General features: G+C 39.8%; 2 protein-coding genes across 3 annotated transcripts; both read right to left on the reverse strand.

The window, feature by feature from the left end:
• Positions 1–37,437: 37,437 nt before the first annotated feature.
• On the reverse strand, positions 37,438–76,013 carry Mybl1 (MYB proto-oncogene like 1). 2 transcript variants are annotated; one of them, XM_048420105.3, is made up of 16 exons: positions 75,758–76,012; positions 67,504–67,609; positions 66,929–67,000; positions 64,741–64,833; positions 61,721–61,941; positions 59,964–60,138; positions 57,763–57,834; positions 56,376–56,480; positions 49,240–49,473; positions 46,740–47,108; positions 44,417–44,559; positions 43,870–43,984; positions 42,610–42,726; positions 42,292–42,396; positions 41,639–41,818; positions 37,438–40,028 (listed from the first exon to the last, which is right to left on the reverse strand). In XM_048420105.3, the coding sequence occupies exons 1-16, from the start codon at positions 75,775–75,777 to the stop codon at positions 39,900–39,902; spliced, it is 2,256 nt and encodes a 751-aa protein (XP_048276062.1). In that variant the 5' UTR covers positions 75,778–76,012; the 3' UTR covers positions 37,438–39,899. The 2 variants fall into 2 exon arrangements, with proteins under 2 accessions (XP_048276062.1, XP_048276064.1); XM_048420107.3 differs by lacking the exon at positions 41,639–41,818 and having other exon boundaries at positions 75,758–76,013.
• A 15,261-nt stretch (positions 76,014–91,274) lies between these two features.
• On the reverse strand, positions 91,275–118,528 carry Vcpip1 (valosin containing protein interacting protein 1). The gene is made up of 3 exons (XM_048420620.3): positions 115,548–118,528; positions 104,355–104,441; positions 91,275–96,885 (listed from the first exon to the last, which is right to left on the reverse strand). The coding sequence occupies exons 1-3, from the start codon at positions 118,252–118,254 to the stop codon at positions 96,014–96,016; spliced, it is 3,666 nt and encodes a 1,221-aa protein (XP_048276577.1). The 5' UTR covers positions 118,255–118,528; the 3' UTR covers positions 91,275–96,013.
• Between the last annotated feature and the right edge of the window lie 25,651 nt (positions 118,529–144,179).

Below are 144,179 nucleotides of genomic sequence, written 5' to 3' on the forward strand. Positions count from 1 at the left end.
TTAGCCACATGGCTAGGTACCTTTTATCAGTGAGGCATTCAGCTCAGAGATTGATACTGGGGTTCAACCTGAAGATCCGAAAAGCAAAACAGCTAGTCACTGATTCTTACCTCAACCTCAGTCCAAAATGGCGACCTTGTCTCCAGGAATGTCTGTAAGCTGTCTCCTCTTGTCTTATATTCCTCTCTAGGGCTGGGATTAAAGGTGTGCACCACTGGGATTAAAGTCTTGCACTGTCTGGTTTCTTTGGCAACTAGTGTGACTACTGGGATTAAAGGTGTATGTTACCACTGCCTGGTCTGTATGGCTGACCAGTGGGGCAGTTTTACTCTCTGATGTTCAGGCAAGTTATATTTACTAAAATACAAATGAAATGCCATTACATTCAGCCCAGAGCCAAAATTAAGGGCAAATAGTTTTCACATCCTCTGCCTCTCTCTCCTCTACATCTTGTCTCATCTGTGTTTAAAGACACCCCCCCCACCTCGGCCTACTCTATTCTTGTCATATATTGCTTTGGCTTTTTCTTTATTTCTCTTCTCTCCTTATCCTTTCCATTTGCCTTTCTCTGTCCTGAAGAACACAGTCTGCCTTGGTTTGCAGGGTTCTGTGCCTCCGTCTCCTGAGATGACCATTCTATGTTATCTGGCTGCATTGTCTTTGCCCTTCTGTCCCGTCTTTTAGCCCAAATCCCTGACCCCTCCCACCTTTTTTTGCCACTGTGTTTCACTCTCCTATTTATCCATCCCTCTTCTACTTTCTGTCATTCCAATACTAATCAACAGTCTTTACCGTGTTTTCCTTCTTTGCCTTTTCTTCTCCATTCTTACCTACAATAACGGCAATAATATATTGTTAGTGTACACAGTGCTGTCAGCATCCCTCATGTGATAATGTCTGAGGGGTGGTTATTGTAGAGTTGGCTATTGCTCTATTGTCATGGTAGGTCTGCCATGAAGAGTGACTGTTGTAACTGTTATTACAGGGCTAGGGATAGAGTTTAGGACCCCAAATACCAGTTTCACAGGAAATAACACAGCAACCCTACAGCCACCTATCCATCCCAAACACTGTGAACACATAGCATTAAACCAATGAGCTAACTTCTGATATATATAAGTCCCAGCACAAGTAGCACTAAAAAGAAAAAAAACAAGATAACAGATCTTTCCTCAAAATTACCAATCCCACAGTAATGGTCTTCATGGAAACGAGAAGTTCCAAAGAATCCAAAACAACGATGACAAAACTGCTCAAAAAAAAAAAATGAAAGAGGAAAAAAACAAACAATGAATTCCAAGGGAACACAGACAGGCTGTTGACGGAAATAAGGAAGTCAATGCAAGATGTAAAAATGGAATCCAATAAAGAGAAGCACTGAAGAAGAGACAAGGTGGCGTGATGCTGGGAGTGGAAACACTAAAGCTCCCATGCCGAAAGGTATCAGTAGCATGAGCACTGTACCCACCCACCGACTGAAGGTTCAGCTCCTCTCTTGGCTCCTACCCAAACTGTAGCCCTGAATCACACTTGTATCAAGTTTCAGACCAAGTCTGTCCCCAGACCTCATCCATATGTCCTTCCTGTGGATTCCAATAGTGTTTATACCCTACAATCTAAGATTCAACTTTATTTATCCCCAAGTTCTTGCCGACATATGGAGAGGTGTGCCTTTGACCCCTTCCTCACCAGAGTCAGTGTTCTTCAAGTTAAAAGTTCCTTCTTTCCTTCCTTCATTAATACAGCAAACATTGGCTGAATGCCTACTATGCGCTGACACTTTCACAAATAAAGATGCCTGACTTTGTGGAGATTATTTATTTAATGGAATGGAAAGGAAGGACAAGAAAAGGAGAGCTACACAAAGAACCGCAAACTATAAGTACATTGTATGGAGTCTGTTACAAACTAACAATAAGTACATTGTATGTAGTCTATTACATTGTATGTAGTCTATTACAAACTAACAATAAAGTACACTGTATGTATTCTATTACAAAATGTTAAGCATCCTATGTCATGTGACCAGGGCTGTCATCCTAGATAGTACAAGTCTGGTGTCTTCAGTTCCTGGATTTTGCTTAATTTACCCTGAAAAACAAAATGACAAAAACAAATCAAGGTGCCGTGTTAGCAGTTATTTTCCCAGCCGTGCATAAACCGGTTGAATCACAATGTAGACAGGGGAAATAAGGTTTGTGGCTTCCGCTGGTAAATGTTAATAAATTTTAAAAAAAAAAAAAAAAACAACACAAGAAACAAATTGTCCTGCACAGTAAAGGGCCAAAGGGCGATCAGGAAAGGGAACGTTCCAAGATGTTCAGGAGATGATGTCATTGCATGAGTACACTGGTTGCTGGCTACTGGTGTCACCAAACCCTACCTATGCCTTGGTGTTGGTTCCGTCCTCAGCCACCACCACTCAGGGAGGGCACCTGCCTCTCCGTTGCTCTGTATTAGTCCTTCTTTGTATGCATCTTTTATGGAGGCCACCAAAAATGATTATTACTTTGTTTCTGTCCATCAAAATGTATGATCTTGGTCCTTCCACCAAAAAGAGCTTCCCTGTCTACTTTAACTACCTTCAAGAGGGTGCCAGAAATATCACCAACGGTGTCAACTTCTCAAGCAAATCTAGGAACCAGAACTTCATCTGTGTCTTGTTGAAGCTCAAGCAATTATCATCCAGCACAAACCTCCCTCCCCATCCCAGTCTCGGTTTCCCTCTGTTACAATTGGTTGACATCCTATTAGCTAAGGCTGTGACTTACTTTAGGGCTTCCTTCTAGTAATGCACCTTCCATTAGTTTGGCGAGAAGACATACCCCACCATTGATTGGCATCTGAGAATAGCACCCCATTCCTAAACATCCCTCCTCCTTCCGCTGAAGACCCTGGCAGCAGCTAGGTCCTTTTCTTTCTTTGTGTGTTCCTTTGTTTGTTTAGGGACTAGTTCAGCTATTGCTGCTGTTGGATTTTCTAGCCTTGCCTTCGTTTAAATTTTGTTTTCCCTCTGAACTGCATCTCTACTTATTTTACAAAGGGGTTTTTACTGTAAAAAAACATTTTTAAGGAGCTGAAGAGATGGTTCAGTGGTTAAGAACACTTGCTGCCCTTGCAGAGGACCCGGGTTCAGTTCCCAGCACCCACATGGTAACTCATCTGGAACTCCCAGTTTCAGGAGATCCAATGCACACCTCTTCTTGAGCACCAGGCATGCATGTGGTGCACATACATACATACATACATACATACACATAGGCCAAGCACTCACATACATAAAATAAATATATCTAAAAAACTTAAGACTAATTTAACTTAATTAGCCTCTCAGGAACTCCCTCCAAACCATTGTCCTAAATGGATTTAGCAGTATTGACTAATGCTGATAAAGACAGGTAAAGAAAATTGCTGAAATATGGTTGAGTGCTTTCTGGATAGTCAGTGGTTGTGTCTAGTGTCTAGAAATTAGTTCAATAAAATCATGTGACCTGGACAGGAACCAGGGAGAAAGTTCAGAGGCTAAAGCACTTGCCGTGTAAGCATGAGAACTTGAGACATTCTAATCTTAATTTTGGATCCCTTCCTTAGCTCCATCCCATCCCTGGGACACTCAGAAGCATCAGGACAGAGACTTGGGAAACTGAGTAGCACTTGAAATGTTTCAGATGGTGGTAAAACAAACTTTGAAAATGAAAATGTGGTTTTTTTTTTCCTCCCTCAACTTTCTTAGGCACCTTCTAAAAATCTTTATCAAAAGAACATGTGCAAAGCAGTGATGACAAAAATCAGGGAGTCTGGAATGAGGGGCTGGTCCACTTCACCTGGAGAGGAGGCACAAGCAGGCACAAGTGGGAAAATGTCTGAAGCCATCAAGGCCAAGCATGGGAGAGGGACGCTAGCCCAGAGGTGCTCAACCCACCCTCGCATCTGATGTGTCTCCCAGACCAATTTCCCAAGATTAGATGCCTTCCACCATGATAGATTTGGTTCCCCCATTTTACTTGCCCTAGAAACTACCCGAATTTCCGAGTTAGCCCTATTAGCTCCCTGCTTGCTCTGATTGGAAGTAGTGACTGATTGACTATGGTGCTGAAGCAGTAATGGCGGCTTAACCCAGATACTCCCAGTCTTCCTAGTCACTGGGTCTGGGGTCTCAGGACTGGGGAGGGGGGCCACAGCAAGGAGGTTTGTCCAGACAGAAAAAGCTTTGTGACAGTGACTTAATCTTCACCGAGAATCACATGCTGCATTTGTCCGAGGCTTCTTACCCAGAGATTATGATAGACTTGGAACAACATTTTAAAAGGTATTAGCTACAGCAAAGCCTCAGGAGATTCAGATGCTAGTGGGCCAACTGACCCTAAATCCTTAGTGGGTTTCTCCACTTCTATTTCCCTTTCCCTTTCCCTGTGTGTTCCCATAGCCTCAACTTTCCTGCAGAGAAAAGAGAATCCTAAACGGGACTTTTAATAAATATTCCATACATCACTGACTATTTCCTTGCCACTTACACCTGATCTGTTTCCAGAACTGTTTGAATTGGTCCCTGCCCGAGCAGGTCTGCAGGGAGAGGTGACTTTAAAGGGGAAAAAAAGATGCATGAAAAGACGCAGAGCCTCGCAGAGCAGACTGCGAAGAGTGGCTGTCGCCATCGCAGACACCCATGGAATCCTCCCAGTAGTATAGTTCAGGTGAGACACTGGAGGCTCGGAGAGGCTCAACCCCTTGCTCAAGGTCACAGAGGCGTAGTGTGTTTGCCTTTGCTCTGAGCCTGGATGGTCGGTTCCCTAACATCTGCGGCATCTCTGAAACAGAAGCAAGCAAGTGTGAAATCACTTGAGTGTAGGTCTACTGGGAAGAGCAAAACCCAGAAACCTTTTGAAAATGCTTTCCCTTGTTGGCTACATGAACATGACTGGTAATAACCCCTTTGAGGAAGGAAATAATTTGGCTACTTGTGGTTTAGAAATCCTGCCCTGCCCTCCGTGTCCTACCTTCGGAGTAAGTGACCTCCCGTCTGACTGTGCCCTCCACTTGAGTCATGTCATTGTGGCAAGAACGGGAGAAAGGGGGATTCCACTGAGTCTAAAATGGGTTCAAGAATGGGTGACTCAGGCACATTGGCAACCTGCCACCCTTACTAAGAAAATACACACAGTCAGAACACAACGGCAGGTCCAGTGTGGGCCCAGACTATGTATAGTACTTGTGCACCAAGAAAATGTAAAGTACGTTGACGATCAGTGTTAGCTATCAACTTGACCAAACTTAGAACCACCCCTCCCCTATCTGTGAGGGATTATCTTGATGACATTAATTGATGTGGCAAGACCCACCTAGACTATGGAGGTGACTATTTCCTGGGCAGAGGCCCCTGGACTGTATAAAATGCAGACATCCAGCTGAACACTAGCAAGCATTGATCGTTCTGTTTCTTGCCTGTGGATGGACTGTGACCAGCTGCTTCAAGCCTCTGCTGCTTTGTTTGCTCCACCAGACGGACTGGACCTTGAGCTGCGAGCCAGAGCAAGTTGTTTCTCCCTTGAGTTACTTCTGTTCGAGTGCTTTATCACAGCAACAGAAAGAAGCTAGAGGCCGGGCAGTGGTGGTGCAAGCCCTTAATCCCAGCACTCGGGAGGCAGAGGTAGGCAGATCTCTGTGAGTTCAAGCCCGGCCTGGCCTACAAGAGCTAGGTCCAGGACAGACTCCAAAGCTACAGAGAAACCCTGTCCTGAAGAGAAAGGAAGGAAAGAAGGAAGGAAGGAAGGAAGGAAGGAAGGAAGGAAGGAAGGAAAGAAAGAAAGAAGCTAGAATATCACAAAAAGCTAGGGAAGTCAGCAGGAAGTTGATGACAATGGCAAATGGATGTGAATTCTTTCTGGGTTGTCAGAAGAAGAGGGGCAAATATTGACAAGAATAGAGTTGTCAGTTGGAGTGCCTCCCTGGTGACTTCATCCTCTGCACTGAACACCTGCTGGTTGCTGAGGACACAGGGAAAAGGCAGAGAGGACAGAGATGAGGCTTTGGTGACAGTGTGGTAAGGAACACAGGAGGGGCTGAGGCAGGACCGCGGAGGAGGACCGACTTGCTCATTTGCCCAGGGGAAGCTGGGATGGTGACGTGCCAGGAGAAAGAGGTTGCTTGGTAACACAACAGAAAAAGTTTTAGACAAAACAGAGAGTGACATGAAACCACCGAGGCCTGAGAAGGCGCTCAGGGGAATGGTGCATCTAATAGAATGAGAGCATTGGTTGGCTAAAATAAGTCAGTTTTCTCTGGAAAAGCAAAAGGAGTATTCAGTGGAAACACTGCCGGTAAGGCTGAGAGTGCTGTGTTAAGCCTTGTGCTTTACTGTGATTGGCAGCGGGGAGTCCTGGGAAGTCCACATGAAGGGCGGAGTGCACTGAGCATATCCCCCTAGAGAGAAAACTCTAAATGACTACCAGCAGGTGGCGTCTATCATGAGCAACGCGATAAGTGGTGTCAAGATGTTGAAAAGTAGCCAAAAAGGACCAAGAATGAAGAAACAGGAAAGTGAAATGGAATCTGCGCATTTCATGGGTCCTCCAATTATCCTTGAGTAATTATAAAGATTACAGTAAGAAACTGGCAGAAGCTTAGAACCCTTTGTAGAGGGGCTACCAAATACTAAATGGCATATTATATCTGGTGACACATTCCAAAGTGTGACTAGAAACTCACATTATCCAAAATAATATTTGGTCCAATCAAATTGCTCATAAAAATGACATCCTCCATGCTGGAATAATGATTCAGTGGTTAAGAGCACTGGCTGCTCTTCCAGAGGGGTTCACTTCCCAGCACCCACATGGCAGCTCACAACTGTTAGTAACTCTAGTTCCAGGGGATTTTATACCTTCACACTAGTACACATAAAATAAAGTTGAATTATTTTTTTTAAAAAAATGGCTACCTCCTAGATAGGAGATCAGTTCCTGCTAGGCAGGGATTCTCTGGTGGAGTATCTTGTAATTTTGTTTTGACCATTACTTCACTCCGAGGACAGGCATTTGTCAAGACCTCTTGTGTTTTAGCAACCTAAAGGTTATAAGAATATAGAGAAAACAAGAAGAAATGGCTTTCATTTCAAGAATGTTTCTAGTGCGTGGCGTAGCTCCAACAATATCAAATCAGTAACACAGGCCTTCACAACAGCACAGACAAGATATTATGGAAACTTAAAATGAGAAAAATAATTTGGAAAATATAGTAACCACACACAGTTTAAAAACTGCCCAAAGTCTTTGCTTCTTGAGTTACAATCCGGGGAACCAGAGCTTGTTAGAAATGCAGAATTACAGTGTCTGCCCAGAGCTACCGAACTGTGATCTGCATTTTCCTAAGACACCTCTGGTGGTGTGTTTCACACTCAAGCTGGAGGGGTGCTGGGATCAAGCTCGTGAGATACTAAAGTTCATTTTCAATGTAGTCCTTAAAAAAGTAAATAGGCAGAAAGTGATCAAAAGCAAATGGCTCTTATGGTAAGATTAGTCTAACCACCATATAATCTTTCAAAATTATTAATTCTTTCCCTCCATTGCATCTTGTATTTCTAATTCAGATATTTAGTCCCCTAAGATGGATGCAGGTGTGTGGTGCAAAGATGAAAAGAGAAGAGAAAAATTGGCCCTCGCTGGGAAGCAGATCGGGTTGGCAGCTCACCAGCAGACTTGGTGCTGGGAAACGACTCCTGACGCTTTGAGGTGGTCAGGAGGCACGGAAGCTCAGATTTCTGTTTCACCTGTCGGGCAGCTGCCCTGCTGCCTGGCCACATCAGCACTGGAATACAGAGTCAGATGTCAACTCCAGTGCACACGTCCACCAAGCAATAACTAGATAGCAGCTAAATCCATTGCATGAGCTAATACTCAAGGCACCTAATGACATCATCGAGGGCATGCAGAGATCATTGGAAGGACAGAGAGAATGGGAGCAACAGCAAAAGCGAAATACAAAGCAAAGGGAGAAGATGCGCAGATACCAGAGTCCTGGCTCAGAGACCCTGGTGGGCTTCAGGAAGGAAGCAGATGGTTAAACCTTGACTGGATGATGAATATTGGAAGTGGCAGAGTCTAGAGCAGAGGTTCTCCACCTTCCTAACACTGCGACCCTTTAATACGGCGTCTCATGTTGTGGTGACTCCCCCAATCATAAAATTATTTTTGTTGCTACATCCATCACAACTGCAATTTTGATACTTTCACGAATCGTAAAGTAAATATCTGATAAGCGATTCCTGGGAGAGTGTCCGTCATCCACAGGGCGAGAACCGCAGGTCTAGGGCATTTTTTTAAATAACCTATTTTTATTTTCACTTTTAAGTATGTATGCTTGTGAGTGTGTGTGTATGTCCAGGTACACGTGGAACCCAGAAAAGGTGCTGGATCCCCTAGAGCTGCCTGATATGGGTGTTGGGACTTGAACGTGGGGCCTCCGCAAGAGGTACAAGCACTCTTCACCCCTGAGCCATCTGTCCAGCCCCCAGAGGACTATTTTTTTTATGGTGTGTGGGGCTGGGGCTATAACTCAGGAGTAGAGCGCGTACCTAGCATGTTTGAAGCCCTGAGTTCTATGTACAACACCACAAAAACAATTTAACTTAAAAGGGCATTTGTACCAAAACATTGAGTGCTGGGAGCCATCCCAGGCGGTGGACAGGTCCCAGCAGAGGATGTCAGGGTTGGCGAGGGAGGGAGGGAGCCAGGCCGTGACGGTGGAGAGAAGCTCGCAGCATGACTGACTGGCAGCCAGAGTGCTTCTTTATTTTTACAGAATTTGATAAGTAGGGATACATTCATGTTGTTCCAAAACATAGGTCGTATCATTTTTGTTTTGGGACAAGTGTTTCACTTCCTTTCGCTCACCTTTTCGTCATCATTAATAAACTTTGACAGAACAGAGTTATCATTTTTAAACATTTTCCCTCATTTCAGCATCAGTGCTAACCAGAGTTACCACTTTGACTTTTCAGCCCCATAACTCAATTTTTAAGAACCGAGAGGCGTATGACAAGCTGTCCTCAGGCCGGTAGTTTCTGTGACTACAAGGACATTTGAGCAAAACAATCTTCAAGCCCTCCTGGGCATACTGCCATGTCCCAAGCAGGGCATTATTAACTCTTAATGGTCAGAGTGCCCACGACATAACCTCAGACTGGAGCCTCTGCAGTTATTATTCAAATTCTGGCATAATACAATGTCTGTGTTTTATATCTTTATAGGATACTTTTATCATCTTTCCACATTACTCTTTGCCCATCAGTCTAAGTCTCTGTGTAGGACAGAGGTGACCAGCTCGTCTAACTTTGTTGCTGTACAAGCCACGTAACTGCCTGAGTGCACAGTGGGAAGAGGCTTGTAGTCTGGACTGTGGCCAGCGCCTCCAGCCCACCGAATCTTCTTGATCTTTTAAAGTTTACTTTGATTTGATTATCTTGTTTCTGAGTAAGTAGGACAGATGTTTCACAAATGCCTCACAGCCTCATAAAGAGACCTCTGGCTTCTTTATGTGTGTCACAGCCTCTAAGGTATAAGGAAGACCTTCAAATAGATAAGGCTATCTCCTTAAGTGGAGGGAACAGTATGCCCAGGCTGGTCCTGGGGAAGCGTAGAAATAGCACTCCTGGGAGAAGACATAAAGGATTCATAAGAAACTTCCATCAATCCAATATTCCCAAGTAGTACAAATATTAAAAGTCTCCCAAGTACGCAATAGGTGGAGAAGAAAAACAAAGGTGGCGTGGGGGCCACCATGGGTCTCAGCTTTGCTGGATCTTTGTCAAATATCTGTGCTGCCTTTCTGACTTCTACCATCCCCATCAGATATGGCCGGGCCAGTTGAGGAATGGGAAGATGAATAATTTCTCTGAAGAGCTGAGGGGATCTGTTTGTGGAACCTGGAGACGGCTCAGAAGGTGATGTGCTCGCTCTACAATATCAGTCACCAAACTTGGCGTCTGGATAGAACTGCACAGTGAGTTCTTCTGCTGGCTCACTTAACACAGAACACAAAAGACCTTTGGGTTGCAGTAGGCCAAGCTTGCAATATTGCCTTTGTGAAAACATACATCAGATATGAAACTGTAGGGAAATGGCTGACATCCTCCCACCCTTGAAAGTGGGAGTTTCTTTGTCAGCCATACCTGTAAGGCTGAGGTCCTTTCTAGGAGTGGCCAACTCTGGCTGCATTCTGGATGGCAGGCCAGCTGGAAGTGGACTTCCACAGAGCGGCAGAGCACGTGGCACTTACAACAATCTGAGCTGCAATCTGGGTACCCTGGCCCCTTCCTAACTCTCAAGGAGTGTTCAGGATGCCTATTCTCACCCTCTAGAAACAGAAATGAAATGAGATCACCAACTATTTAGAGTTTTAAATAAAGAAACAGCCCCTGATTCCAGTGGGCCTAGAACAAACTACAAAGAGACTAGCGTGAGGTCACCTCCTGGATAGGACCAAAGTGAACCACGTTCAGTCGCTCGGTGGAGGGAAGGAGATAGCCCTCATTGCTCATAATTCCTGTGCAGAATCACTGTATGTGGGAGGTAGGTCCTTCTTGATGAGGGACATAAGGCTTATCTCTGCCCAGAAAGAGAAATAAGGACACCTTCTCCACATGGCCTCAGAGCTCCCCCTGCCAAATGCCCTTCAAGGCTTCAGCCTCTTTGTGCTTTGATGTCAATTAATAAAGGAAAGACAAGATGCCGGTTAAGTAAGATGATAATTAGATTCAATTATCGAATCATTCAAATTAGGCGTCATTGGCAGAGTCAGGAACAGTGGTATGTGTACCCTGTAACCGCAGTACCCAGGCTGCCAACACGGGATGACGGGGAGGCTAAGGCCACCTTAGACTCTGCAGCAAGAGTCTAATTGCTTCATTGCTCACAAGAACAATGCACAGCAGATCCACCTTTTGATCTGGACCTTCTCCAGTAACCTGTGCTGAAAAGAGCAGGCGCGGAGCCAAAGCTTCCATTTCGGAACAGTTTTGGCTCACCTGAGCTCAGAGTCTCACTGTGGCCCCGGGAAAACACTGGACTTCTCAGGGACAAGGCAAGGACAGATGAAAGTATTCGGTCACTGTCCTCTCACCCCCCCTCCCCAGCTGACCCTGCCACTGTTCCTATCTAGCTTTCGGGGGCAGGGGAAGGAGGGCTGGACATTAAACAGGCAGTTTGTTTTTTTAACTTCCGTAGCAGGATCTATTTCACATACATAAGCTTAACTGTTCAGGAACCATACTCTTTAAAAAGAAAGAGAAAAATTGATTTAATTTATCTCAATGTATACAAAATATGATCATCTCGATATAATATGTATGTAGGTTGTTTTACTTTTTTTTTTTCACCAAGTCTTGGTAATCTAATATAGTATGCTTTCTGCGTGTAGAGAATACGCCAGTCAGAGCAGCCTTATTTCACCTGTGGTAAGTGGCTACTGCTGAGTCTTCCAGAGTTGGAGAAGCAAACACGAGTGGGACAGATGAGCTAAGGATATCAGTATTCTGAGGGATTAGAAAAATGGCTGCCATTTCAGGAAGGGAAGACTGAGGAGAGTGACCAGTCTTCCGGGAAGTCCTGAGAAGACCATGATCACCAACATCACGGTCATCTCTTTATTCCATGCTACCGTGATCTGTACAGGCCTTGTTCCAGCTTGAGCCCAACCCTGTGCTGGGGGTGACCCCTTTCTGATTGCCATTAAAGAGACAGAAGTACCTCAAATGGGGGATGGAAACGAAGAGGAGGAGCAAGCGCCAACCAACTAAGGACTGATCCACGATCAAAGCACGCAGCAATGGTGTGGCAGCGAATGGGGGATCCGGTGTGTGCAGAAGACAGCTCTCCGAACTCCCAACGCACCTCTGTGACACTGTTGCATCTCATCCCACACAGATTTTACTCTTTAGTTTGTCTGTTTTTGAGGCAGTCTTACTCCGAGGTCCAGGGTCACCTCAAGATCACAGCAACCCCCCCCCCCCCCCGTACCTGAGCCTTCCAAGTGCTGGGAGCCACCGTGCCCAGATTTTACCATTTTAAAAGACCGGTGATGCCGCCCAAACACCCATAGACATCTGGGTGTGTTGTCTGGGACAGTGTCTCAGAAACACAGTCAGTAGGGCAGGCAGGAGTCAAGCAGGAGCCAAGCAGGTTCACTGTGGACAAAGACGCCAGAAGTGGCTTTTCAGGACCCCTGGCTGGCAATCTCTCTAAGCTAGCTTCGTAGGAGGAACCCACTGTTGGGCACCCATCTTGGTTTCCTAGTCATCTCCCTCACAGCAACTGCAGCTCTCTCCCTAGTCTCATGCAGCAGGAGTGATTTGGCACCAAAGCCTGTACCCCCTGAACTGGGTGTTACTCTCCAGTAACAATAAACACATCACCAGCATGGAGGAAGAGCGGAGGAAAGAAACAGAGGGGGAAGACGAGGCATGCTATAGTGACCAGATCTTCTTTGCATATGTAATGGACCTTCTAGAGGACGATTCAGTGGGATGGAGTTCTTAAAAGAAAAGGAGCTGCTTCCGCCCCAAGGAAGTGTGATCTAGAGCCGACTGTTCCTGTTCAAATCCAAAATCGTGCATTACTCATTCTGTCTAAACTGTGGTCAGCTCCAGGCCCAGGTAAATCATATTTACCAGAGTCAGAGTACATGGCCAGAGACAGCAGCGGTCTACTGGCCCCTACCCACCTCTCCAGCCAGACCAGAAGTTCGCACTGGAGATGTCCATATCTGGCTTCCTGCCATGTCTTATTCTGACCAAAAACTCTGGTCCAGATGTAGCTGGGGAAAACATGCAGACCTCAGTGTCTCTGCCTTCTCGAAAGAGTCCTATCTACACATGCACACACCCTCGGAGTTTGTGGGGCAGCCCCGGACTCAGTGTGAATCCATAATCCATCATCCCTGAAACCCTTGCTGCATTCAGCGTCTTAACAATGGCTGGTCGGACCAGCCGGTGCTCACTGGAGTGCAAACATCGCCCTGGTCTCTGCCCTCAAAGGCCAGATGGAAACTCCCCCACACACATACACTCCCACCCCGCATTTGTTGGCCCAGATAGCACAGGCAAATGGCCTTTATCTCAGAAGGGAAGGGGCCGGTCCTGAGCCACAACTCCTCCCCGCAAGCATACACAAAGTCAAAAAGACATTAGTCCAAAGGGTCTGTCACAGAGAAAATAGTTCTTTTACTTCTTTATTCATTTTTAATTTTCTTTTCCCGCCAAAATGCCTGTAGCAGTAGCAGCGGATCCGCAGGGACACCTGCCATCTGACCCGCGGGTGCCATCCCTAATTCTGCTCCATCTGGTGTCTGGCAATCACAAAGGCTGGCGGCTGCTGCGCCGGGCGGGCTGCGCATTTGTGCAACACGGGCCACAGCCGCCTCGCGCCAGGCGGACGCGGCACCCTTCTGGCAGGCGTCCGCCCGCTGGAAGCCCTGGGCCGACAGACAAAGACCTTGGGTCCCGCCCCGCTCCTCGGCGGCCGCACAGCAGACAGCTGGTCAGCCTCAGGCCTGAGCAAGGGACATCGTTTGTTCGACATGGTTTGTAGGGTGATGCAGGGGACCTAAGACCCTCTCTAGCATTGGCACTCCAATGTGTGCGCCCCTGCCAAGTGTGTGCAGCACTGCTGTGTGTGTGTGTGTGTGTGTGTGTGTGTGTGTGTGTGTGTGTGGTAGTAGTCGTAGCAAAACTTTGGAAACACAATAAAAACTTAGAATAAACGAGTCAAGTGTGGTAGTTCGTGCCTGAAATCCAAGCTGAAGGAAGCATTTGAGGACAGCTTGGTCTGCATAGTGAGTTCCAGGCCAGTCTGGCCTACGGAGGAGAATCTGCTTCAGAAACCAAAAGCATAAACAAACAAACAAGCAAACAAGGACTGGGTTGGGTTAGGACCCCATCTCAGTGACAGAGTGTCTACCTGGTTCTGAGCCATGCCCTGCATTTCATCCCTAAGACAGAAAGGAGTGGGAAGAACGAGTATGAGGCAAGGGAATGAGGGGGGAAATCGTTCAAATCATTCGGGTCACATACATCACGGAGCAACTGTCACTGTAAAATAGAGTCTACATGATCAAAGATGGCGCCAGAGGAGTATCGGTACTAAAGGAGATGCACAGAGCACATCACTACAAAATAGAAGAAGAAAAAAATACGTGTGTGTGTGTGTGTGTATAAGTGTATATGTATATATAGGCATATATGCGTATGTGTGTGTGTGTGAATGTACAAAAAGTATAAAATCAAGATGCTCACAGTGACTATTTCTAGGTAGTGAATTTGGGTCTGGTTTGCTCCCCTGACTTTGGCTGTCTGTATTTTATGACGTTTATATAGTTCTATAATTAAAGTTGTGTTGTTTGTACAACAAAATAAGGGGGAAAATTAAGAAATAAACTCTAGGAACTTTTGAGTTTTGTGCAGATGCCACATAAAGCCACTGACTGAATGGCATCACCTGTGGAAACAGATAATTCGCTTGTTAACAAACATGTCACAGATTGTCTTTTCTGTGTGGAAGTGAGCAGGGAGCCCAGGAAGCAGCCTGGGGCCTCCAGTATTTTCAAGTTAGACGTGGAAGGAGAAAGAGACAAGATGAACCCAAATAAGAGTGAGCAGGGGAGAGAAAGCAGAACACAGGGATCCCAGAGGCTGGGTGGGTAAAGGCTCTGGGAACCCCTACAGGGAGGCAGTCGAAGATGGCGGGAACTCCACACAGTTTGGAGAGAGACCATTACCAAAGCAAGTGATAGTGCGCAATGGAGCTTGGTCATGAGGAACAGCCAAGAAGGGGCAGCTGGGGATTAGTGAAAACGGCCCGGTGGAGGGGGGGGGGGGTGCACGGGATGCTGGAGAGCAAGGACACTAGGCTGGGTGGAGGGGTGGTCTGGGTCATCGTAGCCTGAACCAGGAAGTCCACCCCTGCCAGGGAGAGAAAGCAAAGCGAAGATGGGCATGGCCCAGGGGATTTGGTGGTAAGTCGGGGATAGGAATGAGGTGTTTCTGACTGTTGTATGTCTACAATGGGGATTGGAAGAGTAAAGGACTTGCGAATCATCCCGAGTCTGGAGAGGGAATTCCAGGTGGGTAGGATTGTACAGCCACGCAAGGGACTGCTTGGTTCTGTGGGCATCACGCATTTCACAAGTCAGTGGGCGCCTCTGGGAGCTTTCCTCTTGGTACCCTCCTCCAAACTAGCACCCGCTGGCAGGAGCAAGGCTGCCCTCCCGCATGATTCTCAAGGCAGAGTTCTGGGTCCTGATGCCTGCCTGCCCTTTACCTCCTTGGGAACAGCTTCCCCAACCCTACCTGAAACTTGTTCTGATTTCAAGACTTAACTGGGGCGGGGTGACACCATACAGAAGGCTGGGTGAGGACTGCTGCTGAGGACAGGAACTGTAGCCATATAAGGACATCCGTTTCTGAAATGAGATCCAGAGTTTCTTCCGGCCCCTACAATGCTCTATAGTGTTATCCCTTGGATTTTTTTTTAAGTTTTTTTTTTAATTTGTTTTTTTTTTGTTTTATTTTGTTTTTGTTTGTTTTGTTTTTAGTTTTTTGAGACAGGGTTTCTTTGTGTAACAACCCTAGCTGTCCTGGAACTAGCTCTGTACACCAGGCTGGCCTCGAACTCACAGAGATCTGTCTGCCCCTGTCTCCTGAGTATTGGGATTAAAGCATGTGCCACCACTGCCAGGCACTCCCTTGGCTTCTTAGTGTGAAGTTCAATAAATCTGTGTTGCATGAAGAAGGGCTGAAATGGGGTGAGAGGCATCTCTTTTTTGAAGCTGAAGAAGTCACACAGTCTGGGGTTTTGTAGTGCCAAGATCAGAACTTGAGGCCTCATGGGTGCCAGGCCAGTGCCCTGCCATGAAGCTGCTCTGAATCCCGCTTAGAAAACAGTCAAGAGTTGTAAGCAAACATTTGTTTTATTGCTAGACACCATTTGGAATTAGAGAGATTGTGCAGACGATCTGTTTATGTTTGTTGTTCCAGCATCATTATTAATAGCACCACTATTATTTTGAACTCCAAACTGTACCCATTGTAGATGAAACATTACGTGTTTACTTCTGTCATATTTATTCTCAAGTTAACCAGGACCTGAGTCATTCTCCCATGAAAGCAGCACCCCATCGGTACCTCAGCACCCCCATGGGATTGTCAGTGCACTGAGCACTGAATGAGGCTGGGGTTGTTCTATTGCTCCAGACATTCAGAACAGTCTTTGCTGCTCGTGATTTTTGCTAAATCTCCACGGCTCGGCGAAATTTGCACAGGTGGGAGTTGAGCTATATGTTCTTGTTTTTGTTTCGACTCAGGTTCTCTGTAGCCCAGACTGACCTGGAACTCAAGATGCAACCCAGTCTGGCCTTGAATTCACAGCAGTCCTCCTGCCTCTGGCACACAAGAGTTGGAATTGGAGATGTGAGCCACCATGGCTGGCTATGAATTGTGCATCCTTGTTTTTTCTTTTTGCTTTTATTTTGCTTTTATTTTATTTCTGCTATAATTTCTTTAGCTATATATATACCAAACAACACTAAGAGGAGAAGAAAGAGGAGGAGGGGTATTTGCTGCTGAGGATTTAAGCCAGGGCGTAAACCCAGGTTCTTTTCAATGTTGGGCAAGAGCACTGCTGCTGGGCTATTGAGCCAGCTACACAAACAATTATTTTAATAACTTTATTGAAGTATGTCGGGGACCAGCCTCGACAAAAAATACCTCTCACCAAGGTAGAGGTTAGGATTTAGAAATTAGTAAATTTAGAAATTAGTAAATTAGTAAATTCAGAAATTAGTAAAGAATATGAAGACACAAATGAAATAATAAAACAGAAAAACATAAAGGTTAGTATCAGGAGGAAATTCCAGTGAGTACTGAAAATTTACCTGTGTTTAATTACCAACTGTTTAAAATACCCCTGACCCCAAAAGGTAGGGGTAAGACAAAAGACTGCATTAACATGATACAAGGAAATGAACAGACCAATTGAGAGTTGAGGGCTACATTTGTAGCTAAACATTCTGTTGCTACAACAAAACAAGTTGAGCTCACGGCCTAGACCAAAACATTCTATAGGCAAACCACTCCCAGGGTGGAATCCCAAGTCATCTCCATAAAGGAACTGGAACTTACTTGGATCCTTAGACTTTTGTTTGAGGTGGGAACAGGTTTACTTCTCTGTTCCTGGAGCGCAAGATCTGGCTATTAGCCACAGCTGTTGTCGATAACCTCGGGGAAAAGCAGAAGTCTCTGACCAACCTCTAGGTGGGACCTTTGTTTGAGGTAGAAGCACAAAACCTTGAAGGAACTAGAGGAAAGTTCCAACTCTCTGACCTTTGGTCAACGTGGAAACAGGCTCACATTTTTGGGCCTCCACAGAAATATAATTTACATTCCAGAGAGTTCATTAACTTCAAGTGTTCAACAGTTCTCAGTAAATCTACAGTTGTCGCACAACACCACAGGGTTTGCTTTAACCTGTAATCAATTGACCTGTAATCAAAGTCAGGCCCACCGTTAGTTTCTTTTATGCAACGAAGCGCCTGATACCTCTCACTCCATCCGTAAGCATGGATGCCCTAACTCCTTTTCTGTCTTTTCTCAGCACTTTATTGTTGAATAGCTTACATCAGCTTCAGGAAACAATTTCAGCTCTCAGGAAAATAAATGGGAATTACGCAAGAGCCTTGTCCTTGAGAGCGATGCCCTTGTAAAGCACTTTCAGGACACGCTCCCCTTATGTTTTAATGAAAGGAGGGAACATAATTATAACCGAGAAGCTGGCTCTCTCCTTACACTGCAGGGGAAAGCTGATAGCTGATATCTGATGATTTAATTGGCAGCCACAACCATGCTGCCCTAGGGCTCCTCCTACCTAACACCACCATTACATCCCCGCCACTAGTCTTGTGGTTTTTCACTTAGACATCCCGCCTTGTCATTTAAAGCCATTTTCCCTGGATTAGAAGAAGAAAATCTGTGCAGCTGCTGGGAATGCAATAGGTCCTATGTTCCTTTGACCCCCCACCATGGCTGTGTTCTGTAGGAAAATCCAAGATTTCAAAACACCGGCCTCCTTTTCTTTCACCAGTGAACTTAATGAAACACCATCCTGACTGTGTTATGCCCAAATCCGCAAAGTCCCCCAAAAGCCAACAAGGAGACCGAGTCCCGGATGTTAAAGCAAAGAGCCTTTATTTTATGCATGTGTGCAAACTCATTCTCTCCTCATGTTCAATGTACTGGAATAAATGAGAGCCCCAAGCTCAATTAGAGTTGGGTTTTTATAGTAGTAAAGGTGGGGGTGAGGTGTTTCTGAGGTTCAGGACCCCTGATTGGCTGACATTTGTCTAAGGGTGTCCTAGTAAGTGTGTGCTGGCAGGTGATCCTATCTACAGAGGTTGGAACATTAGGCATTTCCTTTGGATGGCCTGTTCTTGGGTGGTGCCTGAGTAATCGTAGTTTGTGTTCTTCCTGCAACCAGGTATTGCTTCAGGGTAAACTACTGAGACTTAGGCCTCCAGTAAGCTTATCATGGCTGAGTCCTACATTGAGGTGATAATGATTAAAAGTAAAGAACTTCCTTTGGGTGGTCTGTTCATATTTAGCTTATCATGGCTGGCTCCTACAGACTGCAGTGCTAGTAATTTAAACTGAAATAGAGCATTGTCGTGTCCTTATATACTTAATATTGTAAAATTGACTAAGATAGGGATATGAGTTTATTTTCTCATCTTAAGGTGCCAAGGAAAGAATGGAAATAAGGCTAATCTCAGCATGTTTCATGACATGCTATTCAAGAACAATATGACAATACAAGAATATACCCAGAAAGAAATAAATCGTTCTAAGACCCTCTAGCAAAAAGTTATATGGATAAAGTCTCTTATCTAAGAAGCTTGATTGGTACCCAAAGTTTTGAATTTCATTTTACAATTTCAAAAGCAGGTTAGGAAGATGATTCTGAGGGTTTTAAAAGCCCTTGCTGCACAAGAATGAAAACCTAAGTTCAAGTCCCCAGAACTTACAGAAAAGCTAGGAGCCAACAGGAGTATCTGTCTGTCTTCACAGTGTTCCCATGGGGAAGTGGGAGGCAGAGACAAGAGGACCCCTGGGAGCTCACAGGGTAGCCTGGTACCCAGCAGAAAAACAGCAGAGTCCCTGACTCAAAGTGAAAGGAAAGACTGGTACTAAAGGTCGTCCTTCAGCCTTCATACTTACTCCATGATAGCACATCCAATGCTCTCTCTCTCTCTCTCTCTCTCTCTCTCTCTCTCTGTGTGTGTGTGTGTGTGTGTGCGCGCACGCGCGCGCACACATGCGCTTGCATGCATAACAAAAATAAAAATAAAATCTAGGGGCTTAGAGATGTAAGAGGTCTAGGACTTCTGGGGGAGAATTGTCACCAAGAGTCTTTCTTGGCCGGGAACCCCGAGGACTCCACTACCTACTAGCCAGGAAAAATGGGCCCAGCAGTGGCAAGTCAGTACTGGGGCTAAGCAACCGCTCTCTGTTTGGACTGCAGCCACTCCACATCTGGTACTGTAGATCCGCCTGGGGATGTCATTGGCCCTAGCGGAGAAGCTACTGCTGTTGTTTCACTAAATGGACTTGACAGACCCATTAAATTGCCTTCTAACTGGTTATGTTTATACCCATTGATTGCTGGTACCATCGTCTTTTGTCAGGGAATCTCATTTTTTGCAGTGGGCAGCAATAACTACAGTGACTTAAAACTGGTTAAAGTGCTGAAAATAAGGGATTGGTTTGTAAAATTTCTTATTTACTCATTTGTTTACTTATGCATACATTTGTGCATAGAATATGTATATGTGCAAGTTCATGTGTGGCGGTATGTACACACCACCATGCATGTGTGTCAGAAAACAGTCTTTGCCTTCCATCTTGTTTGAGTCAGAGTCTCTCTTTCTGTTTCTTTTTTTGTGTTTTTTTTTTTTGTTTTTCAAGACAGGGTTTCTCTGTAGCTTTGGAGCCTGTCCTGGAACTAGCTCTTGTAGACCAGGCTGGCCTCAAACTCACAGATCTCTGCCTGACTCTGCCTCTTGAGTGCTGGGATTAAAGGCGTGTGTCACCACCACCTGGAATCTTGCTGTTTCTGAACCATGCTATGTGTTCCAATCTAGCTGGCCATTGAGTTTCCATCTCACTGTAGGACTGCTCAGACTCCAGATACATACCACCATGTCTGGCTTTTGCATGGTTGTAGAAGTCTGAACTTGGGTTATCAGGCTTGCGTGGCAAATGCCTTTAGCTCCTTAGCCATCTGAACAGTCAGAATGAGAGACGTAGCCATATACAGGTCTATATCACCACCTCCAAGGTTCAGGGAACATCATAGAAGATAGGTCAGAAAGAATGTAAAAACTAGAGGAAGCAGAATGAGGTCAAACATAGTCAGTGGGACTTGACACGAGTATTGCATTCTTAATCTTACAGGGTTTTGACTAACAGCTCAAGACCCACACAAGAGACAGAAGGGTCCTTGAACAACCATCCTCCCTAAGACCTATAGAAAACAATGGTAGATCAAAGGGAGGGTTCATGAGGCCCATCCCCCTCCTAAGTATCCATGGTCAGTTAACTGTCACTGGGGAGAGTTTATAATTTCTTCAGGAGTGTAGCCGCTGGTACGGTGCTTAGGCTCTGATGAATAACCACTCACCCAGAACCCTGTGAGAAACCCCAGTGAAGCTCTCTGGGTCATCAGAAAGACAGAAGTGAGGGGAGGCAGTAAAAGACAGACTAGTTGGGAAGAGGAAAGGGTTCCATGTGAAAGAAAAGGAGAGGGTAACTGGTGTAATGGTGATAAAAATGCATTATATGTATACATGAAAATACCATAATAAATCCCCCAACCACTGTCTTCAAGGCTACGGTTGAGACCTTTGCTGACATTCATCTCTGGATTGCTTAGCTAAAATTGTGTTTGGATGGTCAGGAGCCAGTTCTCCCACAACTGGGTACCCAGGGTCCCTCAGATTCTTTTTTCTCTTTTTTTCTTTTTCTTTCTTTTCTCTCCTCCCCCCCCCCCCCCACTGTGAAAGGCCGCTCAGAGCGGCCTCTGGCCTCTCTGGCTTCTCTGGCTTCCGAGTCACCCCAGCCGGATCCGGTCAGACTGTAGCGCCCCACCTGTGGGCAGAGGACACTCTCCCATGGGTCCTGCAGTGTTTGCCGCCACTTTATACCCCACCTATAGAGGAAGAGATGTCTCCCTGTAGGCCTTGTGGTGTCACTGGTTCGCGAGTTTTCTCGGTTTCATCATAGCAATAGCAATCCTAAGACAGAGTCCATTGGAGACAAGTAATTTTTCCTTCTCTCACTCTTACACCTTGTCCCGTTGTGAGTCTATTTGTTCCAATCTACTGCAGGAGGAGGCTTCTCTGATGATGGATGAGCAAGCGACTCATGTCTGAGTAGAACAGAATGTCACTAGGAGTCATGTTGTTGCTGTGTTCCTTTAGCAGAACAGTAGTAATTCCCAGGCCGTGTTGGCCATGCATTCCATCTCATGGAGTGGGCCTGAAATCCTACCAGACAGTGGCTGGTTACCCTCACAGCTGCCGTGCCGCTCTTGTGCTCATGTATCTTGTAGGTCGGACACCATAGTAGATCACAGGGTTTGGAGCGGGCTTGATGTTTACTTTTCTCCTCTGGTAACACACAAGGTACCGTCCAGTACCGTGAACATTGGTCAGTAGGGGTAAATGCTCTAGTCAGGCACCGGCTCAACTTTTCCATGTTCAATGAGATACGTAGATGATTTGGCGATCAGACCTTACCAGTGGTTTGTGGAGAGCAATCAACAGTTTCAGCAGTAGCCTGGGTTGTTTGGGAGTCCCATGGGGCCCCTTTGGTCAGCAGCTTGATAAGATGGAATTCATTCCCCACACTGGAGGTTTCATTTGGTGGCAAGAGATGTCTAGTCGGGGCTTTGTCGCCCCTGTTATTTGGTAGTTCTGTTTAAGTTTCTTTCATAAACGTGTATAGTTTAAGAGGCCTGTACTGTATTAGGGTTCCATACAACCCCTCAAATAGCCCTTAGTTTTAGTTGTCCCTCCCCATATTCTCTCCCTTGCTCTCCCTTTCCCTCTCCCTTCCTTTCTGATCTCCTCCAGTATACATAATCAATAGATGTTGATAACATTTTAAAAAGAAAAAACTAGAACAGACTTTATATCGAGAGATACAAGTTTTGCACTGGTTCTGAGTTCTTAACTAGACTAAAGGTGTGGTCTTGAGCAGCCCTGGAGAAGGGGCTAAACTTTTGGTGGACTTTCTGAGGGGAGGGGCCCCTGTTAGGTGGGCTTTCTGAACAGACAGGGTCTGGGGAGAGAGATAGAGGTGGGGCTTTCACTTAATCATCTACCTGAGTGCCTAGGTTACGAATTTTAGTGTCTTTGTAACTAAAACAAAAGTTATGTATCTATTTTTCCGAATTATACCCATCAACCATCATTTCATTGAATAAGATTATATCTTCATGTTGAAAAGTTGCTGCAGCCCAATAAGCCTCTCCACAGACATCTGAAGTTCACAAGGCTTATTGGAATTTGTTTTATAATCACTTAAGCTTTAAAAATTTAGCATTATACTGTGTTGTAATGGTAAAAATGATAAATATAAGTAATTTGTATCTCCAAGCTTGTCTATATCGTTAAAGTAATTTACCATTTCAGTAGAGGAAAGGCATAGCAATCACTAATCCAGAAATTCTAGCATACTGCTCTCAGCTTGAAAACGTTCCTTTTTGTCTCTACCTTTTTGCTGTTGTTGTAATTCCCATACTCCACCTTCATACTTTCAACAAAATGTCCTATTTATACGGTTTTCTTTTACAAAGTCTATAAAGTTAGGTTTCTGAATCAGAAGACCTAAATTCAAACCATCTCTGTAGCTTACTTCAGACATGGGAAGGTTTTGTGTGGCCCAACATTATTACAGTGTGGGAGCTTCCCCTCAAGATTACAAAAGTAGGGGGAACTGGAATTGGTATGTAAAATAAGAAAAGATTGTTTTAAAAAAAATACAAAAGCAGTAGGGTTGACTATTGCTTTTCAGTGGCAAAGAAAATCCAAAGACACATCTAGAGACACCAAGACTTAAGATCTCCTTTTCTGAGATCTCTTTAGGCAATTTACCAGTGATGCTTAGCTAGACCCTCAGGGTTTTTTCTGCAGTCTGATTCCTCTTCTGCACCCTGAGACTCCCAGCACTCACAGGGACCAGTGATGACCTTGACATTTTAGCAACAGTTAATAATAAATCCCCTTCCAGCAATATGGTCTTGAGTAAGTGGAATCAGTTCCAGTCTTCAGATGGCTCATTCATCAGGAGGACTCAGAAGTTACAGTTACGCGTATGCAAAGCAGAAAGCAGCGTTGAAAAGCTAGGAACTCCCCTGAGGCCAGTTAGCGATGTCCAGCCCCAGAGACCAGGTGGTGAATCCGGCCTCAGAAACACCCAGTAGTGTGTTCCGCTCCTTGGAGAGACCAGTTCCTTTCGGATATATTATTGTCAGCTTTTGGCAAGCAATCTCTACCTTCCTTTCTTCTATCACTTTGAGTGGATTTTTTAGAATAGCGGGTATTGTGTATCTTTACCCATGCTTCACTAGTGATGAATGGCCAAAATTAGAATTCAATAAAGCAATGCCTTTTCTGGGTCTTCCCCTTGATTATTCCTTCTGAAAACAATACCTGATAAGATTTGATCCCTCCCCCTCCCCACAGCACTGATGCATCTAGAAATGAGGTGAGAGGACTCCAGAGATTCAACGGCTCCGGCCTGTGAGCAGACGGGCCTTTCAGAGCCATCTCCAGTGAGTTCCCTGCCCACGCTGGTCTGCATATTGAACAAAAGCCTGGAGACAGTATTTCACGCCCCATTGGAGGTGCACCCTGCCCAGGACTGGACTCTCTGGTGGCCTGAAGTCATCGGAGAGGCTCTGAGCTGCTTTTCCAGTCCCTACACAGAACTCCAGTTTGGGCCGTGCACTTTCTCCCTCCCGCTGCTGGGATGCTAGCCTCTGGCTGGGCTCAACCCACAAAAGTTCCATTAGCTATTTCCTGTTCCTCACCAGAAACATACTTCCCTCTGGTGACTGTTCTAAAAAGGTAGGAAAACTATGTAAGGTGTTTTTGTTTCTTTGTTTTTATTTTCTAAGGTAAATAAAAGGAAAACAAAACCTTGGCAGTGACCAGTGAAAGCTGTCACTCAGGTGTTACTTCACAGTCCACTAAAAGCCACTGCAATTACAGTTACCTCTGCCACAGCCCGGAGTTAGCGTCCTTTCTGTAATGATCACAGGAGGAATGGAAGGGAGGAACTATCAGGTGGATAGAAAATATTAAGCCAAACAGCTCTGGAGTGACAGGGCAGGAAAACAGCCACATTGGGTGGGGGGGGAGTAAGCCAGGGAGTGGGAGGTGAATTTGCCTACTGCCCCCTTGATGTCTCTGTGCTGATCTCTCTCTCTCTCTCTGTCTCTCTCTGTCTCTGTCTCTCTCTCTCTCTCTCTCTCTCTCTCTCTCTCTCTCTCATATTAAACAATACAGGGTTAGGAATATAGCTCAGCTGGCAGAGGGCTTACTCAGCAGGCACAGAGCTCTGGGTTTGATCCTCAACACATCATGACCTGGCTTTGGGGGCACATGCCTATAATCTCAGTACTTGGAAGGAGGAGGGAGATGGATTAGAAGTTCAAGTTCTTTGGAGTCCAGCCTAGGCTCCAGGAGACTTTGCCTCAAAAATAAATAAATAAATAAATAAATAAATAAATAAATAAATAAATAGGAAGAAAGAGGAGGTAAGTAATATATATGTTTTAAATTCTTGGAGATGAGACAGTTGAATATATATAAACAGGTAATATTTATAATTTATGTCTATCAGTTACCTACTCTGTAAAACAGAAAAACCTTGTCTTAAACTTTAAATTTAATATTTGTGAATCTTTAAATTTAAAATTAATTTAAATCTAAAATTTGTGAAAGTAGAAAAGACACCTACTTGATTTATTACCTTTGATGTTATGGTAAACCTTAGGTTTTACCTCTTGAAATGCTTGACCCAAACTGACACCCTAGGTTCTATCAAATTGAAAAGTTGCTGAAGTGTATAGTCAGTGACTGGGCACCGCCTTACATGTACTGAATGCCGGGTTCGATCTACAGGGAGGCAAATAGATAATAAATAAATAAATAAATAGATAAATACGTCTGGTCAGCACAGGTAACAGTTAACAGGGTGGAGAGACAGCTGACAAATGGGAGAAAATTCTGCCTAGCTGCTTCTCCAATAAAGGATTAGTACCTAGATTTTGTTAAAAATCCTAAAAATTTTAACATCCAACGGACTAGTAATTCAACCAATAGATTAGGAAACAGACTAAGCAGCACTTCTCAAAAGAAGAAATATAAGAGGCTAATAAATGTATGAAAAATGTTCAAAATCTTTAATCATCAAAGAAACGAATTTCAAACGACGTTACAATTTCATCCTGTCCCCATTAGAATGGTCATCATCAAGAAGACAAAAATATGGTGCCACAGACCCTGAGAGATATGCTGGGAGAAGGAGTCTTTACATACTGTTGGAAGGGGTGTGAACTAGTGTAGCCATTATAGAAACTAGATAAAGAGTCTTTTAAAAAAAAATCACTAAAACTTGAACTATCTTATGATCCAGCCATACTACTCCTAGGACTGCATCCAAAGGATTCAAAATGAGATATGACAGACTTTGGAAGAGCATACCCAGGTATGCAGCTGTGCCTGATGCAGCTGCGGCCTCTGGCCTGATTGCATTCTTCCAGCAGGAGTCCTAGAAGGAAAGCAGATTCCTCTACACACACACACGCACACACACACATGCACACGCACACACGCACACGCACACACACACATGCACACGCACACACGCACACACGCACATGCACACGCACACACGCACACGCACACACGTGCACACACACGCACACAGTGGAAGCAATGATAGTACACAGGTGGGTAGTTAAGGGTTGATTGGAATTCAGAAAAAGCAGAGTGTCTTACGGTACAGAACTATCCTGCCTCTTGGTAATATTCCACACTGTTTGCTTCTCCGTCCTTTGTATTGTCCTTTTAGCGAGTGAGCACTGTGTCTGCTTCCTCTGCTGCTCCCCCAGGTCATCCTTGTCCTATAGGATGCTGCCAAGGGCAGGGCAGGCATGTGTCGCTCCGCATACAGGCAGGGCTTCTCCTGCCTGTGCTTGTGCCAAGGGGAAAGGACCTGTATTCGCACCAGGGCATCGCTAGGAACCTGGTAGAGGGCCTGGACTCATGCTCACCAACCTAAAACAAGCCCTTCATGTTCTTGGCAGCTCATTGTGTTTCCTCAGTCATGTCTCTTCCTTGCTCTCTTAGAGGACTTCTTTTCTTCAAACATTGAAGAAAATGCACATTGTCCTTATTCCCGTCCCCTCACAAGTCTTCCTTTTATTTTTTTTCTTTTCTTTTCTTTTCTTTTTTTTTCTTTTTTTTTTTTTTTTTTTTTTTTTTTTTTTTTTTTGATAATGTGGTCCTGTAATGATCTGTCCTTCCCCTTTAAGAAACAAGCCTCACACAGCACATTCCCTCTTCCCCTGGGGCAAGTGGATCTTTCTTCCACTTCTAGCCTGTGCTCTCTTCTCTCTTTGGAAAAGGTGGCTGAGGCCTTTTCTTCCCTTCCCCGCTTCTCTCTGTTTCTCTCTCTCTCTCTCTCTCTCTCTCTCTCTCTCTCTCTCTCTCTCTTTCTCTCTTCCTTCTCCTCCCCCTCCCTCCCTCCCTTCCTCCCTCTCCTTCCCTTTCCTTTCCTTTTCCTGAATAAACTATACCCAAACCCTCTCTGCATGTCTTGCCTATCTGTCTCTGTCTCTCACCTCCGCTCCTTGTAGTACTGGCTGCCCTTGAGGCCTGCCATGGTCTCCCACCCGCTACCCACTGCTGCCACTCGGAGAACTGCGCCGTTTTATCTAAATGATCACACTGGTACTCTGTGAATCAACCAGGCTCTCTCCATGTTCCCTCCCACCCACGGGTGGGCTGGCTGAGGACACGTGGAACCCTGGGCTCGGAACCAGGTATCTGCCTGAGCACCAACCTCTATGCACACCAGCAGACCACCCGAGGAATTGACCATTGAGCTCACAGAAATCCCCTGGTGTTCCTAGAAATGGGGAGAAGAGTGGATTGCCCCCAACCGCAGCCTTCGTGGCTATGGTTAAGTCCTTCACTAACATTCATCTCTGATTGCTTCCCATAGCTAGAAATGTGATTGAATGACGCAGGGCAGTCCTCCCACGCTAACACTGCACATGTTGACCAGTGTGTTTATTTTGGGGCCCCGGGTCCCTCAGATTTTTCTTTCTCTTTTCCTTTTCTTTTCTTTTTGACCACTCGTAAGGGGTCCCCGCTGTGAGAGACCCCCTCAGAGCAGCCTCCAGCCTCTCTGGCTTCCAAGTCACCCAGACCAAAGCCAGACAGCTTCATTAACACCCCTCCTGTACAAAGAAGATGTTCTCCTATAGGCCTTGTGGTGTCATTGCTTTCACGGGTTTTCACATTTTCAGCTATGGAATATAAACAAACCTTCAAACTCTCAGCCACCCGCCTGTAAACGCTCTGCCGGTGTCCCACCGGCTCCGCTTTTTCTTTCACTAGGCAACCCCTCCCCACCCGCCTGTAAACGCTCTTTCCTCTCGCTCCCATTCCTTCTGTTCTATCCCTGCCACCGCTACTGCTGGTCCCGTGGAAACCGACAAGATTGGTCAGATCCACAGGCAGCTGTTTACAGTTTCAGCCCTTGCTCCCTACAGTACCCTGTGGTGCAGCGGCTCAGCAACAGGGCAGCTCACGATGCTAATTTTCCTCTCTACTTCATGTATGAAAGAATATGTGAATGGTATGACCACATGGATGTAATTCTGTTTTAAATATATGTTCTACACAGCCTCTATGTCTCTCTTCTTACTATGTTTAAAACTCCTACAGGTTCAAAAAAACGTGGCTTCTCCATATAACATGCGACCACCACCATTTTGACTGAGGTCATGTGACCTTACTGACATCTTAACTGAGATCCCCTGGTGCTTACTCTGTTTCATTTGTGTTTTGTGCAGTGGCATGCCTTTGGTCAGGCCCACCAAAAGCATCCACTTTGCGTAATTCTTGTTTAATATGTGTGTCTGTGTGTGCATGCATGTGACTTACGCATGTATGTTTACTGTTAAATGTTATAATTGTCTGTTCATTGTATCTCATTTCAGATTACAAAAATAATAAGTCTCATGCTTTAAATTGATACGCACTTTTAAGTCTCTTACAAAAATACTATATATTTAGTTCAACCCAGCTTTAAAATACATTAAGCTGTTCTCTACTATTGTCAGTTCCACCGTTAAGCTTCATTGCAAACAGTTTTTTCCTTCTTTGTCTTTCACAAATATCACCTGTTACGATAGAACCATTACAGTCTAACTTGAACTCGGCTCTTCAGGTAGACTCTATACTGTAGTTATAACTCATCTATACCCAATAAACAGCTCAGAGATCTGGGGAATATGGCATTTTCATAACAAAAAGAGACAGATTGGCTCCTAGCAGCAGTACTCTACTTTCTCCAAAGAAGTCAGAAGACAAATGGGCACAAAACAACATCCATTCGCAATTCGCTTCAACTGCCAAGTGCTGACCACTGGGCAAAACCGCCTTTCATCTAAACTGAAGATCTCTAGACATGGACATAATTGCTGGAATCGACAGCCTAGCTGCTCAGGTCAAGGTAGGCTTGTCTTCCTACAGATTTCTTAGCCCACAGGATCTTCTGGAGCCTGGCAGACCCTGCACTAAACAGCAAAAAGCAAATACGACCCTCAGTGACCATGGAAGACCCTGAGGAGTAGCTCTAGGTGTCAACCAAGTAAATCTCGGTCGATTTTTAATCAATAACTCAAGTAAAATCTTATCCTTCTCAAAGATCTCTGATGCAGTTTGACAGCTGAGAGGTTTTGTCAGTTTAAAAGGACAGCCTCACCAAACAAATTTCAATAAGCTACAAGTTAACAGAATTCTCTCTCATGCTGCTTTTCATAGTCTTAAAGATACTTTTCATTATGCAAAAATATCTGTCACAGTCATTCTGGTATAAATATGCTGCTGTTTAAAACTTATGTTTTCACAAACCCCCAAAATTCTTGTGAGTTCCAGGGAGCCAAATTAAAGGATCCACCTTAAACAGGTCAGATAACAACCCCTCTTAATTTCCTGGTTCTAATTTTTTTTCCTAAGCTTAACTTTGACCTCTGTTCTGTGAATACCTTAAACAGGTTTAAGAGACACTGGACATTTCTGTACCACAAACACCATTCAGGAGCAAAGAGACCAGCTACCCCAGGATGTGACCAGCACTCAGCTTTCTCGGGTTCTCCCCCAGATGATGCCCACAAATAAGCAGGAAACAATCTTGACAATCCATTGTCCCAATTCCTTTAACCTGTTGTGCCTAACCCCCTGCCTTTTTATTATAAAAAGAAGAGATGGGAATGTAATGATCTGTTCTGTCTCTTTAAGAGACAAGCCCCGCCCACTCTCCCCTTCTACCGGAGCAAGTGAATCTTTCTGCTTCTCTTTCTGTCCCATCTCTCTTTGGAAGAGGTGGCTGAGGCCTTTTTTCCTCCTCTCTCCCTCTCTCCCACTCTCCCCTTCCCTTTCCTTCCCTTTTACTGAATAAACTATACCCAAACCCTCTCCCTGCATGGCGTGCCTTTCTGTCTCTCACTGCAGTGGCTCCTTGTGGGCCCTACCAACCTGCAAGGTCTCTCATCCACTGCTCCCTACCCACCTGGGACCCACAGAGGCCTCAGGTAGTAGAACCCAGCCACCCCTGTGGCCTGCTGCCCACTACCACCCCTCAGAGAACTACAGAATTTTATCTAAATCCCCATGAGTTTAATTAGGGTTATTGTCAGAGGACGTGAAAATATACAGCATATGGCAATTGATAATTCAAATGTCAATCCACTAGAGAAGTGACTCTCTGATGGAGGCTAATCCTGTCCAGACAAGGCCTGCAGAATCATCAGCTCTGGGAACCGCTGCTCACTTTTGCTAAAGCAGCTTGGTGTCTCCCCAATACTTGTATTCTAGTATGTAATCTCATGCAATGTGTATATGTAATCTCACGATTATATCTCAATTTCCTGGGCACATATATCTGTGGGTGGTCAGGAAGATGGCTTTTCACTAAACTACCTGATTTTGACATATAGAATATATACTAGGACACGTTTCATAACTAGACCTATTTGTCCCATGAGGACTGTAGACTCTTAAAAACCTGCCTTGTTCCTTCTGCTCAGACTACCCACACACAATTAGCTCTCTCTCACCTCAGAGCAAGTTCAAACTAGACTAAAACCTTTTGTAAATACATCATAAGTTTAAAATTTTCCAGCTATGCACAAGGTTAGAGTCGCAGATGTCCAATCTAGACCGCTGCACAAAGCACCCCAAGAAAAGCATGCCGATTCTTCGCTTGTCAGTCTGCTGACAAAGTTTGTCACTGAGCATTGTGCTCTGCCCCTCCACCCCACATCTGGTCATGCATGGTCTTACTCCTGAAACCTGGGGATCTTGTGTTGCCATGGCAATGCTCAGCTGCTTATCACTTATCACTACCCTACGGATGTGCTTTGACCAATGAGAGGTAGCTCTTATAATTTTTTTATCACTTCAAGGCTCCTGTAAGAAGAAGAGTTTTTAGGATAGAAGAGAAGAAGCTGGGAGGAATCAGAAGTAGGACAGGAGAATTAGAATAGAGGCGGAGCAATAAAGAGATTGATTCAGAAAAGCACAGAGTGAGAGAGTTCATTCATTCGCCCTCTGATACCCTAAGAAGAGATTTTCTTTCACTTGCTGTAGCATCCAGTCTGAACCCTCAATAGGCTACTTTCATGAGCATGGGTGGGGGTTATTTATTTAAGCAAGGGCAGCTTGGCAGTGGCTACACTGTTGACAAATATGACTACCTGTCCTTCGCACTCAGAGAGAGTAGGAGTGCCGAGATCCCTCCCTACCCATGGTAGAACATCAATGGGCTTTTGTACGGGTGTCCACAGCTGGTGGTAAGTTCTTGGGTACAACATCCATGTCACATCTAAAGGACTGCGTTCATGTGTTTCACGTGTTTCTAGCCTCTAGCTCTCATGTTCATTTCACCCCTCTTCTATAATGTTCTCTGAACCTGGGAGGAGATAACATAAATGTCCTATTTAGGGCTCAGCACTCCACAGTCTTTATTCTGAGATCATTGACAATGTCTCCCACAGCAATAGTTCCTCCTTTCCATGAAGCAGATGATTATACACACCCCCACCCGAGACAGGATTTCTCTGTGTAGCCCTGGCTGTCCTAGAACTCACTCTGTAGACCAGGCTGGCCTTGAACTCAGAAATCCTCCTGCCTCTGATTCTGTCTTCTTTTTAATGAATGCACAGACATTTTAAGGAATTGCATCTCCTGGTTTGTGTCCTTGCCCAAGAGCAAATCTCATTCCTAAACAGCTAACATGCAACGAAGACCTGGTCTTTTCACCTCAACTTGTACAGCTGCAACTGGAAGAGCCATTGAGTTTCAAAGATCCCCATGGAGTTTGCAGAGGCCTTCACGGAGACCCACTACAACCAAGCTTTTCCCTGTCAATTCTGTTTCTTCTAGATGGCTTAAGCACCCCTTATGCATCGCCTCCAAGCTAATTTTGATCTACTCTGCTTTGTATAGCATATACGGTTTACCAGGGTAGGCCTACTTTATGAATCTCTTTATATCATCTCCTCCTCCATCAGTCCCCCCACTCACACCCCTAACCTTGGGGGTTTTATTTTTGGTTTTTGAAGACAGCATTTCTCTGTGTAGTCCTGACTGTCCTGGAATTCACTCTGTAGGTCCACCTGCCTCTGTCTCCCAAGTGCTGGGATTAAAGGCATGCACCACTACACCCTTAGGGTACAGCTTGCCTTAGGGTCTTTAAAGATGGAACTGATTCTTTTTGTTTCCAAGTCTTTACCTGGTATCTCCCAATCGATTTAACCGTGTACCTCAGGCCAATCAGTTTGAGATTCATCACTTCAGACATAATTTTCTCCCAAGAAAAACAGATCTTTTCTTTTGTCACAACCTCATATGAAACACCAAAAGTTTCCTGTGTAGCACTCAGGTTTATGCCTTTCTGCTCTCGCAGCAGTGCTGTTTAGATCTGCTCATCACTGCCATTTTTGGCTGTCTGCTAAATACTAGGTAAGTCCTGGTGAACAGGACAAACCACTGGCTTCAGGGACCTTACAATCTACTGGGAGAAGAAGGGGGTTAAAAATGTAATATTTCTCTACTTTCATAATGGAGAAACCTTAGCCAGTAACTTGCACAAGGTCATAGGCAAGAAAGAGAATTCAGATTAAACTCAAAAGATTCAGGAAGGGGGAGAAGACACTGTCTGTAACTTACTAAATTACCTGTTGTGACCTAAAGTAGGCAATATTTCTCCTGAATTACAGTCTCTTCCATGAATGCCTGTAAATGTATTGACCAGTATAAAGTAGTCATTTATCACATGTGGCCTTGAAGTCCATGAAATGTGGCTGATCTGAATTCCTTATGTGCTCAATAGACATTTTTTAAATTTTAAAAACTTCATTATAAAAAAATTACAACTAAATAAGAACATCATATATTAAAAGTAGCCAGAACCAAAGTCTACACATCTCTATGAATTTCTATACAATTAGAATAGGCATTTGGAACAGAAGTGTTGGACCTATGGATTAAAGTTCACTTGCAGTATTTTATGAATTTATCCATCTCCCAAAACAAAAACAAAACAAAATCTATGACACAATTAGAACTAGAAAAAGTTAACTTTATATTCTGTCCAATAACTCATCTTACCTACGTTAAGTCCTTATTTTTAGCTTTTTCTTCATGTTACACTGTACCCACATGTACGTTTGCTTAAACACACACACTTGTTAGATTCTGCACATGAGAGAACACGCAGGCTTCTCTGTGGAATTGTTTGACCTCACTTAATATCACACATTCTAAGTTCATCTGTTTTCCTGAAATTTTTTTCCATCTGAAGCTAAGTAGTATTCCATTTTTTTAATATACAAAATTTTTATTATCTGTTCCTCTTTTGATAGACATCTAGCTTTATTCCACTTCTTTGCTATTGTAAATAAAGCAGCAACAAACATGGGGGCACAAAAATATCTCTACAGTAGGCTATGGAGTTCTCTGGGTTTATGACCAAGGGTGAAATAGCAGGTCACATGTAGTTCTGTTTAAATTTTTTGATAAATCTCCAAACTGATTTCCACAATGGCTGTATCAGTTGCACCCCACTGATGGTGGAAAAGGGTCCCTTTCTCAGCACATCCTCTCTAGTTCTTGTTGGACTTGTTCACAGTAGCTTTAATTTGCATTTCCCTGATGGCGAGGGATACTGAACACTCCTTAAAATAATTACTGGCCATTTGTGTTACTTTCTTTTTATTTTTTAACTGTCTACTTAGTTCACTTGCCCATTTGTTGATTGGCTGTTTCATTTCCTCAGTACTTAATTTCTGCAATTCTTTGTAAATTCCAGATATTGGCCCTTGTGTGATAAACACTGGATTTCAAAGACTTAGAAAGGAAAAGAAAAAATATTCAGCTTATAACTTTGTGAGGCAGTCCCATGTTAATTTTCTGAACATATTTCTTTAAATAAAATAGATTATTAAATTGTAAAACTTAGATATCTTCTCTCTTGTTAAGGCTTAGTTAAAGCAGAAGTCTGCAACAACTGGTGAGAGGCCTACTTTCTACTCAACCCTAAGTGCACGGAGACCTTAGGAACAGACTAAGGGTTAATCAGATGAATGAATCAACCTGATACTGGCAGAGAATGTCAACTCCAAATAAATAAGATATTAACCCATGGCGTTATAAAGAAATACAGCTGACAAAATATAAGGAATTAGTGGACATGTAGTATTCCATGTTAGGTAGATGACTATTTGGGGAGCAGAGATTTAGTGAGTTTGGACATTTCTGTGGGGGTGGGAAGGAAAGCATACACTTCAAGCTGAGGGGAAAGGCTGGGAAAAGTTAACAGATGGGCATCTTCAGAAACGGCAGAGAATTTATAAGGGATGGGAGTCTCACAAAGGTTCATGTAGTGGAACAGAATAAGCTCTTATTCATAAAAATATGATATGTAATTATACAGGAAGAAGTCATTTATACCATGCAGAAACTTAAAATTAGTTTAGTAGGAGAAATGAGCCTGTCATCTACCGGGAAGTAACGGCATTAAGTTCTGAGTGCTGGCTTTGTTGCATGTAGTTAGAAAAGTACTATCTTGCTGTGCTAGAACATTTTTATTTTCTTCTTATCCAATTCAGGATTAATTTTCACAACTTGCTGAAATATAATGTACAAAGGGAGTAGTCGCTCTATTAATACTGCAGCTTGTATTTTTACAAGCTGTGAGCATATCCATGAAATCAGCATTTACAGCAAAAAAGAGCACCGTAGTTTCCTACATACCCACTCACACAGAGTGGCCACCATCCCAACTTCTAACAGTATACATTAGCTTTGCTGGCTTTAGACAGTTACATAAATGGAATCATATACCACATAATCTTTTGCACCCTATGCTGAATTTTAAAAGAATCAGTATAAATCATGACCAACTAAATCCCAGCTTCAGCGTCGTGTTTGGACAAGTCTCTTAGCATAAGCCTACTCCAAATCCACAGAAGTGGATTATAAGAGTATTTATCTCAAAGGAGTGCTGTAAGGATTAAAATGAAATTAAGTACATAAGGATTTAGCATAGCAACTGGCATGTGGCTGCAGCTGCTACATTAACTCCAAATTGTAGTCTACCCAAGTCTCCAAGAAACCATATAACCCTACTTCTGTTTGGTGGGCAGGGCTAGGAGTTCACTCTCTGGACTGAATCCTAGCATTCCACTCACATGTAATAGCAAATTTGGCTGCTGGATCCAGCTCACTTTTTTGGCCAAAGAGAAGTATTTCTGTTACATAGTTTCCCTTTCATCTAGACAATCAGCTTCTCTGTTATTGATGACCTTAATGAAGACTTAATTAAGACTGTCACACGTGTTCTCAGAGTATCCCCAGAACCTAGCAGGGGAGCATGGGAAGTACTCAGTTAAGCTGAATACTAACTGTATTCGGACTTAAGAAATTGTCAGAATACTTAAACCTTTGAGCTATAATTGGCAAAATTATAGTAGCTAAATCTGAACAGAGTTGACAGGTTGGCTCAGTAGGTAAAAGTTGCTTGCCTCAATTCAATCCCTGGAACCCATGTGGTTCAAACACATTCTGTACTTGGCGCTCGAACAAGCACTAGTTCTAGGAATTTCAGAAAGAAGTGCAGTATATACACGATGGAACTAAGTTTTCCTCAAATCCAATTATAGTGGTATTTTATTTTTTAGTAAATAAAGTCTGTCTGAATATCAGAGGGTAAAACTAAGTCACTAGAGGCCAGGCAGTAGTGTCACACACCTTTAATCCCAGTACTAGGGAGTCACAGGCCTTTAATCTCAGCACTAAAGGGGAATGTAAAACAGGAGGAAAGATATTCCACTAAAGGGGAATATCAAACAGGAGGCTCAGGGCTCAGGCTACAGTTGCCCAGCCTTGGTAGACGTAAGACATTTCAAATGGTTTGGCTGTTTTGCTTTTCTGATCTTCAGTTTCAACCCCAATATCTGTCTCTGGGTTTTTATTATTTGTGCTACATCCAACAGCTTTAATTTAAAGCTTTAATTTAAGTACATTTAAATGTACTTGCACCAAGATACTAAGTTTTCAAAGTCTTCTGTCACACTGGCCACTTAATTTCTTTCCCAAGTGTACTTCCTTGTCTATCTCGTGTGTTCTCCTTGAGCGTATCTGTACTCATTTTAAAAATCCAACAGTAGAAAGTTAATATCCCAAAGTATCTTTCTTGATTCAACTTATCCTCCACTACCTAATACATTTTCATTTCTCAGAGAATAAGTATCTCTATCATCTTTTTTATATTAGAAATTAAAGACCTGACCACCTAACAGTCTTATCACTCTATAACTGATAAAGCAAATAGTAGATTACATAGTTATAAAAAAAATGGGCTAAAAGATTCTCGAAAGTTTCTTATATGTAAGGCAAAACTTGTCTTATGTAAATAACTAAGAAATCAAAGCTATTTATAAACCTGTCATGGGAGTATAGCTAGTATATCCTGGTAAAAACTAATTATTAAGACTCAACATGTACCAAGATTTTCTAAGCCCACTGATAGACTCAAAAATAAGAGTCGCAAATAGCAACTTTTACTCTTTAGATACATGAAGGATAATGCTAACATTTTATGGAGCACTCAGGAAATGTTTCACAGGCATTTCACAGCTGATAAAGAGGGTAACATTGCAAACACAGAATGAAAAAAAGTAGTGCAAAAAAAATGTAGAGCCAAGTCACCAATAGGGTTGAAAATGAAGTGTGGAAACCAGCCAGCTAGAAAATTAATAAGAATCACCATTATTTAGGCAACCCCAGAGATATGATTGCATCTGCATATGGTTATCATTTCCTTCTGTTTACATCTGTAGTAAGAATGTACCTAGTCCTCTGTAGCTTTATGTTACGTACAAACTAATAGAATTCTGGTTTCACATATCAATCTTAAAAAGTTATGTAAATCTTTTACTGAGAGGTAAACTCATTTTCAGTGAGTTAATTCCAACAGATTGCTAGGCCTAGAAAACTAAGTAATGGTGATGAACTCATTAAGATTATGCAGTATTGCCAACAGTTGACTGGTGGCCACTGGCCTTTCCCAGGTGACTCTAATGCCAGGCCAGTTTCTTATTATTTCTATAGAATGAGCTCAGAGCAATGTGCAATAATTCAAATAAAGAGATAAAGTGGCCTTATGTACAGAGTCTTTATGACAGACTCCAATATGGAGGTTGAAAGAAGCTAAGAAATGTGTCAGTGGATGAACAAAAGAAAAGCAATTTCACTTAGAAACCTGACAAAGGGAGGGCAGGTCCAGGTGGGGAAAGAGAAATCTGTTTTGAACATTCTATTTCCAGTGTCAACAAAAGTTACACGAAAGAATGTAAAAGGAACTTGAAGTATTTCTGAATGAAGCCTGTTGGAGGGGCCACATTTGTTAACAGGGGAAATCATCTGCAAAGGGAATTCTAAGAGTACAAAGGGTAAGTGCTCAGTGTTGGACTCAGGTCTTAAGGGTTCAATCAAATCCATTACACAGAAGCAAAGTAAACGAGCAACACCATGTCAGCTTGTACACAGATGCTTTATTTGGATGTTAATAGATTTCAACATTGTCTGCAAGATTCTCTAACAATGCAAAGTTTTCTCATATATTAAAAAAAAACTTAATTTAGTCAGTGTAATTGCTGTATTAAGGTGAAAACCTTACAATAAAATGCAGTATGGTATGCGTGTAGTCAGTTTCCATGCATGTATGGCTACTACCTGTATGCATGGCATCTTCAGAAAACTGAAGAATCCAAGTGAACAGTAAAAAAGATGACTTAAGATGCCTGGCATGTTTATGATTACAAATCTTGCAACAAAAACAACAAAAAAACAACAAAGCAGTTAACTTGAGGATTCAACCAACACCAACCCAAATATATACTACGTTCCATAAGCCCAGGCTTATATACAATATATTAACATTTGTGTTAACTTAATGCTCAAGAAAAATTATGTTCTAAAATATGTAGCATATCTGAGATATTTTACTTTGGCAACTGGAGACTATCGTATCCAGTACAGCTAAAAACTATATTTTTAATAGGAATTATGTACTATTATTACCCCAAAGTAAATGAAATGATATAGTATGATTTTTCCACAATCATTGGTTTTACAAAGCAACATTTCTGTGAGAAGTTCATTAATTAGAAAAAAACATATTTAACATGCTAAGAAGATTCAAATTGTTTTACCTATTAGTTATCAAGAAGGCATAATCTTAGTACCACCACACATATTCTTTACTTCTCACTAACATATAGTATGCAAAAACTAGCAATTGGATTTAAAGCTTAAAACCTTTTTAGGTCTACTGTTGAAGAACTAGGCTTAAAATATTCAGTAGTCCCATTTCTATTAACAGATAAATAGATTTTCTTAAAATCTTAAGCCGTTTTGTTTGGTTTGGTTTTGAGGCATAGTAGTGTTTTGGTCTTTGTAAGAACCTGCTTGGTAATAGTTGAATCCATTAAGTTAACTTGAGAACTTGCCATCATTTGCTTATCTTTTCACACAGTGCAAGTGGTGGTCGCTCTTTCCATCTCTCATAGCAGCCGATTCTGCTACTTTCTATAGCAGCTTACTTCAGGAGTGGAGAGGGAGAGAGTGCGTCAATTATAAATAATTCGAACTACAGTGTACAATTCTATTTGCTTGTCAGTGTTTAGGTTGACAGCACACCATTATATGTCTCAAAAATTACATAAAATCTCTACCACATAAGCAAAGACATTCTTTCAAAAAGAAATAAAATAAGTGCAAACACCTAAACAGGCAACTGAAGCAACTGTTGTAACCTGGAAACACAAAACATTTATAAAAGGACAAAATATTTGTATAAATAAAAGATAATATTTTCTAATTCTGAAACATTGAGTAAATAGAATAAACTTTCTAAGTGCAGACTGTTTTAGGGAGCAAGGTACCATATTGTTTTTTAAACAAAATGAAAATTTCAAACACACACACGAATCACCAGATTAATTTATGACCTCCAATATAATTTAAAAAGAAAATATTAAATTATTATTTAGTACATTTTTGAACTACTTTATAACCAACATGATTTAAAGGATATAGTGCAATATTTAGGTAGATGTGACATACAGTATAGATATTGTATTCTTTGCAGCTATAACAACTAATTCATACTTGAAAGTCAAAGTTATTCTTTACTACGTTAGCTGGAATGACAAGAAACAACACTGGCTTCTAGACACCCTGTATATATATATATAAATATCTACATTTAAGCTTTAAAAATGAAAATAAATTATAAAAACAGACATTTTTTAAATTTACACAGTTTTCCTGCTCCTACGTACTGTACAATACATTCAACAGAATTCTCAGCTCTTCTGAGACTTAAGAAATACTGACTCTTTACTAGTAAGAAAAAGCCCACTTTGAATGCTTTTTTATTACTATGCTCAAATAAACATGCTTAACACTGTAGTTAATTTCATTGTTTCTGAAAAATACCAAAAATTAGTAGTGCAACTTTCTAGCTTCCTTGCGACTCCTTCTCATTGTGTTTCTTTATAAATGGTAGTCTAAATAAATCAGCACATGTGCAAAAGTACTTCATAAAGCCCCCGGGTCCTAAATATAGATTTTCATAGATCACACATACTTAACTTGTTTATAACAGACTATAACCTTGAGAAAGTACTGACATATATCCTGTAAAGAAATTATGTGAAAATTTGCTTTGGAATATCCATGAACATCCTTATTTTCCCATTGTGTTCTTTAAAAATAAATTTTAAAATTCTCATTTCTTAAAAGTAAATAATGAATTTACCTACCCCTTACTTTAAGTGGCTTATTATTGTCTGTCCAATATAGAAAAAAATGCGAACCATTTTAGGGATGTATTAAAACCTTTAAAAAATTAATTGAGACAAGTTCCATTGCAACCTAATTTGGCACAAAATACAGTAATGGGTAAGGCATTGTATCAGCTTTAGTAGCAATTAGAGTATGAGAGCTCTTGAAGTGCTGCTGGAGGCGGTGTAAGTACTCAGGTATCTTCTCGCTTGTTCAGTCATGATAAGTTGGTCTTCTGTCTTCCCATATACCACTGTTTCCCACTCACAATTTGACTATGAAGGAAATAGCAAAAGTGATGTAAAAATTAGTAATATTAACTACCCAAACCACTTCATAATTAGAGTGCATGCATGTATACATGTGTGTGTGTGCGCGCTTAACATGTCACATACATATGTGGAAGTCAAAGGACAAAGTTCAGGAGTCAGTCCTCTCGCTACCATGTGGACTGCAGAACCAAACTTAGGTTCTAAGGGTTAGTAACAAGCACCTTTATCCACTGAGCCATATTGTCAGTCTTCATAACTAGACTTTTAAAAATCAATTCTTTGACTAGGAATTTTATAAGTAATTGCTATAAAATATTTTGATAACAATATTATATCTTTTAAAATGAGATGCTATATTTTTAACACATACTAAAATATTTATGACAATTTTTGTGTAATTATTATGATTGTGTATATTGCTCACTGGCCTATGGTGAATAGTATAAGTCAAATGAATCATAACAGGAAAAAAATATAAATCTCTTTTGTTCCCAAATTTCCCAAAAGTTTTAAAGAGAGGAGCTGGAGATGTAGATCATTAGTAGGGTATTTATCTACTGTAGGAGACTCGGGTTTGGTCCCCAGTACCAAGACAAAGGAAAAGACTTAAAGGGAAGATGTCAAAAAGTGAACCACAGGTGCACCCTGCTTTCTCCCTTATCAAAGAATAAAGACTTCTATATGATATGTAAGAGTTATTACATGTGAACTTCCTGTAATATATATTTGAAGCTCTATATTAACTGAATACTGGGAATTAAAAGCATTTTAAGTCAATTAAGGGAATGCATTATGACACTCTCTGAAAGCCATGGCCCAAGACAGACAGGTGATTGTCTATATCTGATTGCCAAAGATATTCTCAAGGAATGCCTGAGTGTCAGGGAAACTATTCTACAGTCAGTGAGGCATAAAGAAGAAATCTTCCTCTCCAACAATTCATATTCTTTGGGCAAACTCCTAAGACAACAAGATAAGAATTTCACCAGCCTTCATCTGCAACCATTTACTGGCCACAGAGGAATGGGGGGAATTTCTTGTTTTATAGCTTCTGATCCAGAGTTTACTGGGCACAATCATATCAACAACAACAAAAAAAATATGCTGAAAATGCTTCCACCTACTTACCAATTTGGAACAACGAATGTGGCTATTCATTTTTATTTTACAGGTAAAAAATATCAGAAGTGGATTTAAATATCATTACACACACACACACACACACACACACACACACACACACAAAGAAATCACGAAAGGGCCAGGCATGATGGCACAAATCTGTATCCCAGGATTTAAGAAGTTGAAGCCGCAGGACTATGATTTTAAGGTCAGCTTCATAACGAGGTGAGATCCTGTCTCAAAACAACAGCAGCAACAACAAAACCCTAAAAAAAATCTCTGGTTAAAATTCTAATTGTAGAGATAGTATGTACACTAATGAATGAGTCTCTCTTAAACCCAAACTTGCTTTCAGTGATAAAATAATAATTTTTATTGTACTTGTCAATTTAAACTTGAAAAGGAAAAGTATAATTTATGATCAGTAAGTTAAAAGTGATCATTGACTAAAACAGCAACAAAAATCACTAAAGAAACTTATAAATCCATACCTGAAGATTCTTTTCCAATTTGACAACTTTAGAAGGGTTAGGGTTTGGTTTCTTTTTAGTAAGTGTATATGTTTTGTTGGCTGAATTTATATCTTGTTTTTCAGGAGTCAAGTTGCACCTATTGTCATGTATTTCCAATAATGGTATCATTAATAAAGATGTTGCAAGTATATTTTCTGACTAAGAGAAAAAAGAAAGAGGAAAATAACTAATTCAAAAGTAGAGACAAGAGACTACTGAGTAAGAAGTAATGGAAGCCCTGTTAATTTTCCTCTTAGGAAGCATTTGGCTCTGATGAAATATCTAGTAATATCTTTGTAATTACACAAAATAAATGTCTAGCATTAGAATTATATCTTGGTAATTACACAAAATAAACTTATAGTGCTATAGTAATATTTTGATTTCAAATTTAAAGTTTTGTGAACCACTGTTTTTTTTGACATCATACAAAAGACTAACTTTCTTAAAATAAAACAAGTTTAAAAAATAATATATTCTTCATAGATAATAGGTTCTCTCTGAATTAAGCAAAACAATCCTAAATTTTCTGTGACTCTCCTTAAAGTGATCTGGTCAAGCAATGAATATGAAATGAGAACCACCATGATTTAAGATAGACATTTAAAAACATGTATGAATTCTTTACAAACCTGTATGTCTGAAATGTCTTCAGTTAGTAGCTGAGAGCCTGGTTCTTCTTTGTCCCAGCTTTCTAAAGCTAGTGATTTTCTGACTTTCTTCACAGATGCAGAATGCTAAGAAAAATAATTCACAAGGTAACTTTGTATCCAAGTCTTGTACATGACGAAGCCTTTCATTAGCATTACTACTAGAAGAGCTGACATGGAGTAACACACCTCTCAGCAAGGACAGGCAGGAGATTTGCAAGTTTGAGGGCAGCTGAAGTTACACAGAGACCTCCTCTAACTAACTATGGAAATGAAGATATAAACAATCCTCAGGATTACCTCTTGCTTGCAGCTTTTGTAAGCAGGTTCGTCTTCTTCTTTGAGGAATATGTCTGTTCCAGTTTCTTCTTTTAAAACTTCTCGAATGTCTTCTTCCAAGAAGGCAAGTGGCTGGGACTAAATTATTTTTTTAAAGGTTTTAAAAGGCAATTGCCAGAAATTCCTTCTCTCTCTCTCTCTCTCTCTCTCTCTCTCTCTCTCTCTCTCTCTCTCTCTCTCTCTCTCTCTCTCTCTGTATATAAGATTCTGCCTTTTGGCCTGATAAGACAACAAGCCTGACAACTCAAGTTCCATCCCCGGAGTCCACGGCAGAAGGAGAGAATGACTTCTCAAGAGCTGTCCTCTAACCTCTTCAAGAGTATCATAGCATGTGTACACCCACAATAACAATAATACACAGCTGCTTTTTGCTTTAACTTTTAGACTTTTACAATATTAACAAAGTTATCTTCTACTTTCTATAGATACACAAATTAACTAATTAATCGGCTCACAGTAATCATAATTGCTTAAGATATTAATGAATGTCAATTTTAATGAACCTACCTGCTAAAATTACTAAAAATAGAACAAAATTTAAACTATCATTGAAGAAATAAAATTTAAGTAACAGCTTTATTTCTAATAAACATAAAATATTTGCATATGTCTAGAATGTTCTGGCCTTTTCTGAGGTATTTCAAAGATAACAATACTTATGAGAACACAAATAACTAAAACACTTCACAGATATATTAACTCATGAACTATTGCTACCACAGCTACAAGACTAATAGCAGTAACTAAGTACTCACTATAATGAAACTAGAGACAAGTCCTTTATTTGTATTGTCCTTTTTAGTTTCACAATAAAAAACTTGGGTGTGCTTAATAACTTGTACATAGAAGAGAAACTGAACTTTAAGAAGGTTCCCTGACCTGTTAGTTTCCTTGGCAGCATTAAGTGATTAGATATATCAAAGTATTAATTCTATTGCAATGAAACTACTAAATACATGCTTTAATATTAAGAAAAAAAAGCACGCCACCGAAACTGTTTTCTTCTAGTTAACATGAGAACACACAAACTTAAAATGAGTCAAACAAACGGCTATTTACAGGTCAAGTAAGATTAACACAAAATTACATTCATAAATTAAGAGATAAAATTTTATTTCAGTTTCAATAAACACTTTTTAACACTAAAAAATTCAAGATGATATACACCACTTTTTCTTTAATTAAAACTAGGAAGTGCTTGAGAATAAAGAGTATACATACCACAATTTTAAGAGGTCCATACTTTTTTTCCTGAGCAGCAAGTGCATTCTTAAATGGAGTAGGAGTTCTTGGTGTGGTACCCAATATAGATCTTCTAATAGTAGGTGTTCTAAACCTAGTCAATCATTCAGGTATTCTTATTACTCTCATGATATGAGTTCATATATGTTAAGTAAGGCAAAGCCCTGAAAAATCATAAACTACATTTTTATATACACATGTTTTCCTAAAGTATTATAGAGATATTTAAAATATGGTTGCCTAAAGTTGTTCATTCTCTAATTAGTATTTTTTAAAAGGAAGAATGACTTAGGAAAAGTACTAAGAATATTTTGCTTGAAATAAAAATTTTATGCTATATTTATCCAGTTTTCAGTATTCTACAGGGACAGTATAAGAGGTTGTGACTTTAAAAAGAATAACAACCAACTTCTAAAACTATAGACATAGAAATTATGTGATGTGCCATTTACTTGAATAAAATGCTAACATACCCTTGACTTTATGCTTCCTTCTCTCCATAGCATATTATTTAGTGCAGACTTACCCTACATTTTCTTTTTGGTCTTTGGGAGTTGCTTCCTTCTGAAGAGGAGTTGTAATCAGAACTTTCTGCCCACAAATTGGGGTTGATGTAAACGAAGGGTTTTCTATATTAAGTTGTTCATTTCCAGGACATGTGTTAAAAAACTTAAAGGAGAACAGAATTCACAGACAATATTTTAGAACATCAAAATTCCTATACAAATATCAAACTGGTAAGACTTCTCTATTGTTTTAGGAAAAGATTTTCAATAATACTACATATATTTTCTACTTCATGGAAATTAAGCTCCATAATGACAAGAAATTTCTATTTTGTTCACTGCTGCCTCCCAGCACCTGAACCATTCTGAACAGGGTAGTACATGAAAAACATTTAAGAAACAGTTGTCTTACAAATGGTCAGGTTTATAACAGCACAGAAAATTTAAAACAAAACAGTGCACCACCAAGCACAGATCTACAGATCCATGCACCGCTGTCTCAGCACATCTTCAGTCTGGTACAAGAGTGTAACTGAGAAAGTCAGCTGTGAACTATCATTCATAAATTATGGTAAGTGTGCTTTTCTTTCAGACTATCTTGAACTCAGACTAAAATAATAGAGTGGGCATGGTGTGCATGCCTGTTGTTACAACTACTCAGGAAGAACAAGTCTTGGGAAGGAACATTGCTTGCTTATTGGAAGTTAACTGTCTGGCAAATCTGCTTGCCTAAAAGCACATCTACTTTAAGCAGACAAAACAAGAGTACACCCTCTAAATTACACAATGTACTAGACTTAACTTAAACACTATTATAAAAACCTGATTTTCTTTTGTCACTAGCAGACTAGAAGTGGCAATATGAAGACGTGAAAATTGCTTCAAAAGTGCCACCTACAACTACAGTCTACTCTTGCTCTATCACTCCTAATACTTGAATCATCTCACCTAGGATTAGCAATCAAACTCTTTCAAAGGATAAAAGCCAAATGGCATGGGATATAAGCACCTCCCACTGGCTTTCTAGCATAGAATTCACTTCAGTAAAAATCACTAATGTACAAATCTCTGGAAATGGAAACCCTCATCTACCTTGGAATAATTTTGAACTTTGAGAGCTGGAGAGAGAATACACTATTCACATTGTAGTACACATAAACTATATTATCTCAAGCATTTTCAGATCACAGTAGCTGTGTTCCCAACTTAAAACATACCTCCAACAATATTTCAGACCTCCTCATATTTATTTGACCTTCAAGGTCCCTACTTATCTCATAAAACTTTCTATCATTTGTGTGATAATTAGTGCTGTCAACCTGACAAAAATCTAAAATCACCTGGGAAATGGGCCTCTGCATACTTGTGAGGGATTAACTTAATTGGGTTAAATGAGGTGGGAAACCCCAGCCTAAAAGTGAAGGGGCCATCTCCAGATAGCAGAAATGGAACTAAGCAGCAGCATACATTCCTAGCTCTCTTCTGGCTGTGGATGTTAATGTGAGCAGCTCTCTCAACTGCACTGTAACTTCCACTGCACTGTCACTGTGAACTGCAGGCTAAAAAAAAAAAAAAAAATTCTACCCTTCCTTCTTTAAATGGCTTTTGTCAGGATATTTTATCAAAGCAACAGAAAAAAACATTAAGATAATCAAAACACTTCCAGCAAACAGCGGTTGAACTTCAAAACTGCATTCCTTTTGGCATTCAATGTCTTTAGAAAGATTAACTGATATGCTGTAAGAAAAGTGACAGACACCTGGAATATAACAAAATTTTTACATTAACAAAAATAATCGTAATGTGTACATCTGCTTCTGGGAACATTACTAAAAAATTAAGTAGTTAATCTTGAATATCCAAACATGAAATTCTTAGAATAAATTGTTGTTTAGATTTCTTCCAAAGAATGTCAAAAACGAAAACTTAACATGTAAATGAAAATCTAAATTGCTGTATACAGCAGATAAGATCGTTTACAGCATGCCAGACATATATGCTGAACAACCCAGCATCAAAGAGTCATACTGGATCTTAGTTTTAGCTCTGCATTAGATACCCTTGTGCAAATAAATCATTTTACCTTTAGGGGCCAGTTTCCTGAAGAGTCTTATAAAGAAATAGCACCATATGACAAAGAAAAAGTCCCTTTTAGCTCTTGAAATTCTAGGGTGCTATAATGCGGATACTTCCCTTGGTGAGACACTGAATTCACCATTCTCACGCATACATTTAAACACATCTTTGCGTTAACAAAGCAACCTACTGCTATTAAAGGCACTAAAGATCTAATTTAATTCATCTTGTCTACATTTGCAAACATAAGTGAAACAACATTAGTACCTGTGAAGGAGAAAATGGTAGTGTTTTCACTGGTGTGTGTTTTAATGCTGTATTACTGCCTTCACTGAATGAGCCATCACCAAGTTCATTGCCTAGAGACTGACCCACTCGTATTCTCTTCTTCTTTCTGAGGATGGTTGGTGGAGTGCTAAACTTGACCACACTTGGGGACGCTAGAGAAGCGGCTTCACTGTCCCCAGCGTTACAGCTGTTCTTCTTCCCTTCAAGGACGAGGCTGACATTAAACTGACACTCCATGGCTCCCTCGCTGTGCTGGATTCGCATCAGTTTAACTGGGGTAGACTTGACAGGAGAAGCAGCAGCATCAGAAAGATCAAAACTGGTAACATCACTCCATGCTACAGGATCCTGCAAAAAAATGAATTCTTAACTCATTAAGTTGTAACCTAGTTAATTAAATATGATCTGAACACAGGATAATAATTCATTTTTTATATTAATTTATTTGTTTATGCAGCATTGCTTATAAATCCAAACCATCTAAAGAAAAACTCCAAATAACCCGTTTCCCTTTTCACTGTCTTCAGATTGTAAACAGAATTTTAAATAAAAATAAGAAATCTCCTAATTTGTTGGCGTCCAATTGTATTTCCATGTTAGAAAATTACATGCCCTGAATATTTGACATTACATTTTTCATTAGTGCATTTTATTAATTGGAAAATATTTATATAGAAACATTTTTTAAATCATTTCAAATGAGTGGTTCAAGTGTAAAGACAAATTAAATAAACCTTTCTGTCATATCATCTCTATGACAGTCCCTACTTAAGAGGTAAAAGAAATATTAATGTGGATGGTGTAGAATTGCTCCATGCACTGAAATAAATGCTTCCATTCACTAGGCACGTTGTTTATCTTATATCTAAGACCACTCTGCTTAAATAGAAAATGGTCACAAACTGTTCCCTTTTATCTAGTAAGGCAGAAAAATGGACATGGAAGGCCCTACCTCAGCAATGCATCAGTGTCGCTGCCTCTGTGGCTGTAAAGGAGAGGCAGACAGAGAGCGGGGTGGGAGGTGACACTCTCCTGGACAGTGGAAATTCTTCACCTAGGCTACCCAGAAGCTCCTAACTGTTTCCTGATGGAGATTTTCAGTTTCCCCAAGAGGGTGCGAGCAAATCCATCTGACTGAGGTAATGATGGAAAGTTAACTGCTCGTTTCTTTCCATCTCTGTCTCCATAGCTTCTACCTCTATGAACAAGACTCCCTGCAATAGCAAGCCTCAACAACAGAAGATAAAAGCCTGCTGGGATCTGGCCTGGGAAACCACCACACTGTGCAGAGGGCGTGACCACTAATGGCCATAACTGTATAGAAAGCATTTGCCACAAACAAGAAAATCTGGAAAGCTGTGGCCTTCAGTCAGGGCACATGGAGTGGTTCAGCATCTCACACGGGCACCACAGCATTGAGAAATGTTAGGATGATAATTTCTAACAAGTTATTTACTCATTTTTACCAGTAAAAACAAACTTTGTCTAAACATCTTTGTTTAATTAAGCAGAACACTTTAGAAAAAAATTACAATTTTTTATAATAACAATTTGGAATATTACAAGATAATGTTTCATCTAACTCAGTAGCTGAAATTTTCTGTCAGAATATTTTACATAAAAAGAAAAATTATTTTAGGCTATTATTAAAAAGAACTAATTCATCAATAAAACCATTCTATTAAACGAAAATACTATAAAACTATGTAACCATTTAGTAATATGTATGGAACATATACTTTGACTTAGAAATTCAATTTATCCAAGTATATAATTGTTATGATTTGACAACAAAGCCTTTTAAATATTACTTTTTATTGATGATATGGAAAATCTAGATGTTCTCTAAACACACAGCAATGCATTCAGTAAATAAACTGTCTTACTGTTAAACTCTCATATGCTGGAATACTATAAAGCCTCAAAATTCAAGTTTAAAAAATATATTTAAGTTCCAGGCATGGTGGGTGGTACGTCTTTAAGCCCAACACTCAGGAGGCAGAGGCAAACAGATCTCTGTAAGTTCAAAGCCAGCCTGGTTTATATATGGAGTTCCAGGCCAGCCAGGGATACATAGTGAGACCCTGTTCAAAATTATATATATGTTAATAAACCAAAGGCAGAATCATAATATAATAGAAGATAAAAATATAACATGAATTATATGTGTGTGTTTCAAACGATCAAATCTGAATGTATAGATTTAAAATTTCTTCTTTATAGTTCCTCTAGTTTAAAACATTCTAATGTATTTAAATAACTCATCTAATAATGAATTAAATTTTTAATTCTAAAACATCTTTTTAAGATACATATTTGAGGAGGACTTAAGCCTTTAATTTTTTTTGGTCAGAAATCTCTACAAAAGAGATCAAAATTAGGCAATGCTTAGCATTTAAGTAGGTAAATGTCTATTTAAATATTAAACTAAGCTTCTAAACATGAGATTATGTTATTAATTTCACAATTTCAAACTTACAGATTCAATAAGTTCTAGAGTCTCTGCAAATTCTGGGATGGTCTGTAGAGAAGACAGTACAGCATTTGCTTCTACAGCTAGAAACTTTGTGGGTGAGTTTTGCTGAGCAGAAACAGTCTGATTTTCATCCATGTTATAAAACTCGGCAGTGTGTTCCTCAAGGTTATTCAATGTGTTAGACATGCTATCATCCATGAGGAAACTACCAGACCAGCTAGAAAAGCCTCCAGGTTGCTAAAAGTACAAAAGAAAATTAGATATTATTAGTCATTCTCAATATAGGTATAAATTTAAATTTTAAATAAAAAATTTCAAAAACATACTTCATATTATTTTAGATAAAAAGATATAGTACCCAGTATAGCCTTTCTTCAATATTAGTATATACTTTGTTTCTACTAAATTTCATTCCTTGACTAGATTTCTTTTTTTCTAAATAAATTTTAACTATAAAGCCACTGCCAATAAAACTAGCACTTATATGTAACAAAGAACTAAAATGTAGTCTCATGTTCTTTTCAAACTTCATTCCACAATTCCACTCACAACCCTCACTCTATGAGAATACCAAGCTTTAGTACTTTTAACTCCCCGATGAGTGATTTTTTTTTTTTTACTCTGGAGAGCCTTTGTACATACTATTGTTCTCTTTATCTAGAACATTCCCTAACCCACCATCCACACAGTGTTGCCTTGATTTAAAAGATACTTTAAATATTAAGAGGTATGCCATGTGACTGATAGTAATACACTTTCATCTGCTATTTAAAATATTGCCCTAATACATCTATCTTGTTTATATATATATATACACACATATGTTTATATATATATATACATATATATATATATATATATACACACACACAATATAATCATTCTGCATTTCAAGACTGAATTCAGGGCTGGAGAGACACCTCAGTAGTTAAGAACAGTGGTTACTCTTTCAGAGGACCTGGTTTCAATTCTCAGCACCCACGTGGCAGCTCAAAACCATGTGTAACTCCAGTTCCAAGTGTTCTAAAACCCTCACACAGACATAAATATGGGCAAAATACCAATGCGCATAAAAGATATTTCTGTTCAAGACTGACCTCAAGCAAGACTTCTTCTAAGAACATAGTCTGACTGTGAATCTAACGTACATAATTTTCTTATGTTCTTATAAAACTAAGTGGTTTATTTCATCTTACTATATTCTATTCCTTATCTTTGTTCTTATTGCAGATTAAGTACTCTGATATCAGGCCTATACAAGTTTTCTTTCTTTCTTTAGAAACAACCCAGGCAATTTATTTATTTTGCAAGCCTAGTTTCCTGTTGTTATGATAATAAAATAAGGAGATCTTGAAGCATCACAAAGAAAAGATAACTTGCAATGCATACAGCACTATTCAACAGAACTTTCTGAAACATGAAAATGTTCTACATATTCAGCAACTCAGTATGGGAGCCAGCAGTCATATCTGTAAAATGTGGCTGGTGCACATGAGGAATTTTAAATTTTATTTAAAATTAAATATATCTAGTAGTACATTCTTAAGAATGTACTGCCCATGCTATCTATGCATGGTGGTGCACACCTTTAATCCCATCACTTAGGAGGCAGAGGCAGGAGGATCTCTGTGAGTTTGAGGTCAGTTTGGTCTACAGAGCAAGTTTCAGGACAGCCAGGGCTGTTACACAGAGGACCCTGTCTTGAAAAACCAAATAAATAAATGAGTAAATAAATAGATAAAGACAGACAGACAAATTGATAATAGATAAAACAAAAAGAACATACTTCCCATTTTAAAGGAATCACTCAACAAATGGTTACTACTATTAAAAATTGGGGCTGGGAAGATGGCTCAGTGGATAAGAGTACTTGCTGATCTTTTACATGTTGTAGAATAATCCTTCTGTACACTGTGAAAATGTGTTGCTCTAATTATTAATATAAAGCTGATTGGCTGGTAGCTAGGCAGGAGTTTTAGGGCAGAGAGAATGCCAGGAAAAAGGGCAGAGTCTGAAGAGTATCAAGCCAGATGCAGAAGTAGTAACATGGGAAATTATAGATGGAGTAAACCAGCCTCAGGGCAGCACACAGATTAACAGAGCTGGCTGGAGGAGGCAAACCTAAACTATTGTATGAGCATTTATAATTAATAGTAAGTCTCTGAGTGGTTATTTGGGAGTAGCTGCTAGGACACTCTGCCTACAAATAGCATTCCAATATGGCACACCTACATCCACAGAAGACCTGAGAAAGCTTAAAGTTCTAAACACACAAAAACCGGGTCCAATGCGGTTTCCTAGTCCTGTGTCTCTCATCCTGGCCCTCAGTCCAGGGATCCATCCCTTAGAAGCTGCCTGTGGACTTGAGCCAACCATGCAAGCCCTGTCAGCATGAGCTGTGTGGCAGGTTTGGGGTTTTGCTCAGAGACAGAAAAGTTACAGATATGCAGTAAAGACAGATCTAGATGGGAAAAAGAGTCTCTAAAAATAGTTAAAAAATAATGAAGTCATTAAAAAAAAGAATACAGTTTAAAAAAATATAAGCCACATAAAGATGGGAAATACACAGAGTCTGGATTCTGTATGTTATTGTGTTGTCTCTAGATTTTCTGATTCTTAATGAAGAAATGACAGATGCTAAGACACACTGGATTATGAAAACTGTTGGATTAAACCAATTTATATATTTTAAAAATGTCTTGATTTCAAAATGGAAGTCAAAAGATGTTACTTTGCAAAAGAGGTTATACTTTCCACAGAAAGCAAAAAACTATGGATTCATTAAAGGTTAAAGATGATCAGATCTCATCAAAGAAGACCCCCTAGAAATTCTGACTATAGACATAAAGAACCAAACCTAGAAAAACTACAAGACACATGATGTATATGTTATCTGCTCAAACATAAAACAAAAAATTATCTTTGGCTGCCTTGTGTAAAATGCACAGTATATACCTGTATTAATACCTTTAAAAGCTTATGTATCTTCAATGCAAGGGGACCAAACACCAATAAAAATGATCCAGATGATCCAGCATTCAAAACAGCTTCAAAACTGCTGGCTGAGATGATCCAGCCAAGACTTAACAATTATTCTGATTTTCTCGAGGTTTCACCAAAGATACCAGCACTGACAAACAACAGGAAGTAGTCTAGAAAGCAACACCCACATTCCCAAGATGGGGGTATTGGTGGCTTTTGGTTATTCAATGGATTATAAATACTTGTCACTGTTTAGGGAGTTGTTTACAAGTTGTTATTGGTCATAGGCAGAATAAAACCTAAACAAAAGAGTTAAGTTCTAAGATCTCTTTCTAAAGGAAAAAGGGAATATGATACAGGAACGATAAGAAAAAAAGGTAGATTATTGATTCTACTTTAATCCAAAAAAACAACTATTAATCTCAAAATATTTTACATAAGTATGAATTTTGGTATACTGATACAAATTTAAAGTTAATTTTATTATACTTATGCATCTTCTGACTCTTGTTTGGGGTATTGTGTTTATACAGCTCATTTAAAGATATAATGTTTAATTAAGAAATATAGTCATCTATAATAGTCAAACTCATAGTCATGCTAGTATGTTTTCAAGGTCATACAAAGATATATTCAGATGAACAGATGGTCTTAAAACACTTCTAAGACCTACAGAATATGCCATTTAATACGTTTACTAACCTAAGGCTTTTCATGACAGTGAGACATGTCTGCAGTCTACCTCAAAAAAGGACAATGGGCATCAAAGAACCTCCATATGGAGTTTCCTTTCTTTATGGCAAAAGCTAGCTATTTGGGCAAAGAAACTGCCCTTGTCTCAATTGCTGACAGTATCCTGTCAAAACTGAACCAAGAGGACACAAAAAAAGTGACTGCCAAACTTTGCCAATACATGGCATGACAGTCCTTCAAAATTCCTTGCTTCCCAAAAGCGTCTGTCAGATATACTAGGCCTGTAGGCCAAAGTTGGATGCCCCAATGTACAGAAGACCTTTGGATGACTGTCCAGACAGATGTCCCTGTTGTTAGACAACATGACACCTTTCTGGGGTCTTTGATGGCGCTAAGGACTAAATAATCAGACTTAAAGTTTTCCTTGTTATGATAAAAAGGTACATAAATTAGGTATGAAACTTTAGACCTACAAAGATTAATAACAGACTATTTTCTCTAAATTTGTCAAATACAAAAGAACTGGATATTGTAACTAAAATTCTTACTTGATAACTGTTTTTGTTGTTTATCATTTTACTATGTTAAAGTAAAAACCTTTTTTATTTAGATAAAAAGGAGGAATGTTGTGGAATAATCTTTCTGTATACTGTGAAAATGGGTTGCTTTCATTGTTAATACAAAGCTGATTGGCTCAGAGGCAGGCAGAACTTTCTGAGCAGAGAGAATGCTGGGAAGAAGGGCAGAGTCTGAGGAGTCTCGAGTCAGATGCAGAAGAAGCAATATGGGAAGTTCATAGATGAGCTAAACCAGCCTCAGGGCAGCACATAGATTAATAGAATTGGTTTAATTTAAGTTGTAAGAGCTGGCTGGAGGAGACAAGCCTAAGCTATTGGTTGAGCATTTATATTTACTAATAAGTGTCTGAGCACTTATTTATTATTTGGGAGCAACTGCTGGAACACAGAGAAACTGTGGTTCAGTTCACAGCAGCCACATGTGGGCTCAGACCATCTATACCTCCATTTCCAGAGGATCTCACACTCATTTCTGACCTCTACAATTTACTCAGCTGAGTGGAGCATAATGGAATTCAGTAAAATAGTAGTCACTATAATCACACGATTGTTAAAAAAAAAACAGATGTGTATGAAGTCTTATGAAGTGTATGAAGTTTTAAAAAGAAGTCAGTAATTTTCTCCCTTTTAATATAAAATGTGAATTACTTTATCTAATATATTTTTCTTATTAAATGAGACAGTATGCTGCATCCTGAGCTAAGGTACTGTTATTAGTTTAAAAATATTTATTCTTTGATAACATCATACATGTATATAACATATCTTGATCATTTCCTCCTACTGTTCCCTTCTCAATCCCCCCACATCCCTCCCTCCATGCCTCCAACATAATATTTTTTTAAAAAAACCAAAAATTAGGCCAGGTGGTGGTGGCACAAGCCTTTAATCCCAACACTCGGGAAGCAGAGGTAGGCAGATCTCTGAGTTTGAGGTCAGCCTGGTCTACACAACTCATGCCAGCACAGCTGAGGCTGTTACACAGAGAAACCTGTCTGGGGGTGGGGGGAGGTTGGACTGGAGTGACAGCTCGGCAGTTAAGAGTACTGGCTGCTCTTCCAAAGGACCTGAGTTTGATTCTTAGCACCCACATGGCAGGTCAAAACCATTTGTAACCCCAGTTCTAGGGGATCTGACACCTTATTCTGGCCTCCTCAGGCCTCATATATGTGGTACATAGATATACAGACATGCAAAACGCCCATAAACAAAAAAAAATAAAATGGAAAAATTAAAATTTTTAAACCTAAAAGTACTTGAAATTTTTCATAATTGTTTTGTTTAGCTTTAGTTTTGAAGCACTGGGGACAAAGTCCAAGGCCTCAAACATAGGACAAGGTTCCTACCACTGTGCTATATCTCATTCCAAAAATTTTTAGAATGGCTTAAACGTGACATAGTCATCTACAAATAAGGACTTTCTCTATATAACTATTTGTCTCTTCTTTAGCAAAACTAAAATTAACACTAGTCTTCCTATTTACTGATAGTTTATAGTTTCAAAACAAAAACTGCCTTCCCTACAGTAAAAACCTCACCCATAATAATTAACATTTTATTTTAATTTCTCCTTAAATAATGTAAGACAATATCATTTGTTTCATGACACTAATTGAACATGTCAATTTATTCTATCAGGGTGATGCTGAGTTCCCAGTAACTTTGCCCTCTCATTCAGTCTGAAATCATGGAGAGGAAAAGCAACTTTCTTCAGTGCTGAGACTGAACCCAAGATCTGATGCATATCAGGGAAATGCTCTACCACTGAGCTGTATGCCCAGTTTAAGAAAACTCTTCTCAAAATATAAAAAATACTCCAGATATCACTTTAAATGTCCAAAATTCTCACCTAAGTATAAATGTACATCTTTTTTTTCTCTAATCCATCTAGCATTGCCTGTTTAATTCTACTAGAATTTATATCACTTAATTTAATACTCCTGCTTATTCTGATGAACCAAATTAAAGACAACCATATCAACCTTTTTTTTGTGAAAGAGTTAGAGACTATAAAATCTAAATGTTCCCTGCTGATGTTGTTATAATTAAGTTGTTTTTCGAGACAGGTTTCTCTGTGTACCTCTGGCTGTCCTCTGGAACTCACTCTGTAGACCAATCTGGCCTCAACTCACTGAGCTCGGCCTGTCTCTGCCTCCTGAGTGCTGGGATTAAACTATGTGCCACTGCCACCAGCTTGTTATTATCACTCTTTCCAATTTATTGAATTCATACCCTAAATAGACTAAAATAGAATTTTTTCAAAGAAAATAAAAGTAATTTTAGAGCTTTTAAATCTTTCTATCTATTGCATTTCTCATCTTATATGCTTTTTCAATTTAACACATCATTACATGGAATTTCAAGTCTTTAAAATCTTAATATAAAACAGAAAAAAATACAAATCAAAGATTTTATTTTAAGTCTTTAACAATTATTATTTAAGAAACTTTTTTTTTGAGTATCCTGATACAGAACACTGTAAAACAGGCTGGAAGAGATGCAAATCATAATCATGCAACCTCAAAATTACAAATTAAAATGAGAAAAAAAGTGTTCATATTAAAATGTAAAGTCACCTATATTTTTGGTTGTGAGTCTACCCTTTAACAGCTGTCCAGGCGGTGGTGGCACATGCCTTTAATACCAGCACTTGGGAGGCAGAGGCACGTGGATCTCAGTGAGTTCAGAGCTAGCCTGGTCTACAAATGTGAGTTCCAGGTCAGCCAGGACTGTTACTCAGACTTTCTTAAAAAACAATAAACAAACAAACAAATAACTAAATAAATGTGAAGTCACATTGAAAACACTCAACAACTAAGAAAAAGCATAGAAGAATTTATATGAAGGACTAAAAATCAAATACAAGCATATAAATTCATTTCTTACAGATGGAAGCCTCTTTCTTCTAACTTCATTCTCAGCTGACATAAGAAGCAACTCAAGTTCCTTTATTTTTTTTTCCTTATCAGGATCTTCATCAACAAAGGGTTGCTAAAATAAGTTAAATAAAAGAGAAAAACAGGAACCATCACAATTGCTTTAAAATAATGCTTTCCTTTTTATTTTCTTCTATGTAACCTATAATAAAGCTTAATGCTACTAAATCCAAATGTTACTAACGTTTTCATGCTACTAAATCAATGTATCACAATATCTCTGGAATCTAAAAAGGTACTTGGCAAATATTTTCAACTTTGTAAAAAATATTGGAGAAACTTAAGTGTACAAAAAAAGACATTACTTCATGCATGGTAGTATACACCTGCGATTCCCCAACTCTAGAAACAGAAAGAATGGAGAGTTTCAGGTTTAAAGCTAACACGCCCTACATGGTAACACCCTATGTCTCCAGCAACACCTAAAACCGAGCATGGTGGCCAACACTAGACAGGAGCAGATGTGAGGACTTCCAATTCAAGGGCGTTCTTGAGTACTTGTCAAGTTCAAGGCCAGTTTGGGCTATGTGAGACTCCACAAAAACAAATGAACAACAGCAAAAAACTAAACTAACTAAAAAGCATATTACATTAATTACGTATCAAAAATGTACATTTGGAACATTTTAGGTAATTACCTTGTAATATATTTTATGCCTTCAGCAACTGTTTGAAAGATTTAAGCTACAAGACTGAACAAATTACCACACTGGTGCTGCTAATCACCTCATACTTTTATGGTTTTATATTTTTCCAATCCATTTATACATTTTCCTTTAGTTTTATAATACTCAAATTAAAAAACAAAACAAAAATCCAACAATGTTCTTTATCCTAGTTTAATAGATAAGGAAATGAGTACTAAACTTCTATAACTATGTCAAAAGCTTTTTTTTCTTTTTTCTTTTTTAAGTGAGGGATGGGCACAGAATCTTTTCTCAAACTCACATCTTCCTGCCCCTCACTTCCCAAGTGCTGGGGTCACAGGTCTGCACATATCACTAGGCTTCCTCTATTTTTGTTTTCATTTGTTTGATCTTTGTTGTTTTCACTTTTTGCGACAGGTTTTATTCTGTAGCCCTGACTGATCTGACACTTGCTACATAGCTCTGCTTGTCTTGAGCTGTGGCAATCTTCCTGCCTCATCTTAAAAACCGGGATTACAAACCATTAGTGTACTATTGTTAAATAAACTTCCATGAAGTTATGTAATTTACTCTATAGACTATTAAAGTGATCATTTTCCAAAAAAAACAAAAACAAAAAAAAACGGGATTACAGGTAAGCAATGGATGATAACTCTCTTCCTTTGTATTTCTGCTACAAATAAAACTTACCTGTATAAAGGCAGATGTCTGAACATGTTCAACACAATTGCCATCAGGTGATACATACTGATAACCAGGGATCTAAAGAATAAGTAAAGCATTGCTATTATAGGTTATACAATTTTTTAAAAATCTTATGCCAAGACAGCCTGTGATAAAATGTCAACATTAAGAAATAGAACACTAAGCAGGGAGGTACATGTCTTTAATGCCAGCACTCAGGAGGCAGAGGCAGACAGATTTATGTAAGATCTCAGGGCTTGATGGTGAGATTATGTCTCAAAACAAACAAACCCAAAAAAATAAACTAACAAAAATTTGGAAATTGGATATTGTCTAATAACTTTGAAAACTCAAAACAATAGTTTTTACTTACTTAATAAGTATACTTAATAATACTTAATAATACTTAATAATTATTTTGCCTATACCTAGAGTATACCGATAAGTAAGTGTAGGAAAAAATATATATTTTAGATTTGTGTTTTTTGTCTTTTGGTTTTGTGAGACAGGGTTTTGTTATTTAGCCCAAACAGCTTGGACTTAACTATGTACCTGATGCTAGTCTCAAACTTCTGATCCTCCTGCCTCAGCCTCCCCAGAACTGAAATTACAGGTGTCTATCACCACACCTAGCTTCTAAGCCTAGTTGTATCAGCCAATCAGTTCATTACCAACATTACCTCCCTACCACATATTTTTAAAAGTCAGCTTTTGAGGGTTGACTACAGGAGATAATAAATCATGTTCCTACTATCACCACCTAATGTCAATCTCTAAATTTAAAAAAAAATTGTATAATTGTATTAGAATTCGGTGAGCACTAGTAAAATATATGAGATGTTTATAAAAATCTGGTAATCAAATACAAATAAATATAATCTGTATATATTCTATAAGGATCTACCTAAATCATTATCAAATGCAAAATCATTGTTCTAATCTAGAACTTAACTTTGACAATACTCAATTAGAATCATGTATTACTCAACTTGGTAACTCAAATAAATTAGAAATTTATTTTTCTCAAACTTTCCAATGAAAATATGCCACAGTATTTTAAACCAATGTATTTTTCTTTATGTCACACTTCTCAAGAAAAAATAGAATTATCTTCTTAATAGTTTAAATTTTAAATGTATAATGCTTTCTAAATTATTAAATGGGAAACAATTCTTAAAATACTAAAAAACTCCTTATAGTTCCAACACATTTTGGTTGAGATTGTCAAACACTTCCTTAGCAACAACTAATTTATAAAATTATCTTTCTGTAAGTCAAAAAACTTTGGTAATTTTTCTAAGACAGAAGCAAAACCTTATAGTTTATGCTACTGAAATCTAGGACTCTGAAGAAAGTATGTTAAAAAAAACAAAACATTAAAATCCTTAATGTCAGGTTTCAGTATAATTTCCTATTTGTAAATGAAGATGTCACTACGTTAAGTGGTTCTTTTAAAAGTACGTCTAACAAAACTTAGTGATGCTCATAAAAAGTAAAATGAAATAAAACCCGAGGCTCAGGAAGCAGACTTTTTAACACTATGCCCCGTTTTATCTTTCGTTAGGTGCTACTTAGTCCTGACAGTCTTAATATTTTATGTGAACAGAACTAAGAATTGCTCATCACAAACACGTAAGACACAGACAGCCAGGAAAAAATAAAGCCAGTCTTATGAAGACTCCTAAACAAATTTCTTACAGGTGGGTAAATGCATGCTATCAGGGACAAGACAGAGCTCATCAGTTTGAACTTAAGTAACCTCTAGAGAACCTGAAAGAAGGCTGAAATCACCCAAGTAAAGAGTAAAGTGAACAAGATTAAGATCAACTATTTACTGTTCCCCAAAGGAATGTTTAAATGATGTGAGTTGGGCAATATTACAATTACACAGAACAATGTTTGAGGAGAAACTACAGTAGATGTGAAAGCACATCTTCATGTCCACTGGACCATAACTACAAAGAACTAAAGAGTACTGCTATATGCTACATTTCTTAATGTGAAAATCACATATAAAAGGAAATTTTAAATGAAATTTATACTAAATATTTGTCAAACTTATGGCTTACTTTTTCAGTTGGAAATTTAAAGGTCTATCTATGTCACTGCCCGATACAAATTTTACTTGTTCTAAAATACCAAGAACCTTTCCCATATAGCAACTAAAGAAACTGTTTTTAAATAATAAAGATATTAAAAATATGTGCCTGAACAGGTATGTAAAACTGATTCTGGGTTTGCAAATGGTCCATAGTCGCACAAGGTTTGTGTTGAAGTTTTGATGACGATCGCTCTGATTTTATTCCATCCTGTAAGTAGCCCTCCTGCTCCACTTTTCTTCGCATAGTAGAATTCCAATGATTTTTGATAGAATTATCAGTCCTAAGAAATGAAAGTATATCATTTTAAAAGGGAATCCAAAAATTTCAGCACTGTCTAGCATACACAAAATCCATAAAACACACTTTTACAACTGTTGAAATAAGTATTTAGAAGGTCCCTGCTGTCACAGAGCTTAAATTCTTACTGAAAGCATGGCATCAGAGAAGACAAAGAAATAAATAGGAAAATTATCATTGCAGTGTGGATAACTAAAATAGGATGAGAAGTGAGTAAGTGGGGTAATTTTGATTAGGGGCACAGGAAAGACCTCTGGTGAGATGACAGTGAAGCTGAGATCTTTAAGTCGAGACTGAACTAGCAGTACAAGAACAGAAAAACATCCTGCACGAGGCCATCAGCCTGCAGCTTCAGCACTTGGGAGGCTGAGGTAGCAGGATGGGACCTCAAGACTAGCTGAGACAACACAGTAAGAACTTGCTCAAATAAAAACAGAAAAAAAAGCCTTCTGGGTAAAAGGCATACTAAGTACAAAAGCCTCACACCAGGAAATGAAAAGAGAAAAACAAAACAAAACTAAGGGGTAAAGTGCTTCTCTAGCAGCCTATCATAAATGAGGTCCTGGGTACAATCCTCAATTCCATTAATAAAAAAAAAAGGAAAGAAAAATACAAATTACAGATTGCAAGAATTCTTTACCATTTCTTAGAATATTGTATTTATAGAACTTATGAATTTATGGCTCATCAGCTCTCTTTTACTCCAAGGTTCTTTTTATAAAGCTGAGCATAGCACTGCTTGTAGTGTGAATCCCGCCCTGCATAAGACAGACACTGGAACCTACGCTGCTAAAGCCCCAAGGCAGGGCCTAAACAAAAAAAATGGTCCATAAAACACTGAATGTATCAGAAGTTCACAGGCCAGGGTTAGGAACTTGGATGAAAGAAACAAAGACATTGATGTTCCCGTTCGCATAATTCCAAAGTATACAAAGATTATGAAGAAATGCATATGAAGCATATTGGTTACTATAAAGTGCTACACAGAGATTACAGCTATAAAGCATGAGGACGTGTAGTCTGAGTACGATATGAAGCTGCCTAGGGTAGCTGGCGACTGCCAGAAAGTATGTGAGCAGTGGAATGAAGAGTGCACTTAGCGCTGCCCTTGAGGAAAATGCTCTACTTCAGTTACATGGGCTGAAGTTCACCACAATTAAGAACTGGATTTCCTTAACATACTTTCACAATAAGTTTCTTCAATCAGTGTATTTGCAATCCCCAATCTGGTGCACAGTACCTAATGTGAAATCGATCTCTAATTTAGATTTCACTTCACCAACTTGTACAAAGGCTCTGCCTGAATGGCAATAATACAAAAATAGGACTTGTGGAGTAGATGTTGTTTACATAACTTAAAGGTCTGAACATTTTATTGCACAAACTAATCATATTCCTTACCACAGAATTTATTACAAAGAGTCCCAAATGAATGTTTCTATTATACAGTCTAAATTTGAATTATAAATAAAGGAAAGGGGGTTCTTGCAAATATACTCAACAGTAAGGTAGTAAAAACCACGCTGAGGCACAGAAAAACAATGTACATTCGTTTATATAAGCACCTTCCAGGAAGTAATTTAGCAATTTCTGCCCAACGGTTTCCCAGCCGCTTATGTGCTTCATATATGATCCTGTCTTCTTCTTCTGTCCAAGATGATTTCTTCACTTCAGGATTCAAGTGATTATGCCATCTTTCTCTGCACTGCTTGCCTATTCTTCCTTTCAAATGTTTTGCAATTAAAGACCACCTTTTTGGCCCATATTTCTGGACTAATTCAATAACCTAAGAAGCAAAAACAAAGGTTGAAAAACCATTACCACGAGAGAATTTCAAACTGTAACTCAAGCATGTCAAGGCAGGGATAGTCACAGAACATTTGCTGAGTGTGCACAAAGGCCTGGGTCTGATCTAAGCACCTCAGCAACAACAACAAAATGAAAAAACTCCAAATTAAGAATTCTATTTAACATAAATACATTAAATTTCAGCTATAAATAAAATTCACAAACAGTAAATTTATTACCAGCTAATCCTTCAGCATACAGCAAGATCAAAAATCAATTCCCAAAAAACCAAAAATTTCATAAGTTAAACCATTTTCATACAAAATTAATTCAAAATAACTACAAAATTTTGAGATTTGTCTTTTCTACTCTTATGTCTTCAAAAAAAAAACAAGAGAAAATAAGCTTCAACTAAAAGTCAAATAAGTTCACTAGGAAGCAGAAAAGATCTACAATTACTGACTTTTCATTTCTTCCTTATCAAACTGAAAAAATAGAGTTTGCACATTTTCTCCTACACTTTAAATTTGTTTTTAATTTACCTAAAATTAGAGTAACAGTTTATCTTCTCAGCCTGACCTACTTCACTGCTATTTTGACCCACTGTCAAATATCACATCATAACCATTCTATATTGATGGATAATTTAACACATATATATTCATGATTTGTTTCTACTTGTCATATTTTGAAAATAAGGTTTAAAGATTAAACGTGCAGTTTTGGTTATTGTTTTTGTGGTTGTTTTCATGATATTAGGTATGTTTAACAAGTACTCTATCACTGAATTATATTCCCAGCCCTTTTCTTACTTTCTATTTTGAGACAGAGTCTCATTAAGTTGCCCAGGCAGGCCTTAAACTTGCAATGCCCTATCTAGACCTACTGAGTAACTAGAATTATAGCCAATGCCACTAGGTCTAGCTATTAAATGTCTTTGAAGATCCCACACTGTATTCTACATAACTTTATTTATTATTATTTGCATGTTTATGATTCACAAGAATGAGTACAGGCATATACAAACCATACAAAGGACAACTTTCAGGAGGCAGTTCTCTCCTCCCACTTTGAATTCAGGGATTGAACAGAGGCTGTCAAGCTTGCACAGCAAACCACAAGTTTTTACCAGTCAAGCCATCTCACCAGCCCCAGATCACACATTTCAAAACTTATCCTTGGTCATTAAGAAAAATCAGCCAGTCCTGAGACTAATGAAGTAACTTTCTGTTTGTTTTCCTTTATGGGCACTAATAATTCTCTAATTCCCCAAGTACACTAGTAATAAGCAAGCTTTAAGGAGTTTGAATTAAAGAGAATTCCTAGTGGAAGGCAGATGTTTCTATTCTAATCCTGGGTTCATTTACAGTCAAGAGGAAAAATTAAGAATGATTTCCTTACATATTAAGTTACTAAATGTGAAAAGAAAATTAAAATCCATTGTTAATGCTAATTAAATTTTGACAGGAAACTATGCCTTAAATGTTGCTAAATCAAACTTTTTTTAAATGAAAATCCTTAAGATTTGTACATTTTATTAATGTCTGAGGAATATTTTTTGAGCACATACTATTTATTTCTAGACCTATTCATAGTGACAGTATTTCTTTTTTGCTTCAGTTCAGTTGTTTTTTAAGTCACTTTTTTATTGATTTTATTGAGCTATACATTTTTCTCCACTCTTCTCCCTTCCTCCCCCTCCCCTTCGACCCTTTCCCATGATCCCCATGCTCCCAGTTTACCCAGGAGATGTTGTCTTTTTCTCTTTCCTATGTATTCATGTATTTCTCTCTTAGGGGACCCTCTTTGTTGTATAGGCCGTCTGGGGTTGTGGACTGAAGGTTGGGCTAAACCAAACTTTAAATAAAGCATTATTCCTTTAATAAATAAAGCCCTCAAAAAAGACTGTATTTATTACATGTGGTTTCACTCATTTTTGCCTGGGGAGGGTTATATTTCAAGACATTCAACATTCAATCCTTATATACAGCACAGCCTCCAAAGAACAGTACCAAGTAACTTAAAGTATGAACTGGAAAGATAGTTCAGTTATTAAAATGCTTTCCTTGCAGTCATGAAGACCTGAGTTCCATCCCCAGAAATACATTAAAAAAAAAATCTGAGCATAGTGGCATACACTTGCAATCTCAGCAATAGGGTGGCAGAAAGGCAGGCCCATGATGCTCACAGGCCCACCAACCTATTCCTACTTGTCAAGTTTAAGGTCAGAGAGACCCTACTTCATAAAAAATGCTGGATGACACTGTCTTGAGGAACACCACCACCCAAGGTAGTCCTTGGGCCTCTACATGTATGTACATACATAATCATACTTTATGTGTTATAATAAGTTAATAAGAAAATAAATCTAGCTGGGCAGTGGTGGTGCAAATTTTTAATGCCAGCACTCAGGAGGCAGAGCCTGGTCTACAGAGTGAGTTCCAGAACAGCCAGGGCTACACAGAGAAACCCTGTCTTGAAAAATAAACAATAAGTAAAAATAAATCTAATAAATAATAAATAATCTACTGAATATATTCTACATACACAGTGAGCACAAAGAATATGAACATGGGCAAGTGAATGGCTCAATAGCACTTGTCATTAAGCCTGATGACCTGAGTTTGACCACTGAGACCCAAATGCTGGGTAGGAGAGAACTAGCTCCCACAAATTATTCTTTTACCTTCACATATGAGCTGTGGCATGAGCACGCATGCACATACATGTGCCCAAACACATACACAAAAATAAACACTTAAATTTTTTTTTCAGAACATGAACATGAACATGTTACCCTCTGATCTTCTTCTTTAGTCCAAGGACCCTTTATCAATTCTGGATTTAAAACCTTCTGCCATCGATGTTGGCATTGAAAATCAGAACGATTCTGGAAGAATTTGGACATTTTTATTATTGAATAAATGTCTCCCAGGAAGCAAATTAGCCCAAATTTAAGTATACCCATATGAACAAAATATGAATCAATATTATATTCAACATCAAACTTTTACATTTATTTATTTTATTATTTTATGTAATATTTATTTTACATGCCTAAAATCCCAATTCTGTATCTTTAATTAATCACAGGTTTAGATTGCAAATTAAAAATACATTTGAAATTAAAGTATGTACCTCTATACTATCCTTTATAACATAGTAAGACATATTCCATAAAAAGTTAATTCAGCTGTGCAGTGGTGATGCACGCCTTTAATCCCAGCACTCAGAGACAGGTAGAACTCTGTGAGTTCGAGGCCAGCCCGGTCTACAGAGCGAGTTCCAGGACAGGCTTCAAAGCTACAAAGAAACCCTGCCTCAAAAATCCAAAAAATAAAATTAATCCAGGGTTGAGGAATAAATGACAGGAGGCAGAAAACTTTATGAAGTGGACATATGACTTTAGATATAGCAAGTCAAACTCATACAGTGTAACAGTTTAAAAGAAAACAACCCTAAAGGTATTACTAGACTCTATATGGAATTAAAAGTATATTTGTAAATGAAGTCCCTTCAAATTATCAATCAACATTAAACATTAAACATTCTTATAGAAGATATACATTATACTTCAGCTCAGTAGGTTAAAGGTTGACACTTTAGAGAGAAAATGAACTGGAGATACAGCTCTGGGGTATATGCTCCACTAGCATGCACAAGGTCCCAAGTTCCCAAGTTCAGTCCCAGTACCAAACACACACACACACACACACAGAGAGAGAGAGAGAGAGAGAGAGAGAGAGAGAGAGAGAGAGAGAGAGAGAGAGAGAAACAAAAACATATAAGGGATATATAAAAATAGCTTCTCAGTTAATGCCTTTTCCTGCCAGACTTCATTAACTTACTTAAACTGAGCTTCTTCATTTATGGCTTTCGTCTATCAATGCTGATCCATATTAAGGATACTACTTTTTTCAAAATGACTTTCAGATAACTTTGTATCAATTCTATGTTAAATCCAGCATACATAACTTCAAATTTAGCTTGCTTTTATTGAACACCTTCTTATATGTCTAATTCTCACAGTACTACAGAAGCAAGTGAATACATTTTCAGCTAACTCCACAATCTATTTTCTTCCCCCATTATTTGATCTCAGCTTTCAGGTTACACTGAAAGATACTATGATAATACGGAAAAAAACACCATCGTTTTTTTCAGTAACATTGTTTCTGAAACCAAAGTAATCAACACTGAAATTTAAAATACAGGTAATCTAACTACTCACAATGCTCTAAGAAACAAATGAATACGTGCAAAACTACTTTCATATTTTATAAAATTACATTCTTAACACATATAACAGTTTAGGATGTATATTAGTGGTAAAGTGCTTGCCTAAATGTACAAGGCCCTAGGTTCAATTTTCAAAATACATAAAAAATAAAATTAAATTAAAAAATTATCACAAATATCTGTGAAGTCCTACCCAAACCTAATGCCACTTCTGAAATTTTTTTAGTAATCTTTTTAGGCCCCTGGATAAATGCTGTACAGACTGAGTATCCTTTATTCAAAATTCTTGAGACTTGAACTATTTCAGATTTCAGGATTTTTTAAAATGTGAAACATTTACATATATAATGATGTATCTTGGGAGATAGGTCAGAAGTTGATAGATAAAACTTATTTATGCTTAATATCTACCTTATACACATAATCTAATAATTTTACACATATTAAGTACACCTAGCATTTTTACTGTGACATGTGACATTAAGTCAAGTGTAAAACCTTCTACTTTGGCTCTATGTCAGTACCCAAGAAAGCTGTGAATTTTGAAGCACTTCAGATTTCAGATTTGAGGTATTCAACCTGTTCTAGAAAATTACTTTCTAAGTCATTAGCAAACAACTACAAACAACACCAGAAAAAAATTAACCAGATGTTTTAATACAAATATATTTCTGAAAAAAGAATATGTAAACTAATACCTTAGGTAAGACCTGCTATTACAGAAATACACTTCACATCTCACTTACTTGAAGATGACTTGCGATTAGAGTCCAGTCATCAGTTCCATGTTGTTCAACCAACTTCTTTAACTTGTCATCCTATTAAGAGAGGCATAAAAATTAAAAATTTTTTCCCACCCCTGGCATATAGATGGTATTCTCACTCTCTCAAGTCATGTCTGGTACTCATTTTGAGAAGAATTAAAGTCATTATCACACAAATTCCTCCATTTACTATACTGTTTGAGTAAATCCGAAAGAACCAACTGTTTGTGTTATTGGTTTGTTGTTTTTTTTTTTTTTTGCTTTTGTTGTTGTTTTGTTTGTTTTTTGAGACAGGCTTTCTCTCTCTATTAACTCTGGCTGTCCTGGAACTCACTCTGTAGACCAGGCTGGCCTTGAACTCAGAGATCTCCTGCATCCGCCTCCCCTGGGATTAAAAGTTGTACCACCACTGCCTCGCAATGTCATAATTTAAAAAAAAAAAAAAGTACAAGTGAGTTGATAATTTGTTCTCACATTGTTTTTATTATAATGTTGTTCATAACTATAATAGTATTAATTGATAAATACGAGTCTAGTAAATTTTGCCAGGTAACTACCTCATCTCTTGTCCATTTGACTCTGTTCCAGAGCTTTTTCAGTCCTTTTTGCTGAGGTACTTCATAATCATGATCAGCATACTGAAGGTCGTCATCCTCATCCTCACTACAAAAGAACATAATATATAAGCTCAAAATTTTTATTTAAATTATTTAATTCAATCTCTAAGTCTATATATGCAGGTGTGACTAAAGAAGCTACTCAGAATAAACAATTATAGTCTCAAGATTAAACAAAGTTTAGAAAATTAAGTCCTAACGGAGAAGATGGGAACAATAGAGGATACTGGAATATATGTAGCACGAAAGCAAGAGAACAACTATGTGAGGAAAAGAAGGAGAGCTTTGAGGACGGTGAGCAAAGGTAAATCAGCAAGCTAAGGTTCAGTGAGAGACACTATCGCAAAAAATACATCGGAGCATATTGAGGAAAACACCCAAGATTGTGTTCTGGCCTCTACAAGCACATGTACATGTGTGCATGTGTACACACACAGACATAAACACACATACAGAGAGAGAATAAAATTAAAAATAATAGTTGAGGACATGAGATGACCCAAGAAAACTGACATAAGTGAAAAAATCAGCGCTTGGGTTGATATGGAGTGAAATAAGGAAAAGGGAATTTTCAAGAATGAACCCCTAAAGGAGGCAAGGCTCTATGATAATCTGAGTAGATGGTACTGAGTAGTCAGAGGAATGAGAAGTAGTGAGCATCTGAAAATGACACTCACTAGCATTTATTTTAAACTTTTCAAGTATCAAAGATTATAGCAGTCTATTAAATTTCCCTCTAAAAATGTCATATCAGGGGCTGCAGAGATCCTTTAGGGGTTAAGCATACTTGCAGATCCTAAAAGGGCCTGGATTTGGTTCCTAGAACCCACAACCACCTATTCTAGGGGACCCAACACCCTTTTCTGGTCTCCCCAGGCACCAAGAATACACATAATGCTTGTGTGCACGTACACACAAACACACAGGCAAACACTCATATACACACACACACAAAATATTCTTTTTAAGAAATCTTGCTAAGCATGATGGTACATGTCTTTAATCCCAGCACTCTGGAGGCAGAAGCAGATGGAAGCCTCTGTTTGAGGCTGGCCTGGTTTAAACAGGGAGTTCCAGAGCAAGTGTAGCTACATAGTGAGATCCTGTCTAAAGAGAATTTAAATAAATCATTGAAAGAAAACAAACTTCGCAACTAACTATAAGAGAGGAGTATTATCAGTATTGCCATGCTCAGAGGTTTAAAAAGAACAAATAAACAAAACAAAACGAAACAAAAAAACTTGGACTTAGAAAAGTAACATCTTCCCAAAGTCTCACCAAATAAGGCACAGTTGAGTTCTACAGTTTACTATCCAACCACTTTAGTTATATAACACACTGGGAAAATGAGGAAAGCATAGTAAGAAACTGGAAGTTAAAAAGGCAAACCTCAAGTGCCTTCAGAAATGAGAACAAGGTTCAAGTTACAAGTTTACAATCCTAAACATACTAACTTCTCAGGACTGTAAGATGACTATCATATCACTTACCTTTAAGAAAAGATGGTTCAGTATTATATACATTGATCATCTAATGGTATTTAAAATTATTTTTTCTTACTAAATTTAACTCCTAAAAATTCATTCTGATTTCAAATATCAAGTAGGAAGATTTCAGTATATTTAATGCAATATATAAATGACTTTTAATATCTAAATATAGTATACAAATTCGATCTTACAAAAATTAAAAGTCAAGCTCTAGATTTTATGCACATATAACACACCCTTTGTAGGAACCCCCAATTTCCTCTCATTTGTCAAATCCATTTGACCAGAAATTTTCATATTGGGGCAGACAAAATATCAAACTCCTCTAGTCTGTTAGTTGTGATGCCTCTATTGCAACAATAATCTGCTAATCCCTAATATTGTTGTGGAACTATGCCTCAAATCAATATACAGGTTTAGTTAAAAAAAATACCTACTACTAGCAGCCAAGAGCCAAGATCTACTATCAGAAATATCATGGGATTAACCAGGAGCACACAATAACATGAAAATGCTTCAAGGTCCAAGGATTTCAAGTTTCTAAGTAAGCTCCTTAGCTGGACCACGCTCCGTACCGTAGTTTACAGAGTATCTGCTCTTTCTTATCTTAATGCTAATCACATTTGCCAACCTTCCCAACCAAACTGTAAGCTCAACAGTGTAAAGACCAAGGTTAGTTACCATGTTCACCTCCCAAACCAAGCACAACACCGCCATTCAAATATTTGTAAGATCAATGAATGATTTCCTTAGTATTCCTCCTCCTCGAACTGCTTTATACTACAAAATTTGCAGTATTCCATTTCAGTCCATCTAAAACGTCTGCCTTCCTCAATACCAGTATGATCTCAAAGTATATACAAGAAGGGAGAGGGCTCTACATCAGTGGTTCTCAACATGAGGGTCATGCGTGACCCCTTTGGAGTAACATATCAGATATTTACAACAGTAGCAATATTATAGTTATGAAATAGCACCAAATAATTTTGTGGTTGGGGTATTAAAGGGTTGCAGCATTAGGAAGGTTGAGAACCACTGCTCTAGGAAGAGGGGGAAGACATTCTTTTTGTTCAAATCCAAATGTACCTCTGACTGGTAGAATTTTAAGAAGTAGAACCTGCTAAAACAAACTTTTAAAGGAAATTCAGCACACAAGGGGTTGACTGAGAGTATCTAAATCTAGCCTAACCTTTCTTGGAAATGCCTTAACAACATTACCACTTCCTGACACCCCAAAAAACTGTCAGGCATGCTTCTCATAAGTTCTCTTCGTCCTCATTCCTCTCTGGTCTTAAGAGCTTCCATCACAACATATTCAAAACTATTTTTTAACTAGGCTATCTCTATGCCAAAATAAATTTTAATTTAGAAATGTGCCTGTATAGATCTTTAATGATCACAAAAATACCTATATCACATCTTATCTGTACAAAATCCACCTGAAGGTTCTTATCAAAATATTTTAGGGATATGAGTTACAAAAGTATTACTTTGGTCAAAAACACTAGTCACCAAGGAGTAATTTTTCTAAAACCTTGTTCACTTTGAAACTCTGTTGTTTGTTTTTACCTGCACACTCTGTGAGAAATTTCTATTTCTTCACAAGGTTGTATTCTGTTTTACACTTAACATGGTCATCAGTTTCAGACAATGAGCTATATAGTCTACTCAGCATTCAGGAAGCTGGGCTGAGTGGGTGAGGGTAAAGACAAGGGAACATTAAAGTAGGATTCTTAGAATCATCTCTACCACTGGGACTTTCCTAGCATTTGACTAAGCCACCTCCTAATTTTAGCATAAACTTTTGGTACATAGGCTTCTTTTGTTGATTTTGTTTTCAGAGATAAATGTTAAACCCAGAGCCTTCATCTATGCTAAACAAGCATCATACCATGAAGCAACATCCCCAGCCCCAAATTATTTCTATGTACATTTGATTGTTGAAAGCATAATATAATTTCTAGTAATGTAGCAAAGAAGCCTAGAAATGTATCAATTTCACTAACTGTAACAAAAAAATGCCTAACTCTGCTTATAATTTCTCTTTTTACTAAGAGAAAGGGGGAGTGACGGAGCCAGCAAGATGATTCAGAGACAGTTGTGTGGGCCTGACAACCTAAGCTTGATCTCCAAGACCTACATGGTGGAAGAAGAGACTTCCACATGGTGGAAGGGTTCCTGAGGACTATTCTGACTGCAGCACAAGCAGACCCACACATGCATACATACAAACATATACATACACAAGATAAAAAGTAATTTTAAAGGAAAAGAATTAATCTTCATATGTAACCTTATCAAAGTTCCACTTTCACCATTAACAATGAAAAGATGCTACAACAGCAGTAATTAGAAACTATAGACAGAGCTAATCATTTTTCAACATTTTACAGCATTTGGGGGCATTTTCATACTGCAGAAATCAGTGTTAGTGATATGTAATGATTCAGTAAAATTGAGCTTTCTACTATGTAGTTAAATAAAATGAATTATTTCTACTATAGCATGATTAACCTAGAAGACAAAAGAAGTAGATAAAATATTATACTAGTTATAAACCAAAAAGCTCACCAATCTAAGATTGTGTTTTCCACAATCACTGTTACTGTTCTTATTTAAGTCAAGAAAAATTCTTTTTATAAAGTGTTTAATACTTAGCTGGTATTTTCTTTTTGGTTTTGAGACATCTGACTATCTCAAGGTAGCCTTGAATTCACTTTGTAATCTAGGCTGGCCTTGAACTAATGACTCTCCTTCCTGGCTCCCAAGAGCTAATATTATAGATATGCTATGCACTGCCACAACTGACTAGAAACTGTTTTATGGTTAAATAAAGTGATAAAGATGATTATGAAACAGCAAAAAGAAGCATAAAAATATCTGTAACATGTTAGGCTAGGAAAATGGTTAAAGGTAATTTTACACTGGGGTATAAGCTAATAGGATACAAGAGTCATGACTTTACTTGTGAATCAACACAAAAAAATTACACTTGGTTTTTAAGATAAAATGTTTGGGAGAAGTACAGAATAACATAATCTAATAGATATGAGTTAAACAAAGGAAAAATATAATTTATTTTTACTGAAAAAATAATTAGAGAAATTAAAGAATTTGTAGTAGTAAAACTGCTTCAACTTGATCACATTCTTAATTCAAATTTCCTCAGATCTCAAATAGTTGTCACAAGGCTGGTCATAATGGCTCATATCCTGTAATGGCTCATATCTGTAATTTCAATACTTGGGATGCTGAGTCTGGAAGATTTTCATGAATTCAAGTCTAGCCCAGGTTACATAGTGAGATGGTAAATTTGAGGCTACCTAGTACTACATAGAGAGACCCTGTCTCAAAAAACATCTTTATTATACTTTTTGAGGTCGGGGCAACTGTATATTTAATTATTTTCAGTTCAGCTGCACTCAAATTATGAGACTTTACCAAGCTGATTTAATAAAGTGAAATCAGGCCACCCAGTGGTAAATATGATGTACTGCATGCATGATGACGGGCTTCCATCTCTAGACTGCAAACTAGTATTAGAATAAGACAAAGTTTGACTTCAGATAATCTGGACATTAATATTACAAACACTGAAATACATACTGAAAAGAGTTCTATATAACTACCAATAAACGAAGACAATGGACAACATTTATAATTCATTTAGAGAAGTATATTTTTAAACAAAAAAGAATGGTAACAAAAGTTCTCAAAATAACATACACATTAAGGCTCTATAAGCTACCTTACAGACTAAAAAGTCCAAATACCTTATATTAACAAATAAAAACTGAAATGAATTATATCTGTTTTCCCAAAACACTGCTAATTAAAGACAAAGCTAACTAAAAAAAAATCCTTTCTCAGAGTTTTACATACATTCACTTCCACTCGTTTCTGTAAACAACAGTGAAGTTGCTACATACATACATACATACATACATACACACACACACAAATGCATGCATACTACTAAGGAAAAAAACTTTCTGTGTAGAATCTAGTTTTCATCTTATCATTTTAATTTAATCATTGGTCATCTTCAGTATAAATATCTTAACCTATACCTAATAAGTAGGTTTTGCAGCATCAGAATTACTGTAAGTGTAACTATTTTTTAAGTGTAATTATTTTTAAGGGTTTAATTAGCTTTTAAAAACTAAACTGGGACAGTAAAGATGGCGCAACAAGTGTTTGCTGTCAAGCCTGTCAACCTGAGTGTGGTCCCCAGGACACACATAGTTCACAAGGAGTGAACTAATTCCAGATAACTGCCCTTTCACCTTGCACACCTTGGCAGGTATGTATGCATGCATGCATGCGTGCATACACATGAAAAGAAAAGATAAAAATTTTAAGTACTAAAATAAAACTATACTTATTTTACATAAATGCTTAAAAATCAAATGCATGTTTTTAACAGATATCCCAATAAAAGAATTATCTCTAAATTACATCATTAAAACTGCCACTGGGTTCTAAAACTATTTTAAGCCACAAACTACATGACCTTTTCCTATATGCAAATCTCAGTGACAGACTCTGCAGCTATTAAAAAATAAAAAGAACCAATATCTTTCAGTTATTTCATATTTAGGGTAAACACTTTCTGCTCTTAGCTGGCCTTATTTTTCAGATCACATAGAAAGAGTCTACTATAAGAATTTATGCCTCTATCCTTATAAAATTTTCCATTCACATTAATAAAAGTTTGTATTCTGGAGATCCCAAAGTACTGAATGACCCTGTTTCTATTATAAATTGAACTCATCTATACTAAGATTCTTAGTCAAGAGAAGAGGGCCCAATGAATAATATTCACCCTCAAATATTTCACATTCTATTAGCCTCTAATACAATAAATTTAACAGCCCACGGGACTCATTGAAGAAAACCCAAAGAAGCACACCAGTGATGGTGATTTCTCACCACATCCTCTATCCATATCCCCTGAGAAGCAGAGTTTCACTGCAACACAATTACTCCAGACATAACTCTTTACCATTCTATAGTGTTTCAATTAAACTTCAATTAACTGGCAAGAAATAAGAGCCAACAGTATAATTAATGTTTAGAGGTCAAACTCCCAGTACTGGTAATAAAATCATTTACAAGAAGTAATTGCTAAATCATTTCTCCTTAGCCTACCATTAGGAAGCAAGATCAACTGTGACATGAAAACACAAAAAAATCTGAGAAGAATGTGACATTCATACATCAGTATTTAACAGTAACTTTTAACTAAATGAGGATGACAGAATTAGCCAAGATACTGTTTCATGTAAGATTAACAATGATTCTAAGTAGATAATGGCACACAGCAGGTATATACAAGGTTCTCTTATTGACTTGATACATTCACTTTTCACTTTACATCATTTAAAAACAGACTTCAAAATTCAAAAAGCCTAAAGCATTACCCAGCAATCTTAATTATTTTTAAATCCGCATGTTTTCTGAAGATGGGAATGTTCTGTCCTTGAAGTTGTAGACCAGCAGTTCTTACCTGCATGCTCCTGCTTCTAGCCGCCAAAAGATAAGTGGCACCATCCGTAGACATTGTTGGTTGCTCAGACTGGGGGGAAAAGGGCTACTGTCTTCTATTGAGTAAAAATGCTGCTAAAACTTTAAACTATCTAAGCCAGAAACATAACAGTGGCAAGGCCTGTGGGTGTATGCACATCTGTTCCACTGCAATGACCAACCTATTCTGCAGCTAATACATAGAAGGCAATTATGTCTTAAATAAACTTAAGTTGATATCTGCAGAACTATCTTACACACGGCAGATGCTTAACAAATGAATAAAGCAAAGTATTTTGTGTGTAGCTATTTTAAATCTAACTCTGTAGTAACTCCCAGTACTAAATCTCAACTCAGGAAATACAGCCCTAAGATTTTGAGGCTATGGATCTAGATAAATGGAGATATTTGGAAATTCTGCCAAATCTTCTTCAGGTTTCCTTAATACTGAAAATCGAGACACTAGATTTTTGTCATCTGATTATTCCACACGATTTAGGAGTAGCTATTACAATGGTATAAAAGGCTCATGAAGACATTCTAGCACATCTTTCATCAACAACAAGAAAATTGTGTCCTACTTGTTACAACCCAGATATGGTCAGAAACAAACATGAACACTCGGAATACAAAGTAACTTCAACCCATTGTTTCACGGTCAAGTTTAACCGATGGTAACAACGTAAAAATCTCCTCAGAGGCTACAGAGAGAGAAAGCTCAGAACAGCAGTGTGGAGATGACATATTTAGCAGGTCCCCTTCTCAAGAGGATGTCCCAGAATGCTGCCCACCCAGGTTTGTCACGGAGATGCTGCTGTGATTGGCACGGTAAGCCAGTTTCAAGTCTCCCAGGCAAACACGACCACTTCTGGGGTGGCGTAACCCCTGAATGTGCACAAACTTACCTGGCAAGAAACCTCTCCTGTAAGTGGCTGCGAGGTGTGGGAGAACCCGGGCAAAAGAGCAACCTGAGCATGTGTTAGGGTCCCACACACACAGTGGCCCTGACTCTCCTGTCGTGATGGATGTGCTCCGGCCAGCGCGGCCGAAGTGGGTGTGGGGCAGCGGAAAGGAACATGTCCAGGCCTGAGAGGGCCTGAGTGGGGACCAGCGGGAAGGGACAGAGAGCCGGAGCCCAGACAGGGCCGCTAGGCCCAGGCCGAGGGAATGTCACCCACCTGCGCGACCTCTTCGCCATCCTTCAAGTACCGCATAGGCGCGGGCTGGGCGGGGACGCGGGTCAGCCTCCTCCAGCCTCCGGCGAATGCTCCCTCTCCGAGACCCTCCCGCCGCTTCCCCCGCTCCTTCCCTCAGGTGGCCGGCAGAGGAAGGCCGGCCCGGTCAGGTCGGGGACAGAGGGGCGGACCAAAGACCCGCTGCTCCTAGCCGCGGCCCGGCCCGGCCAGGGATGCCTTCACCATGTCAGGAGGCGTGCTCCCGCCCTCCGCCCGCCCCTCCCGCCGCCTCCGCCTCCGCCTCGGCGCTGCCGGCCCGGCGCGGCTCCGTCACGGGCGCCGACCCCCGCCCTCTCCCCGCAGCGAGCAGCTCTGCAGCACTCGCAGCCTCCTGCAGGGTTTTGTCCGCACCGCCGAATCTCGCGCCTAGCCTCCCTCAAGAGCCGCCGTTTGAATCTGCGCACGCGGCCCCGAACCTCATTGGCTGGAGCGGCTGCGCGAGGGGGGGGCGGAGGCGGGGGGCGGGGCGGGGAGCGCGCGCGCGGCGGAGGGCGGGGCCGGCGGCGCTGGAAGCCGGGACTGGAACTCGCGGGAGTCGGGGAGCGAGCGCCGCGGAGCCCGAGGGAGGCGCGAGGCCAGGTTCGCGGCCCGGGCAGCTGACAGGACCCGGAACGCTGTCTGGGCCGCACGGTGGTCGGGGCGCCCCGCGCGGAGGTTGCCGGGAAGGCGAGTTTCTGCACTGCGGGGTGTGAGCCGGAAGCCGCCCCGGGACCGATCCCGCCACCGCCACCTCCGGAGCGGTGCGGAGCGTACCCCCGGGGCGGAGACGCCCGGGGTCCTTGGCGGCGGAGGACTTCGCGGGCAGTCGTTCGCGCGCCGTGAGCCTCGCCACTTAGGGGGCGCGGTCTTCCACTTAACCTTCTAGCCAGAAAATTTGCGCGGCCGTTATTTTTTAAGCGTGTGTGAACTAGTTTTGCTCAGAAATGAAGAAAGTGCCCGAGACCCTGTGATAGCATCACTTGTTTCTCCCCCAAAATAAATAAAAGTGCGACAAAGGGGAAGACGTTGTGTTCTGGAGATTGGCGTGGAATGGGAAATGGTCGATGCTCAAGAAGCTTAGCCACCTATTCCATCTGCAAAGGGGACGGGATGCTACGCGCGGTGGAGGGGCGGAGGAGCCCCAGCCTGGGAACTGCCCCGGAAAGCTGCAGTAACCTGGGAATCTTGCATAAGGAAGGGAGCTTCTTGCGGTTTCAACTTCTCTAGCAATTAGGAATAACACGGCTAAAGAGGCATGCAAGGAGATTATTAACTACAGTAACGATTGGACACGGTGAAGAGCCCAAATTTGCAAGGCACCATGCTCTACTGCATAGAGTGCTGACCCACAGGTTAATATTGTAACAAACTGACATTTTTGCTATTTTGAAACTGTACGCATCGTCTTTTGCAAATCAGAGGTACAGGTGCAAATACAAATCAAGATGAGCTTTCAGTTCGATGGCATCAGGTAGATACACTGGCTTAAAAAAAAACTTCCTTTTTCTCAAGGTATAGATTCTGGGAAGGAAACGCACTTTTAAAATATTATTTTTATCTTCTGGGTAACTTAGTAAGGTCTAAAGAGAGAGATTTATTTAGAAATTAATATTTTTTGAGGTAAGCGGTGTTATGTAAATACCCCAGGTTGACCTCAAACTCACCGAGAAGCCCAGGCTCCTTCATGATTTTCCTATCTCGGCTTCTTCCGGGCTAAATTGTGGAGCTCCTTAGTCTTCCAATGTTATTGGGAATCAGTGCCTTCTTATTTACTCTTGGGTCATACATTATTCCATTTATATTCTAACAGGAAGCAAAACTGCTGTGTTCAGTTTTGTACAGACTACCTTTGTAGAACTTGGAGGCAAGTGTTTTCAGATTTTGAAGTAAATTTTTTCCCTTCGTTTTATATAGGGAAAAGTTCTCAAAAAGATAGTATTACCTTTGCATGCTATTATAAAGTCTATTTTCAAGAGATCTAAAAAGATGCGAAATCATTTAAATCTTATAAAACCAGATGAAGTATGAAATTAAAATAGTTCACAGCCATTTGTATACACTAGCTCAAACGTATCAAACGAATTTGAGGACTTTCTTTAAAAGTAAACATTTAGAGTTGGGGAAATGGTTCAGTGGGTAAAGCACTTGCCATGCTCATGTGAAGACCCGAGATCAAAACTCCAGAACTTACGTAAATCAGGATCAGGGAGCATGTGTATAGAAGAATGGAAGTATGACCCTGCCCAACGCCTGCCCTTGAGGCGCCAGGCAGTTGACATTGTCATTGTGAGCAACTAAATGTATGGTGGGGTTCTAGGGGAGAGAAAGGGGGGGCGGGGCTGGGCCTGAGCTACAAGGGCCATGTCTGGGGCCGTGGCCCAGAGGCAGGTATGAGGCAGCTATGATCTGTGTTGATTGATGTCCATGGCTCATCATACTGAAGGTTGTGAGGCTCCTCAGAGATGGCCCCACCCCTCACTGGCCGCAACTCTAGGGAGACCGGACTCCGCCCCTCATCGGCTGCAGCACTCCTCCCTCACCACCTGTGATAGGTGGAAGAGCTAGCCCTGAAGGTCATGAGAGCAGGAAAGCTATCCGGTGCCCCTCACCGGCTACAGCACTCGGCAGAGTGGACCCCGCATCTTGCCTGGGCAACACAGTAGAGCTGACTCTCGGGTGGTGTAGGTGTGGGGTGAGTGAGCCCTGCGGACATGAAAGCAGGCGAACCTGCCCTGCTCAGCCCCTTGCTCTTTGCTGCATTGGGTGAGCTAGCTGGAGCAATGCTAGAGAGCTCACCCTGGTGGTGAGGATGGCAGATAGCTGGCAGGCTGTCCAACCCTTCAGCCGCCCAGGCCCAGAATCAGGGCTGAGTGGCTCGCCCGCAAACCCACTCCATCTATTATCTGCTGGAGCACATGAAGGGGCTGGTCCTGCAGACCCAAAGCTGCAGGCCCTCCACAACACAGGGCAACAGCAGGACATCCGAGAGGAGTCACAGTGAAGGCCCAGCATCAATAGTATAACAGAAGCCAGAGGCCTCGAACCAGACTCTTTGCAATGAACACTTGCAAGTAAAGATATATGAACTCACTGTGTCACACGACAGCTTCCACAACAAGATTTTTCCTTCTTTTTTTTCCTCTTTTTTTCTCTTAAATTTTATTTTATTATTTTGGGTTACAAAAGCAGAAGGAAGATACAAAGGGATAGGGAGATAAATAGGATCAAGATGCATGATGTGAAAGACACAAAGAATAAATAGAAAGTTAAAGTAATAAAAAAAATCAGAGATTTTATTCTATTAAAGAACTCTCAAAATTCAATGAGAGGATAAATGCAATTAAAATCTACAAAAAAAAATTGACTAGATTAAGTTGCCAAAAAAAGATAGAAAAGTGAACTGAGTGTGGTGGTTCACACTTGTAATTCAGCAGCTGGAAAGCAGATGCAGGTGAACCGGGAATTCAAGGCCAGCCCAGCCTGAGCTAAAAGAAACCCTGTCTCAGAAAGAGAAAAAAGAAAGAAAGAAAGGAAGAAGGGGAAAGAAAAAGTAACAAGCACATGACAATGTGTCTCACTTCATTAAATCATTAGAAAACTGCAAATTTCAACCACAAAGAAACCAGAAATACAAACTAAAAAAGCTCAGGCAAAAGGATTATGAGTTCCAAGCCAACCTGAGTTACACAATGCGACTGCATCTAACAATGTATAATAAAAATACAACCACAATGAGATGCCATCAAAACAAAGAAAGAAAGGGGGAGTGAGGGGAAGACAGACAGAGGGGGAGGCTTTGGAAAGCATTTATAATCTTTACAAGCTGGAAAGCTGGCCCAGTGGTTAAAAGCACTCGCTCCTCTTCCAGGGGACATGGTTTCAATTCCTAGCCCACTTTGTAGTTCACATTGAATGGTAACTCCAGTTCCAGGAGATCTGATGCCCTCTTCTGGCCCCCCATTGACACTGCAGTACAGGCAAGGAAAAAAGTGTGTGTGTGTGGTGTGGTGTGTATCAAAAATGGAAAATAAGCCAGGCATGGTAGCACATGCTTATGATCCCAGCTGAGCCAGAGGGTTGCTATGAGTTCAAGGCCAGCTTAAAGTGCATAATGAATTCTAAACCAGCCTGAGCTACAAGAGTGAGACTATCTCGAAACAAAACAAACACAAACAAGAAGGGACAGCTTTCTTACTTTCTACTCAGCTGAGAAGGGTTTAGACCTAGCGCCTATGTCAAATTTTCCCAATGAAAAATTCTTTAAACTATCTTTATACTCACATTCCATGATAAATTCATTTTGTTGGTCATGGTCTCTGGGATTTGTTGTTCTTACTGTTGTTGTACTGGCTTTTCAAACAGAGTCTTCATAACTTGGGTTAGCCTCCTATTGTCTCAGTCTTCCAGTTCCTGTGACTGCAGTCATATTCTCTGTTGACAGAGATTTCTGTCCCACCCAGTCCCGTAGCCATTCAATCCCAAAGAAACACACAGAGGTCTAGTTAATTAACTTACATTAGCCCATAATTCTTGTCTGTGTTAGCCACATGGCTTGGTACCTTTTATCAGTAAGGCATTCTCATCTTGCTTCCTCTGTGTCTGGGTGACAACTGCAGACTCAGCCTTTCCTCTTCCCAGAATTCTCCTGTTCTGGTTGCCCCACCTATACTTCCTGCCTGGTTACTGGCCAATCAGTGTTTATTAAAGCAATACAAGTGACAAATCTTTACAGGGCAGAAGACCATTATCCCACAGCACCTGGCAGACATTTTTATTATGAAAATATTTTTTCCTATTGATTTTATTAAGCTCTACATTTGTCCCTGCTCCCCTTTCTTCCCCTCCCCTCCCCTTCAACCATCTCCCATGGTCCCTATGCTCCCAATTTATTCAGGAGATCTTGTCTTTCTCAACTTCCCATGTAGATTAGATCCATGTATATCACTCTTAGGGTCCTCATTGTTGTCTAGGTTCTCTGGAATTGTGAATTGTAGGCTGGTTTTCTTTGCTTTATGTCTAAAAGCAACTTATGAATGAGTACATATTATATTTGTCTTTCTAGGTCTGGGTTACCTCACTCAATATGATGTTTTCTAGATCCATCCATTTGCCTGCAAATTTCAAGATGTCATTATTTTTTTCCACTGTGTAGTACTCCATTGTGCAAATGTACCACATTTTCCTTATCAATTCTTCAGCTGAGGGTCACTTAGGTTATTTCCAGGTTCTGGTTATGGCAAACAATGCTGCTATGAACATAGTTGAACACATTTCTTTGTGTATGGTTGAGCATCCTTTGGGTATATACCCAAAAGTGGTATTGCTGGGTCTTGAGGAAGGTTGTTTCCTAAATTTCTGAGGAATAACCATACTGATGTTCAAAAGGGCCTGCACCAATTTTTACTCCCACCAGCAATGCAGAAGTGTTCCCTTTTCCCCAAAACCTCTCCATCGTAAGTTGTCATCAGTGTTTTTGATCTTGGCCATTCTTACAGGTATAAGATGAAATCTCATAGGTGTTTTAATTTGCAATTCTCTGATGGCTAAGGATGTTGAGCATTTCCTTAGGTATCTTTTGGCCATTTTATATTCCTCTGTTGAGAGTTCTCTATTTAGGTCTGTACTCCATTTTTTTATTGGATTATTTGTTCTTTTGATGACAAATTTCTTGAGTTCTTTGTATATTTTGGAGATCAGTCCTCTATCTGAGGTAGGGTTAGTGAAGATCTTTTCTCATTCTGTAGGCTGCCATTTTGTTTTGTTGACTGTGTATGTCCTTTGCTTTACAGAAGCTTTTTTAAATATTTATTTATTTATTTATTATGTATACAATATTCTGTCTGTGTGTATGCCTGCAGGCCAGAAGAGGGCACCAGACCCCATTACAGATGGTTGTGAGCCACCATGTGGTTGCTGGGAATTGAACTCAGGACCTTTGGAAGAGCAGGCAATGCTCTTAACCTCTGAGCCATCTCTCCAGCCCCTACAGAAGCTTTTCGGTTTCAGGAGGTCCCATTTTAATTGTTTCTCTCAATGTCTGTGCTACTGGGGTTATATTTAGAAAGTGGTCTCCTGGCTTATTTTTTAAGCCAATAAAAGTCATATACAATTGAGATTCTATTAAATGGCTATTCTCCATCTAAGATCTTTCCCATGATTTACATGCATTTATCTTGGATAACATTCACAATTTCTTTAATCCTAACTACCTTGAGAAGTGTGGGTATTATTATTTTCATCTATTTTATAAACCTGGAAAATTGGACATCCAAAGGTTAATTTGCCCAAGGGTATACAGTGGCAGACTAGAATGAGAGCCAAGCTCCACTTTAATGCTTTAATATCTGTGAGTGTTCAGCTATAAACATAGTGCACATGAGGTATAGCGATAGAAAGGAGCAGGGCAAAGAGATAGAAATGGGGCTTACAATAAGGATGATATCACTTACATAAATAAACACTTGTAGTGAGCATGTGTGTATCATGCTAGAAAATAGCCTGTGAACTACATAAATTGTTAACAATATTTAACCATAGAGAAAAAATCAAACGAAACAAGAGAGGTTTCAAAGTTTTTACTGTATTTTTTTGTGTTATTTGACTCTTAAAAAATATCAATTCATGTTTTTTTTATTTTAAAAATATCAATTCATGTTTTTTTTTATTTTTTAAGTTAATAAATGCTAAAAATAACTCAAAGCCCTAGAAAGAAGCAGCACAGGTGTGAGGCCTGCTCTGTGGATCGTTAATGTCCCCAAGAGCCCGTGTGTGAAAGGTTTGGTCCTCAGAGCAACACTGTTGACAGGCGGTAGAACCATTGAGAGGTTATTGGAAGTCCCCTTCCTTTTCTTCTCCTTCTGTCCTAGTTCCTGGTGCTCTCCTGCTGTGATGTGCTTTCTCACCACGCCCCCAAACAACAAAGCCAACAATCACAGACTGTAAGTCCTTTTGAGTATTTCATTACCGCAGCAAAAAGCTAATAACATGAGATATATGCTTGCTCCTGCTTTAATAATGCTAAAAAAGATTGTTCTCCAGCAAAAACGATGAGACTTCACATTATATATTTGAAAACAAAACTCTAGCTGAGAACCAAACTTGGATACAGAAATGCTTGCTCCAACCTGACTCCCCTCCCCCATATTTTTACTAATCTTCTACATTTAGAGTACTATTTAAAATTCGATGGAGATTATTAATAGAAGTCACACTATCTAGCATAAGCAACTATAGAATTCTTAGTTCAGCTTTTAAGTTTAAAAATAAAAACAGTCGAACTGCAAGAAAACGTGCCAGAGAGAAATGTTTCTGCCCATGTCTCCTTACTCTATTTTGGGAAGTAGATATGACCCTCCCCAAATGTATTCATGTCCTGATTCCTAGAACCTGTGAATACAGATATTATGTGGTGAGAAGGCTCTTGCAGAAATGACTCTACTGAAGATCTTGATGTGGAGAATAATCTGAATTAGCCCTGCGTGGACTAATCTGGATTAGCCCTGCAGGCAACAATCACAAGGAACTTAAGAGTACAAGAGGGACCCAGAAGAAAGAGGTTCCACTACTGGCTATAGGAGCACAGAAAAGGGTCATGAAACAAGGGATTCTGGCAACTTTTAGGGACCAGAAAAACAAGAAAACAGATTCTCTCCCAGAACTTAAGAAAGGAATTCAGCCCTACTATTATCTTGTTTTTAGCTCAATGAGATCCTTTTCTCACTCCTGACCTTCAGAACCTTAGGATAAGAAGTGTGTTTTGAGTCACATATTTGTAATAACTGGCTATTGCACCAATAGGAAATGAATTCACATCCTCTGAAATTTTCAACATTCTAGCCTGGGATAATAAAAATCATGCTTTCTCTTCAAAAAGTTGTTCTTCCACAGTGTTCATATGCTGGCCCTTATTGCAGTGAGCAATCTACTACCCAGCATTTGAAGGTGGGGGGCAGAAACTCCAGGCCAGGAGAGAGAATCTCAACATCCAAAATCTGAAATAACTTGCCAGTCTATACCACACCCTCTCTTCAAAGCAAGGTTTCTATCATTTCACTCACAGGAAACATTTCGTCCACCAGCGTGTGACCGTGCGTACTGCCCCTCTTCAGTGCTGAACTCCATTCCTATCCTGACGCTTGTCACCTTCTACTTTATCAGAGACAATAACAGTTCTTATCTTCTCAGCCTTTGTCTTCTCTACGAATGGCATATTTAGGTATTTCCACAGGGAATATTAATTTTAGAAATTTTAGGAGAAGTCATGACTAATGAAGGTAATTACTGGCCTTTAGTTATACTGGGAGTCGGAATATGTGACTCTTGTAAAGTTTAAGACAATACTACACAAGGAAGAAGCATTCTATGCTCCTTGTAATTTTCAACCATTATCATAAGTGAAAACCCTATTTTAATTATTCAGGCCAAGACCCTAACCTCTTTTCACACATGAACTGGTTTTTACACCGTCTAAAAACATATTGAAACTGACAAGCTAGATAACTCACCAGTTAAGGTGCTTCTCAGCTTGATGACCTAAGTTTGATCCTGGTACCCACGTGGTAGAGAAGAGAACCAACTCCCACAAGTTTTTCTCTGATATCCACACATGCATGGGTCATGCATGGTGTAGCCACACACATACACACAGAGGCAGAAAATAAGTAGGGATGTGTGTGTGTGTGTGTGTGTGTGTGTGTGTGTGTGTGTGTGTGTGTGTAATACATTGGAAGGGGTTGGGAGCTGACTCAGTGAAGCGTTTCCTGTGTAAGCCTCAGGACCTGAGTTTAGATTCCAGCACTCAAGTGAAATAAATGCCAAGCATGGCAGTGCAGACCTGATATCCCCATGCTGGAGAAGTGGACACAGGATGATCCCTGCTTGTTATCCAGCCAGTGAAGACAAATTGACGAGGTCTATGGTCAGCAAGAGATCTTCTGTTTCTTCTCTACACTGTCAATAAAACATTGCATTAGCCCCATCTTCTGCTACTGTGATGAAATAGGTTTATTTAGCTCAAAGTTCTGGAAATTCAGAATCCAAGATCAAGCTGGAGGAGTGCAGCATCGGTTTGGCCCACAGTGTTAGCCTAACTGTGGAGGGTCAAAATGCCAAGCCTAAGTATAGAACATCACATCAAAAACAGAAATTCAGAAGACAAGAGTCCCACAATGATCAAAAGACTTCTATGAAGCTTCATCTTCCAGTGCAGCTACTCTAAGGACCAAGCCTCAATGAATGAATCCTTGAAGGACATACCAAGTCTATCCAAACCAAAGCAAGAAATAAAGTGCTTTAAAAAGTTCTAAGTAGCCATGGATTGCATCTTAGCCAACCTTGTCTTTGCTGCCCCCCCCTCTCCTTTTCAGTCAAATTCCTGCAGAGTATCTTGACCTCGATCCCCATCAACCTCCCACCCTCTAGCACACGGACCTTGGCAACACTACCATACTATTGCAACTACGGCCCAGAGCCTATCGCTTTGGACGTTTGAAGAAAATGAGTTACTCTTTGTTTTACTTAGAATTTGTATAGCATTCAATTTCATTGTTACTTTATTAGAAATTTATACTCTATTTCAATTTCATTATACCCTATTTATATTTACCTTTGTTTCTGTGATATACTGTCTATAGTTTGCATTCCTCGGGCTCCATTGTAAAGTATGTCCTTTTACTTTTAGCTCTTCTTAATCTACACTTTATTAGACAATCCCATCCACACTTATGATTTCAGCTATATCCTGTGGTTAACAGTCATTTTCTTTTAGTTCCACACCCATAACTCTGTATTTCTCCTTCTGGAAGCATAACATACAAAGTTGTCATGCCCAAAGTAGAACTCACTTCCAACTCACCAACTGTAGTTACTTCTGTGTTCAGTTCTAAATGAACAAGCAGCACTGCCAGCCAGCCTCTCAGATAAGGACCTACTCTCGTTCCATTATTCTCACCTCTCCACCCCAACTACTTGTGCATCTGTCCAAGCTGTCCGTTCTTACCCAGGCTTTTAACTGGTCAGGACCAGTCAGGTCCAATCCAATATACCTGCCACAAGTTGAGGTACTAGGGGATCTTTCAAAACAAATCTGCTTATCTTCTGCCCTACCTACTTTAAAAAGCTAATGGAGGAACAAAAAGCAAGTTAAATGCCTAAGGAGAAAGTCCTCAGAAGAAGCAGGGCACTAATGAGCACAGATCTCTTTGGAGATGATGAGAATTCTCTAAAATCGACTGGAATAGTAATTGTACAACTGCCTAAACATGTTAATTAAAAAAATCCACCTGAATTCTTTAAATATGTGGGTCCTACAGTAACACTGTGGGTTGTGTATGCTTTACCAGAAATACTTGGGAAGAAATGTTTCAGATTTAGGAATATTTACATGTACTTAATATCTCAGGGATAAAACTCAAGCTAAAAATGAGATTTTTCTTTCACATGTGACCTGAGGCTCATCACATAAAGTCAGGTGTGTAGTTTCCAGCCTAGGGTATCGTATCAGCCTACAAAGCTCACATTTGGGAGCATTTTAAACCAATTCTCAGATACACAGGTGATGAACCTATACTGTCCTATGACAGAGTGATAGGAGATGAGATTGCTAATAGAGATCAACTCAAGATGACTGACAGGAGAGAGTAATGCATTTATATAGGTTAGGAAAAGCTTATTTGTTAATATAATCAATTCCCACTTACAGTTAATCTAAAACATACTTTACAAGTAGTATTAAAATAATCATGTGAGCATGTCATTTATATATTTTTTTGTGTGCATGCTACTGCCAGGGTACAGGTAGACTTAGCCAGACTCAGCTTTTTACATGGTGGTGGGAACTCAAGCCTAGATCCTATTGCTAGCAGAGCAAGCTCTTACCACTAAGCCATCTCCCGAGGCCCCTTTTACCCTTTTATTTACTTGTATTTTAAATATAGAGTCTTATTATATAGTCCAAGCTGACCTTGAACTCCAGATCTTCTTACATAGCTTCCCTTTCGCTAGATGAGAGAGGCATGTACCACCATGCTCAGTTTACAATTTGGTTTTTATATCATCTCACTGAACTAAAATATATAATATAAATGTAACATTTACTCAAGAGCCCAATAAACATTCCATAAGAAATATCATGTGATAATCTTATATTGAAAAGTAATTTCCTAAATGAAACTTAAGTCAGACATTTGGTTACTAGTCACTACTTAAGAGAAACAAGGAAAGTGAGAGACGTTGGTACAGGGCTATAAGTGAATCTCTATAATTCTTCTCTCTTTAATGATGAAAGAAATCAGGAGATAGGTTTCTGGACTAGGGATGTAGCTTGGCTGGTAGAAAAATTGCCTAACATGCATGGAGCCCTAGTTCAATTCTCCAGCACGACATTATAGGCACATGCCTGTAACCCCACTACACAGGTGGTGGAGGTAGGAGGATCAGAAGTTCAGCCCAAGCTACATGAAACTCCATCTTTAAAAGACAATAAAACTGAGGATTGGGTTCCAAGCCCTAATTTGATCTTTGCTTCATGTCATTTACATTCTCTCTCTCTCTCTCTCTCTCTCTCTCTTTCTCTCTCTCTCTCTCTCTCTCTGTGTGTGTGTGTGTGTGCTTGCATGTGTATAAATACATTGAAATATTTAGTAACAGAGTTACCTTTTGATTTCAAAGCTCATATCTCTGAGTTCTCATACACTCAGTACAACTTCTCATTGTGTTAGTTTTCTCTTTCCCTAGCAACCATCTTATTACTCACTTACTTACTCATGTGTGTGCGTGTGTGTAGGCCCACACATGCATGGTTCATGTGCCAAGCTCAGAAGACAAGTGGAAATCCATTCTCGCCTGCCATGATGGTCTCCTGGGATTGAATTAAATCAGGCTTGGCCGTAAGCACCAATCCCACTGAGTCATCGTGCTGGACCCTAGAGACTGTATTCTGACAAGCCTTCCTTACAAAATTCTCCTCTTTCTCCATGATCACCACATCCGTATAGAAAATACTAGGGTCTACGGTGTGGTGAACATAAGCATCTCAATTAATTTTTAGAAAAGCTTTTAATTATGGGGAAGGGTATACAAGTTTAGTGCCTGAGGAAGGCAGAAGACAGTTGTGAGCCACCCAGTGTGGGGCCTGGGAGCCAAACTCAGTTATTCTTCAAGAATAGTACCCATCTTAACTCCACCCAATTCCACTTAATTTTGCTTGTCGGACTGGCCTTGTAAACAATATTGATGTGTTCAATATTGACAGTTGATTTTTAAGGACCCAATAATTCTGTCTCGGCTAAGGAATCGAAGCATTCTCTAATCATTAGCAGGTCAGCTTAGTTCTTTCCTACAGTATACCACAGCTCTCAGGTCTGCTCTATGTCCATTTACTTGTCTTAATGTTTTTTTCTTCACTAAAATGTGAGCATAATGAAAGCAAAGAGTGCGCACTGCTCATACAAGCTTATTATTCCTTATGATTGCTTTTTTTCCAGATCAGTGGTTCTCAACCTGTGCGTCATGACCCCTTTGGCAAACTTCTATTTCTAAATATATTTACAATTCATAACAGTAACAAAATTAGTTATGAAATATCAACAAAAATAATTTTATGGTTAGGGGTCACTGCAACATAAGGAACTGCATTAAATGGTCACAGGATTAGGAAGGTTGAGAAACACTGTCCCAGTCTCACGTATCTGAGGGGGCTTGCACTTCTCTTAACTCCATCTTCCAAGCACTTGGATGGCAGGTGTGAACACCATGTCTACTTTATGTGGTGTTAAGGGATGAAACCCAGTGCTCTGTGCACACCAGATAAGAACTCTACCAACCCAACCTACATTCCCAGACCTATTATTGTTTTGCAAAGTACCTGACATATGATTCTACAGGAATTCTAGAAGAGCCAGCAAATCTGTAGTCTAGAACTTTTGAATTGATGGCATTAGACTTTTATCTCACTACTGATTCTCAAATTTACCCAGATTAGTCACTGGAGAAAGTATGAAACATTTTTCTGTAGAACCCCCACATTTGGAGGTAAGAAAAAAAAATCAACCCAAAATAGGAACTCGAGTAGAAAATTGGGCTTTAGAAAGCAAACTAGCAGGAAATGAAATAAAAGCCAAGTTCTGTACTTTAAAATGAGTTCAAACTAAATTAGTGAACAGAAAATCAAGTTAGATTTAAATAATATTCAAAAGACTTAGGACAACCATATCTTACTCCTTTGCTAAATTATGAGTGTAGCATTGAGTTTAACAGGACAGGCTGTGTAGTCATGAACATTTGGGTTTATTTCAGATGCCACTCAACTGTAAGACATTGGTGTTTTGTGACTTTTCCTAGGGAGATATGGGGGTAAAAAGCATTCACTTCAAACAGCACCAACAACAGACCTGAGAAAGGATTCCACCCAAATCTACCTTGGCAAAGAGATTCATTGGGTTTACTTATGGGAACATGGGTAAGAGGTTGATTATAGGGGCATAAGCCACTATACCAACTGCTTGTACAGCCTCAGCGAAGGGAGTGGCCTTGTGTCCTCCATCACACTATCTAGGGCTGCAGCAAAGCCTGAGACCCAACCAATTTCTGGGAGGGAGCCAGACTTGTGAGGGTTATTTCAAGACAGTACCGACCATGTCATGCCCAGAGACACAGTTCCATCTAATCTGTGTAAGCTTGACAGTCAAGCACAAAGGACTACGTCATTGTATGCTTAGTGTTTAAACTACCGTCTGAATCCAGGGAAAGGAGCCACTTCATAGCTATAGTGACTTATCACTGTTATGACTTAAGGGTGGTCTTTACTTGACTGCACCATTTACACAAGAGCACATGGAATTTGTCTTTCAGAACTGCTTTGCCAGTTCCTAGGAAAGTGTGGCTTTTGACAATATTTGTTTTGAATGGATGGTTACAGTTATGACTACACAATATCCTGATTCCACAAATCAAATGTAAAAATTAGTAATTTTACAGGCAGACCACATCTCATCTATATCTCTATTCATAAAACCAAGACAGGAATAATCACAGACACATACATGCATATACATACACACGTGCGCACACATACACACAAAAGTATAAGTGAATGAAAGGCTGGTTTTATTCCAAAGAGCATGAATTGGATAGAAGAACTTGTTTTTCACTCCCCATGTACCGTAGTTTAGAAAATCGATTGACTTACTTCAATTTGTCTCTGTACATTTTTAATTATTAGAAACAATCAGTTATTCAGTCAGATTGTACTTAACTGGGGGAATGACAGTCAATAAAAACAAAACCAGTAACGAACTATCTTAAGTGGAATGTTTACCTTACTTTATTTACTGAAGCTTTTGGTAGCTGTCTTGATGGTAGGTGACCAATGGCATGCACATAGAAGACCTCCAGTCCAAGTTTGTGACTGCAGTCTCAGCATAAAGCAAAGGTAATTATTAGTTCACCGTGCCTGCTGCATCAGCACTACTCTCAGCAAGTGCACCTATGGTCAGGACACAGAGGCATAGCTGTAAACCCTCAAGGTTACAGCGGAAATGGGCCTTTAAAAGCTCTGTAGCTCATCCAGGTCACAGCACATGACGTCAATTCTCCAGATTCTCGGTAGTTAACAAGATCTTAAAGCCCCATAGAAATATAAGGATGTAAAAACATCCCGTTTCTACTCATTAGTAACATACTACAAATGCAACAAATTCTAGATTTAATAAGCAACACATATGCCCCACACCTACACGAAGGGCTGCACTGCACTTCAGTGGCAGCTGAACTCTATCACCACTTTGAAGCAAGCCCGTCACAGCAAGTATCTGAATGTACACTTGCCAGGCAGTTTTAACACTCGGGTAGTAACTCATCCATCCTCACAACTCTAGGGGGAACGCCATTCTTCCCAAGAAGAAACCGAAACAGGTTACACAGCAGGTAGTGTGCTAAGACTTGCACCTGAGAATGGCATCTACGGCAGTTCTAAACAGAGATAAATGGTCTACTATGATAAATAAATACTAAGTAAATGTGCTAAAACTTAAATTTAAGTGGACAGTTGACAGGTAAACTATGAAAATAAGGAATTTGGTGCTATTTTCTGTATTTTCTTTCATTTCCTCACCATAACTAATACTTTTTCAAAAACACAAATTTTCTATTAGAACACTTGTTTTGAAATATTTAGTAAGCGTTACATGGTCCAACTTTCTAAAGAAACTTTGTTTTTTTTTTCTGATTGGATCCATTTAATCTAATATTAAAATCTGCATTAAGGAAAGAAATTACAGTTCCTGTGTAATTCATATATGGACATCTTAAAAACAACTTTATTATGCTAAGAATCATTTTTATAAAACTGAATGAATGAACTAAATAAAAATAAAAAAAACTGAATGAACTATTTGTTCATGCATTATGGTATTAAAGTATAATTCCAGGAAACTAGACAACATTACTTTTAAAAAACAATGTGAAGTTGAGGGGAAATCAGTAATATATTATTAACTTAGTTTTATTAATACAAACCTTCAAATACTGTACAGTGAGGTGTGTTCAAGAACACTATACTGTTATATTGTTACCAGTTATTCATTCTCAACTGTAATATACACAAACAATGTGAAACCAGAAAGCGGTGTCTCACACTGGTGCCTACGGATGACATAGCAACTGCAATACTTCACTGCCAAGTTAACGTACCTGCTAGTCTTCTGCCAAAATATTTACACTATTAATGCTTGGTTTTAGTCTAAGTAGCATTTCCCTCCAAAAAGGAGACTCTCCAGTTTTTAGCACTAGCGCTTAAAGTCAAGCCAGCCTGAAATACTGATAACCTTTTCAGTCCTTTATTGCTCTACAGCAGGCATGAAGACTCCAGGGGGTTCTGCACTCTAAAGAAAAGTATGCAATAGCTAAATCTTAAAATACTAGTAATTGATACAAGCAGATAACATTAACTAAAACTTTACTAGTTTTTCCTTTTCTTTTACAAGAGAATAGTCATTGTATTATACTACAAAACATGTCAACTCCATAATTAAAAACTTTAAATGTCAGATATACAAGTAATGGCATTTTATCCAATAATTCACAATTTTTTTTACAGTTTCTGCTATTTTGGAACAAATGTTAAAATTTCCACAATTTGAGCATCATTAAATATGAATTGAAACACTTGGCATCTCAAAGAATGGCAGAACTTGCAATTAATTCTGTGATATTAGTGATCTATCTCCCCTTTGTTATCTTATTCTTTAAATATACATTTTACTACTATGGCCTATTTTTATGAGTTGTTCTTGTTTGAAAAAAATAATCAAATTGTGAAAAGTTTGTGTTGTACAATTTTGTTAAATGATATAGTCTTGGAAAGTAGAACATCTAGCCAACCTAGAATACACATCTATTTGTTATAAAAAGGCAACTTTAAATCTACGTTAAAATGAGTGGAATTTAAACCAATTTGCAAGGGCTCTGATTTTATAAGAATCTTAAGATGGAGACCTTGCTTTTAGAACCGGGGGGGGAGGGGTAAAAGCACAAGATTTGCACTTGAGTATTTTAAGTCTGGGCCAACTGATTGTTGAAAAATGAGGACAAAACTTTATCAATGTTCTAAAATAATTATACCATCACTATAGTGACAAGATGAGTATTACTAATGACAGAACTTAGAAGTTCATTTCATATCTAAATGTTACTTGTTAATAAGGTCTCCTAAATATCTGGAGAAATGTCCCGTAGCAGACAGCAGGTAACTACATTAAACAATACTTTTTTGCATTCGGTAGTTAACAAGTGATGTGTCAAAGTAATTCTCCAAAACTGGTCAATAACAGGAGTTGCTTGTAAACGATCTTCCCTGAGGTAAGAGACCCTATCTATGTAAGACACTGTTAATACCCGATGAAAATGATCCTTAAAATAATGGCAAAACCTGTAAGAGCAAGTTTCAGGACAGCCAGGACTACATAAAGAAACCCTGTATTGAAAAACCAAAACCAAAAAAAACTGTAGCCAGGCAGTGGTGGCACACGCCTTTAATCCCAGCACTTGAGAGGCAGAGGCAGGCAGATCTCTGAGTTTGAGGTCAGCCTGGTCTACAAAGTTGAGTTTCAGGGCAGCCAGGGGTACAGAGAAAAACCCTCTCAAGACAAAACAAAACAAGTAACCTGTATGGCCTCTGACTAGTCTCACAGGTGTATTTCAGAACGCAATCTCAACTGCAAGTAGTAAAGCTTAATTGTCAAAGTGAAATTAAAAGTCACAGGAAGTATAAAGCAAATTTTGAATGGTATCATTTGCTAAATTTCTCAGGCCTCTTTCCTAATAATTTCCAATAAATACCTGAAACATAGTTTAAGGGATGGGAGAGGAATAAGCTATCTAGGCTTGCTCTTTAGTTCCTGAGTAACCATTCCCTTGGGGCTAACTGTATATTAGTCATAATACTTGGCAGTGTCTTATTTCCTTTCCTTCAAACTATCGTTCGTTACCAGCTCTCAGGACACACACCACCTCTAACTGCCTGGACTTTGGGTCATCAACTCAAACTCTGTATAATTACAGAATGGATCACTGAAGAAAAATATTTACAATATTACCTCTGTGTTCAGCAAAACACTGAAAATATAGCTGAATTGGTTTGAATTACAGTTATAATGTCACATCTAGGGCTAAAAAACACTTTTACTTGAGATTACAAGCTTCTGCGCTCTGCTGATGCAGTACAGTGGTACCACAATGGTAACAGTCATCTACACTTAGATACAAGGATGATTCTTAAATTTAAAACAAACCCTCTCAAAATCTTACCCCAAGTGACTAGTTATTCCATTCAAATTTCAAATGACTTAAAATATGTTCAAGAATTCTGATGAATTCTCATGCGTGTTTTTTGTTTACTTTTTATCAAGGGAGAACCCAAGCTGTTATTTACACCCAGTTAAGTTTCTAATCCTAAATACCACTGCTGTCACTAGAGACAATGAAGGATTGTCAGAGATTAAGTCCATCTTCTAACGTTCACATGTGCATAATTTACACTAAATTCAAGTATTCAATAGGGAGATAAAATCTGTTTCTAGCCAGGCATGGTAGTGCACGCCTTTAGTCCCAGCACTTGGGAGGCAGAGGTAGGCAGACCTCTGTGAGTTTAAGGTCAGCCTGGTCTTCATAGTGAGCTCCAGGCCAGCCAGAGCCATCTAGTGAGACCATGCCATGAAAATACAAATTTTGTTTCTGATACTCTAATGCTGAGATCCTGTCAGTTGTTAACTAAACATACCAAGCCAGAGAAGAGCATCTGTTGGAGCAGAGTGATTATAGAATTTATTTGAAGCAGTACAATTTGTTTATTTAACAGTTTTCATGTACTTATGTCAGAAAAAAATTTTAAAGAGTATGTCAGTGGCTTAGTAAGCCAAAATAATGATAGCGGTGAGGGAAGGGGGGGGGTTGATTTAAAGCACAGCTAACTGTTAAGAATTTGGTAGCTCTCTTTTACTTCATGCAAAACTAACAAACAATACAAAAGTTCTAAATTTTCCTGATACTTTGATATAAAGATGTATGAAAGTAAATTTAGAAACGGACAAAAGGAGATAAATAGATGGAGATAAAATACTGCGAAGCATGTGATATGATACTAATCCAGAGTGTGTGTGTGTGTGTGTGTGGTGTGTTATACATTACCTTAACCTTAGCTATATTTGTAAAATGTCTAGATTCCCCATTCCTTCCTTTTTCAACACATGGGGTAATTAGTAGTTGGATTTAGTTAAAAATACTGTCACAGAAAAAAAAAAAGATACCAAAACTTCCCTTATCTAGAAAAAGTTAAAGTACAACTTACATCCCCTTCAAATGAACATGTAGAGATTTTTAAACACCTGATAATATATTTTCTGACATATAGTTTTGTAGAATTACAAACAGTTCTGCATCTGTTACATGTGCAAACAGAGACAGCCAGGCTTTGAATGCTCTAAGAGATTATATTAACACACATTTGTCTTTCATTCATTCAAATTCAACTTAATTTCAGTAAACAAAGGAAGATGGCGGACTGAACACATTTACAAATACAGACCTGGAGAACAGAGTACAATAGCGCAGTTCCAATCTCAGGAGTATACACTCTGCTTTTAAAGAATAAGCATGAAAGCTGCTTCGAGGAAACTGGCACTGAAGAGCTACTGAATGCAATGTTTAAGCAAATGTTCAGTTGCTCATGGTATGTTGGAGTAAACTATGCATCCAAACTCAAGTGAAGTCAACAAAAAGAAAATCTTATAGAAAATCTAAGAAGAAAAGGAAACATTTTTGGTTCAAAGGGGCTCAGAGACATTTAGCATATACAGGCTTAAACACCACTGTGTCAGAACTGTAGAACAATGTAACCCACTCATAAAGATAAAATTCTCCGTGACTCTGACATAGTTAGAAATTAACTACTTCTACCATTATTTTTAAATTTTCTAAAACGAATTGTAATTCTCTTCTATGCAAGATTTAAAAAAATAATAGGTGGAACTTGACAAGGCCAAGATTAAAAAAATAATGGCAACATATTATCAACAAGAGCACACAACTGGCCGTATTGGCTCAGACCAACTAACTGAATCACACCAACTTTATCATTCTAGGATAGATCATTCTTCCCAACTTTGCTCAAATCAGGAAAATGTTGTATCATTACACTCTACTATCAAGATATTTTTGCCAACAATAGCTGTCTCTAAAATGTTATAACTTTTAAAGTACTCTAATAAACTGTTTTATGTATTTTAAGATACAATTAGTTCAGGTAAACTTGAAATCGACATTTTCATGACATGTAGGATGGCTACCTTGATGACAACATGTACAAACTCTCATTTCCTCTTCAATTCTGGTCTTTGCAGAAACCAAACATTTAGCAAGAGAATTTTCATGTCTGAAAATTAAGACTTTCATGGAATTAAAATGACAAAGAACTTCCAATAAAGCACATATATGGAAGGAACTTTCAATAGATCTAAACTAATTTACAAGAATTCAGAGCCAGCCTGGGCAGCAGTATATTAAAAGCTATTGCTGATCACACACTTGCTATCATGCATTGAATAACAAGATATAATCTTTGAATTATATACGTACAAGATTTTTAATGACTACTCAAGTTATGTGGCCCAGCCAACAAATATTACATATTCACAATAAACATTCTGCCTTTATTAGCCTCTAATTAAATCAAGAGTGATCCATTGGCTCAGTTGTGTTAGACGTCTCAGCATCTTGACTATCCATCTCTTCCGGTTCCTCCATAGAATTTTCTTTTTGTGCTTTTGACCTTGTGGCAAATGTTGCTCCCAGTGTATCTGCCACACGACTATCAGTTGTTTCAGTATTTGAATTCTCAGTGCCACCAGTTAAAGAAAAAGGTTCAGGCAAGCCAGTCTGAAGACTCCCAGGCCTCACAGAAGAACTCACAGCTTCTACTTTTCTTTGAGAAAGATCAGATGGTGTCTGCTCTGTGCTTTGATCCCGCAAGTGCTTGTCCATTGAAGCCTGAATAGAAGAAACCATTTCCTGCAATTTTTTTCGCTGGGCCTCAACCACATCAGGATCAAGCTGCCTGCCGTCTCTCATTGTTACTACTCCAGGAGCTATTCGAATAAGCTCACTGTTACTAGGAGCAGCTGTGAACACAGGAGGCTCTGTCTTAATGGAACTACTACTAAAATCTGTCCCTGTATTATGCTTTCTTACAGCCAGAGATTCCCTAGCCCTGGGATCAATGTGCGGGTTACTGGATGCAGTTCCTAGAGAATGCCCCTTTCCCTGAAAGGCAGTTACATTGTGAAGTTGCTCAGATTTCTTTTTCACTACACCACCACTACCTAGTTTTAATAACCCATGTGAGGGGCTTGATTCCCTACTTCTTGTAGTAGCCTCTGCTCGAACCTGACTTACAGCCTCTTTAACTAAATCTTCAACATCAGGACCAATGGGGAAATGTCCTGCAGCATCGACACACAACTCCAGTCTATCTTCAGAAGCATTATAAACAAAGGTTTTGCCAGGTAGATGTGGAAAAGTACAATGTTTGCCATCAGCCATGCCTAAAAAAAAAAAAAAGGAGAGATATTTAACATATTAAGATCTTAGTTACAATAAATACTAGTAAAAGCATAGCAAAGACATTTATGGCCAAAATAGTGAGTTTCTGATAGCAATGAAAAGATGAACTGCTTTCCAAAAATGATTTGCTAGAAAATAACTTATTCTACTACAAAAAAAGGACATCAGTAAGAACTTAAAGTAGTTCTCCCAGAAATGGGGATATATACATGAAATCATTATCCTAAAGCAAAGTTAGGAAAGGAAATTTAAAGAAACACCTGAATTACAAAACAACAACAAAACCAACCATAATGTAAGAAAATACAATTTTATTTACTAAAATTTAAATATAATTTCAAACAAATAGTAATTACAATAGTAGGCAAAATGTCAATGAATAAAAATCCAGGTAGAAATTTCTCTTGATATGCTTTTGGCACAGTCAACTAAGAAAAAAAAAATTAAAGTTGCCAGAGTATAGCTCAGGAGCTGAGAGCTGCCACTATGCGTATCCTCAGACCTTGCCAAACCATACAAATCAAAGAAAAGACAATATTCAAGTCAGAGACCTGGTCTAAGTGGCTTGCGCTCTCTCTCGCGCTCTCTCTCTCTCTCTCTCTCTCTCTCTCTCTCTCTCTCTCTCTCTCTCTCTCTCTCTCTCTCTCTCCATAGTGTTCATGCCTTTAATCCCAGTACCCGGAGGTGGAGGAAGCAGGATAAGGCTACCCTGAGGGAACAACCAGTAGACTCTGCTTCACCACTGTCCCGCTTTCATTCACATGGACTACATGTGGATATCCTGCTGTCTCAACACCATTTGTAGAATACATTATTCTTATCCAAGTCTCAATGTTATACCTAACATTTTAAAAAATATTTCAGGGTTCAAAAAAGCTCAAAAAATAAAAGCACTTGCAAGACAGGTCTCATGACCTGAGTTTGATCCCTAGATTTCACTGTGGAAGGAGAGCATTAACTCCCAAAAGTTGTCCTTTGTCAGACATGCACAATGACACATGCATGTCCACACATGGACACACATACATAAATAAAATTTTAAATAATGTTTGTAACCAGAAAACAAAGAAATTTTATAGTCAAGCATTTACTTAGAAAACAAGGAAAATAAACTTTAAAAACAAACTATTAATAAAAACCTGTAAATAAATAAAAACAGATTTTTTAATGAACATACAGAACTGGCATTCAAAACGGAAGCCGTGATACTTCACATTTAATTTATCACTTTCAATATTGATTCTATCTTATGCATATATCCACCACTAAATAACAACAACAAAAAACCCACAATGGAATTAGAACTAGAAAAAGAATTAGCTTTAAATTCTCCTTCATATCTCGTATATAAAGTAAGCATAAGGGAAGAGAAAAACCTATGAATCCAAAAGTTGTTTCTTTGAAAAAGACCAATAAAACTGATAAAACCATTAGCCAGAGCAGTCAGCAAAAAGGAGGAAAGTAGTCAGGCAGTGGTAGTGCACACCTTTAATCCCAGCCCTTGGAAGGCAGAAGCAGGTGGATCTCTGTGAATTTGAGGCCAGCCTAATCTCCAGAGTGAGTTCCAGGACAGCCAGGGCTACACAGTGAAACCTTGTCTCGAAAAACCAAAACCACACACTTACACACAAAAAAAGTGAATGGAAGGGATAAAAGACACATCCATGAAAACAACTGAATGCTTCCCTTCAAGGCATCATGTTCTTTGTCATTTCTATTCAACACTGAACTAAAAATCTTAGCCACTTCAATAAAGCAAGAAGAAGCAATAAAAGACTTACAAGTGAAAGGTCACCACCAAAACACCCACAGAAACAACTAACCTGGCTCATAGGAGCTCAGAGTCTGAAGCAACAACCAGAGAGCCTAAATGGGACTCTACATACATGTGACAGTTGTGTAGCTTGGTCTATTGTGGGACTCCTACCAATGAAAGCAGGAGCAACCCTTAACTTGGCTGGTTCTTGGGACCGTATCCTCATACTGGATTGCACTGCCCAGCCTTAATTCAGGGGATACACTTAGCCTTACTGCAACTTGACAGGCCAGGCTTTGTTGGTGCCCGTGGGAGGCCTGCCCCTTTCTGAACAGAAACAGAGGAGCGGCTGAGGGGGACTTGGGGGAAGGAATAGGAGAAGAGGAGGGAGGGGAAACTGTACTGGGATGTAAAATAATAAATTAATTAATAAAGAAAAAAGGAAGAGATATCTTTTATTTACAAAAGACATGTTGACCTACACAATTCTGGGGAAAAAAGCTTGCTAAAAAGCTAGAAGAATATATGAGCTTAGCAAGGTCACAGGGTACAGTATTAACATGAAAATCAACTTTATTTCCAGTTACTAGCAATAAACAATAACAAATTTTAAGAAGCATCTCTTATAACTGGATTTTTTAAATCTAAGAATAAAATAACTGTAAGGTCTGTATGCTAAAACTACAAAATTCAAATGAAGGTAAATGGAGAAACAACAGCTTCATAAATTGAAAAAGAGTACTGTTAAGCCATTGAGTGTTTCTAAATTGTCTATATAGTGAATGATATCACATTTAAACAAAATAATCCCAGCAGATTTTTTTGTTGTTGAAATCAACAATCTGATCCTAAAGTTTGTATGGATTAACAAGGAAGGAACCAGAATTCCCCCAAAAAAATTTTTTTCAGGGGAAACAGGGAATATTTACATTGATTTATTTTAAGAATCACTATAAACACTCAAGTCATGGCACTAAGAAAAGGAGAGACAAAACACAAAAAGAAAGAAAAAACTCTAGAATACAGCAAATTTGCTTGAGTTTTTGTTTGGTTTTGATTAATTTGGCAATACTAAGAGTTGAACCCAGGGTCTTATACTAGGCAACTATTCTACTACTAAGTTACATTCTCAACCCTTTTAATTCTGAGACAAGGTCTTGCTAGGCCTAGGCCTAGAACTTGTAATCTTCTGAGTGTCTCAACTTGAGCAGCTGCTGACTATAGCTCACTTGGCTTCAAGTGAGTTTGAGAGCAAATTTACTTAGGTATAGTTTGCATATGATATAATTTACCCCTTTCAAGTATATAACTCATTAATTAGTGAAAAGGTATCAAAATAATCTAATGGATAAGATGTATGTTTTTCAATAGTAAAAGAACAACTGAACATCCATAACTAAAAATAAACCTTGATTTACACTTTTGTAACCTATCAAAAATTGGTTTCTTGTTATACTTACAACAGTGTTTGTTTGTTTGTTTGTTTTTGAGACATGGTTCTCTGTGTAACAGTCCTGGCTGTCCTTGAACTTAGAAAGATCCACCTGCCTCTGCCTCCTGAGTACTGGAATTACAAGTGTGCGCCACTACCTGGCTTACTTACGACATTTTGTAATACCCAAAATATATTTGAAAATAAATATAAAAACCTAAATCTATAAGACAGAGAATACAATAATGATAACCTTGAATTGGGCATAAAAAGTATGAATCATAAAAGGAAAAATTACTAAACTGGACTTTATTTAAATTTAAAAACTTCAAAAGATATCAAAGATCTTCAAAAGATAACAAGAGAATGAAAAGATGAATTACAGACTATAAGAAAATATTTGCTAAACATACATCTGATCAATGACATGTGCCTAAAACACACATAAAACTTAATAGTAAAATATAAAACTTATTTAACATTGAGTAGGAAAAAGAAAAATACATCAAAAGGTAACCAACATCACTTTATTGAAGAAATGCAATTTAATAAATCACTATGGCTAGTGCTATACATGTATTAAAAATTTTTGTTTTTTTAAAAACAAGAACTAGGTCAGTTTCATCTCAGTATAAGAGAGGCAAAGACAGAAGATCTCTAAGTTTTAGGCCAACATAGTCTACATAGCAAGTTTCAAACCAGGCAGGGTTATACAGTGAGACTCTGTCTTAAAACAAACAAAACCAAAAACAACTGGAGCTGGAGAGCTGGCTCAGTGGTCAGCCGTGAGGACTCTTGCAGAGGACCTGAGTTTGATTCTCAAGACCCTTTTTAGGTGCCTGTTAGTCTAATTAAGAGGACTGGAGGAATGTGACCTTTTTCTACAGCACCTGCACTCACATGCACAGACCTAATTTAAAATAATAAACTTTTCAACTAAAAACAAAAACTGGTAGTGCGTACCATCAAGCATTAGAACCCAAGTCTAAGCCCTCAGAACCCGTGTAAAAGAGACAGGAATGGTGGTATAGTCATATAATCCCAGCATTAGGGCAACAAAGACAGGAGGATCGTTGGAACTCACAGGTCAGCCAGTCTAGCCTATTTGATGAACTCTAGGACAGTGAAAGACATGGTCTCAAAAATCAAGGTGGGCAGCTCTGTAAGAACAACATTAGAAGTAGCTGCCCTCTGGCCTCCACATGCATACACATGTGAACACATGCCCAAACAAAAAGTGTACCTGCACATACGCACAAGCACAGGCACACATACACACACAAAAGTGACACTACCAAATGCCAACATAGATCTAAAACAAGTGGAATTTTCACATAGTGCTAATGGAAATGAAAAAATGTCTAATCACTTTGGAAAATGATATAGAAGTTTCTGTGAGTGAGTGACTGAGTGAGTGTGTGTGTGTGTGTGTGTGTGTGTGTGTGTGAGAGAGAGAGAGAGAGAGAGAGAGAGGAGAGCAGTATGTGTACATGTTCATGTGGGCGTGTGTGCACATGTGTGTTCATGTAGAAGCCAGAGATCAATGTTGCTATCTTCCTCTCATTCTCACCTTATTTTTTCCAGACAGGATTCTTTTTCCACTGATTCCACAGCTTGCTGACTTGGCAAGACTGGCTGACCAGTCAGCTGCAGAAACACTTGTCTCTACTAAAACTACAGGCACACGGCACCATGCCCTGCTTTTTACATGAGTACCAGGGATCTGGACTCAGAGCCACAAACTTACATAGCAAGCACTTTACACCAAGAGTCATTTCTCCAGTCACGGAAGTGTCTTATAGAGACAAATACAGACTTACCATATGACTCTATAGTCCATTAAGTATTTACCAAAGAGAAATAAAAAATCTACATGGAGCCAGGAGCAGTGGGGCACACCTTTAATCCCAGCACTGGAGAGGCAGAGGTAGGTGGATCTCTGAGTTCAAGGCCAGCCTGATCTACAGAGTGAGTTCAGGAAAGCCAGGGCTACACACAGAGAAACCTCATCTCAAAAAATAAAATAGGATAAAATAAATAATAATAAATAAATAAAATAAAAACTTGTATATAAATGATAAATGCTTATAGGGACTAGATTCAGAGTAGTTAAAAACTAAAACAGTTCAATGTCTTTTGGTTGAGGTCTTTTTTTCCAATTTCTGTGTATGTGTCTGTGACGTTACACTCCATGTATAAGACTGTTTGCGGAGGCCAAAAAAGGACATCAGAGGCTTGTGAGCTGCCCAAAGTGGGTCCTAGAAACTGAACATGGAACCTCTGGCAAGAGCAAAAAGCACTCTTAATCAACTGAGTCATCTCTCCAGACCCAATTATTAATTTGTTTAATGCGATATCCAATTAATGAAACATTATTCAGTAATGCAAACAAAATCAGCTACTAATGCCTGCCAATATACACTAAAACAGAAATGGGACACATACACTGCCAGTTTCTTGCTATGCTATGCTCTATACTGCCTCAGGGCTTTGTAAACAAGATGGCTATTACCAAATCATAGATCATAGACATTTGACCTCCATATGCAAAAATAAAAATCCCTTATATAATTAAAAACAAAACAGAAAAAGGCTTTTCTCTCTAAAGGACAGTGTGATAAAAGTATTTTGATTACAGTGGACCATAAGGTTTCTGTTACTATTCAATTCTAGTACTGTACTGCAAAAGGAACAAGTAGTATGTAGACATGAGTATGGCTGCATGCCAATAAAACTTCACAAGTAACATAGGTAACAAGTAACACCTATGTTAGAAAAAGGAACCACACACAAAAAGTCACCCTGGTGCAGCACTAAGAAAAGGGAAAGAAAATAAACTCAGAAAACAAATCAAGGGTTGCCAGTGTGTGGGCACTAGAAAATGGGGGTTGGTTAAAAATCTGGAGTGACAGAAAATATTCTTGTATTTTGTTTTGTTTTTCGAGATAGGATTTCTCTATGTAGCTTTGGAGTCTGTCCTGGAACTAGCTCTGGAGACATGTCTGCATGTTTCTCAAAATCCATATACAGTGTATAAAGTAAATACACAGGTTTTGAGCACTTCTAATCCAACAATCCAAAATCCATAGTGTGCCAAAATCTAAAAGCACTTTCAGCACTTTTTTCAGCACAAAATAATGCGACAAGTAGAAGATTCCACACTGTGAAACTGACTTCAAAACACAAAATGACTTAAGGACATTATATAAAATTATTTGCAGGCAATGTGTTTAAGGCAGGTATGTCACATAAATAAATTTTTTACTTGAGTTCTATTAACAAAATAGCTCATTATGTATATGTAAAGTGTTCCTAAGTTCTCCCAAATCCCAAATGCTTCTGGTTCCACATATTCTGGGTATATAATACTTAATTTATACCTGTATCTCCATGAAATGTGAATTTTACTCTGTATATAACATGTCTCAATAAATCTGTCTCTGGGCTGGCAAGATGACTCAGCAGATGAAAAGTGCTTACCAAACAAGCTTGACAACCTGAGTTCGCTGCCTGGAACCCAATGTGGAAAGAAAGAATTGACTCCTGAAAGTTATCCTCTGACCACAAACAAACAAGCTGTGGCGTGTGACACCCACACTCACGTACTACCTCCCTCTCTCTCTCTCTCTCTCATGCACGCTCACAAACAATACACACAATAGTAATAAAGCCCATCACTACAGCTCAAGGGGATCCCAACACCTTCCTTTGGTGTCTGAGAGAGCTGCACTCCATATGCACGCACGCGCACACACGCGCGCACACACACACACACACACACACACACACACGTATACACACATAATTTAAAATAAATCTTTAAAAATAAAAAGTGGGTGTGTCACAACGTTGTGCAGGCTGGCTGGGAATTCCTGGGCTCAAGCAGTTTCACAATTATCAACACCCAACTTGGACCACAGACCTGTGGTACTATACCCAGCTGTCACATTTTTAATACTATACCCAGGTGTTAGTATTGTTAATAAAATATCATTTGATTGTTCTTTTAAAATATTATTTTGTGTATATGTATGTGTGTACACATGTGCCACGGTGCAAATGTGGAATTCAGAGGACAACTATGGAGTTGGCTCTCTTCTCCCATCATGTGGGTAACAGGGATTGGAACTAAGGCTGTCAGGCTTGGCAGCATATGCCTTTACCCACTGAAGCATCTCTCTGGGCTCCTACTTAAATACTCTTAATTTTATATACTTTAAATAGAAACATTATTCAAAGATAAAATCACAATTTAACTATACCCATAGTTTTCTTCATAATATTGTAGAATACACCACCCTGCTGGAACATGTGAGGAAGACCCTTTGCATAAGACCATACGTCTTCTCCTGAAAGACAAAAACAGACAAAGTATAAGTACAGACAAAAGAGTGCCATCCAAGCTGTGTTAACACAGATGAGCCTTCAACAGAGATTGCAAGGCCAAGATCCAGAATGAGTACAACACAGATATGATACAACGGCACACCAAATGGACGGTGTGACAGTGGAGCTATTGCCAAGAGCTGTCACAGAGGAGCATAAACACATGTCACTTTTCAAGATATGATAACAATCGAAATTTTTAGTAAGTTCCTTCAATTTTTTTAAACAAAGAAGCTAACAAAAGTATCTTTAAAACTGCACCACTCAATACTAAGAATATTAAACAAAATATATCTGAAGTCTCAGAGTATCTCAAGGGAGACTTGCCTGTAAACTCTGGGCAGGAACAGAAACGATTATAAAGATACTCACTGTGTGAAAAGTGAATAAAAAAAAGAAATGGCAAGAGAAAAAATAAGTAGACACACTGAACATAAGTAACTGTCTTTTGTTATTCTAATGTTGAATTAGAAAACATAAATTTAAAGGGAAAAATATTAAATATACCCAAAACAATCTTCAAAAAACTATAAATTATTCATAAACAAACTACTATTTCACAAAATATATCAAGGTTTCAAATAAAAAACTGAGAGCAATAGAGCTGGAATGCAACTTATAATGTGTGGTAAAACACACACTTGGCATGTCCAAGGCTCAGAGTTCAATTCCTAGCAAAAAAAAAAGGGGGGGGGGAGGCATGGGGGAGAAATTTTCATGTTCAAAAGCATCAAAGAATGGAAGAATAGAAGTATGGCTATGCCTATGTGCTGCTTGTTTATATATTATTTTCTATCTGTAAGGAACACATGATACCATTATCAAGAAACTTAGTTCATTTCAATAACAATAGCAATTATGGGTTAATTTTTGCCTTTCCTACTAGAAAATAATACTGCGGAAACTGAGTTTTGCAATGAACTCACTGATGATACTAATTTAATCACATGTCTACCATCCTTTCCCACACCATAAAGAAGGAAATGAAGTTGTCTATCAGCTAAAGTTATTTTCAGTAAACCAGTTTTAAACATAAACTTTTAAAAGTCTTATTTTTTCATTTGAACCTTCAGTTAACCTGAATATTCAGTTACACAAATACTTTATTTACTAAGAATATAATACTATTACCAAAATGACTTAAGTGAAGACATATAGAAAATTTTGATTTAAAATATCAAATCCCCCAAGCACAAAAATACTGATAACTGCTAACAGAAGCTACACTGGTAAGCCTACCAAACTTCATCATATTTCACTTAATTATGGTCATTCTTATCCTAAATGGTCAGTTTTTCTGAACTACTCAAGGATATTAATTTATTTGGAAAACATCAACAAGTATGGGGTTGCAAAGTTTGAGGTTGGTTTACTTGTGGGGTCTTTGTTCTGTTTTATTTTGGGGGGAAGAATCTGAACAGTTGCCAAAGTGAGCACCTATATACTACACTGAGAAAAATTTTATACTTCTTAGCAGTTCATATTCCAGAGTATATCTTATTTAAGCAGATCATGCATTTGTTTTCATCCTCTCCCTATAAAGGTTATTCAGACATTATTTTCCTAATCAGCCCATTCCCTATGGCATTTGAATAGCACAGATGCTATGCTATGCTATACTGTTTATGTAGTGTATATGTGTATAATTTTATACATTAAAAGTAAGGTTTTTTCCACTCTCTATTCCCCAAGAACTAATCTTTACTCCAGTAAGAGAAATACTGCCATCATTCCTCAATTAAACGAAGTATAAACACCAGCCAAGCCTCTATTATCTACCTATCTCTGAGCTGAGAATGCACTTTTAAAGCTTCTTTTACTATCACACCAGGCTTTCCCTACCTCACTTACAAGCAACCAAGCTCAGAACAATACTTACATAATTACCCCAAGATCACACAGTTAATATGTGGCTGAATCCTGCTTACCAATCCAAAGTTTATACATATCCTTAAAATTAAACATCCATTAGACTCGAATCATGTTAAGACAAACATGATGGCCCTATTCACAGTCCTGCATAGGTATGGTATCAACTGGCTATAGAAAACAGACAAATTGTTTCCTTTACTATAAGCATACCTCCAATGAGTTATCTTTATTGGTAAAGAATCAAGAAAGGGGACTAGAGATCAGGATATTTGTACATTTCCACCACAGCCTCATACAGCTCTCCACAGCATCTTGTCCATCTATATCACTATTCCCTGTCTCCTGCCTAGACTACTGCCCCCTTCTCAACTGGTTTTCCCTTGAGTCTTGTCCTCACCAACTCCCTTGTTCATGCAGCGCTAAACCTCACACACTGAAAAGAAGCTAGTCCAAAGGTAATCCTCAGATATGCAAGGAATCCCAAGGCCAGTGTGAGCTATAGGACAATGTCTAAAAAAGAAAAAAATGGAGGAAAAAAAAGAGAAAAGAATATAGGTCAAAGTCCAAGACCTCCTTTTCTATACTACAGTAAGAACTGGTCCTTCTCTACCAACCTCATATCATGCCTTACCTTGACTGTTTTGTTATTTTGAGACAGGGTCTCACCATGTAGCTGAGACTAGTTTAGAACTCCCAATCATCCTCTCTTCTTCCAGCTCCTGAATGCTGAAATTATAGGCATTCACCATCAACTCAGCTCCCTCTTCCTTGATTTTTGTGAAGCAACACAAACTGTTCCAGTTTCCTAAACGCCAATAATTGTTACATATTCCTTAAAAGGCAATTTAAAATTCAATAATAGCTTATCTGGTAAAGGCACACTTACTGAAGCCTGACAACATGAGTTCATGCACCCACATGGTGGGAGGAGAACCAGCTCTCCCAAGCAGTCCTCTGGCCTCCACGTATGTGCTGCAGAGCATGTGCATGTGTGCACACAAATACAAAATTAAATAAGCACACAAAAAATAAAGTACAAAAGTTCTATTTAAGTGCCACTTCTCTATACAATCTGAGTGATTGGGTAATACTTTGATGTCCATATGTACACACATATCAAGGTCACTGTCATACTTGCTAATTTAGTTTACTTTTTCTCTTTCTTCTTCTAAACTAAAAGGTTTTCAGATTCAGGGAAAGGTCAGTGACATATCAGACTTTCTATTCCCAGGACCTGGCACAGGGATGAACAACTGCATTCTTAATACTGGTTGAACAAACACAATGAATGAGTATCACAAATGAAGTTTTTCCCTCCCCCCGCCTTCCGGCTGGAGAGACGGCACGGCAGTAAAGAGCACTGGCTCCTCTTCCACAGGACCTGGGTTTGATTCTCAGCACCTAACTGGCAGCTCACAGTCAGCTGTCTCTAGTTTCAGGAGATCTGACACCTTCTTCTGACTTTTGTGGGGACCAGGCACACAAATGATGCAGACATACATGCAAGCAAAACACTAATACACAACATCAAGAAAAAAGGAAAAGAGGCTTTCCCTTAAAGCGGAACAACGCCTAAAAACAACTCAGAGAAGGGGGAAAGCTGAAGTAGAATAACCGTCCTCTGGGAGCAGTCGATCTGTAAAAGGTAACTACAGCACTACCTATTTCCAATACTTTAATAAGTCAAACTATGCGAAAAAAAGGTGGCTTCATCTCATTAGGACAAACTCTTAAGAGGCATTTCATGGTGAAGTCTCCATTATATCAACACGTTTTCTGTGACAGTCTCCTAACTAGCTTTAGAGTTAGCTGCTTTTCATGGCACAACAATAAAATATTCCCAGTTGATGCACGGCATGTGAAGATGGCAAAGTGCATGCAGCACCATAAATCACCTCTTTCTGCGGTCTTCTTCTGGAGCCCTCCTCCAGCCTTTAGTTCTCCTCTTTAAACAGAAGACACATATAGCAGTAGTATTCTGGATGATTTTCTTCTCACTGTCAAGCTTTTTTTTTCTATTTGAGAAGTAATTTTTAATTTTTTAATGTTAAAAAGATGTTTTAAGAATATATAGTTCTAAAAATAAATAAATAATAAAAGAATACACATTTCTTTTCTTCTTCAGATATATTTACGTGTATTAGTACTCTATTTGTATGTATGCCTGAATGACAGAAGAGGGCATCAGATGCCATTACAGATGGCTGTGAGCTACCATGGGATTGGGTGCTGGGAACTGAACTAGGAACTCTGAAAGAGAAGCCAGTGCTCTTAACCAGAACCATCTCTCCAGTCCCAAGAATATATATTTTTCTAAGAATAAACAGAGTTGATTTTTTAAAAGGCTATCATAGGCTGGCATAATAGTGCTGAGTGGCTAGAGCACTTCCAAGTCCGAGAGCCTGCATTTGTTCCTGGGACCCACGTGGTAGGAGAGAACTGACTCCCACAAATTGTCCTTTGACCTCCACAGGGACACAGGTGCACAAATGAATATAAATGTTTTTGAAAAGTCATCATTCCAATTTTCTAACTATAAATATTTCTGACGGTAATTTGGAGAAAAGCTGAGAAGGGGGAGACTCAGATAAAATAGCTAGTGGGTGTTATAATATTGCAGTACAAGAAGAATAACTTTTTAAAAAAGGTTTTTTGACCCAGTTTAACTTAGAAATATAGCCTAGTCCGGCCTCAAACTGACAGTAATACTCCTACCTCACCTCAAGCGTGCAGTAACTGTAGGTCTGCACTACAACACCAGGTTTTAAGAGGAATAACCCAATATTCTACAGCATAATATGTTAGTTATGGTTGGAAACAACTAACTGTTTATTTCAAAATAGCTAACAGACAAGTATTTTAATGTTCCCAACCCAGGAAATTATGTATCTGAGGGATAAGCCAATATCCCTGATTTGATCATTACACAGTGAACAGATATACTGAACTATCATACCTTACCACACAAATGCATTGTTATTATATCAGTTAAAATTAAAATATATTAAGTAAAAGTCAATTTTAAGTTTCTACTTTGCAACTTGATAAGTAAAAACTCTTAACATCTATATGAAATTATGTGTGGATATATAATTATAATGTGCACACACACAGATCAGAGGAGGACAGCAAGGTCCTGCTCTATCACTCTCTACCTTGCTCCTTTCAGATAGGTTCTGTTACTGAAGCTAGAGTGTAAAGGAGATCCTTGGGGGTCCACCCACTACAGCACTAGACTCATAGACAACGAATGCTCTACCTACCCACCTCCATATGAAATATATTTTAAAGACTGAACTTGGAATGGCAAGGTGGCTCAACAGACACACATCTGCTGACAAGCCTGCCAGCCTGAGTTTGCTCCCTGGGACCACTGGAAGGAAAGAATCAACTCGCACAGGTCGTCCTCTTCTCCATGTGCACCCAGCAGCACACGCACAAAATATATAAATGGAATAAAAACTTAAAACTTAGTGAACTACACAGTGAAATGAACAGTGCTATTTATTTATTTGTTTATTTGTTTCAGAGACTAGGTCTCGTGTCACCCAAGTGGGCCTACACTCACCACACAGCTGGAAATGACCTTTTATGACAGATCCTCTTACCTCCACCCACTCAGTGATGAGATTACAAACCAGGCGTGTACCAGCATAGCCAGTTTTACGTAGAGCTGGGGCTTCATGCATACCAGACAGGCATTTTATCAACTGAACTATATTCCTAGATCTTAAACAATTTTTGAGTAACTAAGTTTGAACTAAAATGAAATTTCTATTAGAAAGACTGTTAAAGGCATTCATTTACCAACTTTCTGCTCCTCCTACATTAAACATTTGCTTTTATCAATACTCAAAACAGTCTCTAAAGGTTATGTTTTTGTTGTTGTTGTTTAATTACATGTATTTATTTGAAGGGCAAGGCTCAAATCCCACAAAGAACTATCTTCAGGATTCAGTTCTCTCCTTTTATCGGTTGCTTAGGATCAAACTCAAGTCTTCAGGCTTGGCAGCAAGTGCTTTTACCTGCTGAGCCATCTTGCCAGTCCAGTCAAAACTATTCTAAGAAACATATCCCTGATTCTACTTAATTCTCAGTCCCTTAAGTAAATCTAGATTTTAGTGTCACCATTAAGTGTTAAAGGATGCATTTATAAAGCATATCCATGGACCACAAACCTAATCATGTACAAGAATGTGCACACACAGGAGTCTGTATGAATGTAATTAGTAATTTTTTTTCTGGGAAGTACAATGTTAAGAACTACCACATCTTATTTTATATATATCGGAATTCTTTGGAAGAAAATAAAAGTTAAGTAAAATATATCAAATGGCTAAGTCACAGAAAGTGATTAACTTAAATCCTCAAAGCATAATTAACATAAATCATCTCCTGTATTGTATATGTAAAGACCCATCTCTATGAATCAACATCTTATTATGACTATTCTTACTACAAATGAACCACATATAAATAAGTAGAACCACCCAATGGCACATAAGGAGTAACAATAAGAAGAAGCATGATCTAGATTTCAAACTTTTACTCAGCATTTGAAGAAAAATATAAAGAGAGATAATAATAAAGCAATCCAATGTCACCTAAAAAAAAAATCTGAGTTCTCATGTGATTTTGCAAACTCCTGAGGTATTAGGACGGGCTTATATCCATGCAGAAACATGCTTCCTAAGCATACATGAGGCCCTAGATTCAACTTTTCGTACCACATTCACCAATACATAAAAAAGAAATTACAAAGTGTTACGAGGCTTTTGGGTGCTGGGGATTGATCCAAGTAGGCCCTATATTTTAAAACTACATAGTAAAAAGTCACAGTCCTTTCAGGAAGAAAAGCAGTGTCATAAAACCCAACAAACCTCTATTTTCTCAAAAGCTGGTAGTAAACTGACATAAAATCACATTTCAAGTAAAATACAGACAAATCTTGTTTTTCACCTAGCCCCTATCTTTACCTCCTGATAAAGCCATGATAATCAGAAAATAAAATATAATACTAAGAAAAAAGAAATCAGCCAAATTCTTATGGTAGACCATATCCACCATAGCTATCATAAAACAAAATACAAATACTTGGTCTACAAGGAATTGTAGTAACATGTTGTACAAAGTTATAATTGGGTTGATTTAAACACTATACAAAGATGGCAGTCTTTTAAAAATTAAGTTCAATAAACTCCATTGGTCTGAATAAAATGGATTAAAAATACATGTGAAATACTACAGAAAAAATACTGTTGTATTTTATACTACTATATGATTCAAAGCGATTGTGACTAGTTCCATGAATGCCCATACTGAGTAGACTATGTATTATTTTGTTGATACACATACAAAATCTATTTAATGAATACTGATCTTAAAAACAAAAGAAGGTAAGGTCCCAGGTTCAATCCTAGCACCACAAAAACAAATAAAAACTCAGAACAGTGCTTTTCTCTTTCATGACCTCCATGATATAAATTGTGCCTCATCACATCCTCCCCACCATGATAAATGGAACCAACTGAAGCTATGAGTTAAAAAAACAAACAAAACCACCCTCAAAAAAAAAGAAAAACACATGTTCCTAGTTATTAAAAGTCAGCACATTACACGAATCTCCAATATCTCTATATAGATAGATATTTAGAGATATATATGTGGATATATGTGCATAATCTCAAAGAAGAGTCTTGTAAATGCTTTATTGGTTATCTTTGGGGTTTATCATTTTTATGTTGATAGAAAATAAGGCTGGTCATGTTTTAATGAAAGATATAAAAGCAGGCAATTCCCTCAGCAGACACCCTTCTGGCAAGTTGTGATATGAATAAGAAATGTCCCCACAGTCTCTAGCAATTGATTGTTCCCAGTTGGTGGTACTGTTCTCAGGTTTAGAAGTGTGGTCTTGCTGGAGGAAGTACTTCACTAGGAGAGGGTTTGGAAGTTTAAAGTCTCCTCCAGCCATTCCCAATAGCTCTCTGCTTCCTGCTGCCATCTTAAAATATGATCTTAGCCAGGAAGCTTTGGCGATGCACACCTTTAATCCCAGCACTTGGGAAGCAGAAGCAGGCAGATCTCTGTGAGTTCAAGTCTAGGCTGGTGAACAGAAGCAAGTTTCAGGACAGCCAAGGCTGTTACAGAGAAACCCTGTCTTAAAGGGGAAGGGGCAGGGGGAGAAGTAAGATCTCAGCTTATTGCTTCAGATACCATGCCTGCAGGTTGCCATGCTTTCCTGTGATGATGATAATGAACTCTTATCTCTCTGAAACCATAAACCCAAATAAACCCTTCTTAATGAATAATGAAACCCTTCCATTAAGAATAAACACTTCTTAATGGAAGGAAGTGTGTCTCATTCATCTTTGTACCTCTGACATAGTCTCAGGCTCACAGCATACATTCATTTCGATGAGCTAGCAATCTTTGTTCACTCACTGAGCAAGCATCTGCTTGGTATCAATGTGTCAGTGATAACGTATCCATTAAAACAGGTTATACTCTCTCTGTTTGTAGACTTAAAATCCAGTGTACGGAGGTACAAATAAACAAACAAATATCATTTAGTTTGTAATAGGTGCTATAAGGAAAATGAATAGAATACAAAAATAAATTTGAATAGTAAACAAGTCTCTCAAACCTTTAGAGGACATATTCAAAACTGTTAGTGACAAGACAAATAAGCATTGTAAAGCTTGAGAAGCTATTTTCTAAACAAATATAAAGACAACTAATTTCTGTGTTTTTCCAATTTTTTGTTTTTGAAATTTTCTAAATACCTCCTGCTGTTTTCTAGCATCGCCAATCTAAACATCAAGTTACTGAATTTATATATGTCTTCCAAAACTAATATTTTTACAAACACATTACTTTTAAAGCATTATCTTCTCTACATAATTAAAACGATCAGCGAGAGATGACTAATACTTGGACGGGGGCAGTCACTGTCACAGTGCTTTGCTTGTTTGAGGCTCTGACCTTTGCTGTTGCTGCTGTCATCACTGCAGACAGAGTGCTGCTGCGCAGTCGCAGCCGAGGCTCAAGACGAGCTCATGATCTTCACGCCCTAAGTTACCCAACACTTGGAGTGCGAGGGTTACAGGTGTGCACCTCCATGCCAAGCTAGTGTTAGTCCTTAAAGCACAATTCTCTCAAATTAGTAAAATATACCTTTATACTTAAATTCTGTGTTGGCAATAGATACATACATATTAAAAAATCAGATGCAGGGGCTGGAGAGATGGCTCAGTGGTTAAGAGCACTATCTGTTCTTCCAAAGGTCCTGAGTTCAATTCCCAGTACCCACATGATGGCTCACAACCATTTGTAATCTGGCGCCCTCTTCTGGCCTGCAGGCATACATGTAGGCAGAAAATTGTATATATAATAAACAAAGTCTAAAAAAATATCAGATGCATTGTGGACACCAACAAATATTAAAGAGGGACAGGATTAGAAGAGAAGGTGGTAAAATGGGAAACTCATTACACTCTAAACTAGTTCTCAGAAAATTGGATGTAGGAAGCGTAAATCAATTTTTTTAAAGAAATTATAAACTGGTATTTTTAATAACTTTCATTATAAAATATATTACCAGTTGGACAGTAGTGCTGCACATCTTTAATTTCAGCACTTGGGAGGCACAGGCAGGTGGATCTGTGTGAGTTCGAGGTCAGCCTGCTCTACAGAGTGAGTTCCAGGACAGCCAGGACTACACAGAGAAACCCTGTCTCGAAAAACCAAAAGAAAGAAAAAGAAAGACATTACTATCCTGTTTTTAACTTGAGAAATTGTCAGTTTTAAAATGTTATTTTATAACATTTTATACCTAATTTTATACATTTTGTAAAGATGCTATTTAATTTTTTTCAGAGTTCTAAGAATATTTTACCCATGTTCATATCAACTACAAGAGATATTTTCTACAGAAGCAACTGAAGTGCTGGGGAGTTAATAATTTTCGTGAAATCACTAAGTAATTAATAGGGACAAGAGTCAAATTGTGTCTTCTGATTCCACACATACAGCCACTCCTCTATTCCATGCAGTCTCTAAGAGACCATGGCATCTCAGAAACATTGAAATACCAGGTCATTTTCTCCAATTCACGTCTCAGAAATATGGAAATACCTAGGTCATTTTCTCCAATTCAGTTTTTATGCCTGCCAAACTAAAATCAACAATATCAACTTGAAAATTTGTACAGTTTTTAGATCTCCCATTAACTAATAGGCTCCCAACTTAATAAACCCGTAATAACAAATCTTCGTTATTGAAGGCTAAGGCCCAACTCACTACTATTCAGTAGTCTGAGAAAACAGAATCAAAAGCCAGCACCTTTCTAGCTAGAGTTCTTCTAGTTTCAGCAAAAATTAAGGCCCTTCTAACATCTAACATTCAAATTTTACTTCATACTTCAAAACTTGGGTAAAGCATGCTAATACCAACTTAAAAGACAAAGGTTAAGCAATAACGTAAAAAAAAAAAAATGTACCATGAAGCAGTATCCCAAGTCAGCTAAAGGATGAAATTATGTATTTAGCTGATAATATATTTTTCTTTAATTTATGCTAAATTATTAAAAAGAATTTTTTAACCCCATTGCCATCTTTGTTCGTTTCTTATGAGCTATTCACTTCAATTATGGCAGTCACTGAACCATGAAATTAAACACAAAACCTGTGTACACATACGAAAAACATGACGAAGGAAAGGGAGAACAGGAAATGGAGGCGATAGGCTATTGGGTGGGAGTGCAGACTATAAACACCAGAAACTGCAATTCATCAAACAGGAAGTCCTGAAATCACATGACAGGCAGGAAAATGAAATTAAAAATAAATGAAAAAGGATCAAAATAGAAAGGCCTAAGAGCTCAGACTGGGAGAAAAAGAAAGGTCTTTAGATACATTTGTTTTTTAAACAATTTTTGAAATAAATGTTATTCAAATATTGGTATATCTAAATAAATAATCTGCTGACAGTTGAGGAACTACTTTCATTTTGTAGTTATGCTTTTCCAACAATCACTCAATAATCGTATTTATAATACCAAAACATTAAAAAAAATACTTTTCTCATATAGTATAGAATCAAGTATTTACGGTAACCACTGTTTTTTCTCCCCACAAAAGAAAACCTCAGTATTTTATACTCACACCTATGATATACCACCAGACCTCAATTGCTCTTACCCATCAACGTTGCTAAAAGACACAAGGAATACATTTCTTTGTCAGCTTGCTCCTGAAGTTCCTTGGACGACAGTTTGCCAGTAACAGCAATCTCTTCTTGTTTCACAGTGTGGGCTGAGTGTGCTGCAGCCGGCTGACCACCTTCTGCTTTGCCTTTTAAGATCTCTATTGTAATTCTGTCACCGTGCTGTAAGGGAACTGGCTCCTTTTCCATTCCTGCCTGGGGTGGCAGTAACTCTTTAGGGGGAAAGCCATATCGAATACACTGCAAATACGGAGGAATGTTGAACTCTCTGGCTATACTTTCCTGAAGTTCAAAAAAGGTTGTTGAAGACTTAAGGGTAACCATGGACTGTCGTCCATCATTGGTTGTTATTCGAATCTTCTTCTCCTTAGAAGTTGTAGGTGAGTAGGGAGCCTTGGTGGGGGTGGCAGGTGCAGATGATGGGCCATCACGAACAGTACTTGGGGAAACAGTTCTGGGCTGCCCCTTTTGCTCTTGTTTTAATTTCTCTGTTTTCCGTTTCTGCAAGGCAGAAGCTTGTTCTGTGATGTTCTGTTGAATAGTTCTTTCAGTTTTACTCATGTTTAACTCTTCCTTGTGCAAAGTTTTTGCTTTCTGTCCAGTAAGAATAATTTTAGTTGGTAGCTGAGACTCCAATTCCTGTCCTTGCACATCTCCAACTCTCTGAGCATGAGCACCATCTATATTTACAGGAGTGTAATCGTCAGGATTTTTTTTTGCAGTCTGATGCAATATGGTGTGGACAACTTTCTGAACTAGGATCTCACTTCCAAATTCACCTGGAAAGTGCTTGGTAACAAGCTTCATTGCAACATCATAAACATTACTATTCAAAGCTGGATCACTTTCATACTGGAACCAATAAACGGTTTCTCTGACTACTCTTCCTCCCCACTCCAAAGTGATGGGAAAAGCCTCAGGGAGGTTGTCATATTCTTTACCTTCCCAAAAGTGTTTGAATCCACAACCACATTTGCCACCAGTAGACCTGGAATTAGTTCTGTCTCCATCCAAATACACAATAGAGCCATCTCCTCTGACTCTTCGCACAGATGTGCCATGGCACCAATTACAAGCTGTTAGATTACTCAATCCATAGTCTGGTACCAGAACATCTTTCACTGGATCATATGAACAAACCAAATTGTTTAAGGGAAAGCTGTAATTTTTGTCGGGCCTCAGCTGTCCGTGAGTACTTTTTGCCAGGTTATACAGTTTTCCTCCTGGAGCCAACCACTCAGGAGGAACGTGAAGTTCAGAAAGGGCACCACAGAGCAAACACTTGTGAAGGCGATTATCCATCACTGCTTTTTTAGCAGCTGCTGTAACTTCCTCAGGCTGAACTCCTATCACCCCAGTCCTTCTGTAGAAATACTGATGTACATCAGCAACCAGACTAGGATGGATACCATGCTTGTCCATAAAGACTTCTTCCATAGCAGCAACCAGCCTAAGTAAGTACTTATCCTGCAAACTCCTGTCTCCTCCAATAACACAACCACCATCCTCCTCAAGTTTGATGTACTTCTTAATAAGATCCTGAGGCACACCCCATGCTTTAGGAAGCAAGTTCATGGGCAGTTTGGGCAAGGCAGCCCCTTTTATGCCTACCAAGGGAATATAATGGTTTCGACCAGAGCTACTCCACGCGATACAGATTGGCTTGTTCAGATGACCATCTCTCCCGGTGCATTTCTCTGCAGGGATGAGCCCAGGTAGAAAGGTGGCGGAATAGTCGCCAGAGCTTCTCATGCCACTGAGAGAGTCTAAGAGGATGATGGGGCGATGTAACACGTTAGCCAGGCCAAATATGTGGATGTTCCTCAGGCCTAAGGGGACACCTTCGGGTGGCACAAACAGAGGGTCACACTCGTTGATGATGTCCTCCCACTCGGCCGCATCAATAAAGTCATGAAACAGGGCCTGATAGCGGGCGAGGTGCTGCTGGAAGTGCTGCTTGAGATTCTCCCTCAGGGCATGCCAGAAGAGCTCCCGGCCTACGAGGGCCCGGGACACAGCGTGCACCAGGCAGTGTCCGTCCCCATCCACATGCACTGGAATGAGGCACTCCTGACTTTTATTGGCCCGTTTGATGTCCTCGAGGGTGTCATGTAGATACAGGAGGCTCCCGGAGCGGTCCTTGCCGTAGCCCACGGTGTTGACGTGCTCGGGCTCGATGAGGAAGGCACGGTCACCCAGTAAGGCGCAATCGAACAGTTCGCCCTGGTTCATATCCCGGAGAAGCTTGGCCCGGCCTGTTTGTTTGTCCATCCCATAGCGTGCCAATATGGGCGACAGTAATTTGCAGTGGTAGTTGGAGAGGCCCATCACCTTTACCAGTTCCGTGTTCTTCTTGGGCGCCCCCGTCACCCCGAGAAGAGCGTTCCGCAGCAGATTGTGCAGCACCACGTCCGGGTCGGTCACCTCCTCCACTCCCAGCAGCTGGTGCTGCTCGTGCCGCTGCCCGCACTCGGTACACTCGATGCTGACGGAGCCGGAGGCCGGGAAGAAGAGCCGCGCCTGGCACTTGGGGTCCGGGCAGCTCCCGGAAAGGATCCTCCGGTCCCTCCGTTTCGAAAGGCCCCCCGGAGTAGCCGCCGCCGCCAGCGACGACGAAGTCTGCGGAGCCTCGGGGGGAGGAGGCGGCGGCGGCAGCGGAGGCGGCGGCGGCGGCTGAGACATCTCTCTCGGCTCTCGCTCGGCGTCCCAAGCGACCCTCAAAAGCACATAGCCAGCCCTCCGCCGGCCCGACGCGGTCTAGTCCAGGCCCAGGGCAAATGGCTTTCCCTTCCCTACCAGTTCCTCCTCCTCCTAGGCGAAGGCGGAAGCGCCGGACGTTGTTTCTTTTCTCACTTCTCCACTGCCTTAGCCGTTGCCCCGAACGTAACGGCCACCACCCCACCCCGCACTCACACTCACTCACTCTCGCTCTCTCCCTCAGACACAGACATACACGCCCTCACTGAGACTGCGCAAGCGTCGCTTCCGCTCCGCCCTCTGGGAACGAGAGTCTTCCGGCTCCTCTCTCGAGAAGGAGTGCCAGGCGCTTCCGTCCAGAAGGAACTTCAGATACCATGATGCAAAGCGACAGGGCGCACGAGGGGAGGAGGAAGAGGAAAGCATCGGAAGGCGGGGGCAGAAAGGAAGAGAATGACTCGCGGGGCTTGTCGGTAGTTGTATTTTTAACTGGATCTCTTTTGTAGTTTATTTTTTCCTCCTCTGGCCCAAGCGGAAGAGTCAGACCACATTTCCTAGCTAGGATGCTGTGTGTGGCGTCCCGCCGCACTTTCCCCTTGGGCAGAAAGGATTTTGCTTGGTGAAAACAGGAGTAAAAAAATTGTGTGGTAGAGGGTCTGACGTTCACGACCACTACAAGGGTTGGGGAGTGGAAAGGTTGTAAGGGGGTTGGGAGAGTAGGGAATCCCAGTGATTTGCCAGGCTAGGAAGTGGAATCGAAGAATTTAATCCTAGAAAAAGGTTCTGGTGACAGGAAAATCACAGTTTGAGAATTACTGCTTGTTAACTTATAAGAACACTTTTTAAAGAAAGCATCTTGTTATTATATTTGTCCTTTTGACTTTTTTTTAAGTATTGAGGGAATGGCTTATCATAGAATGTTTAGGAAACAAGTCTAAAAGAAAGGTAAAGTTGTCTCTTAGCAGTTAGAGATCACCAGCACTAAGGTTTTCTGTGCATATATAGTATATCCTTTTATTTTTTGAGACAGGGATTCATTAGCCCAGGCAGACCTCAAACTCTTTTGTGGAGGATGACCTTGAACTTTTTATCCTCTGCCTCCACCTCCAAATGCCAAGATGTTGGTGCAGACCACACACCTAGGTTATGCAGTGCTAAGGATTGAACCTAGGACTTCATGCATGATAGGCAAGGGCTCTACCAACTGAGATATAACCCCAGCCCACATAATATGTAGGGTTTTAAAAAAATATTTCTATTTTTTAGATTATAATATAATTACATTTCCTTCTTCCAAACCCTCACGTATGCCCAGCCTTGCTCTCTTTCAAATTCATGGTCTCAATTGATGCATGTTTCAAACTGTATGATCTATATATATATATACATACATACATATATATATATTTATGATACTGTTCTTGGTGTTAAATAAATATATATTTTCTCTGATATTCAGGATAACTTTTTCTCTACATTTATTTCTGCTCACTTGTTTTCTTGAAGTTATCTCATTATTATTTTAATTAAAAATAATGTAAAAAATCATGGCTTCTTTTTTCATTAATTACTGTTACATACATATATTTCAACTTCAAGTCTGGCAAAGCAGTGTATACCATTAATCCTAGCACTTGGGAGGCAGAGACAGACAGATCTCGGGAACTCTATGTGGTCTCATCTACACGGTAAATTCCAAGTCAGTGTGACTGTACAGTGAGAGCCTGTCCTGAGAAGGAAAGATTCCTCTTCAGTCATGTGTTGCATCTGCAATCCCAGCACCCACATGGTGGTGGTGAGGTCAGTCTGGGCTAGAGGGTCAAGAATGACAGCCTGTTACTACATAGTGAGACTGTCTTAGCAAAAGAAAACAGCAAACCAACAGCCTCACCTGTGCCTGGGGCACAGGCCTGTAATTGCAACTATGAGGCAGAGACAGGAGAATGGAAAACTCAAGGGTCTGTCTGGGCTATAGAATGAATAATTCCAGACCAGCCTAGGCAACTTGCACCTATCTCAAAACAAAAAGTAAAAAGAAGGCTGGGGTCACAACTCAGTTGTACAGTTTGCTTCTAGCATTCATGGGGCCCTAGGTTCAATTTTCAGCATTACAAATTTAACAGAAAAGATACAGCTTTGGAACAACTTCTATTGCATTTACTTATGCATGCATGTGTGCAACATACATGGGGAGTCAGAAAATAACTTATGTGACCTGCTCTCGTCTTCCACCACGGAGATCTCAGGGATGAAACTCAACCCTATCATTGAGCGCCTTTACCCACAGCACAATCTGTCGTAAGCCACATTTCGGGGTGACTTCTGCCGCGGTCCAGACATGATGAGTTTGGATTCGTACATTCCAAGGTAGGGGATGTGGTTTAGAAATGTTAGCTAGGAGGAACAGAATGAATGAAACACAGAGACATAGAATAGTACTGGGAGGGCAACTCGGTGAATACTGAATACTGTCCCTTAAATGGTAGAATTTGTTCTTGGTTTGTCTTTATTTAAAATCATACAGCAAAATGTACTTCACACATTTTTGTATCTATACTTGCATAAAAATATTTTAATGGATAAAAGCAAAGGTATAAGCATAAATATACTTAACCCTGCGGGTTACTGATCTAAATTCCTTTTATATTATTTCAATATGTGAATACATCATAATGATGATATATCAGAAGTTAAGTTCAAGGCAATCTGCAATTTTATTATGTGTTATTTTGGCAAGCAGCAAGTTAGTAGAGAATCTGTGTTTGTCTTAATTTACAACATCAGCACTAAGTCTCAATAGCTTATGTCAGAGGCTCCAAATAGAGGCTCAATCAGTAAAATTATAATTTTTGAAAAGAACTGCACTTTCCTGCTCAAGTATTTTTTTAGGGTGTGCACCATGAATTGTCTGGAGGTTAGTGGGCATCATGCTGAAGGAAACTCTGGAGTCAAATCAGACTAAATGAGTGCGGGAGTTTGAATGAGAAATGCCCCTCTGGTGCAGGAGAATTGTCTGTATTCTGTCAATCATATTTTAAATAAATGCTGATTGGCCAGGCAGGAAGTATAGATGGGTCAACCAGACAGGAAGTACAGGCAGGGCAAGGAGAACAGGAGTATTCTGGCAAGAAGGAAGCCCATTCCCCCCCATTCCTGCCCAGACCACCGAGAAGCAAGATGTAATCTGCCCAGCTGAGAAAGATACTGAGCCATGTGGCTAGCATAGATAAGAACAATGGGTTAATATAAGCTACAAGAGCTAATAAGTAGCCTGAGCTAATGGGCCCATCAGTTTCATAACTTATGGAGATCTCTGTGTGATTTTCTTTGGGACTTGCCGGTTGTGGGGTACTGGGCGGGACAGAAACCCCAACAAGCCAGCCTTCATGTTACATCCCTCCCCGTTGGTTTGGGTAGTGAAACACTGACTGGGTCCCTAGTTAGTGGTGCAGCCTTACTGAGCAGGTATGTCATTGGCTTTGAAAGGTTTAGGCTACCTCACGACACTTCCAATTTGCGTGCCCCCCCCTCTCTTTTTCTCTCCCTCTGCTCTGTGTTAATGGCTGACCTCTCCACTTTCCTACCCCTACCACTCTGTCCATGTACAGCCACGCTGCCGCTTTTCATGATGAATTTTTATCTCCGGAGACCCTAAGTCAAAATAAACTCTTTGTTCCATAGTTGCTTTTCCCCTCTGGTTTTTAGAGACGGGGTTTCTCAGTGTAGCCTTGGCTGTCCTGGAACTTACTCTGTAGATCAAGCTGGCCTCAAATTCACAAAGATCCGCCTGCCTCTGCCTTCCAAGTGCTGGGATTAAAGCCGTGCACCACTGCCAGCCTAGTTTTGTTTTTCTTTTGTAAACACTGTGCAAAGAATTTGTTGCCACCAAAATTGCTTTTGTAACTGTGCTGTGATTTATATCTATTTTTTCCTACATTTTCAGTTCTTCAAAAGACACCTTTAAGAATACAAAATTTTAGGGTAAAGTTTCCTAGAGAATTTTAAAGCTTATATTTTATATTGTTTTATAGAAAGGATGGAATTGGCAGTTCCATCTTGAGAATAAAAGACCAATCACTTTTATCCTCTTTGGCACAGAAGAGCAATTTATAATACATTTTTGTGACTGGTAGGCTTTTTAAAAACTTCATACTTAAAAGCATATGATTTATGACTCATTCACCAATTTTTCTCTTTGCTTTATGTATATGTATTTATTATATCATTTTAGTTACAGCAAGTTATTCATAAATGACATTATTGAAAAAAGTTGGTTATATTTATAAGTATTAGCAGTGATATCCACAAAGGTATAGAGGTTGAATAAACATCCTAGATGTCTGTTGGATATATCTGTATGGATATAATGTAGATTTAATAAATTCTCTTGGAGTATTAGTTTCAATAGTTCGATACTGAAATTTTTAAAATATTGCACAAAGAACAACAAAGAATTAAACAAAAATAAGGATGATTGTGACCAGCAGTTCCTTCCCAGGTAACTCTGCCTTCACAGGAGTTTTCTTGATTCGGGAGACAGACCAGAAGGGCGTGCAGAGCAAGCGTGGAGGGCTGGCAGTGACAGCAGGATGGGTGCCACGTGTGGTGGTCAGAAAGGCTGGGTCTGCGCCCAGCTGTCTGGGATGAGCCCTGGCTCTGTCATTTGGTGCCCAACTGAACTTGGGCAAACTCGTTTGTCCTGCCTGTGTCTCATTATCCTCATTTATAAAATGAAGGTGTTCACTGTGAGGGCTGCGGTCCACGTTAGTGAGTTCCTAACCGTGTGCTTAGAGCACAGTCTGCGATGTGGGGAGGCTCAACCCTCACATGGCCATTGTTGTTGTTGTTGTTGTTGTTGTTGTTAGATGTGTGCACAGGGGGAGAAGAAAAACGTGTGAGTACTCACTGTGCATCACAGACTGTTATTTGTATATGTGTATGTTGTTTTGTTTGAATTGGTTTGATTTAAGATTTTTGATTTTTGTTTGATTGGTTTGGTTTTTCAAGACAGGGTCCCCAGTGCTGCTGGGGTGATAGACTTTTATTATTTCCTTTTTTTTTAATTTTTTATTTTTCAAGACAGGGTTTCTTTGTGTATCTCTGGCTGTGAACTCGCCCTGCAGACCAGGCTGGCCTCGAACTCACACACAGAGATCTCTGCCTCCGCCTCCCTGAGTATTGGGATTAAAGGTGTGGGCCACCACTGCCCCATTTATTATTTCCTTTTTATACGGACAAGGAAATTACAACCAGGGAGGTTACCTATTGAGGAGTAGAGTGACTCATTAGATTAGTTTCTAGATCAGGTCAAATACTAAAGGTCCCCTGACCAGGAGACAGCAAAATACCAATCAGACAGGTAACTGCTGAGCATGATAGCACACAGCTATAATTCTGGCACCTGAGAGGCTGAGGCAGGAGAATCATGAGTTCAAGGCCAAACTAGGCTACATAGTTTGGACTCTGTTCCAAAAACTAGCAATAAAAAAGGTCTGGACAGAGGTGCTTGAATGCAGGCCTATAAAGTCACATGCTCTCTAGATCCACCTTATGGTATTTATGATGCAGGAAAATGTGTGCCCAGGCAGTCACCCCGACTGATTCAGATGTCAACTTTGGTTTTTGCAGATGTTTCTGTCTTCTTTTGTATACACTAAAATTATTCCTGAACTATCATGAATTATCAGTTCATCTCCTTTGGATTGGGGGAGCACAAAACTGGTCAAAGGGCCCTTTAGTCATCCTCTGCTGGAAGATTCAGAGAGACTGTAAAGACCGGGTATGCTGGCCTTCAGATCCCAGAATCCCACAGGGAACTAACTCATGGAGAAGACCTTCCCCAGGGGTTTTGCAGTTTCTGCTCTAAGCTTGAGAGGTTTGGAGCCTTTCTAGAGGATGGCTTTTCACCGCCTTACCTGTCCAGCACAACTCATCCCCAGGAGCTTTTGGCCTCATCATCAGTGACGTAGATTCAGACAGAGAAGGTGCATTCCGGCCTTATCACTCATGGGGTGTGCAATATGGAATAAGCTGACGGCCGTGAGGCCTCCCTTTGGATCCCTCACCTTAATGAAATTGGATAAACGAAACCTCTCCAGAAACGAAAGCGAAATGAGGCTGCAAAAGACAGAGCGAGCATAAAGCCACTGCCAAACTCATTCCAGGCCCTTTTCATTGTTGAGTTGTGGATTTATTTGTTTATCTTGCGCGCGTGGGCGTGCGTGCGTGCATGCGTGCGTGTGTGTGTGTGTGTGTGTGTGTGTGTGTGTGTGTGTGGTGTATAGGCATAACTTTCTCGGTTCCCTAGCCATGGTGGGTTCTGCAGATCAGACACAGCTGGGCCGGCTTGCTGGGCGAGTGTCCTCACCTGCTGAGTCGTCTCAAGAACCCCTTTTGTTTATGTTTAGAACCTTTCTATGTTAGTGCGGTGCTTTGCTTACAGTGAGATGCCTACGTCTTGACTGTGCTGGCATACATGTCCAGGAACCGAATAACGAGTAAATGAGTTTTAGAAGGTTTCTTTAAGTGTTTATTATCTCTGTGTCCTTCGTATAAATAGAAAAAAGCCCCCGCTGTTTACAGATAATCAGCTGTCAGGCCAGAGCCGCAGAGCTGGACAGGTCACTTCCAGCTTCTCCGCCTTGCGAGCTTAAAGCCCTAGGGGAGGAATGCAGGCCTGAGGGCACTTTGTCCTGTCCACAGGTGACCTTGTGTACGGTGGAAAACAACTCAGCTCTTCTGGCCCAGGGAGTCCTTTTAAGGATAAGTGGATAGCTTTAATTTTTTGTTTTAAATTATGAAATATTTAAAATATAAAGGGGATAATGGGACGCTTATTTGTCCAAAATTGAGATCCTGACTACATGAACTTTAAAATTTTTAACACACATGGTCCCATGTACATTAAAAATTTTTTTTTTTTTTTTTACTTAGTTTCAAACTTCTAGAAAAATTTTAAGAGGAGCCAGGGAAGTGGTTTGGTAAGTAAGGAAAGGCTCTTTCTGTAGAAGCCTGACAACTTGAGTTCAGTCCCCAAAATCTTTGTGAAAAGAGGACGGCCTGGTTGCACATCTGTAATCCCACCGCCCCTGCACATGACGGGAGGCAGAGACCAAAGAAAGCTCACAGGTCAGCCAGCCTGGACACGGAGCACATCGCCGCGCAGCAGAGACACTGCCTAGGAGCAAGGCGGGAGGACAAAGGAGGCTCTGGACAGTTGTTCTCTGACCTCCACAGGTATGCTGTGTGCTGTGGCAGATACACACGCGTGTGCACGCGCACACACACACACACACACACACACACTCACACTCACTAAATAAAGTTTTTAAAGAAAAATTTGAAGACTATGATGAAAACTCTCCTTGTGCCCATTGTGGGTCCCCTGGAGTTAGTGTCTCCCTGTTTGTTTTGTCTTTGTCCCCGTACCACATACGCTGACCTTTTCTGAACCACTTAATTTACAGGCATGATATATTCTTACCCCCTAGTATCCTGCTCCGTATTTCCTAAAACAAGGGCATTCTCTCTAGAACCGTAGACCAGTTTTTAAAGTCCAGGAAACCAACAATAATAAAAGACTTATCTAATCTACATTCTCTTCAGAGCTCCCCAACTGTCCTAATAACGTATCTCATGGCGACAGAAAATCCTGGGCCATGCTTTGCTTCCGTCCTGTGTCTCTAGTCTTTATTTTGGACAGTTAGCACTTCAGTTTTTATCTGTTGTGACCATTAACCTTGTGGTGTTTGTTTTGAGACAGAGTTCAGCTGTGTAGCTCAGGCTGGCTTTGAATTGGCAATCCTCTTGCCTTGTTCTCTAAGTGCTGAGGGTATAGATATACATACATACATACATACATACATACACACACACACATATATCACAATGTGCCTACAACGCTGACATTTTTATAATACCCGACAGCTCCTTTTGTAGGAAGATCTGATACCTTTCTCCCCCTTTCTTTCGGCTCCCTCTTTCCTCCCTCCATCTCTCCCATCACACACCTCCTCTTCCATGCTATATTTCTTTTCCTTTGTCACAGAACTTACTATCTTTTGCTTCCATCCCTTTACCTCCCTGTCCTTAGTTCTACCAGTATCGAATTTTGGTGTAGACTGAGCCTTGACTTGTGAGCCAATGTTTGGCACTTTGCCAAATGTGCCATACGATCTGGGATTGAATATGTACTTTTTTAATTCTTTAAATGGGTTCTAGTGCCTTCTGCATAAATGTTATGTATGTAGTGTTGAGTTTTGAAAATAAATATGATTGTGCAATTCCACACAAGTTTATGACTAGGCTCCAACCTGTGAGACGTCTTACTGGAATTCAGTATTTTTGCTTTTTCTGGGTTTAGAACACGGTGTTCGGCTCTCCCCGTGTAGTGCGCTGGCCCACTTTTGCTAGTCTCCTTCGACACTGACTCCCCAGAAGTGCGTGAGAGCCCCACACCCCTTGTTTGCCTCCTGTCCCCTGACTCAGCCCAGTGGTGAGGGACTGTGCTTCCTTCCTTGCACTGTGAAGAGCTAAGCTGCAGGTTGGAAACTGAGCAGATGTACATCACAGACCAAAAGATTAATGCATTTGCGTCCACGGTGAATCACTGAGATCGCCTGACAGCCCGTTAGCAGTAACCCACTGAGGAGTAATTGCCACTGCTGCCCTCTGATGCCTCTTCGTTTTCTTCAGCCCCTCTTCTTCTAACACTTGAGCCAACTTCCCAACTACTATTTGGGATAGCATTCCCCGAACTCCCTACTACTTTAAAGCCACACTTCGAGTGTAATTCTGTGACTAGATGCCTAGAAAGGCTTGTTGCTTAGCCAGCCGATAAAATGGAGCATTGTTGGCTATCCTGCAGTAAATAAAATACACACGGAGATTTCCGAAGTGGAGAAAACAGACAGAAACAAAAGGACGGGCTGTGAAAATTACCAATGAATAGAGCTGGACTATAGAAGGGAGACAGCCCTGAGCGGAGGAGAGTGTTCCGAGAACACCCTGACCTGCTCAGGGAAGGTCGTGGGCCTAAGCAGACCTTGGCCCCTGTATGTACATCTGAAAGAAACCAGCAAGGCCAGGCCAGGGCCGGGAGGCAGCAGGGACAGTCAGCTCCCACAGAAACTTCTGGCTATAGTTCAGAACCTGGAATTCTCTGAAGGATTTTAAGTGGAGAGTAAGATGGTGGGGTTTGTGTCTTTAAACATCACTGTAGCTAGTAGACAGAGAGTGGTCTTCTCTGGGTAGAAACAAGCATGCAGTCGGGGCAACCTGAAGAAATAAATAATTTGGAGGAAATAAATAATTTAGATTGTTTCCTGATTGTCAGAAAAGTCACAGAAACAAGAGAGAGAGCATTTGCAAATCAGGTGTGTTGAGGCCTGTCTGTTATCCCAGGACCTGGGGACCTGAAGGAAGAAGCCTGCCTGGGCTCTGTAGCAAGAAAATACTTTTCTGAAAAGGTTTTTTTTTTTTTAATTTTGAAACATAAGAATTCCCATTGCTTTGATCCAGAGTATTCAGTGTGCAGAGTCCTCCATTTCCTTTGCTGAAATACTTCGAAGCACATTCAAAAGATCACTTTGTCCTGTGATATATTAACCACCCGTCTCTAAAACACGAACACTGTCTGCAGCTTCAGAGATAGCTCAGTAGTGGGAAGCCCGTATTGTTCTTTAGAGGACCTGGGTTTGGTTCCGAGCACATCTGGCAACCCACTCCACCTTTAATTCCACTGCAGGGGACCCAGTGCCCTCTCCTGGTCCTTGCAGGGAACACCTGCAGTGTTCACGCACATACCCATAAACAAATACACACATATATTTTTTAAATCTTTTCATAAAACATGAACTTTTTCTTTTTTAAAAATTGTTTTATTGAGGTATACATTTTTCTCGACTCCCTTCCTTTCCTCCCCTCCCTTTATACCCTCTCCCACAATCCCCGTGCTCCCAATTTACTCAGGAGATCTTGTCTCTTTCTGCTTCCCATGTAGATTAGATCTATGTATGTCTCTCATAGCGTCATCTTTGTGGTCTAGGTTCTCTGGGATTATGAATTGTAGGCTGGTTTTTCTTTGCTTTATGTCTAAAACCACTTATGAGTGAGTACATATGATATTTGTCTTTATGGTTCTGGGTTACCTCACTCAATATGATGTTTTCTAGATCCACCTATTTGCCTGCAAATTTCAAGATGTCATTATTTTTTTCCACTGTGTAGTACTCCACTGTGCAAATGTACCACATTTTCCTTATCAATTCTTTGGTCAAGGGGCATTTAGGTGGTTTTGAGGTTTTGACTATTACAAATAAGGCTGCTATAAACATAATTGAGCACATGTCCTTGTGGTATGGTTGAGCATCCTTTGGGTATATACCCAAAAGTGGTATTGCAGGGTCTTGAGGAAGATTGTTTCCTAATTTTCTGAGAAATTGCCATACTGATATCTAAAGTAACTGTACCAGTTTGCACTCCCACCAGCAATGCAGGAGTGCTCCCTTTACCCCACAACTTCTCCAGTATAAGTTGTCATTTGTGTTTTTGATGTTGGCCATTCCTACAGGTGTAAAATGGAATCTCAGAGTTGTTTTTTAATTGATTTTTATTGAGCTCTACATTTTTCTCTACTCCCCTCCCGGCCTCTCCCCTCCCCTTCAACCCTCTCCCAAGGTCCCCATGCTCCCAATTTACTCAAGAGATCTTGTCTTTTTCTACTTCCCACACAGATTAGATCTATGTATATCTCTCTTAGGGTCCTCATTTTGTCTAGGCTCCTCAGAGTCTTATTGCTCTGGCTAGGACCTCAAGATCTATATTGAATAGATATGGAGAGAGTGGACAGCCTTGTCATGTTCCTGATTTCAGTGGGATCGCTGTGAGTTTCTCTCCATTTAGTTTGATGTTGGCTCTTGGCTTGCTATTATGTTCAAGGTTTGTTCATTGTATCCCTGCTCTCCCCAAGACCTTTATCACTTGCATTTTGTTGAAGGCTTTTTCAGCATCTAATGAGATGATCATGTGGGTTTTTTTTTTTCAGTTTGTTTATATGGTGGCTTACATTGACAGATTTTAGTATGTTGAACTATTTCTGTAGCTTAGGGATGAAGCCGACTTGATCATGGTGAATGATTTTTCCTGATGTGTTCTTGGATTCAGTTTGCCAGTATTTTATTGAGTATTTTTACATCAATGTTCATGCGTGAGATTGGTCTGTAATTCTCTTTCTTTGTGCGGTTTGGGTATCAGGGTAATTGTAGCCTCATAAAAAGAGTTTGGCAATGTTTCTTCTGTTTCTATTGTGTGGAACAATTTGAGGAGTATTGATATTAATTCTTTGAAAATTTTGTAGAATTCTGCACTGACACCATCTGGTCCTGTTTTTGTTTGTTTGTTTGTTTTTGGTTCTGGTTTTGATTTTGGTTTTGGTTGAGAGACTTTTGATGATTGTTTCTATTTCTTTAGCAGTTATATATCTATTTAATTTGCTTATCTGGTCTTGATTTAATTTTGGTAAGTGATATATATATATATATGTGTATATATATATATATATATATATATATATATATATATATATATATACAGAACGTTGTCCATTTCTTTTAAGTGTTCCAATTTTGTGGAGTACAGGTTTTCAAAGCACGACCTGGTGATTTTCTGTATTTCCTTTGTGTCTGTTGTTATGTCCCCCTTTTCATTTCTGATTTTGTTAATTTGGATATTCTCTCTCTGCTTTTTAGTTAGTTTGGATAAAGGTTTGTCTATTTTGTTAATTTTCTTGAAGAACCAACTCCTTGTCTCATTGATTCTTTGTATTGGGTTCTTTGTTTCTATTTTGTTGATTTCAGCTCTCAATTTGTGTGAAACCCAAAATGAGCCTGTACTACATGCTATATGGTACTATGCCTGTAGCTCCCATTCCACTACAGGTGGCCAGGCTTGAGACTTAACACACACGCACAGAGACAGAGAGAGAAAGAGACACGGGTCACTCTTGATACAAGAGTGCCAAGTTTAGCGTGCTCAGGGGCAACTTATATAGTGCTCTGGCTACACCCCAGCTCTCTGGATCTTTCAGCTGCAGATCCACCAGCCTGCCATCAGGGTCTCAGCTGCTCGGAGCAGAGGAAAACAAGTTGTTTTGCTCAGAGTAGCTGCAAGCATAAGAAAAACAAGCCAGTCACGGGGAATTCAGGGTCCGGGCGTTCACAGCCCCCAGTAGCTCCCAACAAATTTGATTATTTCCTGTCATCTAATCATCCTGGGTGAGTTTGTTTCTTTTTGTTCTAGGGTTTTCAGGTATCCTGCTAACTCAATAGTGTGGGATTTTTCCAGCTCCTTTATGTAGACATTTAGTGCTATGAACTTTCCTTTTAACACTGCTTTCATTGTGTCCCAAAAATTTGGGTATGTTGTGTGATCATTTTCACTGAATTTTTCTTTAATTTCTTTAATTTAGTCTTTAATGACTAAATTAATGAGTCTTTAATTTCTTCCTTGACCCATTGTGGTGTGGGAAGTGCTTCTGTATATATGTGTTATTTTTATTGGTTAATGAATAAAGAAAGTGCTTTCAGCCAATGGCTTAACAGAATATAGCCAGGCTGGAAGAGAGAGAGAGAGAGAGAGAGAGAGAGAGAGAGAGAGAGAGAGAGAGAGAAGGTGGAGTCATGAGATGCCATGTAGCCATCGGAGAGAAAGATATGAGCTGCCAGCTGGAACCTTACCAGTAGGCCACAACCCTCATAGTAAAATATAAAATAATGGGAATGGGTTAATTCTAGATGTAAGAGCTAGCTAGAAATATGTTTAAGTGATTGGCCAAACAGTGCAGTCAGGGCTATGACTCCAGTCACCATGGAGGTCATTAGGTGTTCCCAGAAGTCGCTTGGCACTGCCAGGGGTTGCTCTGCAATCCTGGAGGTGGTTCGGGCCTGCTCCCACCGAGGTCACTAGCCCAGCCTGTTTTTGCAGAGGTCTTGGGCCTGGTCCTGCAGAAGTCTCAGAGGTCTCTGAGTCAGGCTCCCTCCCTTGGCAGTAGCTTCCTTATACCTTGAACATTTTCTTTTATGGCACAATAACATATTATAAAACTAACAATAATTAGTAAGGTATAATACCAGTTTTATTAGCATATAGTCTTTTAAAAGTTTGAAGGTTTATTTATTTTATGAATATGAGCGTTTTGTCTGCAGGTATGTATGTGCACCATATGTGTCCATGGTACCCACAGAAGTCAGATGAAGGTGTTGGATTCACTGGAATTGTAGTTTCAGAAGATTGTGAACCACCATGTAGGGGCTGGGAATTGAACCCAGTGTTCTTTTTGTTTTGTTTTCGTTTTTGAGACAGGGGTTCTCTGTATATCCCTGGCTGTCCTGGAACACACTCTGTAGACCAGGTTGACCTTGAACTCACAGACTTCTGCCTGACTCTGCCTCCCGAGTGCTGGGATTAAAGGTGTTTGCCACCACTGCCTGGCGAAACCAGTGTTCTTAACTGTTGATCCATCCTTTAAGCCCCTGAAAAGAAAAATCTGTAATGGTTTTGAGAGAAAAAAATCATTTAAGCCACAGCTTAAATTAAGAATTTAGGGCAATTAGGAATCAGCTAGAGAAAATCTAAGGTGGAAGCCAGAACTCTTGACCACTGAACTATGTCTCCAGCACCATCCACAAACAAATACTCTTGATTTTTCTCAAAAAAAAAAGTCCTTTTATAGTTTTATATTTGTTCAGTCAGGATTAAAATAAGGTCATAGATATTTTAATACATCCTCTTTAATACATCCCCCTTACCTATCTCTCAACCTCAAAATTAGTGTCATTCACATAGAAACTAAAGTGTTCTGTAAATGTTCGACTCTTCATAATATAAGTTCTTAATTTAATGAACTATAAAGACACTCTTTGAAAGTGTAGTATTAAAGTTTTTAATTGAGAGGGGGGAGCACAAAATATAAAGCTTGGGACTTTGATATGGGATTTCCCTCTGTTGCGATGAATATGATTTATTATCATTAGTTAATAAAGAAACCACTTTGGCCTATGGCAGGGCAGAATATAGCTAGGTGGGAAAACTAAACTGAACGTATGGAGAAAGAAGGCGGAGTCAGGCAGATGCCATGTAGCCAGCCGCCAAGAAGCAAGGTGTGAGGTAGCAAACCACAAGCTTTGTGGTAAAATATAATAGAAATGGGTTAATTTAAGATGTAAAACTAGCTAGGAATATGCCTGAGACATTGACTAAACAATGTTGTAATTAATATAGTTTCTGTGTGATTATTTGGGTCTTGGTGACCAGGAAATAAAAGCAGTCTCCAGGGCTGGAGAGATGGCTCAGAGGTTAAGAGCATTGCCTGCTCTTCCAAAGGTCCTGAGTTCAATTCCCAGCAACCACATGGTGGCTCACAACCATCTGTAATGAGGTCTGGTGCCCTCTTCTGGCCTGCAGACATACACACAGACAGAATATTGTATACATAATAAATATATATATATATATATATATATATATATATATATATATATATATATATATAAAAGCAGTCTCCATTTACACAAATAGTTGTGTAGCTTGGTCTATTTGTGGGGCCCCAGCAGTGGGACCAGGATCTGTCCCTGGTGCATGAGCTGACTTTTTGGAACCTACTCCCTATAGTGGAATGTCTTGTTCAACCTCGATGCAATGGTGAGGGGCTTGATCCTGCCTCAATTTGATGTGCCCGGGGAGGCCTTACCATTTCTGAGGAGTAGATGGTGGGGCAGAAAGGAGGTGGGGGGAGGGAACATAAGGCAAGAGGTGCAGGGAAATTGTGCTTGGTATGTAAGATAAATTAAAGAAATTTAATTTAAAAAAAACATTAAAAAAAAGAGTTGTTGTGGTCATGGTGTCTCTTCACAGCAATGAAAAGCTTAACAAAGACAAACCTGGCAGTATTTTATAGTTACGCCACATTTGATATTTTGAGGTAAGATAGAGTTTGGAAGTTGGGTTCCTTGAATCCTCCATCAGTCTGTTACTCAGTTCTCCCTGCTGAGTTCCTATGTCACATCGGGATGAATTTGGTCGACTCTGTATGACCTTCCCTTACCCAGCTGAGAGTCACTATCACTCCCTGAGCTCTTTAGAGTCAGATCCTGCTTTGTAGTGCCCTTGTCTGTGTGCAAATACAGACCTCCGATCAAACTCTCCTTTTGAGCATGTATTTGTGTGTATTTATTTATGGCATGGATGTGGTGATCAAAGGACCACCTAAAGCATCAGTCTCTCCTTCTGTCCCATGGGACCCAGGGATCAAAACGTTAGTAGGTGTCTGTTTGCTTCCTATTGCTGTGATAAAAACACCGACCAAAAGCAGCTCATGGGGGGAAAGGTTTGTCTGTTTTATATACCCCAGGTCACAGTCCACTGAAGGAAGCCACAGCAGGAAGCAAGGGCAGCAGGCCGGAGGCAAATGACCAAAGGCCAGGGAGAAGCGCTGCTCACTGGCTTGCTTCTCATCGCTGCCCAGCCTGCTTTCTGAGACCGTCCTGGGTCACCTGCCTAGGAGTGGCCTCATGTCCCCACCCATAGCACACCACAGCTATGCCCTCACACATCACTGGGCAGGGAGCCACGCAGAGGGTGAGAAATCAAGAAAATGCCCCGAAGGCTCGCCTCCGGGTCAGTTTGATGACGGCATTTTCTCTTTTGAGATTTCCTCTTTCCAGATGATCTTAGCTTGTGCAAAGCTGACATAAAAACCAGCCAGGGCCACCAGCCTTGGGAGAAGGTACTTGGCTACCATCCTGCCAACCCCACCGAAGTTGTCTTGAGAGCAGAGGTCACATTTTATTTATTTAATTTCTTGGGCTTGGATCAGAGCTTTTTTAATATCATAAGGAATTGATTAATGTTTATTTAATTAGATTGGGTGATGTCCCTTCATTCGACAATTACCATAGAATATGGGTCTAAAATGAATGTCTATTCCTCCACTCACATACTGAAAAAAAAATCACAGGCGTCAGATATTATTCATGACGCAAAGGGGACAAAACATCCTCTCTGCTCTCGTGGAGTTTGTGATATTTGCTATATTTAACTCATAAATCATCTTCGATAATGGATGGGTGAGGGATGGAGCTTGCAGGGTCCTGTAAGGAAGGACAATTGCTACAATTTCCCTAGACGTCAACTAGGTCAGGAGATGGACCAGTTGTTCTGCTGCTGCATAGAATCAGGTCCTCACGGTAGCCCTCTTTATAGAAGAGGACATAAAAGTTTGAAAAGATTAGGCAATTGGCCTAGAATCACAATGGCTAGTAAATAAAATAAATCAGTCGCATAGCCTTAAGTAAATATTACTCAATACTGGATAAGTGCAGTAAAAAGGAGTGGCAGGCCGCTTCTTGCCGCCTGGCTCCCAGCTAGCTTTACCCGAAATAATTACACAGAAACTGTATTCATTTAAACACTGCCTGGTCCATTAGCTCAAGCCTCTTCTTGGCTAACTCCCACATCTTGATTAACCCATTTCTGTTAAATCTGTGTATCACCACGTGACTGTGGCTTACCGGGATGAGTCTAATCTATATCTGTCTCGGAGAGGAGAGTCATGGCATCTGCCTGACTCTGCTTTCTTTCTCCCAGCATTCTGTTCGGTCTACTCCATCTAAATTCTGCCCTATCAAAAAGCCAAGGCAGTTTCTTTATTTAAGCAATGACAGTGACACATAGACAGAAGACCCTCCTACACCAGATCAGCAATGAAAAAATTTGAGCAAATATTAGGAAACAGGTCTGACAAACTATAAGAACCCCAATGACGTAATTGCATAACTCTCAAGATATATAAAAGTCTTGAAGTGGGACTGGATAGGGCTGGAGAGATGGTTAAGAGTGTTGCCAGTCTTCTAGAGGACTGGATTTTAGTTCCCAGTACCGTGTTGGGCAGTTCATAACCACCCATAACTCTGGCTCCAGGGAATCCAATGCCTTCCTCTGACCTCTCAGGGTACTTGGACTCACAAACTCCACTCCCACACACACATAATTTGAAAAGAAAAGTAAAATTTATCTTTTTTTGTTTTAAACAGGGACTGGATATAGTTCAGTGGTAGAGCACTTGCCTAGCACGTATGAGACCATGTGTTCAATCCCCACACTGAAAACAAACAAACAAAACTGTTTCAAAGTTTTAGGAAAAGCTGTCTGATTCCTGTCTTCTTGTTGGAAGCCTGGCTCACCACTCATTCTGGAATAGAAAGCTGACTTGTGCACATCTGTCCATCCCCAGATCTTTCCTTCTGGCTCCTGTGCTTCTCCTTTGTGCCAGCAGTATATATAACTTTAGTGGCAACGTTTCTAACAGTTTACCCCAAATGTTACTTCCAAATAAATAAGAAACAGGGAGAAGTGTGTGTGTGTATGCGTGTGCATGCAAACACAGGTATGTTTTTCCCCAGGAAGGCCATCCACTTTCATTTCATCAAGATAGGATCTCCCTTGGGCCTAAAACTCATGAATTAGGCTACACTGATTGGCCAGCAAGTCCAACTTTCCTTTCTTCTTTCTTTCTTTCTTCCTTTCTTTCTTCTTTCCTCCCTCCCTCCCTCCTTCCTTCCTTCCCTCCCTTCCTTCCTTTCTGTCTTTCTTTTTTTGTTAATTTTTTGAGACAAGATTTCTCTGTGTAACAGCTCTGGCTGTCTTGGAACTTGCTTTGTAGATCAGGCTGGCCTTCAACTCACAGACATCCACCTGGCTCTGCCTTCCAAGGGCTGGGATTAAGGCATGCACCACCACTGCCCAGATGTGCTCAACATTCTTCTGTAGGGAAGGAACTTGGATCCTCAAGTACTCGCCAACTAAGCAATCACCTCAGCCCCATAGTTTAGTGCCATGTTTTAATCCATTTTTGGTTTATTTTTAATTACATGTATGGGGAGGGGGTATGTGCAGGCCCCTGAGGAAAGAAGCAGCATTGGATTGATCCCCTAGAGCTTGAGTTAGAAGCAGTTGGAAGCCATCTGATGTGGACACTGGGAACTGAACTTGGGTCCTCTGCAAGAGCAGCAGATGCTCCTAACTGCTGAGCCATCTCTACAGCCCCCTTCACTATTTTTAAAATTATGATAAGGTACATATAATACAAAATTTATTGGCATAACTTTAGAATTAGTTCTTTAGATTTATTTTATGTGTATGACTATTTTGCTCACATGCCTATGTGAGTACTATGTATATGCCTGGTGGAGGGTGTCAAATCCCATGGAACTGTAGTTACACATGGCTGTGAGACACCATGTCACCCTGGGAATTGAACCTGGGTCTTCTGCAAGAGCATCAAGTACTCTTCTCTCTAGCCACTGGCCTAACTATGTTAAGTGTGCAGTTTCGTAGTAAGTACATTCCCAATTTCCGGAATTTTTTTTCAGCTCACTCAACTGAAATGTGATAGCTACTGAACACCAATCCGTTCTTTCTCCCCTCTCTCCCAGCCTCCTGTAATCACTGATCTGTTTTCTGTGCCTATGAGTCCGACTGTTCTAGGACCACATCCGAATAGACACATATCTATTATATTTGGAATAGTGACTAAATGCAACAAGGAATTCTAGACTGGATCCTGTAAGAAGAAAAGAACATTAGTGGAAAGAGTCATAAAATCTGAATTAGATCTGTGGTTCAGTCAATAGTGCTGTACAAACATTATTTTCTTTGTTTTATGTACCATGACTGTATAAATTAGACAACGGGTATGACAATTAACATTGTCAACAGGATCTAGAACAGTGGCTCTCAACTAGTGGGGTCCCTTATCAGATATCCTGCATATCAGATATTTACATTATGACTCATAACAGTAGGAAAATTATAGTTATGAAGTAACAATGGAATAATTTTATGGCTTGGGGTCACCACAACATGAGGAACTGGAATCATCTAGGAGATAAACTACTGTACACACCTGTGAAGGATCATCCAGCTTCTGGGCACACCTGTGAAGGGTCAGCCAGCCTTTGGGCACAGCTATGAAGGATAGGCCAGCCTCTGGACATTTCTTTAAGGTAGCATCTAGATTCTATCAGCTGAAATGGGAAGACCCACTGGAGTGTGGCAGCACCATTCCACGGGGTAGGGTCCTGGATAAAACATAAAGGAGAAAGCCTGCTGAGCTCAGCTCTCATCCTCTTCTGCTTCCCGACTGCAGGTGTAATGCAGCCAGGACGTCCTAAGCTCCTCTGCCGAGACTGTAGCCTCCAACTGTGAGCCAGAATAAGCCCGCTCTTCCTTGGGTTGATTTAGTCATAGTACTGTATCACAGTGTCTTAGTGAGGGTTTCTAATACTGTGAAGAGACACCATGACCAGAGCAACCCAAATAAAGAGAAACATTTCACTGGGGCTGGCTTACAAGTTTATTCCATGACCTTCATGGTGGGATATGACAGAATTCAGGCAGACATGGTGATGGAGCGGAGAGTACTTCGTCTTGATCAGCAGGCGACAGGAAGTGAACTGACTCACTACACTAGGCATGGCGTGAGTATCTATGAGACCTTAAAGCCCACCTCCCAGTGACACAAGGCCTCCAACAAGGCCACACCTCTGAAGAGTGACACTCCTCCCACACAGGAAAATGAACAACTATAAAAAGCATGTGGAAACTGTATATTCTGCAACTCTTTCTCTAAATATAAAACTAGGCCATAGGCCAGTGGAATGGCTCAGCCAGTAAAGGTACTTGTCACCAAATTTGAGGACCTAAGCTCTGTTTTTGGAGCCCATGTAGTAGGAGAGACCAATGAATGTTCTGGATTTCACATGTGTTCTGTGTTGTGCACATGTACACACACTAAATTAAAAAAAAATTTAAACTGTTTTTAAAGATTTTTTCTTCTGTCAGGAGGATTATGTATATGAAGCAAGTGCTCTACCACTGAGCTACTCCCTCAGTCCTAAAGGAAAAGTGACTTTTTAAATTAATATTTTCTTTATAAATTTTTAAAAAATGTCTTCTTGGTGACTGTTTAAAGGGATATCATGGTTATTTTACTAATGCTGTCTATGTCTAAATTGATTTTAATTCCCTTAGAATTGTCTTCAAAAGTCTAAAATTAAGATTGTAGTATCAGGGGCTGAAGAAATGGCTCAGCAGTTAAGAGCACCAGGTGCTCTTCCAGAGGTCCTGAGTTCAATGCCTAGCAACCACGTGGTGGTTCACAGCCATCTGTAATGAGATCTGGTGCCCTCTTCTGGCCTGCAGGCATACATGCAGGCAGAGCACTATATACAATAGATAGATAGATAGATAGATAGATAGATAGATAGATAGATAGATAGATAGATAGATAGATAGATCTTTTAAAAAATGATTGTATCAGAATAGAAGAAATCTGAGAAATCATTAAGCCCTATAACCTAGCCATTCCAAGGCTCTATAATATACATAATTTATTTACTCAATCTCAAGTGATTACTATTTGAGGTATGCTCCAAATGTCTCTTTCATAAAACTGATGTGTATTTTTTATATCTGACCTATCTCGGCAATACTTCAGTACTTTAAATTTCAGATAAAGGAATTACTAACTGGGTGTGGAGGGCCATGGCTAGCCTCCCAAAACTAAGGAGGTAGAGACAGGAGGATTGCTATAAACTCTAACCCAGCCTGGTCTACATAGAGGGTTCCAGGATAGCCAGGGATGCAGAGTGAGACCTCGCTGCTGTGGCTGCACACTGTTACCCTCTGGGACTCCCAGGAGAGAAGGAAATGGGTAAGGCAGGGCAGCTTTGAGCACAAAGGGGCACATCTCTGTGTTTCTGGGCAACCTGTCATTTCCTTCAAGGCTCAGAAAGTTTTTCCCTACCCAACATCCATTAAAAATATTTGCTTCTATGCAGTTTATAAGTAATTTCAAGATTTTTTCTTTTTAAGTAACAGGAGACATTTAGATCTTTAAGCCACCAGCAATTTGAAGAGAGCCAGTTATTTCTGAGATGTTTATCATCTCCATTAACCTGAGATATCACTCTGAAAACGTCTGAGATTTTTATGTTCCCCAGCCTTGGAGTATTTTCTGGACTCTGCCCCATTTTCTACTTTTTTTAGTGTCCTATAAGCCAAGCCTTACTTCCTAGCAAGTGTCTTAATTGTTTGTTGGTTGTTTTGAGACAGGGTCTCACTATGTAGCCCTGGCTAGTGTGAACTCACTCTGCAGATCAGGCTGGCCTGAATTCACAGAGGCCTGTCTCTGCCTCCCAAATGCTGGACCACTGTGTTCATCTCACAAGTTATTTTTCACAGCTTTATAGATTTTTCAAACACAGATCCTACAGATAAATTAGAATAACCAACTTTTTGTATTTGGATTTTGTTTGTCTGTTTGTCTCCTGAGTACTGTGTTTAAAGGCACATACCACCATGCCCAACCTAGTAATTAAATTTTTAAATGGATTTTGAAGATTTACTTTACTGAATTACTTCTTTTGTGTATGTGTGGAGGGGGGCACAAGTGTATCGTGGTACGTGAGTGGAGATCAGGCATCAACTTGCACAAGTCAGTTTTCCCTTCGTATCATTGGTTCTGGGAATTGAACTTAGGTCATTAGGCTAGGCAGCAAGTGCCCTTGTCCTTGGCATCTTGTCATTCTCTGAACACATCCCCAGGGAGGCAGGAGGATCTCAAAGCCAGCCTTTAATACCAGTGAGATCCTGGAAAACAAATAAACAAACAAACAACAAAAAAAAAACCCTCCAAAACCAAAACACTCCTGCTCCTGTCCTGGTTAGCTTTTGACAGCTTACTACAAGCTGGAGTTATCTAGGAAGAATCTCAGCTGAGAACGTGCCTCCCTCAGACGCCTGTGGGCAAGTCTGTGGGAGCGTTTTCCTGATTAATGGTTCATGTGTGGGGGTTCAGGCCACTGCTTAAATAAACCCTCTCCTCCCCAAGTTGTTTTTGGCCATGTTGTTTATCATAGCAATAGAAACGTTACCAAGATACCATCCTCCTCCTCCACCACCACCAAAAAAATAAACAAACAAACAGTCACAACAGAGAACTCTTTTTGAAGAACGGAGGAAAGATTTTAGGGATTCTTTCCCCCCGTATTTTCACAAGTGTTCTTGGGTTTTCTTGCAACTAAGTCTTCCTTTTCTCTACTTACTCTAATTTATATCTACAGTAACTTCTCATCTGTATAAAAGCATGTTGTGTTTGTGTTTACAGAACGCCCTTGTGTCTCTGACGATGTGGTTGCTATAGTGAAGGTAAATCATCATAACGCTCTAAAGTGCCAAGTTATCAAACAGTGAGGACCTTGTATGCAGAATCTCATTCCATTCCTTTTTACATGCCAATGAGATAGCCAGACATGTTGGTACACAACTATAATTTCAGCATTCAAGAAGCTGAGGCAGAAAAAGAGGAATATGGTATGTATTCACTCATAAATGGATTCTAGCCATAATTAAAGGTCTTTGAGCCTATTATTCGTGATCCTAGAGAAGCTGGATAGGAGGGTGAACCTGAAGAAAATTCAGGTAGTTTTCCTCCCGGAGATTGGAAATAGACAAGAGTCCCAGGTAACCTCGGGTGCATGGGGGGGTAGAAGGGTTGTTGGAAGGGGAGAGGGTTAGAGAGAAGGGAGCAGGGGAGGAATGGGGAATGCTGGGGGGGGGGAGAACTGGGGGGGGAGGGAGGAAGGATAGATATGGGATCAGGGAAGAATATATCTCAACTAAGGGAGTCAGTTTAGGGTTTACTAGAGACTTGATTATAAATGGGATCCCAGGTCCAAGGAGAGATCCCCAGATTGTTCTCTGGACAGAGGAGAGGGTGCCTGAACTGGCCTTGGCCCATAACCATACTGATGAATATTTTGCTTATCACCATAGATCCTTCATCTGGCGATGGATGGAGATGAAGACGGAGACCCACATTGGAACACTGGACTTAACTCCCTAGGTCCAAACGAGAAGCAGAAGGAAAGAGAACGTGAGCAAGGAAGGCAAGATCAGAAGGGAACCTTCATCTGACGATGGATGGCGATACAGACGGAGACCCACATTGGAGCATCGGATGGAGTCCCCCAAGGTCCAAATGAGGAGCAGAAGGAGGAAGAACATGAAAAAGGAAATCAGGACCGCGAGGGGTGCGATCACCCACTGATACAAGCGGACTGATCTAATCAGAGTTCACCAAGGCCAGCTGACTGGGACTGAGCGAGCACGTGATCCAGCCAGATTCTCTGAATGAGGCCGGATTCTCTGAATGTGGCTGGCCCGGAGTCTTTCTGAAAAGCCATTGACAATGACACTGGGACTTGTTTCCTCTGCATATACTGGATTTCTGGGATCCAGTCTGTTTAGATGCTCACCTTCCTGGATCTGGAGGGAAGGGGGAGGAGCTTGAACTTCCCACAGAGCGGGAGACCCTGACTGCTCTTGGGGATGGAGAGTGAGGAGGAGAGGGAGTGGGGGGAGTGGGAGGGAGTTGGGAGGAGGGGGGGAAATGGAGACTTTTGTATTTTAATAAACTTTGAGAAAAAAAAAAAGAAGCTGAGGCAGGAAAATAGGGAATTCGGGGCCAGCCTGGACTACATACTGAGACCCTAATTCAATAAGAAACAAAACAATAACTCGGTGAAACTTGGACGTGCAGGCAGACACATTTATAAATTTTTTACAGACACACAGCAATGAAAGGAAAGAGGTCACATTACAAATCAACCTTTTGTTGTTGTTGTGTTGTAGTTCAGGCTAGCCTCATACTCGCCCTAGTCTAACTTCAGCCTCTAGAGTTCTGGACACATGGGTGTATGAATCCCACCTCCCTCAACTGACTCTGTTAGGGGAAAAAAGAAAGCATCCATATGTGTTCATTTATTTTATTTTTATTGAGATATGCTATTGTACTTTTTGTACTTAATGTATGAAATGCATTATGGTAATTCAGTAATGTATAATAATTAAATCAGGAAAATATGTATTTCTAATTCTCTAATCATTACACACCAGTTTTTCAAGGACTTTAAGTTAAAAATATGTTTTAAATTGTTTCCGCAAGATATCTATTCATTCATCTCTTATGACATGTTATTTTAATCTTTTTGGGAATTCGTACCCAAGCATTGTGTTTACAGCACTTTGTAAGGAAGGAACTCTCTGCTCTAGCAAGTGGAGAGCTGTAAGGCACTCTGGCCTCTGGGGGGCACTCTTTCCCTTTTAATAGTGTGGTTCAAGCGTGCAGCTAATCCCTGGAGTACTGATGAAATCAGGAAAAATATTTCAAAACCTCCCAAAGTGCTTGGACAAATCGGAGGCTAGTGAGTACGAAGAAGATCATACAGTTGGATAATTTGTCTCAATGAGTGCAGTGTAGGAATCTGACACCGAAAAAGAGTTCTTCCCTGCCTTGCTTTGTGTTATAAACAGAAGGGTTTACATGTGTGTACATTCATCCCCAATCACCTCCAAGTTTTAAACCCGGCATAGCGTTCTCAACCAAGTCAGTTTCCTCGCAGCCCCACTCACTCAAGGCTGGTAAGGCCAGTTTCTCACAAGTACCCACACTCTATTTCACTATCCACCTCTCTCTTAGGCAGCGGTGAGAGGGTGGGGATGGGGGGGGGGGACACATAACTGCATTAAAAAAAGCACACTTCCCTGGACAGAGTGAGCAATCTTGAGAGTTTCGGTGACAGTTTCCTCTACGACAAAGAACAGGCTAAACTCCCTGCTCTCTTGTTTGTGTGAAAGCAATGTGTTTCCCAAGCTTAGTATTCCCAAGCTGCAATGCAAACCCACTGTTGATTCTTGCTGTGTCTCCCTGAAGTCCTGGGAGCAACAGGAACTGACACCAACATACCAACGCCTGTGTTTTGTTGTTTTACTGTGCTATGAATAATGAAATTTCTTTCCTGATTCAGACAACTCCTGTTGAATTGAAAGGAAAGTGAACCCTGTAGCTTCATGATGTGTTGAAAGATTGTTAATTTTGGAGGTCATATAGCTGGGCAGTATGTCTAGTCTCCCACTAATTCCACAATAGGCAATACCTTTAATGTTTTTGTTATAATGATAACAGTGGCCTTGGTTACTTCTCAGGGACTAGAAAGCTGTTTTTGTCAAACCACTTCATTTGGGCTTGCCTAAGCATCTAACACCTGCCATCCGATGCCAGGACAGTCCATGAGTGTCTGAGCCCTGTGCTCCAAAGAAAACAAATACCAGCAAACTTGACCCACTGCCTCACTGATCCACTGACCCCACTGTGTTAACAGTTGGGAAAGAAGAGAAGGGGTGTGTGTGTGTGTGTGTGTGTAAGAGAGAGAGATAGGAAAAAAGAGAGTGTGTTGGGGTCTCTTACTGGCTGGAACTTGCCAAGTAGGCTGGTTGGTTAGAGAGCCCTAGGGGTCTCCCTGTCCCTTGCTCCCCAGAGCTGGGATCACAAGTGAATGTCACTGCACCAGGCTTTTGAAAAGTTTGTCTTTAGGGGGCTGAACTTAGGCCTTAATGCTTGCATGGCAAACACTTTACTGCTGAGCCATATTCTCAGTCCTCACTACGTTTTACAAGAGCAATTCTTTTAGTCAGACCGATAAATACGTTGGTTTGTTATGTTATATTTGGCTTATTAGGGTTTAATCGAGAAATTGGCACCTATATTCAGAGTATATAGGCAAAAGTGCTTTCTCTACATAAAAATTTGCAAAGAATATTTACTGCAGCTCATCATGGTTTGACTCTGAAATGCCTCCCAGATATGTGTTCATGTTTTAAACCCTTAGTCCCCAGCCTGTGATGCAATCTTGGGGAAGGTTCTGGAATCTGTAAAATGTGGAAGCAGGCCACTGAGGAGGGCTGCTGAAGGTGGAGCCAGCCAGCTTTTGTTTCTGTCATTCTGATCCCGTGTC

Source organism: Myodes glareolus, chromosome 16 (genome assembly GCF_982192425.1).
Source record: "Myodes glareolus chromosome 16, mMyoGla1.1, whole genome shotgun sequence".
NCBI classification, from domain to species: domain Eukaryota; kingdom Metazoa; phylum Chordata; class Mammalia; order Rodentia; family Cricetidae; genus Myodes; species Myodes glareolus.

Coding starts and splice junctions, on each gene's coding strand:
- Mybl1 (XM_048420105.3), bottom strand. CDS start 75,777: ATGGCGAAGAGGTCGCGCAG. Junction 60,139..61,720: donor GCTAAATTACTTCCTGGAAG/GTGCTTATATAA, acceptor TTCATTTCTTAG/GACTGATAATTCTATCAAAA. Junction 40,029..41,638: donor AATTGGAAAAGAATCTTCAG/GTATGGATTTAT, acceptor TTTCCTTCATAG/TCAAATTGTGAGTGGGAAAC.
- Vcpip1 (XM_048420620.3), bottom strand. CDS start 118,254: ATGTCTCAGCCGCCGCCGCCGCCTCCGCTGCCGCCGCCGCCTCCTCCC. Junction 104,442..115,547: donor TCTTTTAGCAACGTTGATGG/GTAAGAGCAATT, acceptor TTTGTCTTTCAG/GAGAAGACGTATGGTCTTAT. Junction 96,886..104,354: donor TATTATGAAGAAAACTATGG/GTATAGTTAAAT, acceptor TTTTTTTTTTAG/GCATGGCTGATGGCAAACAT.